At 33.8% G+C, this 144,179-nt stretch overlaps 4 protein-coding genes across 8 annotated transcripts; 2 read left to right on the top strand and 2 right to left on the bottom strand.

Moving 5' to 3' along the window:
• Nucleotides 1-5,225: 5,225 nt before the first annotated feature.
• PRPF8_1 (Pre-mRNA-processing-splicing factor 8) lies at nt 5,226-24,119 on the bottom strand (the record flags this gene model as incomplete). Of its 2 annotated transcripts, XM_035731439.2 has the most annotated exons (24): nt 5,226-5,494; nt 5,823-6,093; nt 8,922-9,125; nt 9,210-9,591; nt 10,271-10,602; nt 11,275-11,553; nt 12,147-12,384; nt 13,071-13,262; nt 14,331-14,638; nt 14,962-15,091; nt 15,343-15,648; nt 16,189-16,430; nt 16,548-16,850; nt 16,952-17,389; nt 17,482-17,817; nt 18,158-18,658; nt 18,889-19,095; nt 19,716-20,177; nt 20,441-20,833; nt 20,871-21,098; nt 21,136-21,367; nt 21,402-21,614; nt 23,423-23,972; nt 24,044-24,062. In XM_035731439.2, 24 exons carry the CDS (start codon nt 24,060-24,062, stop codon nt 5,340-5,342), a joined length of 6,921 nt encoding a protein of 2,306 aa, XP_035586874.1. In that variant the 3' UTR covers nt 5,226-5,339. The 2 variants fall into 2 exon arrangements, with proteins under 2 accessions (XP_035586874.1, XP_051073643.1); XM_051215121.1 differs by having other exon boundaries at nt 5,226-6,093; nt 24,044-24,119.
• Nucleotides 24,120-37,452: 13,333 nt separating this feature from the next.
• On the top strand, nt 37,453-49,883 carry MACROD2 (O-acetyl-ADP-ribose deacetylase macrod2; the record flags this gene model as incomplete). The annotated part of the gene is made up of 5 exons (XM_012938827.3): nt 37,453-37,664; nt 40,156-40,395; nt 42,755-42,889; nt 44,299-44,369; nt 49,794-49,883. Exons 1-5 carry the CDS (start codon nt 37,616-37,618, stop codon nt 49,881-49,883), a joined length of 585 nt encoding a protein of 194 aa, XP_012794281.1. The 5' UTR covers nt 37,453-37,615.
• A 5,490-nt stretch (nt 49,884-55,373) lies between these two features.
• Nucleotides 55,374-142,643, top strand: IQSEC1_4 (IQ motif and S7 domain-containing protein 1; the record flags this gene model as incomplete). 4 transcript variants are annotated; one of them, XM_051215081.1, is made up of 6 exons in its annotated part: nt 55,374-55,844; nt 137,615-138,328; nt 138,733-138,894; nt 139,026-139,107; nt 139,512-140,280; nt 141,528-142,639. In XM_051215081.1, the coding sequence occupies exons 1-6, from the start codon at nt 55,453-55,455 to the stop codon at nt 141,824-141,826; spliced, it is 2,418 nt and encodes an 805-aa protein (XP_051073641.1). In that variant the 5' UTR covers nt 55,374-55,452. The 4 variants fall into 4 exon arrangements, with proteins under 4 accessions (XP_051073641.1, XP_051073640.1, XP_051073639.1 ...); XM_051215079.1 differs by lacking the exon at nt 55,374-55,844 and adding an exon at nt 115,881-116,173 and having other exon boundaries at nt 141,528-142,643; XM_051215080.1 differs by lacking the exon at nt 55,374-55,844 and adding an exon at nt 135,594-136,432 and having other exon boundaries at nt 137,615-138,594; nt 141,528-142,643.
• MS3_00006855 (uncharacterized protein) lies at nt 123,012-125,307 on the bottom strand. Its single transcript, XM_051215097.1, has one exon. It carries the CDS (start codon nt 124,421-124,423, stop codon nt 123,227-123,229), a length of 1,197 nt encoding a protein of 398 aa, XP_051073642.1. The 5' UTR covers nt 124,424-125,307; the 3' UTR covers nt 123,012-123,226.
• Nucleotides 142,644-144,179: the final 1,536 nt, after the last annotated feature.

The following is a 144,179-nucleotide window of genomic DNA, read 5'->3' as shown; positions in this document are numbered from 1 at the left end:
TTGTCTGATGACCATGCTGATCTCTTCAGTTGTTAGTGGGCCAACACTGATTGGGAGGTCCGTGGGTGCTGCTTCGATGTTGGGTGAGTTCAGTGGAGCTGGTCGATTCAAGAGTTCTTTGAAGTGTTCTGCACACCTGTTTCGTTGTTCTTCAATGTTGGTGATTACCTCGCCTTCTTTGCTTTTCACTGGTCGTTCTGGTTTGCGGCGATTTCCAGAGAGTTTCTTTGTTATGTCATACAGTTGTCTCATGTTTCCTTCTCTTGCAGCCTTTTCCGCCGCCGTTGCTAAATCTTCCACATATTTACGTTTGTCAGTTCTGATGCTCCTCTTCACTTGTTTGTTTATTTCCGTGTATTCAGCTTGTGCCTTGGCTTTTTCTGCTCTTGTTCGACTGGTATTGATTGCTGCCTTCTTGTTCCTCCTTTCTTGAATCTTATCCAGTGTATCAACGGTGATCCATTCCTTGTGATGGTGCTTCTTGTGACCCAGGACCTCATGACATGTTGAGGTGGTTGCCTCTTTTATCCCTTTCCAGTTGTTCTCCATAGTAGTTTCTTCTCCATTGAGTAGATCATGAAAGGCCTGGAACTTATTGCTGAGGAATATCTTGAATTTGTTGAGTTTGTCAGTATCCTGAAGAAAGGCCGTATTGAACTTTTGTGATATTGTCCTCCCCATTGTCCAGTGCTTCTTGAGTTTCAATTTCATCTTGGCGACCAGCAAGTGATGATCTGATGCTATATCAGCTCCTCTCTTGGTTCTCACGTCCTCTATAGTCCTCCTGAACGTTTTGTTGATGCAAATATGGTCGATTTGGTTTTGCGTAGTGTGATCCGGTGAAGTCCATGTGGCTATGTGGATGCGCTTATGTGGGAATATGGTGCCGCCTATGACCAGTTTATTGAAGGCACATAGGTTTGCAAATCTCACCATTTTCGTTTCTTTCTCCCAGTCCGTGTCGTCCCATGACGTCTTCATATCCAGTGTTGTCCACTCCAACCTTGGCATTGAGATCTCCCATCAGAATAGTCAGGTCCTTTGTTGGGCACTTCTCGACGATTGACTGCAGCCTATCGTAGAATTGATCTTTAGCTTCTTCATTGTAGTCGTTGGTAGGCGCATAGCATTGGATGATGTTCATTGAAATGCCTTCTTTCTTTGTTTTGAAGGAGGCTTTGATGATCCTTGGTCCATGAGACTCCCATCTTGTAAGTGCCTTTTGTGCTCGTTTGGACAGCATCAATGCAACTCCTTGTGTATGTGGAGCATTTTCTTCTTCATGGCCGGAGTATAACAGAAGCTCTCCTGAAGTTAGTCGCTGTTTTCCAACTTGCGTCCAATGTGTTTCACTGATCCCAAGCACCTCTAGGTTGTAACTCCTCATTTCTGCAGCGATTTGGAAGGCTCTCCCAGTGTCCCACATTGTAAGAACATTCCATGTACCTAAATAAATGGTTGCTCTTGTTGTCAGAAGGGGCATCGGCCTCGTAACTTCCGAAGGAATTCGGCTTTCATCATGAGGCGTCATAGTTCTTCTAAATGAAGACCTTCTGACTCCCAAGGCAGAGTTTAGAAGGTTTGAGTAATTTTTTCTGGTTAGCGTTTTTTTAGCGAGTTAGTTTTCTACGGGATGGGGACGCTAACCCCATGCCCAACCCTCCTCTTTTACCCGGGCTTTGAACCGGCAGTAGCCCCCGGAGGGACTCCAGGCGGAGTTACCTTGTTCACCTACTGTATTTAAATACTGGCTTGTACGACAGAGTGAATTTTAATTCATTTGTAAGGGTTGTTCGAACCTTCTTGTTGATCTTAAAGATTGAAGTTAATCAGTTTCTTTTGGCACGTGGACATTCATTATGGATTGCCTCGATATTGTCACTGAGTCACAAACATTTCAAGCGTCCTTTATTCCACTGCAACACGCCAACCAACTCTGCTTAAAAGGCTTATGACTTAATAGGAATATCGAGGCAATCCGCACAGAACATAAATACGCTAAAGGAGACTGATTAACTTCAGATCATAGCAACTATACGAAGAATAAAACAACCAATGAAGATAAATTAAAGTGAATTTTGTTTACACAATAAATTGGCCATTCATTTATCGACCCACCTATAAAATTAGTTTCAAAACCTTACAGACCAAGAACAACAATCATAGCAGAATATCGTAGTTTACAGGAGAGCTTTTTCAGTTAGAAAATCACTAAAATCAGGGATTACTGGACAACCGTTTCGTCTTAGAATAGGATTTATCAGACATTTCCATGCACAACCCAAGAGATCGAATAATATAATCCCGTTTGTTCTGTTGGTTCTCTTGAGTTGCCTAAATTTTAAAACATCTTCACCAGTTATTTGAAAAAAAGAATACCTTTACCACGTTTTAAAAAAATATTGATTGAAACAATGGTGAGATGATTCCAAGTTATTCAGAGTCAAAGTTTGTGACGATCTTTTACAAGGCTGATTATTTACGTGATGTTTTAAATCAAAACGATGAAAATCAAAGATGTATGTAGACTAAAAGTTTCTGAAAAATAAAAATAAATATCGTGAATTACAATTTTTTTGAATCAGAATGACTCGCTAAGTAATAAAAGGGTTTAAAATAAGAAACGGAAAAAAGATTTTCGTAAAGATCTTAAGAATAAAATACATTAAATATTGGACAAATGGATGGCCGAAATTGAGATCGTCAATGTTATGTGACTTTTGACATTAGCTTCAATGAAACTTTATAAGTATAGGCTCTTTAACTTATTGTTTGCTATGAAACGTCAAATGTCATATCAGTTAAGTATCAAATGACGGACGATAGCATTTTTGAATTCATGTGAACTTTTTTAACTTTATTTGTCAGATATGCTCGAAAATGTTAGCAAGAATCAGCTTTTTATCTTACACCGTTATGTGCTTTAGGGTATATCAGCGAACATGGTGGAAAACAATCGAAGTTAGATAAATTGCTAGTGAAACTACCAGGATTAAGATTAATATCCAAACTATAAAATTCTGGAATCCAGGATTCGCGTGTCATCCGATTCAGTATTATGTAGTAAAATGACTGTAACCAAGCAGGTTACATTTCATTATTGAGAGAATTAGTTACGTGATCCCAATATCAGTGAAAACAACAAAGTTTAGGATATGTCGATCTACTACTGACGAATTTGTATTCAGGTGAAAAGTTTTTGTCTTGGACACTACCATCACGCAGTATTACTGTAGGGTTGTCATTGCCGGTCTTTTGTATAACTTTTACATTATTACCGGCAGGCTAACATTAGAATATTTGTGAGATGAAGAATATCATAAACAGCTTCCTTAATCTTTTAAGTATAAGTTGATTTTCTTGTCTTTCGAACACTTAGTTGAATTTAGGTATGGAAGTGTGTACCTAAAATAAAACCAGGTAGCCTATGGATTGGGTAAAACTATAAAGACGAACCGTTCCTGAACGATCTTCAAGGTGACCAGTCAGAATCAAAATAGGATTTTGCTCGACGATTAACGTGTTTTTGACGATTGAGAGAACTGAAGATTTTCTTCGGAGAAAATACTGTAAATTGTTCAATTATGATGACATTTATCTTTAACAGATGCCTGATGTGATTTTGTCATGAATACCAACGGAGTAAAAAGCTCTTCAAGAATGAATCTTTTAAATTATATAACAAACAACATCCATCTACTCATGTTCTGGTAATAGTATTTCAGTGGATTGTTGGTCGGTAGTCAAATGAAGCAGTTACATTTGAGACAGATGGTAATTACCTTGATACATTTTCTTCGACTTTAATTATTAATTTACTGAATCATTTATCTGGTCAAGGTATATTCTCTAATGACGTTACTTTAACCCTATATCTGGGTAAAATCGTTTGTTTCTTACTTTATCATTTAAAATCATCATATCAAAGGATTTACAACTTCTGACATATAGTTAAAGCTCGCTTTATCACATAATTCACGTGGTCTTTATGTCATCAAATCTTCCTGTTACTGACGACACGTATTTCACGAATAATAAGTTTTGAGATAACCCACACTCCCAAGCCTGATAATGGTGCATTTCAGATACATAAGACAACCCACCTACCAACTTACTCCATGTAGGAAATTTATAGGTACTCAGCCAGAAGTGTTTACAAGTCATTGTGTATATGGTAGAGCTACGAAGAAAGCAATGTTGAGGTATTATTACTAGCTTTCTCCTCCTATACTGTTCTGATAGTTGACTTGTTTCACTGCAGTAAAATGAACTACTTTGTGAGGATTTCAGCAAATGTTATCATATGGAACTTTCGGTAACACAAGAATAATTTCCTATAAATATCGGATAAAAGGTTTTCTACACCAGAAAGGTATCATTTCAACAATCATAAGACGTCCTATCCTATAATTCGCTCGCTTAAGCATTGAAATAGTTTTGTGGGAAACTAGACCGTATTTCCCTATAGCGGGATAAAATCGTGGTTGCGGACCAATGACCGGGATTTGATACTAAGGCACCCTGAGAACCATTGACAGTTTTGAGTACATATTATCACTAAAATGCCTGTACTTGCAGTTACATGATGACACTATACATGAATTGAACTTTTCATGTCATCCCGTAAACAAACCCATTATCGAGAAACGCTTCAACTAATTGGAAAACTATTTGTAGATTGGTACTCACTAACCAGTTCATTAAATATGAAGGAAAATAATATCACTGAGTTAGGAAAACAAAAATATAGCTCCAGAACGTTTGCTAAGACCTTGGTGAGTAGATTAGGGCTCTGACTCGAGATTCGATCGTTAGACAGGTCCCAAGTTTTCTGACGATCCAATTCCTTTGACAGATTTGGTAATAAATTCGCAACTTACAATTGTTAAGAATGTTGTGATTTACGAAAAACTACAAAGTTTGTCTTGCATGTTCAAGAACCAATGGGATTAAAGAATATAAATACACAACTATGAAGTCTATTGACAGCCAGTTCGACTCGTGAAGGGAAACAAACTTTCGATAATATGTTCATCGGCAAGAGAAATTAGTGAGTAACGATTGCAATGAAACAACGTAAAACTGGATGGAACAATATTGAAGCGTCCAATATTTAACTATTTTGTGTATGCTTGGTTTTTATGACCTGATTATTTTCGTTTTAAAAAAGCGTTTCTTTTGATTGCCTAATCCACCCCATTTATCAAATTACAAGAGAATAAAAATTTTCGTTCGAATAAATTTATGTAAAAGTACAGTGAGGAGGAGAAGAGAAATCGCAAGGATTAATGTACAAAATGGAAATAAAGTAGACTCAAAATACGGTGATAAAACTCAACTTATGCCAAGGGGTTATCTCTGTCAGTTAAAGTTAGTTCATTCTCTTCAATAGATGTAAAGTTCAAAAAGTGTGAAGGTCTATGGATACGATGATAAAATTTCTTCGGTTTGAGAGGTTGTAGTTCGTACTTCATATTAGGATCATGACGTACACCTATTAAATGAAAAGAAATGGAAATATTATCGGTAATAAGACTAATTTTAAAAATTTGAGTAAACTCGTTTGCTAGGTACTTAGGTATGAACCACACTCTAGGTATGAGGGTAATGATACTTCTCGGTTGCTCAAACCGAAAGTAGGGGGAGTTTTAACCTGAGACTTAGCGGTCGAAAGTCGAACACATTAACTACTAAGTCATCGCTTCACATGAGATTAGCATACCAATCGAAATCAGTCATAAAATATCAGTTGATCACACATACTGAATGAAGCAGATAAAAATGAAATTTAGTATCATTCCAAAACTTTGCTGATAACCTACCCATAAAGTTGTAGTTCCATGATGTCTGAGGCGGCACCATAAAGAAACCCAAAAATCTATCAGATAGTAACATTTGTACTCTTTCATAATGGCTTGGCATATAACCCTTTGGATTGTTACCTTTGTCAGTATTTTGCCTACCCCATTCATAGCCGCCAGGAGTCAGTTTATGTGCACAAAGTGAGACCGAACCAGGAGTGAAGCTGCATGTTATGACGATGGTCTTTTCTCCATCTTGATCAGAGAAGATCTTTGCATGGGTAGTAATATCCTACATAGGAAAATGTTATTATTATTATTAATTTTATTCAATATTATATTTTGGTACAATATAGAATTCTCAGCACAAGGTATTTCAACAAGTCCCTTTTACCGAAAAAAGATTTGAATCTGTACAACTTTCCAATTAAAAAAATGTTTACGAATACAGGTTATTGACTAGGTCAACTGTAACAACCTGTTCGTCACATAGTATATTTGCTAGATAAGGTATTGAGCATGGATTTTAATGTATTGACGTCTCGTTCTACCAGATTACAAGGAGAAAGATATGAATGAAGTGGATGGTTAGTATCTAATAAGATAATACCTGCCTGGAGTTGGTCAAGGCTTTAGATGTATATTCACAACTATATTAACAATGACCTCAAAAGATTCAACACACACCCTGCTAACTGCTTTCAGTCTTTTCTCAAAAACCCGGGGAAGAATAATGGGTAATTTGCAAGAATTGACAAATTGTGGGAGTAATGCCAAAAGCATGCAGCCTCTTTATGTAGTAAGTCAGGCGGAAAACTTCCTTCGATAAAGGTAAAACATGAGAACACCCAGAGAGAGAGGAATGACTTACATCAAGGTAAATTACTTTTGACACTGTTATTAAAGAATCTCCAATAGTGCAAGATTTATGGGATTCCAACAGAGAGTTTGGGTGCTATTCATGTCTCAGGCTTAAGTTAACAGTTTGACATTTAGATGGATTAAGTATGAGACCATTCACAACAGACCACCATTCAACTCGAGACGAAAACTCATTCATTTCAATGGGATGTAAAAAGGTGAGATCATCTGCATATTTAACAAGTGTTTTCTATGGGAGATAGCAGATCGTGCAGAAAAAAGGGCTTCTTGTGGCACTTTTATGGGACAGTAGAGACGTTGAACACTTTCCTCCAAACATAGTGTACTGTTTTCTTCCAGAGAGGTAGGAGGATAGTCAGTTGGTTACCCAGCTGTCAGTGTTGACGTTGACTAACTTGTTAAGTAGCGGTTGTCTTGGGATGAAATCAAAAGCAGTAGTTTTGGGATTTCATCAGGTCCTAAACATTAGGACGAACTAAGTGACAGGAAATATTTTCGGACATCAGTTTCAGTGAAAATAAGAACACAACTACTCTTCAAACCTGTGGATATAGGGAGCATGACATCAGATGGCTGACGTACAAAAGACTTATTTAAGTCACAAACATTCAGCTAGTTCTCGCTCCTAGTGTGCCCGTCACCTGTAAGTTCTTTAAAGTTTCCACATACTCGAGTTTTTACAAGATAGGAGTTTCCGGGTAAATAACGAGTTCAAACGTATAATTTCTTGGCTTATTAGACCATTTAGCTTACGAACTTCAATAAAGATTTTCTCATTGTACATTCTTTCTTTTACCCTCCGTAATTGTTTTAGTTGTGGAGATATAAGTCGCTCAAAACTTACAAAAATAGTTTCAGTGGGACATCAGCTATCAAAACAGAAGTTAAGATAACAATTGATAATATCAACGGTGTTTCTCAATAAGTCATCTGTAAATAATCCCCAATTAGTCGTGTGAAACATATTTTTCAGATTTTTGATATTTTCTTCTGAGCGATTGCTGTATTTGACTTTCTTTATCTGATGTAAGAATGTACTCTTTCTATGCTTACTATATATACCTCAGGTAGAACACAAATTATACAATGATCAGAAATAGACGACGGAGCATGTTTACGAGTTACATATATTTTTACATCATTGATGAAAACTAAGTTCAAATGGGCATCCAAGCGAATGGGAAAATCTACTGCGTTTTGGTGATCTAGTGATGGAAGAAGGCTACAGTTACGTGAATTAAAATCACTACATACAATTGAAAGTGAACCACTGATAGCAGTAACAGCAAATTCAGTGAATTCATCAGAGGAAACAGATACTGCAGTCTGGAGTCACGTAGATGTTAGTAACATAAACATATTTGTATTTATTCAAGTGTTTTGAATGGCTTTTTAAAGCTAAATAGTCAATAAAGTCATTTGAAAACTTAGAACATATAAAAGTAGATCGACACCAGTTCATGTTTACAAACGTAGCTACACCGTCGCCACACCTTTTTTATTTCTTGATCGATCCTGACGACAGATATTGAAATCACGTAGTGATACTAAGCAATTGTCCTGGAAATCAGTTAATCAAGATTCTGGAATAGTGATAACACCACAATAACGATATATGTTTTGACTTTGTAGGAATTGAAGATAGTCCACCTTGTTAATTGGTGAAAGGCAGTTAGAATTTAGTAGCTCAGGTATCGAGATATGATTAATGTCGATTCTCTTCAATGCATATTGCAAACCACCATGTCACTGATTGTACTTTTTTGTAACTTGTACAGTGAAAGGTCGTAAACTTTTCATAAACGCACCCGAATAAGCTATACAATTAATAGACATAATAAGGTGTTAAGACAAAATAAAGAACAGACAACTTGTTGAAATATTTAGATGGCAGAAACAGGTAGCCCAGATATTAAAACATGCCTCCATGTGGAAGCTGTAAGAATTCAGGATTATAAAAGAGTTTAAATCAGGACGTAAAAACATAGCCAAACAAATCCTTGATTAAGTATCATACATAAAAATAGCGAAATATTAAACGTACTTTTCAAATAAGTCACCTACATACAACCTTGTCACCTATTAATTGCAATGGCGCATACAGAAAACCATACTCTTGCTTACTAAGATTATGAGAATCAATATGGACAGAGTAATAAGAGTAAGGTCGTATGCATCAACACAATTTTGAACATTGTTAGATGGAGAATTATTACCCAAATGCCAAATAAAACTTACTTGAGGTGATAACTGCGGTAATTCATTTGGTTGAGTGTGAATCCAACCAAGTGGCTCCATTTCTTTTAAATACTCATCTTGTGGTAGACCATTGGGTAGATGAACAGTTTGATGAGTACCCCATTGCGGTGGCATTACAATGCATCGGATTTCTTTAATTTGGGAATTATCAGCAGGTGAAATACCATATAAGTAGCCTGCAATCTAAATTAAATAAAAAACCCAATTAGCTTGAATGAATTAAATGTATAATCCTGTTTCATATAACCTACAAAAATGAAAACTTACTTGAGTTCGTAAATCTGATATGGTTATAAATTTCTTCAAAATATTTTTAGGTAAAATATATGTGTAGCCATTCTCTTTAATATCATCCGAACTGACATATATATTGTTTGTCCGAAGGTACAAATTCGTTGCTGAGATAGCACGAACGCGCCATTCCGTCTTACTGCTGAAATGGAGAGTTTCATAGTTTGATGTTGTGGTTGAGATGATTTCATCACCATGTTTGTTGACAGTTCTTGTTGTGGTTGCCGTAAGCTGGGATTGTTCTTTGGCCTGTTTTTCAATTTCGGCTATTTGCTGACGTTGTTGTGACGGAGCAGAAATCTCCATACCCAAAATAATATCTCGTATCTCCGACTGAGTTAAGGAAGCCACATTAACACTAAAAAGTGAAATAAAGTTTCCTCGTTATGAAATTTCAATCTATGTAGGTCTAGATGCAATGCAACTATATGTATCACCTATGATAACTATAGTGATTTTAATCTCGACTGTGGAACCGAATGATCCCACCATGTCTACAAATTTAAGAGGAAATTTCTTATATATATTTTTGGGGAATCCTTAAGTAATTAGTATATTCTGAACACGTACATTAGGAAAATAGAAAAATGATATAAAAAGTCTAGTGAGTTCATCGATAGATGTAAAACGGAGCATTATGCTAGTCCATGGTACAATTTAGCACTACTTAGTCGAAAACTGTGGTCACTATGTCGCCATTTTATGGGCAAATGATTTACAACACCGCCAAATAGGCCCACTGAATGAAGCAATGTGTTTTAGATTACCATGTAACTTTTTCCGACGATTATAAACTGTAGACCAGTGTAACAGATTCAGTCGAACAGCAAACCATATACAGTCATTAGTTATGTATTGTTACTTAGTATGAATATTACAACTTGTAATCGCTGAATCAATACAAATGATAGCAAAATCAATATAGAAAATCTTTAAACGGTTTTTGGACTCTCAATACTGTATCATCATAGAAAAACTTGTACAATAACTTCTTACGTCAGTGATTTGACTTGAAATAATTAATAATAGAAACTTACTTGTTTTTCTTTCCATAGTCAGCTAAAATAAGGTCTTTCAGCTGATATTCTACTTTGATCCAATCATCTGAACTAAGGGATGGCCAAATATGATGGGGTTCAGTAATTGTTGTTTTGTCCGGTTTAAGCACAATTTTAGCTTTATCATTATTGACATGCAAAGCTCGTAAAATTAAAATCAGACGAGAAAATGCTGTGTAAGAGCTAATAGATTTGAGCCAATCATCATACAAATTGAATAAGACCATTTGTGGCTCTGATGCCTTTAATATGAGATCTCCAAACTTCTCGACTTTTAGGCACGCTTGGAAAGGCAGTTGAAGCTCGGAACCCTGGAATATGAAAACAAAGCCTTTTATAAACAATAGGAGTTCATTAAACATCTACTATCATTTAAAATGACCATAGTCATTCTGCACGAAGAAATCTAACTACCAAATTCAACACATCTTTACTTTCCTGAGTAACAATAAACTATGTAATAAATATGCAGTATACTGAAAACGAGACTATTGAAAGCACATTCTGGTAAATAATTACCCGAAATTGTTAGGTGATAGTGGAGTCCCAGAAATAATTTGATAATATATAGAGATGAAAGTACGTACAAAAGACGAACATCAACGTATCAAAAAAGGTAATACATATTTCACTCTGAATATAAACTTAAGACGAAATGGAGAATGTTTCTAAATTACATTAAACAAGTTAAAAATAAAACAAACTGATCGGCAACAAGAGCAAAAAATACCGATCATTATATCTCCAACGACTATCTTCATTAAAGTGATTCGGTGATGTTTCGCATAAAATTATAAGAGAACGTTGAAAACGTTGACCAATCCATTAAACAACATGAATATATGATATTTCGAGTTAATACATATTAGAATATAAATACCAATTTAAGTGACTGTGACGACATGGGAAATACTATACATAATATTGCAGTTAGATCTTATGAGTTTAAAATATTGATAAGTTTTTGTATACTCGAACTATACCTTTATAACAATGTTAGGGAAATCAAGAAGATGTACTTCCAAAGGATCCAACATTCCTTTGCGAGTAACAATGATTTGTTTCGGTTGTTCCTCAACTGGCAAGGAACGGATGAGTGCAGCAACTTCTTCTGCTGTTTTCCATTTGGCCAACTGACCTAAACGTTTTTGTCCTGCCCAAACTGAAGTGTGGATTATCTTTAAGAAAAGCTGCCCTGTGCGAGGATTGAAAATGAATATAGCACCATTGATAGGTTTAGTCGTAAGATTGCCTTCGAAAGTCTGAAAAATACATTATTTAGAAAACGAAAGACAATAATAGCTTAAATTCTACGCTTTTTATTATTGAGTTTATCAGTAATCTTAAAATCTAATAAAGCATGATAAAACTAGTATCTCATGTTGATGAATAGTCACAAAAAATCACATAAGAACTATATTGAGTTAAGAAACAATTTTATAATTGAAAAGTTGGCAAATAAATCTTCGAGTCCTTGGCAATAATATGACATCCATCGTAGCAGTTTGCAAACTAAAACTGATCAATTACATATTCGAAAGATTTGTAGATATGGAATACAAATGGACCTCTATGCATTGACGACGTCAAATATAATGGTGAAGCAAGAACCAAGCGCGTAAACAATTTTTCCATTGTTATTTATTTATTATTATTAATTATCCAGAAGTCATAATGCCTGAAAAAGCTTACACTGAATATAATAACGACTGCACATCAATTATGATTTTTTGACAACATACTTAAATTTTTTTCAAAAAATATCTTATAGAAGAAATAAAACCGGAAGCTTGTTTTAATTAAATAAAAACGGGAATCGCAGTATGTGAAAAACAGAGACTCAACTACAACTCACTTTATGTATAGTGACGCGATATACATTTGTATCATCAACGAACCATATAATTTGGTTGGAAAACAATTCGTTATAGTTTTGTGAACTCAAATAAGGTTCAGTAGGTTCGCTAGAATACAACTGTAATGCTTTACGAATGCGTTCACGTAACACGTATAGAGCAGGATTGGCCTTCATTATTTTTACCATAGCTTGTTGTATGAGTGGTTTACAGCCAGGGAACCAATTTCCATATGCACTAAATGAGAGTAATTAAATGATAAGGAAGACATTTAGAGATATAAAGTTATTAAGATGAACAACTACTATTATTTGATTGAGAAAACAATTCATGTTTACCCAAAAGTGAACTATATTTACAATAAGACTTACAAAATCAAAATTTTCAATCAATTTATAGGATGTTGAATAAATTCTCTATTAATTTATTAGAATCTAATTAGTCAACCGTGTAAAAACTTAGCTTACAACAAGTGACATGTTACAAGCGTAGCACATAAGAAAAGTACCAGTCTGACATAATTAACTGATACATTACTTCCGTTAGTTTACATATTTCAGAAAGATATGATAAGTGAATCAGAGGAAAATGTAACAACTATTTCCACATATACTTATGTCGATACATACATTCCTCCTGCCTAATGTCTTACACTAGTTTTTCTGTAATTAATGCATAAAAGATAAATATAATTGCAACCAATTTTGAGAAATGTAAAGTATAAGTAATAATATCAACTGAAAGCTGAGTTTCTGAGAATGTTTCAAATTTTGAAAACCCGTTTAAACAGGAAGCAATGGTAAATAAGTAGATTACATTTTTTTAACCAATTAAGCGAAACAATAATAGCAGTAACCATGATTTTTGAAGAAACATTAAGCTTATAAAAAACAGCTAAAGTAGTTATGTCAAGCTAAGCTCACCTATGCAGATTGTAAGCGAGATCAATCGCAATCATAACACCAGTTGGAGAAGGGTATATGGACATGTTATCAGTGGTATAATCCAGAAATTTTGCTCTGGCGTAACGCTCAATATCGTGGGAATCATAATCACCCCATCTGAGCTGAATATCGATCCAAAACTTCTGAGTGGTAGTTCCATCCATAAGGTCTCTGTAAAGGTAGGTAAAAGAAAGAACTGAGACGTTTTCGATGTAAGGAATCTTCTGATTTGAAAACTAGGTTACTTTCGAAAATATAAATAACATTGGAATAGAATGTCATATTGTGTCTTAATCTTTATTAACACCTGGTATATTAATTCGAATATCGGTACTGTATTAAACACATTTGAACTGTTTTATTTGTCCTCGTTTGTGACGTAAGGCTGGGATAAGCATATTCTGTATAATATTTTTCTAATCATAATATTTGGGGATGGAATATAAATAATTCACTGATTATCATGTTGCTTGTGATAGTTTTCATATCAAAACATTAATAAATTGGTTATCTATGATAAGTTAATAAAAAACTCAGTGGTTATTTCGACTGTTAGTTTGTTCAAAGTCGGACTACTAATCAGTCCAAAGTCAGTATAAAAACGCCGCGTTAGGATGGCGTTTTTAATTTACTTCTGGTACAAAACAAAATCTCCAACTGTCCGTCTTACTCTTCGTTCTGATGTTAATTCGTACATACTTGTATGTTTTCTGAGCGGACGAAGTTACATTACAAGCATTGGATATATGTCGTTTTGATAATTCGAGCCCCGTTCGACTTCATGTTACTAAACACAATTACAAATTCACAAGTACATTTTTATTAATATCAAACATCAAGTCATATCACAAAGATAACTGAAAGTATACATTTAACACAATCTTCGACATTATATACCTCAGTAATAAATCCTGGCAGTATGAAATAGTACGTTTTTAACAGGTCTTGTTATTCATATCTAGAACAAGATTTTACACACTATATACATTACATATTGACTTTTGAAGTAAAATTAGTGTATCATTTAGCACAGTGTATATAATAAACTCAGCTAATAAACGGAATAATGATCTCAAATGATGCTTCAACAACAGATGGTAAGTATTGTTACTTTTTGGCACCTTTATCTTGAGTACAAATAGTGACCAGATCATGAACCATATATATCTGTCTATGTACGGGTGGGTATATTACATATATCAAACTACAATGGTGTATATTGAAGAACCACTAGCTTACTTTGAGTCAGCCAACAGACTTGGCCTAGATACAGGCCACTTGTAGGAGGCAAATAAAAGAATATCTGCACAACTGGAATTCATTTTATACGACTTTCGAGGATGGATTGTTTCCTTTTGGACAGTTTCAATTTCCAAAGCGTCAAGTTCCTGATCAAACACCTGACAAATGTCCATAACTACAGATTCATGAATTTTTTGCCACAAGTGAGCTCGGAATATCTGGATGAGTGAGATCTTCAGAGTTGGAATTTTGCCGTGCATAAAAATACCAGTTAGATCAAGTTGTACTTGGAAACCAACATAGACCTACAGTAAAGATCATAGCATCAAGGTGAGTGGAAAATTAATAAAACGTTAAAAATAATGAGTAGTTATGTGTCATAGCACAAAGAATTTGATGAAGTCCTAAGTTAGATTCCCTTAGATCGATGCAAATTACAAAAACTGAATATATATATATATATATATATATATATATATATATATATATTATATGGACTAATGAAGATTTATTAATGTATTTAAACTATGATAAGCATTAAAACTTGGATGTACGTATTCACTACTAGACGGGATAAAACGAAATGAGTGATCTTAAAACCAGTATTGGTTATTTACGGCAAACTTACATTAGCGCGATTGATAGTTGGAGACCACCATAATGTAAAGCGTCGATTAGGTATTTGATTCAACCCAGATCGCTGAGCGTTAGTCAACTTCTTGTACTTCATTGATTCTTCAAAACCACTGGCTTTCTCCCTGAAATTATAGAAGTCATATACTGAAGTGCCACAAAAGATGAGTGGATCGATTAATATACGTATTCTCTAGCTATAATTCAATGGGTAGTTTATTGAGTTTATTTCACATAATAATCTTGATTTAGAAATTTGAATAAAACAAAGGTTTAGGTAAAACGTACTCTTTGAGTATGAAGATAGTGATGTGATATTGGGAAAAATAAGTTACATACACCAATCAAACTATATATTAGAGTAGCTGGAACTTACCAGAAAAGACCTTCCCATGTAGGGAAATAAGTTCCTTTAAACAAGGTGTGCTCCAAAATACCTTCAACACCACCTAGAGCCTGGATCATATCCGTACGATAGTTGTTCAAATTCCATAACTTTCCATCGTGTCTTTGATGCGTCCACCAAAATGGATTTTGCTTAAGAACTTGATATTGTTTGAACTCAGTCCGTACACGCCACCCCTTATCGTAAGCCAGTGTATGTCTGTCTTTTTGGAAGAGAGTATTAATCCGGGGAATACCGCGATCCCAACTGTCTTCGAGATCTTCCAACGTTAAACGTCTGAAAATCAGTTATACAAACAAAATTTAAGAAATCTGGAAATCCCTAATTCGACAGAACAAAGAAATCAGCACTTGATTTGAATAGGAACGATTGCTTGAAACCATTTAAACGATATCGATTATTTGTATTGAAAATAGTTTTCCTAATGTTCAGTGAAAGAAGTAACATAAAAAACCCTATGTTTGTTGAGTTTTCAGTCAGAAGACATTTCGAAAACTTTGATATATTTATATTGACAATTCACCATAAATACATTTACAACTAACTTTTACTTCAGTTTTAACCAAGACAAAGGTTAATTGACCAATTTCTTTTTTTAACTTTTTTATGACTCCGAGAAAGAGTACAGACGAGTTTTTTTTCATGTTGTACACAACAAAGTTTGTGAAGTAGAAATTATTGAACTTATGTTTACATTAACGAATTAGATCGCAACTTCTGTCTGATATGCTAGGACAGGCTTGTGAATACAAAGAGATATATTTTCGTGAGATAATTACTAGGCCCTCTTAAACACAACTTAGATTTCAAACTTACCTATTTTGAGCATTTGCTTCTTGTCTTTTTAACGCATATTCAGCCCAAACACTCTGGGAATCGCGAAACTCCGTCTCCCATGATAAGATGTAAGAGAACAAATTTGGAATAACCTGGTCCTCATCATGACTCATGCCTGAACGAAAGTGAGTAATACCAACGTCAGTTTGTTTTGACCAGCGTAAATCAGACTGTGGAATAAGAACGTGACCCATACTGAGCATACCTAAACCACCAAGTTCCTAAAGAAACAGAAATAGTGTATCTTTTTATTAAAGCATATAAAGAAACAAGTATTTCACTCTTTTAAGCATTTATGATTTGTTTTCAAAAGACGCGGAAATTTTTTACAAACTTACTTTCGGTGTGTAAAAGACTACTGGAGGGAAACGAGCAGGCATTTTTGAGTTTAATCCAATTTTGATACGTGTTTGTATTTTGTTCTCGCATTTCACCAACAGATCCAATAATGCGACAGTGCTTACTGCTGCCTCGCGATAATAAGTCATTAAACCAATTAAAGCCGTATTCCATTTGTTCACTATTTTGGTGAAAGTTGTCGATCCGGAGGCCATTAAAATTTGTCTGACTCTGTTATGGAATCGTTGCATTGATTCATCATCCACTCGAAGGAAACATTGTGCAGTACGCTCTTTGGTTACCTAAGGAAGAAGATTTAGATTTTAGTTCATGAAATGAACAAAGAACCAGTAAACGTATCAAGAGTAGGAAAAATCTACTTTCAACTAATAAAAAGGAATACCTCGTTTTGTAGATGCCATACGCCACTTGGAAGATTGGCATCTGCAGCTTGACCAGGTGAACGGCAAGATGGTAGAATGCGACATTCAAACCCACACATTGCGAACAGTAAATTAGGGTTATCTTTGCTGTAAACGGAGACGAAACTGCTATCCCAATCAATCGTTGTAACAGATCTCGGCAAACGGTTTTTGATATCCCAAAAAACAGCACGACCAAGATTGACATCATGTTTCATTAAGCGCATCCTACTATCACGTGGCCAACACTTTTTATTGTTGTAACCCACAATATTTTCGTTATTTGGATCAGGGTGCTCTGTTAGGTAACGCTGAATGAGATCGCGAGCGTCCTCCGCTGAGAAACGGAAGAACATCCAAAAACGGTCAACATACCGACAATACAGTCGGATAGGATGAGAGATTTCTGTGGCAGTATCCTGTAAAAAGTAACAGACGAAAAATATTTCTAAGTTTGTTGGTTTTATACACTTCTACTAAATGTAAGTATAAAGCAATAATGCCATCTTACCTGGAACTGAAGAAAGTCATTTGGCATTTGCGGAGGGCCGCACATCTCAGCTGCTCTCTCGAGACCCAAAACTAGCAAGTCCAGTACAAGGCCATAATACTGCGTAATAAATGATGAAAACTGCAGACCGCGGATGATTCCGTAACTGTTTGTATGATTCATATCTTTGTAATTTATAACAACGTTATTTTTAGCAGTCATATAGTCCGCAATATTGTGATCGACAATTAATCTCAGGAGACGATTGAGCAATGTAAGGTCAATTTTCTCATAAACTTTTTCAAATTTCGTTTCCAACAAAACGTTACATTCACCCTCACCAGTCTCCCAAACATCCTGCGAATCATGGAGAAATGTTACATTAAAATCGAAAAAAAACTTTGAGGGAAATACTAAAACATACAATAACTTAAATAGACTAGCTATATAGAATTCAGAGGGAGCTAAAATCCCCTCGAAATTTCTACATCGTTGAAGCTATGAATTCCGTTGTAAAGCTACCTGTGTTTTAACGTAACTTTGTGAGCTGTGATTGTAGATAACATTTTACTGAAGATGGTTTTACACTGTTCATATTACTTCATAATTATTGACTAGTTTAGAAAAAAAAATAAAAGAGTACTTATAAATAAGCCATTGCTGTAGAACTAACAACTCAGAGTGATGTCAAACTTACTTTTAGGTTGTTAATACCCTGGCACCACTTGTACACAAGTAAAGGTGGAGGCTCCAAGTCAGCTGGTTTGATCCATGGAGGAAACAGGCGACGTTTATCGGCTTCATACCACAAATACTGATCCAAATAAGCATCTGTTATCTTCTCCAAGGGCTCAACATCATAGACAGGCACTAAATGACTGTAAAGATCCATGAATTCAATTCCAACTTCTTTGAAAGCCCTTTGAGTAAGTAAATGTCGCTTTATGCGACTTAGGGCTTCGTGTGGATTATCATAAGCTTGCTCAATCAAACCAAGTTCCTCTCGTTGAGATTGATTTAACCTGTTTTTGACACTGTAAGATTCTCGGAGACGTTCAAGTGCGAGAATCAACAACTTCGTATCATGCTTGTAACTTAGAGGTGGGAAAGGAATTGGTGAAAAACGCCTACTTTCTAACCAATGTACAGTTGTTGTGTAGATGGCGACAGCCTCCTCTGCAGTTACGTAGGGACCATCCTGAAAAAAAGACAAAACGTATGCATGAATAGTATGGTTGGAAAAGTGAGAACTTAACAAATAACTTCGTTTTCAAACGTATACGCATAAGTGATACGTTAAACGCAAATAACTCATATAAAAGTATTCATCTATTTATCTTTATAATTGCTTAATATCAAAATTTTTAACATTTTCTTGTTAATTAGCATTGGAACAACTCATAAGTACTGAGTGAGAACGAAACATACCTTAAGATAATTATGTTGTCGCTCCTGTTCCGCTTTAAGATACAGTCGAGTTAAGCGACCCAGATTCTTTTTACAAACAGTTTTATCAACAGTTGCACCTCGCCGAATGCGTTCCCGATTGTAATGAGCTGTATTGGTCCACCAGTCAGCTTTGGCTTTAACGTAACGTAAAATCATATTTTCAATAGGGATTGGCATATTTGGTACCTGAACGAATGGAGGAAAACAGGCAAAATGTTACTGCCTGATTGTTCAAAATATTATAAAGCAGGGAACTCAATCTTAACGAGGCTAAAATGTACTTCATATGGATTCCGTAAAAATAATCAACTGTTACATTGAAATACTTCGTATCCCGGGACTCGTTCTGCTGCATGGAACAGATGTAGTGGAGTTGAAGTACATTGTCATTAAAATTTGATAACCAATTTTTGGTACAAGCTTAGACGGCAAAGGTATATGTATTACGGAAATTCTGAAAATCGCATATTATGATAGGAATGTAAAAGCTTACAGCTCATAAACCATGCAAGTCTTTAAGCTGGCATTACACTGCATAATATTAAATTGTTAGGATGGCTTGGTAAGAGCCTAAACTGATGACCCGGTTAAAACGATCTTCCAATACTTTACCGATAACGTTAATTCGGATCAGTAATCTTAGAAACTTCTTCATGGACACACATCGATATGAGGAAAAACGTGAAAAGTACAACGATAGCTACAAAGAAATCGGTAAATAGCTATCCTAATGAATCTAATTTATGTTAAAGGAGTGAAAATGGAAACTTAGATTATTAAAAATGAATGAAATATCGACTACTTACTTTCCATGGGATGTTAGCTTTCCAACAACGCCATGCTTCGCCTAAATGTTGTAGAATAGTCCTAGCTTTGTTTTGTTTGATACCTTCGGGCATCATATCCAGTATGTCATGCATAACGGCGGCGCGCAGTTCCAAGTCATAATGAGACTCAACTCGTTGTTTGGTGACAGTTTTGGCAACACCTTTGGAATGTCTTCCCTCAAATTGGCGTGATAAGAGATTCCCCAACCAACGCTCCAGTAATGGGGTTATACCGCGCATGAAAAACAACCATACTCTCCATCCCGGTGCCCAGAACCCGACACCCGGACCTTTACCCACCGGTCCAGTGTTGAAACGGTAGTAAATTACGTGTTTTAAATCCTTGCACATCCGAATTTGACGCATGAGTTTGTATTTATAACGGTACATTCCAGTTAACTGTCCAACGTGTGAGAAAATGTATTGGAGACCATCTGCCAACTGAAAATTAAGGAAAGCTATTACTGACAAAGATTACCAGCCATAACAGTTTTCAAACAGTGAAAGGAACGCATATCAGTTTTGGCAATGTCCTAGCACAAAAAGTCGATGCTGAAAGCTACAGCCAAAGATTTTTGTACTATGTAGTCCACATTATGACCACATTCCGGACCCCTGCGTTTTCATCACAAAAGCAATACTACCCATAAGTACTAAGCTCACAAAAAACCCCAATACTAATCAATGAAACAATATAAAGTTACCTGGAAAGCATCGACATTTCCCAAGCGATACTGAACATGGCTATCTACGATGAGTTTCGTTAAACGAAGTATCTCCCGACAAAGATGAAAAGCATTGCCGAACCGTGATTTCTTTCTTTCTTTGGTAGTTAAGGTTTTTACTGGTTTCAAGTTGAAGTTATAGTCCAAATGCAAATAATTAAGATTTTTTCGATGAATAAGAAGGTTAAGCATGTTGTATCCTTGACGGCACACTTGTAGTCCAACCTCTACCCAATCCAAACTAGTAATTTGGAAGAACTTAGTAGCTTTGAAGGAACGAAACAAGTAACGTTTCTTCTGAGGCTTTGGTCGACGATGATGTAGGGCATTAAGAACAAAATACTTCAGCAGCTTTTGGTAAGAAACACGAACCTGTGTGAAGAATGATTGAGTGGTAAAGCAAACTTACTTTCACAGGCATACCAGAAGGACAATGCTCTCTGTACCAAGCTTTGACTAAAGGAATATCAATAGCCCGTCTTGTAGACCCTGATCTTAAGCAAAATGGCCTTGGAGCCCACAAAAGAGCGATGCCGTTAGCTGTGTTGTCACTGTACAGAGGAGTTTCGGCAAGAAACGGCTGGAACCCTTCAGGAAGTTCATACGTTTCATCGTCATCTGGTTGTAACTCGGGAGCCTGTAAAAGAATGTAACGAAAAAGGGGATAGATTTACCTTTACACCTTGTCTCTGAGATATGGGGTTAATTAGAGGATCAAAGTAAAAAGCTGGGAGATCAGGATCTTCGGTTTTAATGAAAAGTACATTAGGAGTGTGATACCATGATAAATGCACTTGAAATGGATAACTATTATAAAGATAGGGGAACGCTATTCGATATTCAGTACGAATAGGTTGACGAATGATGATCTTGTTGATATCATTAAATTCATTCCAATCTTCATCCCTATAAATCAAAGCATTAGTAAAAAACACATTACTCTAAAGTTTTGTCTTTGACCAAGGGTTCAAACTTCGGACCTCCAGGAAGAGCGACGTTCAGAGCCTTAGCCGTAAAGAATGACTTGAGGTCAAACAAATAAAAGTAATTGTCATCGACAAGGTCAGTCAACAAAGAGTTGGCCAGACGATAAAGGTTGGACATTATGTTCAGAGGTAGATTCCAACGTCGGTAAGTGATGCCGTTGACATACCTACGAAAGAAAACGATACAACAGAAGTAAACTGTAATGTTATCCATATCGGTATTCAAAAAGATGTGTAGATATCAGGAAAGTGATATACCGATCGATGTCAATTTATCAGCCAGTTTTACTCCGGCATACATTAATGAACATGTTTGACTCGTCCTAAGAATCTCATACTGTACTAAACATACAACATTGAATAAACATATTATCACCATTATTTAAGGAATTCTTTTACGCAGCTGAGCGTTTACAGCTTTTACAAAGTTCATTTTAGAGTATTTAGGTGCCACAAGTGTTATAACAAAAAAAAAAATAAAAATATTCTGTTTTTCACCGTGCACAACTATTATACAACAGATGATAGATTTTACTACCACAAGATAATCGATTGGCAGATTAAACAAACCGCATCAATATATCAATTGCACGATTTACAGTCAGAAGTAGGACTGGAGTACATACTAGGCAGTAGTTAATCCAACAATCACAAACAGTCTACACTCAGTAAGTTCAGGGTATAAACTTACAATAGAAGGGAATCACAGTAAATAGTGAGGAAGTGTTCGTCTGTCTAAGTTCAGTGACCAATCACATTGAAGGTCAAAAGTACCAATTGTTTCCTCGTCGCAGAGTTAGCAAATAAGGATGATTCATTTGGTGGGTTGAAAACACTAGTTTTCTTTTACTTTTCAATTAAGCAATTACAAATGTCGATGTTCGTTTTTTAGGTGTTCTATGACTTTTCATCTACTGATCACTTCGTTGGTTTGTTTGGTTTATTTTTAATTGCCGCAATACTCCAAGAATTACACGTACGCCACGGTGGATCTGACCTCTTAAGACACTGAAAAAATGTTTGTAGTGGGAAATTATATAAAACATGATGTATTACTATGACTTATCTACTGGGAAACTATGACGAGAACTAAGAATCTCGTGGTCACTACGGTTTAATTGTTAACTACTAATCTGTATAACCAAACAGTTACGCCAATGACGATCAGATATAGGTGGATATGAACCTACGAACATATAGTTAAAAACAAGTTCAAAACACCACACTGCACAATCATCTGGCTCCGTAAGTCTGAAATGGTTGAAATAGGCGAATTATATTAAGCACATTTAACGGCAACCCACTTTTAGTGATTCGGTTTATAAGTTAGAACGTTATTCAGAGCTAGTGCATGAACGAGACTTCGAGTTCCTTAAAAATGATTAGAACAGGTGATTATGAACTTGGCCTGGAGTGTCTCAGTTACATGTACTGTTTCTACCTTCTTGGGATTTAACTGTATCAGGTGTTCGGTTGATTTCATGAGTTGCAGTAAGTCAATAAGCTGTAAAACTACAGAATCAAAAACCAACATATATAGTAAACCCAGAGTCTAAGCCAAGACGAAACTAGAACTACTCTACTTTCATTTACTTACTACACAAAATTTATGCCGCTGTTATTCTACTAAACACTGAGTGACAGGTCACTGATAAGCACGTCATGAGTTTAATATTTAAGATCTGATCATTAGCAATGCACATGTGTATCCTTGTGTTGCTTTAAGTTCCTAGAGTTTTGTACATGGGCATGAGCAGATGGTATATACCCCTAAATACTTCTTAAAGGTATACTAACTTGTTTAATGGTGAGTAGTAGCAGGACCAACATCTAAACGCCAGTATTAGCAGTCATCGACCATAAGAGACACAAAGTATTGCTGAAGTCAGTCTGAACATACACGTCAGATAATGGAAAAGGTACATGTTTACAAGCCTGGACCTCACGATACAAATTATGAGGAATAAAGACCTACTTTGATTCTACCAGGGGATTTCTTTCGTAAAACCATTCAATAATGGTAGCATCTTCTTCCGGATCTAACTCCAATTGTATTGGCTCTAGAGGTTCTACATCAAGTATGTTATCGGCATAATCAAGTGGAGGCTCTTCGTCATCGAAAGGTGGGAATCTCATGCGTTTGAAATGACGACGATCCCTTTTTTCACGACGCATCATGATCCACATACTACCCCACTGAGCAGCATAGATTGGTTCAACAACCCAAGGTATTTCGTTAACAAATGTAATGGCCCCGGTGATATGGTACAGTACCTTGACATCTCTGATTTGTTCCCAGGGCATAGGCATATTTTCTAGCAACTTCAACACTGCATGTGGCATATACTTCAATGCACCGAGATACACACGCTTGTCATGCCTAAACTTTCTATTGGTCATGTCGCCGTGGTCTCTGATGATCTTACGAACATGCTCTGGTGGCATTTCATCTTTTTGAGTTTCGACGAAGCCGAATTTGCGTTTTTCCGAGAACTTCTTCGACTGAAGTTGTTGCCATTCTCTGGCTGAGGTGAGAGAAAAAAACCACGTTAGTCGTATGAAAATCACCACCCTAAGCAATTGAATATACACCTACCTTTAGCTGATGGTAACATTCTCAAAGATAATGAACAACCTAAGGGCGAAAATACGTACGCGCCTTGATTGGTCACTAATCGACTTAAACAAGTAGGTCAACTCTATGTGCTGCCTCAAATTATCACTCTCATCCACCTATAAGTGCCTTGAAGATTTAGGATAAATGGCATAATTTTTTCGAAATGTTGATTTACTCCAGTCTTGTCTCCGCTTCATCGGAAACCTAAGTTGGAAACCATACTTGAGACCTTTATTAAAGATTCGAACTTGAAATTTTGTTGGACGGGAATAATAGGGTGTTTATTCATATGTGTCCGAATTCGCGAAGGACTTTCTCAATGATAGAGGTATGGAACTTCTATTTTAGCTCCATAAAAGCTTGGATGACTACGTTAGTTAATAATAAGAGCAATCGTAGAAAAGTACTTGGAGTAGTCCTCTCAGTACTCTTAAAGCTGTAAGAAATTTCGAAGAGTATCTCGGAAATATCAGATGTCGTCGCTATTGCTCTCATCGATAAAGTCCAAAATTTATCAATTTCAATCATAAAAACACTAGCAAGTATTTTGTGCATGTTATTTCGAGCTCTATTCTGAGGCGATTCCCTTTTAGGTATACAGTATAGCATCGTGATCACATGTCTTCACAGTCTCCTGTACTTCCAACGTATCAGTTCGTGTCACTAGGCGAGCTATTCATGGTTTATATTGTCGTATAAATATATTCATGGTGGAGTTTTCATAAGTAAACACGACATTATGCTGTGATAAGACTTAACTAGAAAGCTCAGGCCTATATTAATGGAACTATTAACGGGTCACTCGACGATAGGAATGCTAAGTGTCGAAATCACTCAAATCTCTGTGTGAGTTTTGCTCTTGCTGACGATGTCAAATATGTTTTTACTGTCCAGTTTCTTGCATAGACCTGAAGATTTGAAAATGTTCTAGTATATATTATATTTGGAGAGCAGCCTTATCAGAACTGTATCGTAGGAATCCCAGGAAACGCTCTTTAGCATAAGAAACAAGTACTATGAGAGAAATTACGGAACACCTGGATCTTGAGGTCGAATACTATGATATTAAATGATGGGAGTTTGTGAAACAGTCCTTGAAGCTGAATGATATTGTCACATATCGAGTACTTCATTTGATTGTTGAGAGTTAGGTGATCTAGAACTCAGTTTCTGAGTGTGACATCTTCATTCTGGGGTAACGGGTGCCATTCTCGGGGCACTTGGTGACAACAGACGTTAGTTACCATCTCGGGTCCACATGTATCCGGGCCACGTTATGTTTCTTTTTTACACAGGAATGAGTTGGAGTATTTTATTCTGTTCGCGAACTTACAAGAACGAAATATATGGGAAGAGAAGGGACCACCTGTAGTGGAGTATCACTGAATCCCAGGTGAATCCGTCAAACTGAACAATTTCTACGTTAGACTAAAGATAACTGTACGTTGAACAATTTACCAAATGCTTATAAGGTCAGGGATAAGTACTTCGGATTATTCAAATACTCTCCATGTACTAGAGCATGTAGCAATACCTCAAGTAAATACTCGTGTAGTTTTTTCTCACCATACGCGAATTCTAGATTTTGAATTAACAGAGCTCATTTACACAGAGATAACAAGGATATATACCCGTAGTAAACAGAAAGCATCAACTTCTAATGTACAAACGTCGTACATTTGTCAAATTAAATAGACGAGAAACATGGAGTGATTCAACTCAATTTGTTCCGATAGAAACTACCCAAACCTGGGTGTCTTCCCAAGTCAAGGGCCAGGAGCTGGCGAAATTTGGCGTGCTTTTGTTTCATAGTGACAGGAAAACAGAAACGGAAATATGATACTTCCCCATACTGAAATTCTGCCCGCTAGCACACCAAGTGTATACACAAGAGTTTGCTAAAAAATTTTCAAACTTATATGAAGAGATCGCTTTACACAGAAAAGTGTCCAGAAACATTACTGTTGACGCTCCGTAAGGCAATCGAATGCTGACTTAGCTAGTTCCTTTCTTCCATAGCATACATGTTAACCCTAGGAGACTTCAGCTTTCACGAAGTCATCTTCGCCGAACACATACAAAGGAGACGACAACCTTGCCGGAGCTCGGGTTTTCGATTCATCTAAAAAAACAGGATTAATCTCAAACGCAGGGTTGTTGATGTCATATGACACGATCAGGCGTTGTTACGTCATGATCACATCAAAGTGCTCTTGGCCGATAACTTGTCGATTCTGGCTCTTCTAAGAAAAGTGATTATGCCGTCATAGGCCTCCGTGTTTGTGAGATTGAAACAGAACTTACCGAAGGCGACAGAAGTTGGGATTTCAAGCAGCTGGATGCACCAGCCCTAAAGGGTAAATTAAAGAAGATATAGTGAACAGTCTTCCCTCAGTTTGACATGGATTTCGCTAAGATTTCTTACTGCAAGTGATCTTACGTGCTGCAATCTAATGTGTTTGGGGAATGGGCCTTAAGAGTTATAGTCAACCTGAGATCACATTGGATCACATTCTTTGAGTTGTGAAATTAGGATAAATACTCTTGAACCGAGTTCTAACGAGCCAGCAACAACACTACACATAGGGAGTTCCAACATGCTTGGAACCGATACACAAAGGCTCAAAGAGAAGACGAACACTAGTACCAGTAAAGGTCTGGTTAGTACATATCAATCTACTGTTCTCACACTCATTGAGCCGAGGAGCAGTTTTAAGAAACTGGAAGCTGTCATCATAATGAGAGAAATACTCAGAATGTTTTATTGGACAGTATTGTTGATTTAACAGTTGAATTTATGAGTTGATCTAGGCTAGATCACCATTGAGAAACTGGAAGACTTGGACAGCCACATCAGGTGTGAGACAGTTATCTGTGGGAATGGTTATAATAGACTTATTACATAATTAGCTTTTGTTGTTGCTAACATTTCTTCTACTAATTCTCATAATTTGTACAACTACCATTATTGACTGTAAAACTGTTGCCTACAAAACACGACCTTCGGTTCTCTGTTTTCGAGTAAGCCATGGCATGAAACATTGACCATCACTCGCAAATACATTGCTGTCTTCACGTGCTTCTTGTTCTCAATTATCCTTTGTTACGATAACGGGACTCTGATATATTTGCTGTCCATGTCTACAGATCACCATAGTATCCTCATTACATGCTTTATGTGGATATATATCTCGGATTGCAATAATTATAGTTGTAATAACTAGCTACTCGTAAATGTGGATTGCACGACCTAAAGAAATTAAAACACACCTATTCCTGACAATTCAAGTAACGTCCTGTATATTTTTGTTATGTGTGTAGATTATATTTGATATATGAACACAATATTTTTCTTTAGTAACAACTTTGTCATTATTTTTGTAATTGACATTTTTTAATTTACTATATATCTGCCTCAGACAAAGGACTAAGTGTTGCGCAAAACCTTGGATCGATTGAAGTTAGGCATTGACATCGTTGGGTGCCGACTCAGTGTCCTAGATGTCAAGCGTTCATACACGAGAACGAACGTCCTGGATTCAAGTTCTGTGAGCTCACTGCTGAGAAGTCTCATACTAGGACGAGACGGAGTTCTAGTGCTTTCAAAATTTCAATGATGGCCAAGCTTAGATCGACTCATAAATTCAACTGTTCAGATTGCTACAATCTCTACAAATCCCTATTCTGATAGTAGTGTTATTTCTTCGTTCGCTTAACCTGTCTTGTGTTTCAACTTTTACCATGGTCTTCAGTGGCCATATTTTATGTTCTTCAGCCTCCTTTGCTTAGATCTTTATTGCTTGGCTAAGGGTTCACTTTTATTGCCTTGATTTTGCTGTTGCGTATTGCTGTGTCGGTTCATGATTGTTGGCTTTCGATTGCTGTCGAACAAGATTGCCCGAATCCTTGCAGACACATCTGATTCCATCTTGTTGAAAATATTGAGCGAACTTAAAAAGTTTGTTTCAATATAATTAATTACGAGTCACTCAAAAACGCTACGCATGCTATGCGCTAAACCGAATAAACTTTGGTTCATTAGTTCTACGTTCAGACGAAATACTGGAACTTCGGGTCGTTACATTCATAGTTACGTTTAAATGTTGTTTCCGTCCGTTATTGGCGCAAGTTCTATTGAATCACTCGCTTCTTTCATCTCAAATAACGAGAAAACAGAATTTCACTTCAGGTATCTGAGTTAGTTCGTGTATTACAAGTAATTTACCCAAATATACTGTTCTTGTGTTATTTCAACAATTGCACAACATATCTATTAATTTTAGGTTTCCAGAGCAAACCGTCCAATATACAAAACCTAAAGCAGAATGAAGCCGGAAATGTCCGAGGTCAAAACTCTAAGCAAAGAAGTTCAAAACTTCAGTAAAATAAATATATCCAGGACACAATGAAGTTGTCGATATTCAATCTAACACTTATTAATTAGTTAGATGCCTTCAGTTCACCCTGCACAGTCGCAAATTATTCCGGTATTTACCGGAGGGCAACGAAATGACCCTAAATGCTACAGGCCTACAGCACTTTTTTGATACTCTCAAGGTTTATATAATTCCCGATCACTGTTGGCATGTTCATCTGTTCGATACCCATTCTCTTTTCGTCTTCGTAAGAGCATCGGTTCGTGAAGGATCGATCCTGCGTATCGTATCTAGTTGCTGGGTTTGGTAGACGAAACGTTGAAGAATCTGAGTCGACTTTAACGTTTTGCGAGTGGGGGTAGACCTAATTTAAATACTTTCAGAGGAAGATCGCCTTGAATGGATAGTTGCAACATATCTCATGTAAACGACTTTACACTTTCTTGAGAGCAATCCTTGTATTAGGAACACTGAAATAGATTGCTGACAAGTTTGACAAAAGAGCTCCCCACCTAATTTTAGACCGTATCATTCTATCCCACTTGCAGTATGGAAACACGCTGTTTCCTCCTTCATTAAGAAAAAACAAGAATGTTGTAGAATGTACAACATTATAGCTGGTGTCGGTTCATGGTGAAAACCCTAACTTTTGTTCTTAACCCTAACTTCCAAGTGTAAGTTGTAATTTTAATCCTTCATCCTCATTTATAATTTTTACTCGGCCATATCATGAAGGCCGATGTTCTCAAGGTCACTCTAGTGTCGCTCAAAGGTCGTCGTTAACATATGTAGTCATAGCACTACGAGTTCGTTTTTTAACGGATTGCGATACCTCTAACAATCATGAGCATACTATAAATATATATTCAAGTTCCGACCTAAAACAAAGCTTTCTAGGGAAGTCGAAAAATGAGAGGTATAACACAGCACATCCACTATTTACAATTATTGAATCCTTGATATGTTTCTAAGTACTCAGGACTGCAATTCGTGTTAATTAATTGATAATTCTACCCTGAGGCATCCGTAGCGTAGGATAACTAGCAATCATGGTCTAAACGTCCCTGGAGTTGTCATTTCATAAGGGGATCATAAATAAGTACAAAAATCGCTTTTGACCAGTTCATAGGTCAGCAACCTATATTTTCGAGGAGAAACCTTATGACAAAATTTTTCGGCTACAGAAGCCAAGAAATACATTTGGTGTATCAAACTGAGGAACACCCAGTTCGCAGTGGTCGAAGATAATGCATAAACGATTCTGGAGTCTCAAGATTTCTGAACCACTATTGCTTATCATCGACATTCCATCTTTACTAAAGATAAGAGGGAGAAGGATTCTAGTAACTGAATGACTCATTTTATTCAGGCCTTTTTTACAGGGTAAGGATGTTTTAAGGACTCTGAACCCTTTCTAACCTAAAGATAGTTTATAAATCACATTCGGTTAGTTTATCTTTAATAGAAGACAAAAAAAGGATAGCTCAAGAATGAAGAATTGTAGAACTCCTCTTGACACGGTGAACTAATAAGACTGAGCGTAACGACCGAACAGCCAATATTCGGTTAGAACAACGGACTGATGAACCCAAAATTTATTCGATTAGACCAGACCAAGTTCCTCTGTATAGCTCACAACGCGTCTTTGAGATACTCGTATTATATTATATCAAAACACAAACTCTGGGCTCAATATAAACGGTTCTAATTAAGAAAACAGAACAAATTACATCAAAAATATAAAATACCTCAAACGGTACAGCCTGTGCTATACAGTCAGAAGTTTCTCTAACGCAAAGTAGCGCGCTGAGAATCAATACAAATATTCCCAATAAGATGGGATCAAATATCTATCTGCGGGGATTGCAGCGATTCTCCCAAGCAGACAGTCAGAAGATTAACAGTCACAAACTGAACCACGCCGTGACCTTGAGCTTAGTCAAACACAACCTTACTGTCAATGGTCCGGCAACATGCAATAGAAAATTAGGTAACAAAAATAAGTCTTCAATCAAAATCACATAATAAAGGCTCAAAACGGGGAAGACTGAAGAACAAAAGACATGGTTAAACGAGATCGAAACAAAGGTTGGAATACACAAAAGGGAGAAGGAACAAATAAATGACAGTACTGTTCAACAAAGAAGCTGCAGAGGGATTTTCACTGTTCTCTTTCCGTTACACTGAGCATGGGTAAATTACGACAGCTTATTACTTTCAACAGGTCCGTATTACACAATCCACTCGGAAGAAATCCATGTTGTATTTCATGCGAAGCAGGGTGCTTGAATGCGATTTCATGAAGGTTAATTTCTAACTTTTTTCTATGACCACACAAACTGAGAAGAACAAGGAAATCAGTCATATTTCTAAGCCTACTACTTATCACTTCCGTTTGCACTGGTAGAGCCAAACCCTATTTTTTTGTTGGAACATGGTACCTAAGCACTTTAAGAGAGTATCCAGAGGGGAGTGAAGTAGGTCTATGTTCATTTAAAATATTGAGTTTGATCCTGCCGGAGCGATGAGATTTTTTGGCCTCAACATCCTAGGATTTCCATAAGTTTGAGGGGCTAATACAAAAGAACTAGGTTTATCAGTGGCTTTCGCAAGACTATATCGTCTACTTATTGGTCACTTGCTTACTTACGCCTGTTACCTCTCATGGAAGAGCATTCTCCATCCAACTCTGTTCTGGGCGATCCATTCCCGTTGTCTCCAGTCACTACTAGCCTCGTTATGCAGTTTGATGGTTTCCGCAATGCGTGTCCTATCTAGCTCCAACGCCTTTTCCTAATTTCCTCTTTAGCTGGGAGCTGGTTTGTTCTCTCCTACAGCAGACTGTAGCTGGTTGTATCCAGTCAACGGACACCGGACAATTATTTACAAATACCTGTAAATTTCTGATGATCGTTGCAGTAGTTTTCCAAGTTCTAGCTTCGTACACTAGAACTGTCTTGACATTTGTATTGAACATTCTGACTTTGATATTGGTTGATAAACAGGTGTTTTCAGTGCCATATTTTCTTCGACTGTAGGAATGCTGTCCTTGCTTTACCAACCCTCGCCTCTACGTTCTCATTAAACCCTCCTTGTTCATCGATAATGCTGTTCAGGTACGTGAAGGTTCCCACCTCTTTCAGTGCATCACCATCATGTATGATAGGGTTGGTGTTCTCTGTGTTGAATTTGAGTATCTGGCATTTTCCCTTGTGTATGTCGAGACTTATTGATGCAGGCAGAAGATGCTGCTACACTGTTTGTCTTGACCTCTATTTGTTGATGTGTATGGGATAGAAGGGTCACGTTATCTGAGAAGTCCAAATCGCCTAGTTGCATCCAGTCTGTCCATTTTATTCCGTGCTCCCCATCAGATGTTGAGGTCTTCATAATCCGGCCAACCACCGGAAGGGAAAGGATGAGAGTAGACAGTTTTGTCTGACTCCGGTCTTCACTTAGAATGTGTCTGTCAGCGGGCCTCTATACACAAATTTGCACTGTAGTCCGTCGCGTGAATTCTAAATGACAATGACGTTTTTCTCAGGTACTCCATAGTGTCGAAGAAGTTTCCATAATGTCCTCCTATCCACACTGTCGAATGCTTTCCCATTATCAAGAAAGTTGATGCATAGTGACGAGTTCCATGAAATCGAATGTTCGACAATTATCAGTCGATTGCGATTTGGTCTGTGCATTATTGATCGGTCAGTCGATCTCGAATTTGGGCATCTACTGAGTCTTTCATCCGGTTCAGAAGCACTGTATTGAAAACTTTTCCTGGCACCGATAATAGTGTAATGCCTCCGCAGTCCCCACAATTGCTCAGATCTACTTTCTTCGGTATCTTATTTAGGTATCCTATTTCTCCAGTCTGTCGGCACTTGCTTCTCCTCCCAAATCTTATGGAAGGAAGTGTGAAGCATGTTTGCCGCTATTTCTATGTCTGACTTCGGGGCTTCGACTGGTGTACTGTCAAGTCCTGTCGCTTTCCCATTCTTGATTTGTCTGATGATAGTCCTGATTTCTTCGATCGTTGGTGGAGTGACATCTATAGGAATGTCTGTAGGTGCTGCCTCGATGTCCGGTGGATTAAGTGGAGCTGTTTTATTCTGACTTACCATATTTCCCTACCAGTTTCTTCATTGTATCATATAGTTGTCTGATATTTCCTTCCCTTGTAGCTTTGCCTGCTATCAATGCTAGATCTTCCACACATTTCTGCTTGTCAGCTCTAATGCTCCTCTTCACTTGCTTGTTTGCCTCTGTTTATTCGACCTGTGCCTTGACTTTCGATGTTCTTGTCCGACTGTTATTAATTGCTGTCTTCTTGTTCTTCATTTCTTGAATCTTGTCCTGGTACTTTGAAGTCAGTACTTCTTCGATCGTTGTCCATCTGTCCTCCATGGTATTTTCTTCTTTGAGTAGATCCTGCAAGGTCTGGAATCGGTTGCTGAGAGTTATCTTGAATTGGTTGAGTTTGTCAGTATGGTGAAGGAAGGCTGAATTGAATCTTTGTAATGTTCTTTGTCCAGTTTTTAAGTACTGCTTTAGTTTCAGTTTTACCCTAGAAACCACCATGTGATGACATGAAGCTATGTCCGATCCTCTCCTGGTTCTCAAGTATTTCGTTGACCTTCTAAATCTTCTAATGATGCAAATATGATCGATGTGGTTCTGTGAAGTGTGATCCAGTGGGACCCTTGTGGCTTTGTGTATGCGTTTGTGAGGGATTATTGTGCCGCTTATGACCATTTTGATGAACGCACATAAATGTGCGAGTCTGTCACCATTCTCGTTCCTCTCTCTCAGTCAGTCCATATCCTCCCATGATATCTTCATGCCCGGTGTTTTCCATTCCGACCTTAGCGTTTAGTTCTCCTATCGGGATGGTCAGGTCCTTTCCCGATCACTTTTTACGATCGATTGCAACCTCTTGTAGTACCGATCTTTGTTGTCGTTGCTGCTCTCATTAGTGAGTGCATAACATTGTATAATAATAATTGGGATTCCCTTCTTCTTCGTTTTAAAATATGCTTTGAAGATCAAGGTCCTATAACATTTCTATCTTATAAGTGCTCTAGTATGGTCAGACAATTAGTATTTTTGTTTGGAAACTGCTGTAAATGTAAGGTAATCAAAAGTACCCGCCAGTGTTGTAATGTAATGAAACTTGTCTAAAGTCTACCAAAACATCCCACCGTAAGTTTTCACCTAGATAAAATTTCGATCCCACTTTTCGAGAATAAAATACAGATGATGAGAGAACCGAAGGTGGCACATTTGTATGTGTCCTACTTCCTATTAAAGGCATTTCAAAAAACCAACAAACTTAGCTTCAAGTTTTGTATATTGATAATTTGTAGTAAGGGGCATGTACTCACTCTTAACAGAAATTCAGAGAACGTCTCAAACACCGAACTTTTAAAATTATAAATCGTAAAATTTTTGATATGATGTGAAAATAAGAAACTCTGGTCTCTTTCTCGTCATCTACCTACTTCATCCGGAGATCACATAACAGATCTTGCCTTGGAGTTCGGTAAGACATCACTAGTTTCAAGAGTACCCGTTACTCTATATGTCAGTCCAAATAAAATTATGTCATCCTGCTCATATGCAAACACTCGTGTTTGGACTTTCTTAATCAGCTTTGTTAGGTATGCTGAGGAATATACCAGTCATTATCATGTTAAGTTTAATGATGTCCTTGGACTCTAAATGGGCATTCCCTATTGGCCATTATTTATTTCACTCGTTAAATATTGTACAGATGTTGTTTTCTATTTTTATGGTACGATGTGGTCTGTTTGGTTGGTATATAAACAGAGTATATTTGAAATATAACGATTCATAACTCAGAGGCTGTGACTTGCGTTCTAGACTCAACTGGCTGGGCTAGACAGGGAAGCGGGACCAATTGGGACTGTAGGCCGTCCTTACATGTTTACGTGTCACTGTAATCGATCAATAAAACACTGCGCATCTAACGTGCAATCCACTCGTTACAACAACTTTACTATATGAAGCGTTTGTATGAATAGATTCTTATTACTTTTTGTTATAATGCTCAGATTTTACTTCGTCTTATGTTATAGTGGTTGGGCTTCCACGTTTACACGTATGAGACGTTAATTTACCTTAGACGGCTATCTCCAGTAGATTCCCCCCCCCAGTGTCTATTCTACAGGACTTCAACACACCTCGGATCAAGAACACGTGATTAGCCTGACGACAATGTAAATATATTACCACACCAAAAACCCGGCACAATCCAACAACAATTAACAATCAATAATAAGTGAGTAATAATAGTTATAAGGATAGGGGAATATATATCTCACTTGAGACCTGTCAGACTATCTACATGTCTAACTAAGCAGACAACCAATCATTATCACTCTCGCCCACACATCACTTTTGCAAAACAATTTAAAACTTTGGAGGTATGAAAGGCATCCTGTGGCCAAAGAGGATTATTGATAACTGATTCCATGAGATGTGATTAGCCTGTAATGGAATATCTTCTATTTCCTAAATTCTTTCAACAATACACTCAATTCCAAAACCATAAGCTAGTTCTCATCTTTTATAATGGAGAGAAGTCTCGAGCCCTTGTATGGAGCATCTTCCTGACTGGAAAAAGTCGTCGCAGATTTTAAGAACGCTCTGGATTGCCTGTCGTCACAATATAGACCTTAGTTAAAACCACAAAAAATTATATCACGTAGAGAAATTAACCGTAACTGGATATAATAACAGTTAGTTCTAAGATATATTTGGAAAGCGATCGGTATGTCGAGGGATATTTAGTCTATGCTGGCTAACAGTTGAAAGGAATGCGTAGCACGGCGTAACCATTCGTGATGGAGAGTCCTCAGTAAAACAGATGTGTTCAGCATTAAATGTTAAGGACTTACAGAGTTATTGATTTTTGGGATTTATTTACCACCGCAGTTATCTACTGACAATCGTCCCCATATTTCACAGCCACATAGTAACAGAGAAATGCACAATACACTCTCCCTGGCGTAACGATGTAAGAACAAGTCAATGGCCGTATAAAAGAATTTATGTGAAACTAAAAATATCTGTAATATTAAATGTATTGTTATCAAGAAGCATAGTGATGGTCAGTCAAAACAATCGAATCTGACAACGTAGCTTATTCGTTACCAGCAATTGCGCGTATAAGTCTTCAGATGCCTTAAGGCATGTACGGATGGTATTCACAGCCAGAGGTTCACTAAGTGCGTGTATTGAGTGGTATTATTGATGAACTTCTTCAGAAGATCTTTACTCTGTGGAGCTTGACATGTCTATCATGCGGAGATCTAAGTTCATTATACAGTTCTATGTCCAACAAGTGCTATGTGGAAATGATTCTATGATGGTTATAGTGACCGACAAATACTAACTTACATCTTTGGCATATGCATACAAAATATGGCCACACGGCAAACTAAATCAATGAAACTCACACAAGCGTATATGCTATTTCGACGAATGTTGATCACAATTATCACCTACATCCCGAAGACAAGTGTCTGATTCTGACACACTGAGTTTATGTACAAACATGTAAACCACTAACGTAGATGATCTGTGTCGAGTGACTGGGGGCTTTCTCGAGTTAGACGGGAATGATGTAACAAACCACCTAACGTCGAAGTCACACCTCACAGCTAATACATAACGTGGATTACCCTTTAATCATATTCAGGTACTATGGATGCTTTGATGACCGTACAACATAAACGACGTTATTACATAAATTTATTAGTTGGAGTAGGTACGAGAATCAGAATGCAACCACTACCATAGACTGAATATTGTAAATATATACCTTATGTGATGAAAGAACATTGTGACAAAAGTTCAAACGGTTAGAAACAAATAAACCTTGATAGGAATAAAATGAGTAGAGTTCAGTTGATAAAATAAGATAGTTGGAATAAAACTCAATGGTGTAATAAATGCAAGAAAGAGTTTAAAGAAAAATAAAAAAAATTATTAGGATATAACGAAGGAATATTAATCACCAAGGCAAGGAAAGATTAATAACCATCTCCTTTTGAACACATAAATCAGGCTTTTGGCGCCTGATAGCAACTGCTTCAGCAAACTTCAGAAGACTGGAGTTTGGCTGCTTACTAATCACCTTGAATGATTTATATTTACAATATTCAGTCTATTAAATTTATTTACACCCTTGCTATACTATATAAATATGTCTTTAATATAACTTCCAATCAAACTCTTTTATGTAAGTAATTTAAACCCATTAATTATGATTTTAAATATCACAGGTTGTAAGCAGCTGACGAGAACCAACGAAATAAAAATGAATTCATGCTATTCTGCTAGAATGTTTGTTCTTGCTCTTTTCAAAATGATAAAGGGAACTATGTGTATAAAACACAACCATAGAGTTGCATCCGCGAGACTACAATTTATGGACGAACCACTCAGATTTACGATAACAAGTCTTGGATTTCGGCGCGAAATTCATTCACTCATTTGGCTTAATAGAGTCTTGGCATGGTAGCTGATGTCAGTTCGTGATGAAAACTCTAAATCTAATTCCTAACCCCAACCATCAACTGTAAATCGTAATCCTTCAAACTGCTTCAAATTCCTCATTTAGCCGTAGTAAGTAGGCATAAATTATAGTCTCACCATCGAGTTATCTTTGTTCTTACTACATACTGATATGGCATAATAAGTGTGTGTGTACTGTGCAAAGAATTACCAATCACAGAAGTCCCATTACCTTATGTACTTTCAGGCACGTCTTAACTAGTAATTCATCGCGATGATGTCACTGAACATTCGTCCTATATCATATATCGTTATGATGATATCACTTTCGTTACTCGAGGGTTGGAGGTCGTATAAAATGACAAATTCCATGATTAGATGAACGCAGACATGACCGTTATTACACTGGGCGATACATTAGGCTTACATGACAACGTTGAGGGTAAATCCACCCCCGGACATAGTGTGGTTAAACTTAAACCCAATTTACGATTGTTTTGATTTGAGCACGTCTGTGAAACCTTACGAATTGTTGAGGTGACGCACCAATCGTTTTACTACATTGTGACCTTCAAGTGCGCAGTAACCTTTGACGATAGATGACAACACCCCATCGTTTCCACGATAATATGTCAAAATGCTGAAAGGTCTTGCAGATGTCCCAACTTGGTCTTCAGTTGCTAAAGGTTTGTTATAGCTGAGTCTTTAAGAGAATTCGTAGTGAGAGTATTGTTTAATAATACACTATATAGAGGTTGTCTCCAATCTTTTGATACTAATTGGCGCCGCTTTTATATCCAGATTGTGTTGGAAGTTTAAGCACTCAACTTTGGGAGAAACTCGACTAACTTAAAGTAAATTTCCGGGTGAAAGTCCAAGGAAACCCTAAATTTACACTGGTCTGGGAATTTCGCCCGAAATCGATACAAAATTTACACGAAATTTCCACGAATAAGTTTATTTTCACTTACAATTTACACAGTGTCGACTTCAAATTCTGGATTTTTACCCGTAATTTTCTCTTAAATCCCCTAAATGAGCACTTGGTTCCCGATAGAATTATTTTCAGTGCAGTTTTCGCTTTATGGAGCTACAGTTGTTTACCTGTTACTCCAAAAAAGCTGTTAGTTTTGCGCTCCCCGTATGATACCACTGTCCATACTTAATCAGTTCTATGACAGCTGACGAATAAATATGCGGCTGTGAAAATAATTTATAGTAAGGGTTGGTAAGTTTTGGGAAAGTAATTAGTGGCTTTTTTTTATCTAAATACTATGTCTCGTACAAAGTATGTATCACCGTGATCAAAAGACCAAGGTATTATAAATCGGAATATTTATTCGACTGAACGAAAACTTTTTGCAATAAACAAAGCCCGTAATTTGCATTTTCAAATCTTTTAAAAAGGGAAAGCAAGATAGTGGTAATTGGAATTCGTTATGTCCATGGTTTTCCTAAACAAATCAAAACATAAATTCATGATCAATTTAATATACTATAGGGTAATAAGATTATGGTTATTCAGAAAGACACCTCTGTTTTAAAATAGGTTGTACACTGAACTAAAAATGCTATTAGCTATGAAAATTTGTATACAGCAATTTATTTGGAATGAATAACCTTTGGTAACGTCACTCAGTACCTGGGAGTCCAGTTGAAAAGTGGGAACGAGCAGTAGTTGGCGTCCTATGTACCAATCTACGAACAAAATATATTACCATTTGTATCTTGCGTACAGTTTTAATTAGTTTGCACTTGTATTTCATCTCAACTTCGGTGCTCGCCTGTACGCTTTATTCCTCACATCGTTCAGAAAACCTTTGCAGACGATATCAATTTTTTTAATGTCTTTCCCATACAAGAAACATCTGATCAGTGATATTTGCTATAACACTTGCTATCAATGGTTTGGTAAAGTTGGTAATTGCTTTTCGTTTCATGTAGCGTCTAAAGAAAGTCTAGATTTCGTGTCATAACAAGCCAACATTGACTTCGCTAATATACGAGGATCTTTCCGACTCATCTATTATTTGGTCTTCAAGCTACCAATTTCTGTTTAGTTTCGCCTTTCAACTGGCCTTACAAATGCTCAGGGTTGTTACAGTACATTATTCATTCCAAGTAAATTGTTGCATATAAAGTTTTCACAGCTCACGTCGTTTCATTAGGCTCATAACGACTTTTACTGCATATGTTCCATCAAAATCCTTCACTGTTTCTCAATCTTTTGTTATTATGTATATTGCTCTCTAAATTGAAGTCCCATGAGATCATTTGAATAGTGGGGTTTTCATACTACCTTATGTTCCATTTTAAATCAGCATCATTCAAGTAATTCGTAGTGCATTGTATTGGTAATTCCTTGATATAATTGTTTTACGTCTTAACTTGCCTTTGTTTCAGAACACGGTAGACAATAATCTGATTGAGAAATCATCCGATCCCCTGTCCAACTACCACCTGTAAATAAGAAATAGGGGTTTTGTTAATTGTGAATATTTTCAGTGTATTCAGATAGGTATTTTAAATTGTTATATTAATCTTCTGATTGGACCAGTACATTTATTTATTTAATTTATTTGAACACATAAATATTGGCACAAAGGGGCACCGAATACATATGCACCACACAAGTCACTTGGTCTCTGTGTGGGCTGTGATGCTGTCTGGATGCCTAGACCGAAGCAGGTGGCTTTCTCAGGGGGCCACACCTGGAGCCTTCGACCTAAAGGTCTGATCCACAAAGCAATGGAGCATCGTAAGGAGATGCGGTCCCATGGTGGCCAGTGACCAACGATTGGTTCATACGCCATGTGTTCCCTTAGGATACTGGAGCCCATGTGCACCATTGGTTTGGGATCCGGTTAAAGCGCCGGACATTCACTTTTCATCTTCTCATTTTCGTAAACAACACCCTCGCCACGAGAAGGCAGTGAGTAGGACTTCCCTGGCAGAGGCTGTATACGCGTGCCCGTGTGAGAGCATTTCGAGGAGGGTGGGCCCACCCCACTCTCGGCCATACCAGGGCATTTGGGGGTAAACATCTCGTTTTCATTCATTTTTATAGTTGCTTTTGCCAAGTGTAGGACAGTAATCAAACTGAAAATTTAGGCACTAGTTTCTGTAAAAACTAATTTTCTAAAATGCTTAACTGTTTTTAAAAATTTCATTTGATAGAAACGAGCAGTTTGGTGTCAAATTTAGGATCACGTATTAGTTTGTGGCGTGGAGACATAACACATCTCCAAATTGATGCTATTGCAAATGCTGCGAATTCCCAATTGAGGGGTGGTGGAGGAGTAGATGGTGCGATACATAGAGCAGCTGGTTCACAATTGTTAGCAGCTTGTCAAAAGCTTGGTGGCTGTCCAACTGGGGATGCAAAACTTACTCCAGGTTTCAATTTGCCTTCCAAATGTATGTTCACTTTCTATTTAAAAGTTCACTTTTCTCTCTTTTTTTGTTACATACGTTTAAACAATTTATTCGATGCCCAAGTAAACTATTTAAATTCCATGTCCTACGGAAACATTAAATCCTCATAACTATATGCAAGTTACTTATTAGTAAACAGATCAGATTATCCACTTGTTTGGTTTTTGGATTTTGTCTTGCTTTCTCATTTGTTTTTTTTCACTGTAGTCCTGTAGGGTCGCAAAACAATGAACAAACAAGTTGTATTTTAGCATTAATGTACCTTGTCACTTATTGTCTTTCTTTCTAATAAACTTCTTAGTATATTAGTCCTTCAAGTTGCCAATTGATTTGAGATTTTGAATTATTTCTTTTGGACAAACTAGCTACTAAGGATTTTGATTGTAGTATCCAGGTAAGTTGCTTTCTAAAGTTGGTGATTTTACCACCAGATTATCTTTACCAAAATATAACCATTTCTAATATGGATTCTTCTTCCCGTCAAGGGTGTTAAATAAGTCTCAGTCTATCGCGTAATAAACATTTTGTTGATGTTAAAGGTATTTTTGTACACGGCGAGACTATGATTTATGGACGAACCAATCAGATATAAGATGACGATTCACGAATTTGGCGCGAAATTCGTTCATACATTTAGCTAAATAGAGTTTGGGCATTATAGCTGATGTCAGTTCGGGATGAAAAACCTAAATCTAATTTTAAACTTTAACCATCAACTATAAATGAGAATTCTAACTGCTTTATAACCCTCATTTAGTCCTAATTAGAAGTTGTTCACTCAAGGCCACTTCAGCATCGCTAAAAGGTCGTCCATAAATTATAGTCTCACCAGAATTTTTTCTATATATGTGATTTCCCTTACAATCAATCACAAACTTGTTTGATAATTTAGTTATTATTGTGATCAAGTGTTCGTTAATAGTCACATGTAAGAGCTGGTTTTATTAAATATATTGCAACATCTACCTTCATGTGTATAGAAGATTCCTATCTATTATTGTGGGTCTCGTTGCCCAAAATGAGACTAAAGTAGCCAGACAAATTATCCTTATGGTTTCCCTGATTAATTAGTGTTCGAGCTGAAATCGTGACTCACCTATGAGGATTGGTGACATCAAGAAGCAACATAAATAAATATATACGAATATAGTGTTAACAGGTTTTTATTATCTTAATGGGAATAAATTGAATAATTCTGTTCTCCAAGCTAGGTCTATTCAGAGACATTGCTAATAAACTTAACCCGAAGTTAAAAAGTGGCTAGTCATCTTGATTAGTTCTGGTGGTACACTAATAGTTAGAATGATCATGAGCATTGGCCGCTAACGTTGCTAACCTCTACCTCAATATGCTAGTCTGGCTTGTCTAGCGTGGTGATCCTATCGAGCTGTGATGTTTGGATCACTTGTCCTTTGCAGTCTTGTCATGCCAGGCAGTCCGGCTAGAAAAGTGACCAAATGAAAGCAGTTTCCAAATTCTGTGGCTGGCTACCGTATCTGAGACATGGGGATATTAAAGTGCTTCCCAAAAACAATCAGTGACTTTACTGTCCTACCGTTTAAAGGAATTATAGGTCAATTCTAAAAGGAGCACACCATCTTATCTCGTGAGATTTTGTTATCTGCAGTAAAGATTACCAGGTCTAAAGGTAACATTGCGAAAGGAAAAAAATGTTGGCAAGAAGGGTCGTACGATCGGCTCTTAGGTTTTGCGGTTATATTTAAAAGTCGGTAAGACCGTCCATCCTAATCTGATTTCTTCATTTTCCGCAAAATGAAATAGTTATTCACAGTGCATACAATCTGAACCCTTCCAGGGAAACTCGGACAGATGATCTCAATCTATATTGTATTTTTGCCTATTCTTGTTCCAAGCTTGGTCCTCTGTAGGTGGGCTTCAGGGAGGAGTAGCCTTGATAAACTTCACTTCTTCACGTGTAGTTGCACAATACTGGGTGCCGGCTTTCAGAAACTAGGCAGGATTGGTTGCAGCACTTTTACTTAATGAGCCAATACTAGAAGCACATAGGTGAATTGCAGTAAAAATTGCTTCGTAAATCTGAGAAATTAGTAGGGAGTTGTGGACACTGACCACCCAGGATTCGCGAACTAGAACATGATAGATATACCGCTGTATCCGATATGACGTTTATAACTTGATGTTATTTTTTTTAAACATGACATCAAGCTGATGCAATCCTCCCCACTTCTTCATCACTATGTCAGTCTATCAGTCATATAGTTTTACTTTTTATATAACAGGTGTAATGTTTTCCGTATTGCTTGTTTCCAGTCGTTTTTTCAGGTTATAATTTTCAATTTCCTACTGTTCTAACCCTTAGATGTGATTCATTGTGTCGGGCCAGTCGGACGGAATGATGCAGCTTTGGAATCCACATACCGAAAGGCATTGGAGTTGTGCTCTGAGCACAATATCCAGTCTATTGCATTTCCCTGTATATCCACAGGGGTTTATGGTAAGTTCTTATTAGTCTGTGATTCATACTGATTTGTTCGTCCCTTATCATTTCGATGATACTTCTTTTTTGCGTATCACCCTATCGAGTTACCTTCATTATTCGTGTGGGACTGTTGTTGTCTAAGAATAAAATTATTAACTCACAGTTTCGAGTTGTTTGGAAGTATTTTGAGGTAATTGTTTTAAATACTAAGTAAGAGATTCTCGTCTCTTTTATAAGGTCTACTTCAAAATCTTCCTGTGAATGACACTTGTACTGAATTGCATATGGAACATTTAAAAATTAAAAAAAATCCTGTCTGTGTCACTTACCTTAAAGATGTCTTATTCGACCCCGGTATATATGCAGTTAGAGACAATGTTCTTGTCATATTTCGTTTCTAGTCCTCAAGTGGAACATCTTATTCGTCCTTCGACTAATTACACTGTTACATTCATATATAAATAAATAAACAAATTTTCAAACAGAGAAACTTGTCTAGTTTGTTTTATTGTATTCACGTCATAAGTGTTACTAGTCGAACACCGATCATCACGGTATTTGTATAGATATTACAATATCCTTTGGTTGTTATTATATCTCACAGTAAATTGAGTAACTGTTGATAATTTTAATTTCTTTTCAATTAGATAGCTTTTTTGGGTCAATGACTGGATCTTGGCATGAATTGAGAAAGCCTACCTGGCTTTAGTCAACTTGTGTGACTTGTCAGGTAGGCAAGATATCCTTCTTCAAACGGAGGGGCGAACATATTCGAATATTCATATCCAAGTAGTTAATCACCAAATCGCTCTTTTTGATTGGAATAAAAATTTATGTAGATAATGATAGATAAGCATTTTATGTACAACGATCGAAAAACATTATGAATATTCTGTCCGGTTTCCAAAATACATTGTGTCAGGGTGTTCATCTGAATGGCCCGGTTGTCTCTACTATGGGTTTATCTTTATAAAATAATGAAGGAAAAAACCTTTTATCCCCGAAAGGATATCTGCACCAGAATAAAAAATAGAGTAAATATTCAAGTCCCACACAAGCCTGCACAATCGATTGACATCTCAAACAAGAGTTCACCATAGACTCTCGAAATATTACGAATATCCAAGTAATGACACACTTGCTAGATACGCCTTTCAGTGATAATTACACCCACAGGATCTTTTAATTAGTGAGGTGAAGAAGTTATTCTAGAGCTTGAGAGCGGTAGGCTTAATTATGTTTCAGAATCTGTTAAAATATTGAAAGCTGGTCTATATAGTCACTACAAAGCTCAGAAATATTTACTTAAATAGCTTGTAATGTCATCTGGTAGACCGACATGCAATTTTCACGGCCATCATTTAATATTAATATTATATTAAATTATATAGTGTACATTTTAATCCCTTATATTTAAACTCAAGGTTTCCCTAATGAAGCAGCTGCCAAGGTGGCACTTCATACAGTGCTCTCCTATCTCAAATCTCATCAAGAGGTTGGTTTTTTGGTAGTTTATATTTAATAAAATGCATTTTTAACGTATTTTTGTAATACCGTTTTACATACTGGAGGATTGTCTTATCATTATCGACATCTATCGATAATAACCAAAAGAGGTGATTGGAAATTCGAAGACTGGTATAGTATCTCTAATGACTTTATTTAAATAATACATAAAAGATCGGGTATGCTGATGATGAGACCCATGTACGTTTAAAATAATAGCAAATATATTGTGGAAATTATATGGAAATAGTTCTTGTGCAAACGAGGCCAAAAGTGTTGGGTTCATTATGTGTGTAACATTTAAGCTACTGGTTTAAATCAGTAATAGTGAGTGGTAATGTTACAGTTAGCAATGCATCGATATATTAATGTTGTATTTATCATTAATTGAGTCCTTCAAAACATGAGTATCATTTTATTAGCAATCATTTCTTCATAGCTTGATCGTTATTATACGTATGTGACAATTTAAGAGTTACATTGAATTTGTTCCCGATAAATACGATGTGCCAACATTCGTTTGTAGTTTCTTGCCTCTACATTTTTAGTATACAATTAATTACTTCCAGATTATAGGCTTTTATCTTTTTGGGGAGTGGGGAAGTGTTTTATTCCCTATTCGTATCAGAAGGGGTTTTGTGGATATTGTAGTAATTTAAATAGTCGAGATCATGAGTCAATTGAAGCTAGACCACCATGGAAAACCTGAAAGCATTGGACGGCCGTTTCGTCCGGTGTACAATATTTCTTTGGTCGTCATAGGACGAAACGGCCGTCCAATGCTTCCAGGTTTTCCATGGTGATCTAGCTTCAATTGACTCATGATCTCAACTGTTGATATTCCCTATTCCTTTGTCTTTTCATTCATTTCAAAGCTAATTCTATTGTTTGTCAGTTGAACCTCGAAATGGGATTAGGTTATTGCCTTTTTCATATGGAAACAGTACTGCAGAAAACACTTGTTTACTGTTAATTGTATAAGGTACTGCATATAAATTGATCCTAGTAAATTTAACGAAAAGTGAAGTCTTGCAAATACTTATTAACTGCTTGGATTGTTTTGTAGTTGAATCTGATTGGTTAATATGGTGATAGATTGCATCTATTGTTTCTAAGGCTTTTTCGGGAAACATATTAAAGCACTAAGTGAGAGTTAATCAAAATAGAAACTTAAATCATAGTATGCAGAAAATGATTTACTTTAATGGTTTTTCACATATTTGAAGTTGTATTCAATTACATAAATACAGTATGATTTGTTCATCATTCAGCTCTAAAAAGTTTTTCTTGATTGAGAAAGAAATCTTTGTAGTCAAGCAGTTATTTAGTCTACTTTTTGTACCCATCGTTTATAAAGTATTATTTACTTTATAAATACTTTATAAAGTAAATGGTGCACATGGGCTCCAGTATCCTGCGGGAACAAATGGCGTATGAACCAATCGTTGGTCACCGGCTACCATGGGATTGCATCTCCTTACGATGCTCCACTGCCTTGTGGGTTAGACCTTTAGGTCAAAGGCTCGGGGAGTGGCCCCCTAAGATAACCACCTGCTTCGGTTTGGGCACCCGGGCAGTATCACAGCCCACACACAAATGATGAACTCTTTATGTCTATGGAAATTACTTTTCTCGCTTCGAAAAACAATCAATTGATTCAAATTATTATCATTACCATTATTGTCATTATTATTATTATTAATATTATTATTATTATCCACATTTATTATTATTATTATTATCCACATTATTCACCCTCTTTTATACTTATACAGCGGCTCGTCTTTGGTGTAATTCGACTGTATCTAAACGTTCTCGAATCACTGTCCGGTTGAAAATTGTATGTTACCACCGAATACGAGAACTGAAGCAGTTTTTCTGAAACCACGTGCACCATTCAAACTGGCTGCCTTCAATGTTCGCACATTTATGCAGGTCGGACAACAGATAGGGCTGGCTATGTCTTTGGAAGGTCTTAATATTGATGTTTGTTGTCTATCCGAGACCCGTATTCAAGACTCTGGTGAAGTACTACAAATTCGATCTCCATCTGTCGCTTCAAAAAGCTTGTTTTACGTGCGCTTATCCGGGGACCTTGTGGCATCTTCGTCTGGTCTTGCTGGCGTCGGTGTCGCACTAAGCGCTCGAGCTGAGGCAGCACTAGTCGATTGGATCCCCATTAACAGTCGGTTATGTGCTGTTAGATTAGAAAGTTCCATCAAAGTGAGAAGAAATCGGCGTGAGAAACGATATCTTTTCGTCATCTCCGCCTATGCCCCGACAGATTGCAGTCCGGATGCAATCAAGGATGAGTTTTACCACCAGTTATCTGTTCTTCTCCAGAAAGTACGTTCGACAGATATTGTAGTACTAGCCGGAGACTTGAATGCTCAGGTCGGGCGTCTAGGCACAGAAGAGAGTCGTTTAGGTGGCCGATGGGGACTTGTTGGTCGCAGGTCAGATAACGGGGACCGTCTACTGCAACTTTGCACAGACCACAACCTGGTTCTGGATAGCACTAACTACAGGCACAGTCATCGCCGATGTGCCACCTGGCGTCCTCCCTCTGCATCTCAAGCCTGGACTCAGATTGATCACATCGCGACCAGCTACCGCTGGCTTGGTCGTGTACAAGACTGCCGCTCCTTTTGGAGTACCTATCTGGACTCTGACCATGCCTTGGTCTGCGCCAATCTTGCCTTACTTTTCAGTGGACAACGAAGTGACCACCATCAACGGATTGATATTAGCAAGCTGGTTTCAACTTCTGTTGCAAGTAAGTATCGAACCGAGCTAGCCTCTAGGCTAGCTACCACTCCACCGAAAAGTATAGATGAGCATTGGTTGCAATTGCATGACGCCATGAAAATGGCGGGAACAGTCAGTTGTGGGTTTGCGAAACGTCCCGCTTTTAAGCACTGGGTTTCTTCTGGTTCCTTACAACTCATTGAAGCCCGTCGGTCTACTCCAGGTGACCGTGAGTTTGACCATAAACGAAGGATGTTACGTAAGGAAATTGGGCAAAGCTTGCGTAAGGACCGAGAAGCCTGGTGGTCGAAGCGTGCTAATGAGCTGGAAGCAGCAGCTGTATCTGGTAACTACCGGAAGCTCTTCCAGCTCATCCGAGCCACTGGCAGCAAGAAGTCTGGTGTGAGTGAAACAATCTGCGAGGATGATGGGATGCCAATCACTAACATCCATCGACGTCTTGGACGGTGGGCAGAATTTTTCGAAGGGCAGTTCAACTGGCCTGCTGCTCCGGCAACATCGGTCAGACTGTCCTGCCCTCCATGGCCGGTGACGACTGATCCACCAAATGAGGAAGTCCGCAAGGAACTCCAACTCTTGAAGCGTTACAAATCATCTGGCCCAGATGACTTACCTCCGGCTCTTTTTAAAGATGGTGGTGACTTTTTGACTAAGGAATTGACGACGTTGTTCACAAAGGTTTGGGAACTAGAGAGTGTACCAACGTCATGGAATGAGTCGATAGTTGTCCCTATCTTTAAAAAGGGTTCACGTCGTTCCTGTAACAACTATCGGGGATAAGTCTACTTCCGATTGCGTCCAAGCTATTGGCTTCCGTCATTCTTCGTAGGTTGTTCAAAACCCGAGAAAGATTGACTCGCGAGGAGCAGGCTGGGTTTCGTTCTGGTCGAGGATGTATTGATCATATCTTCACCCTCCGTCAAATGTTAGAACACCGCCATACTTATCAAAGGCCAACAATCGTAGTGTTTCTTGACATTAGGGCTGCCTTCGATTCGTTGGACGGGACTGTTCTCTGGGATTGTCTATTGAAGAAGGGTGTGCCTGAGAAGTTTATTAACATCCTAAAAGCCCTATATAAAAACACCTCAGGCAGAGTGAGGGCATACAACCACCTTTCTCCATTGTTCCATTCGAGCAGTGGGGTTAGGCAGGGTTGCCCAATCTCACCATTCCTCTTCAACTTTGCCATCGATGACATTCTGGAAACAGCTCTGATGAATGAAAGTAATGGGGGTGTGGATATGTTGCCTGGAGAAAGACTTCTCGACCTTCAGTATGCGGACGATATTGTCTTACTGTGCGATAATACCCAAGCCATGCAATCCTCACTTAATCAGTTGGCAATCAGTGTCCGTAGGTATGGTATGTGCTTTGCACCTTCGAAGTGCAAAGTACTTCTACAAGACTGGCAGGATTCCAATCCTGTACTCACCCTGGATGGTGAGCAGATAGACGTAGTCGAGAAGTTCGTGTATCTGGGTAGCTGCATAAGTGCTGGTGGGGGTGTGAGTGATGAGATCAATGCACGAATAGTGAAAGCCAGAGCGGCTTATGCCAATCTGGGCCACCTTTGGCGCCTTCGTGATGTTAGTCTGGCTGTAAAAGGTCGGATCTACAACGCGTCGGTGAGAGCAGTTCTGCTCTATGCTTGTGAAACCTGGTCTCTCCGAGTTGAGGACGTTAGACGACTCTCTGTGTTCGATCATCGCTGTCTCCGAAGGATTGCTGACATTCAGTGGCAACACCATGTCAGTAATGCAGAGGTTCGGCATCGTGTGTTCGGGCACAGAGATGATAATTCAATTGGTGTCACCATCTTGAAACACCGACTTCGGTGGCTTGGACATGTTCTCCGAATGTCGTCCCAGAGAATTCCATGTCGTGCATTATTTGCCGACTCTGGGACTGGTTGGAAGAAGCGGAGAGGTGGTCAGTGCATGACATGGTGTCGTGGTATGAAAGAAAGCTGCAAAGGACTGGCTTCTGTCGGTCCTTCACGGCTCCCTGACTGGGTTCCGAGAGATGGTGCTACACAGTGGCTTGAGACGTTATCAGATATGGCTCAGAATAGAAGCCAGTGGCGATCCTGTTGTAACCTTCTTTTACTTTCTTCATAAAAAGTGGTTGTGTCTCCCTTACCTGAAAGATTTCTTCTGATTGTACCTCGTTACTACCACATTACCTTACACCGATCTCTTCGTTATTGTTCTCTTTTTCTTTTGCGCTCCTTAGTTTTTTTTTTCTATTTCTCTTCGCATTCTCATTGTTTTGTGTGGCGCATATATATTGGGGCTCTCTTGTACCAATATTCATGTGTTAAAATAAATAAATAATTATAAAGTAAACAGAATTTCATTCGATCATACTTGTCTAAGATACTCGTAATTGTGGAACAGTATAGAAGCTGTGAATATAAACAGATAAATTCGGTTTAGAGTGAAAATATTTCAAAAATAAAGCAGAAATGTTTTAAAATGACTCAGTTTTGTTTTATAAATTATTCATCAGGATGCTTTCATATTATTATTATTATTATTATTATTATTATTATTATTATTATTATTATTATTATTATAATATAATTATCTGGTTGTATATAGTACTACCATGTTCTATTGGGTACTGTTTTTTCCTCTTTCAGATTCAACGTGTTATCTTTTGTATATTTATGGATGTTGACTATAAAATTTACGAAAATTTAATCCCGGAGATGTTGGATTCTTACAAATAACTGAGTCTGAGTCCGTGTTTTGTATTCCTGAAGCATTTAGTTTTTGACGACTATTCAAATTTCTATTTACAATCATATTTGAAACAAATAAAAAAGTGTTTTCGACATTTCATGTTATATGGGGTTATTTTATTTTATCATTAGTTAACCAAGAGCGTAATTCAAATTAATATTTTTGTTTACATGTGTTTTCTTTTTACTCTGGCCTTCGAATATTTTATTTTCTCAAATCTTAATGTATTCTAGAAACATATAGTTTACTCTCTGACCAAGTGTTATTTCGGTCTTTACATCACCATTTTCTCTGGTTTTCTACTGACTGTTCAAATATCGGATATTTGCAATGATCATATTAGCGTATAGTCTATTTATAGTGGAACACCCACGTATATTAAGTCAAAAACACTAATTATCCAATTAAGGAATGTATCTTATTTTGTTTAATGTTCAGTCAATAAAGGTTGGTTATTTTGTTGAACAAGTTTCCATGTTACAGCCGATAGGTTCGTCTTGGGCAACTAAAATAGAACATGGAAAAAATTAATAGGACACTTATATAATTTTTAGGATGAACAATATTTCGCTGGTCGTCATATTAAATGCTATCTTACAAAATTTGGCAAAAATAGCATTTTGGATGAATCTTGTATAGATACCATTATGTATATTAGTTCAAACTGAAGCGGTGGTATGAAAACCAAAACGTTTAATCAGTAATCTAGTTTATCACGCTCTCACAATGTAAGTGATCAATCTGGTATGTGACGAGGAAATAGAAAACTGTTACAAGTTATATAGGTGCATTGGCTCTTGGTTTTCATAATAATAGGTTTATTCCAAACACAATATTCATCGGGAGTTCTAGTTTGAGCTGCTTACTATATATTTGTGAAGTACCCTGTTTCGATCTTTTTTCACCTGTTCTGACTAGTGGACAGTTTTTCTGAATACTCTCATAAGATTTCTATTCAAGTAACAAAACCTGTCAATGATTGAATTCAAGAATTTTGAGGTCTGTGTTGGTGTGAATTGTACCTTGGGGACTCTATCGCGTCACATTTTGGGATTTTATAGTAGATATACTCTAGTATATCCGCTTATCACCAGTATCAAGTCATATATTTCTTGACCATCTTCGAGTTTGACCAATGAAGTGCAGAGTTGTTTATATGTGATTAAATATATATTAAGCGGTGTTATTACCAATGGGGGAGTATTCGTATATTCAACATAAGCTAATGTGCGTACAACAAGTAAGTCGCTCTCAAAAATGTCACAATTTATACAGTATATGAAGTTTACTAGGTGATGAGTTTAACAGAAGTCTTTCTATCAGGTAAATATTCATTAGCATGTGAATCTATTTTTACAATCACTAGTTTGTTTCTCGCTGTAGTTTTGAACGAATACCATCAACGTATATGGACATAAGAATCCTTTGGATAGGGTATGCTTTACTGATAATTCGATTCTAGTTTACATAATTAGATCACAGAACTATTTTCAGTTATTAATTGAAAGTGGTTATACATTCACCAAATAGAAAAGACGATTCTTTCGAGATTCAAATATTGAAACTCAATGAGTAGATTAACAAAAAGCTACCATAACAAACTTCTCTTCATTGGCAGTCAACTACTAATACCATGTTCTCAATATAAACAAAAATTGGCTAAGTGAAACAATTATCGGTGAATGGTTTAGATCACAAATTCATTTTCCAAGATATTTTCCCTTGTATTGATTACCATGGGTTTTCACGTTTCGATAATATATTAGGTAGTTTCAATGTTCCTCATCAATCCTAGTGTTTAGATGGAAATAGAAACCTTATTAAATAGTTAACAGTTCCCTTCGAAGAAATGCAACAGCTGAGGATGTATTTCCAAAAACAGGTAGTTAAAATTAATAGAGGGAAATGAAGTGAGTAAATTAGGTAAAACTAGATTCTAGAGGGAACCAGGATATACCAACTGGGTTTCTTGTTGATTATCATTCTTAACTTCATTGCGATGTGACCACTGCATAACAATAAGGAAGAAATAAATATAGTTTGAGCAATCAAAGCCATACAAACGGTAAGCACAGCTAAATTGTTTAAATCAGTCAGACATCGATACATAAGTGAATAAGCACCCATTAATAGTAATTGATGTTGGTTTCTCGGTGAGCCCCATTTTATTTCACCGAGTTCATTGTTCGGTACTGAAGAATTGAAGTGATTCTCAAAATTATTTTACAGAAAATCGGAACATTATAGAGAAAATAAATTGTGGAATAGGACCAAACAAAAATCTAACTGATAATTTAGAATGAATCGAAGTGTTTTGTTGATGTAAGATTTTTCATTTGAATATTGTGGTAAGATTACTTATGACATCTAAGTTACTTAAAATCTGTTACTCCGATTAATATACCTCCGAATTATTAAAACACTAGAAGTGCATTTAAGTGAATTACAGTAGTGTTTTTACTTGTATCGGATATGGATTTCTCGAAGTTCTATTGAGAAGTTGTAATTTAAGGAGTCTGGAGTGAGACGGTTACTTGTTGACAATATTGAATAAGGACTACTATGTGACAAGTTGACCATATAAACCAATCATCTACGACTTACTTCCTCGTAGGAGTCATGATGGCCTCGGAATCTGAAGGTCCTCCGTTTGTCATTGCATGATTTGTCGAGTGTGTGCTACTGAGGAGTCCTGGAATTGGACGGAACAGCCGCTCATTTCTTACTAATTTTCCTGCTGGTATGAACTCTCGATGACAGCCGATTGTTAGATTAACTTTTTGAACGATAACAATAGACTATGCATGTTCTCACTTAGTTTCTGTCAGTAAGGTGACAAAACCTCATGTAAGTTACTAAGGTTTAAATTTGATTCAGTTCTTGTTGGTTTCTTATAAGGGGTCTGTCTCATGACAATACTCTGTTTGCCTTCGGATTTCAGCTACCAACATCATTTAAAGGGTTTATGAAAAAAAACCTATTTTAAACTCTAGAATACAGATTGATAATATTTTGAGCAACAAGCCACAGTGGAGTTCAAAATACAGATTTCATCCTTTCTGAGACCTTCCAGGTGAATGTAACCAAACTTCGTTTTTGATATTCACGGTGAGAGTCGTATACTGAGCACTTATCACCTCTGTGAGGACTTAGCAAAAGGATTATGCTGATACTGGTATTGTTGTTTGCTGTGACAGTGGTATAACTGCTACTTACTACTTATTCTAACGGAACAAGACTGTTATACGGATGTAAGGAAGAAAGAAAGCCTGTAAACGAAGACTTACTTATTCATTAACCACTAATTAAAATAACATCAGAAACAACGACGAGATACACATCATTTCAAATGCTCGTTTGACAGATGAAATTGACCGCATTAAACCAGTAGTAGTTGACATTAAATACTCGATACTTTAGTGTGTATATAGTTTGCAAAATCAATAAATCAACTGTCTTAGCTGAGGAATATAATTCATCATTGAATTGTATAGTTATCTACTTTTTAACAACGCATAATAACAGGATTATTGGCTATAATGTTGAGTCAAAGCAGCCTCTGACTTATCCAATGGCTACCATGTTTGTATTCTGTTGTAGTTAATATTTGGGACTTCGTTTAATGGTTCTCTATTAGTAAATGGGATCCTTGAGTGGATATACCCTGTATTTGCAACTTGATTATACTTTAAGCAATCATTAGCTGATGGTAGATTGATTTTTTCACTGACTTTTGTAAGCTGATGGAATAGATCAACAATGGAATAATTTTATCCAAACTTTGGTCATCTTTTTATTTTTTTGAACTACTGAAAAAAGTCTAACATTCATATTATTAAAAGTTATAAGACCTGATTAGATCATCCAATCTAATCTTAACCAGTAGACTAAGTTTTACGTGTAAAGATAATGGTTCGATTCAAAAGAAAACCTAGTTTCTGGCTGAGTATCAACCAACGGCCTCCAGGCAACTGGTTCGACCCGTCATTTTACTTAGTAAATGTATAACTGTATAATCTTACTATGAGGGGAGGTCATATTACATACGTTTTCAAAGTGCTTGAATAATGTTTATTTATTTCTCTTGAAAATCAATAAAGTCAGAAATTAATCTTAGTGAGATGAGAATAATGTCATACCAAAGAGCCTTGATAACTTATCTAGTTTCACAACGGAAATGCTTGGTAATTTATGTTATACATGAAGTAATTAACATATCACATAATAAATTCAACTTTTATTATTATTTGTTAAACAATCGGTTGACTTCTTGCTTAGTTATTTCAGTGTATGTATTAGTAATTAGTGTTAGTAATTAATCGACTTTCATTTCATATGAACTATTCACAATGTATATTGTACCTCCATCTAGCTGCTTTGCTACACGATTAGCTGAATAATTATAAAACATATCAAACTTCATTTTTTGTGAGCACTTTAAAATCAAGTGTTTATTAAGTGTCGAATTCTTATTTTTATATGTGTAAAAACATTTTTATTTATAGTTTATGTCACGGACTAACTGCAGTTAGATGCCCGTTGAAAACTAAACAATCCCATTCCGCCATTCATTTACGACGAAACACAAGCAATCGAACTTATGATCTTTAGGTTACTCAGTAATCACTTTATCTTTAAACCACCCAGAATGAATAGAATAATTTGCATTTTCAACCTCAGCCTATCCATGATACTGCGTTGTTACTAAAATCCAGTTCAGTTTAATATTAAAAAGCAGTCAATCATCACTGAAAAGAACTGTTAGTAAATCATTTTTTATATATCTGTTATTTCTCTAACTTAATGGAAAACAAGGAGTTTCAAGTAAATTATGAACGGATGATTTGCAAATTACTAAAAAGATCCCAGTGTTAATATCACGAGATTTTGCATTCTGTACTGTATAACCAGCTGAGTAGCTTTATCAAGAGCAAGATATATTTCTCAGTTTTTCTCCTATTTGAGAGATTTGCATGGAAAATTGAGCGTATTGTTTTTGATAATACACTCAACTGATTTCTCAAAGTAATCTAAAAGTTATTACAAAACAACATACAACAGATGATCACGTTTGCATAAAGCAGTGAAAAAAAAACATTGGAATAAGTAAAATTAGTGATGGTTGTTTTTTTGTTTGGTGCCTTATTCAAAAACAGTCCATTCTTATAGTCTCATTTGCATATTTACTAACCTTGTGTATAATTATCAGTGATGTGAACTGAGTTAATTTTAGTCACTTTGGACAAACAGTCTGTTGGATATCACTCAATGTTGACTTGAATTTATGTATATTTGAACATAAAAGTTAAGTACACAAAATAGTTAATTGTTTTTGTGACTACGTTTAGATTTTATAATTTCAAATTGTATTTTGACTGTTCATTAACCTACATATTCGTTGAATTTTATTGGCTGGCTCAAGGCCAAACCGAAACCTTGACTACATAATATTTCTTGTCAAATTCACAATGGTTACCAATACAAATCAGTCTATGCTAGTGAGAAAGTTATTAAATCAAAATGTAACTTATTCAGTTTAAATTTTTTCATATCATAATGAACTCTGAAACAAGGGCGACTAAATCCAAAGGTTCCATGTTCACTAAAGTTTTGGATGTGAAATTGAGACGTAAATATTTTTCTAGTTTTAATTCACCAAATAAACTACAATATTCCTCATTTGCAAATGATAATCTTAATGATGATGATGTCCAACGACATTCTTCAAAAAGTTTTGAAATTCCTTTGAAAAATGAAAGACATCCAATTGCTGTAACTGCAGCTGTTAGGAAACTAAATCGAAAATACCCGTCTTCTCATTCACATTCATTTGATTCATCTAAAAAATTTCACACTTTAATTTCTGATTATCGAAGACATACATCAACTCCGTATTCAGAGGACAGAATGAGAATAATTAAAGGAAGAGTTTATACAATATTTGAATTGTAAGTGAACAGTTATGTAAATTTCTTTAGTTTCAATTTTACTATTGGTATAAATAATAAAACTTTTCACATATAATAGAATTCCTACTGATTATTAAAATGATAAGGATCTTGTGAAGTCTTTCAAAAAATCGACATAAAATATATTTGTTTCGGTTGAAGTAATAAGTTATGGTTAATGTAAGATGATTAAAGGCAATTTATTCAAAACTATGGATCCATGTTGTCTTACTGGTTATGTTCATCGTTGATGTATATCTGAAATTCTGGGTGAATTGATACTCCCCTACCAGAGCTTCAAACCGGAGTCCCTAAATGTCTCCTTATGATATGTTACTAGTGAGATATTTATAACTAACGCACAAATTGGACAATAATGTGGAATGAATTAGCCTACTGATCATAATAGAAATGTTATGTCCGCATTGTCTCTATTGTATCAATGACCCTACTGCTTAAACTTAAAAATCGGAAACCACTCTAATTCCCACAACCGAAGTAGGAACACGAAAGATTGATGCGAATGTTGACTTATTGATTCTCCAAATAAACATCCCCTAAACAATTCCTCGAAACAGGTTGTCCAAAAACATTATCAGATAAAGCACACTCATTGGTATATGGATTTTTATATACACTTAATATCGTATATAGAGAAAAGTACGTAGCACTACTACAAAAACACTGAATATAGTTTACCTGAATTAATAAAGGGAATAGAAATGTCACATTGATCGAAAGTTCACACTTATAATATTGAACGAGGTTCATACTGAATTGTTTGAATAAGTTTGAATGAGGTCATGAACCAATCAATCTTAGACCACTGCTAAAAATCTGGAAGTACTGGATGGCTGTTTCATCCTAGTATGGGGATCCACAGTAGTGAGCATCTACCACTGCTCACAGAGAGCTCAAACCTAGAATCTTTAATTCCGAGCACAAACGCTCAACCTCTAGACCACTGAGTCGGCATCCGATGGTGTTAACGCCTAACTCCAAGTAATTCATGATATCACGCGATCATCTTCATTGTCTTCGGTGGGTAATTCCCAACCGACGCAGATACACTCAACTGGTCATGGATTTTCACTAGAACTCCGAGAATTATCTCTCGAAGCTAGTCACTAGTCAACACATGATAATTATCAGCATAGGGTTGTCGGGATTGTCGAGTTTTAATTGAGATCATGAACCGATCAATGTTTTAAGAATATTGACCTGAAATAACGTCACATTAACTGAGAGTTCACACCTGTCAAGCTAGAAGAAATTCATAATGAATTAACTCAAAAAATATTAACCTAAAATAATGTCACATTTTTATCCTGACATATCAGAAAACTTGGTTGATAAGATTTAATCAGTACTAAGAACTAGATATCATAACATTGATTACTCACTAATCAGTAACTGATTCGTGCGAACATGTATGATATACATGGAACATTTTTTTATTTAGCCAAACTATTCGGGTATTATAAGTACGACTGTTTTTTTAAAAAAAATTTGTTAATAATTTGCCAGTGAAAATTTACAGTCCAAATTAGAACTTTATCGATGCGTGCACTTTTGAACATTGAACATGATTGTAAAGTCAATCGCAAATACATTGTAATTGTTTGACTTTGAGTTGTTTACATCTACACCAAAGCTTTTAATTTATGAGTAATATTAATATTACTATGAGTAATAATAAAGACGCTTTAACTTTATTTGTATTTTGTCCAAGCTGACACTGGTTATTTCTTCTTTTTTGTTATGGGCTTAAATCAATTGTAAAATCCATAATAACTAATTATTAGTATGGAGAGTTATTTTGTAATAGTTTTGAAACTCTCTAGTATTTATTTATTTATTTATTTATTTGAACACATATGTATTGGTACAAGGAGGCACCAAATACGTATGCGCCACACAAATCTCATTTGATTTGTGTGAGGGCTGTGATACTGCCCGGGTGCCCAGACCGAAGCAAGTGGTTTTCTTAGGGGGCCACACCCGGTGCCTTTGACCTAACGATCTGATCCACAAGGCAATGGAGCATTTTAAGGAGATGCACTCCTATGGTAGCCGGTGACCAACAGTTAGTTCGTACGCCATTTGTTCTCTTAGGATCCTGGAGCCCATGTGCACCATTGGTTTAGAATCAGGGTTTTCCAACTCCCCTAGGTGTCCACCAACCCGGTGAAAGCGCCAGACGTTCGCGTTTCGTCCTCTCAATTTCGTAAACAACACCCTCGTCACGAGAAGGCAATGAGTAGGACTTCTTTGGCAGTGGTTGTATCCACGTGGCCATGTGAGAGCATTTCGAGAGCGAGAGCGGACTCTCCCCACTCTCGGCCGTACCAGGGTATTTGAGGGCGAAACTCTATAGTAGTATTCAATAAATTACAAACCCGAATACGGTATAATAATAAATCTCTTTTATTAATTTTTAAAAATATCACTTTTTGATATTAATTTATCAAGAAACTATAGATTGTAACTTATAGTTGTTATTTTTTTCTTTTATTTCAATGGTTAACGTAATCTTTTTCTTAAAGTCCCTTGACTTTCTTAAACGAAATGTCACGAGCATTATTTATTGATAGATTATTATAAATATCATGGTCTTACGAAAGGTAAATGGTAACACGTTTATCCTAGGGACAATGTCTTTGACTACGGCAATTTGTAACACAAGGTTGAAACTCTGAGACTCATTAGTGTTTTCAATAGTGCAGATACACCTTGTTAATTGGTACTAAAGAGCTTGAAACGTGAGTCAAGTACTTTGTATCTGGTACCTCTAACCATCTAATAACTTACAAACATGTCTGGTATGAGACAAATATTTGTAATTTGAGTAAGTGATAGTTATGTTATGTTTAAAGGCTCATCATGAGGCCGGAAGTTCGTGAGTTTGATCTCTGGTAGGATCGCAAATGCATTTTGCAGAGGAGTCTCATACGTGAACAAAACGTCTGTCCAGTACTTCCTGGCTTTCGAGTGTTCTCTAACTAAAGTCATTCCATGATGTAGGACGACATAATTTATATACAGATAAAAGTTTAAAATTCAACTTAATGTATAGCAGTGTGAACACAAACTGTCCAGTCTACCATTCTAACGTAAATACAACCTTCAAGCTATTTTTGAAGATAGTTTATGGACCTATTACCTTACAAATAAATAATGATTATACTGTAGTGAACGGGAACACAGATAAAGACAACCAACTGCATTTAATTTCAAAACTACAGAATCCCTTGGTAAAACATGAGAAATATACATTGAATACTTTATTCGCAAAATTCCATCATTTGTCCTTTAAATTCTGTATGATTCTTCCAAGTCAAAATTACTTCCATTTCCGTTTCTGTTTTCTTTAAGTTGACTTCCATAGCCTTCTGCTGCCCAGTTTTCTACTCCTAAATGGTGTTACATACTACTTATGTCAACAGACATAAGTAGCATGCATCACAATAGTACGAAATATTAATATGCTGAGTTTATAAATATAGCATTTCAATACGTAACCGCGTACTTTAAAAGATTAGAATGTTTTTTTCTGTAAAGTCAGTCATAAATAAAAAATATTGTATTAGAAAGTTCTAATGAAAGCAGTTGATAAACATTTAACTGTTGTTGCGATTATTATTATTATTAATATGAAGTGGAGTTTATTTATCATCTCTCAAGTTCAATCGGTACAAATCGAGTGTAACGAATATTATAGTTTGATTAGATTTTGTAGAACAAGTATCTATTATCTGCTGGCTACTTTATGGTTGGGGTGTTTTTACAATTTGTTTTTGTTCAGTTGTTATTGTTTACCCAGTGTACAGTCAGTCGGTTTGCATCTTTTTTTCCTAAAATCATAATTTTTATTTCTTTCTTATTAGCAAGATTAAGTGCTGTTTTATGGTGTATCAATTTAGTTAATTAATTACATTATACTATTTAGAATGTTGTTTTTTCCTTAAGTGGATATAAAGTTTCTTTATAAATGCGAATTTAAAAAAAAAACATTTAAAATGTGAACTATGTAATAAATATATACTATATACTAACATCCAATATCAAAGTCAGAATCTTCAATACGAACTTCAAGACAGTCCTACTATACGGAGCTGAAACGTGAAGACCTACCTACAACCATCATCAAGAAGGTACAAGTATTTATAAATAATTGTCTACGCAAGATACTCTTTCAGTTGGCCGAATACCATCACCAACAGCCTACTGTGGGAGCGAACAAACCAGCTTCCAACTGAATAGGAAATTAGAAAAAGACGTTGGAAGTGGATAGGACATACATTACGCAAATGATCAAACTGCATCACGAGGCAAGCCCTAACTTAGAATCCTGAAGGGAAGCGGGAAAGAGTAAGGCCAAAGAACACATTACGTTGGGAAATAGAAGCAGATATAAAAAGTATGAATAACAACTGGAAAGAACTGGTAAGAATTGCCGAGGAAAGGGTTGGATGGAAATTGTTAGTGGGCGACCTATGCTCCTCCACAGGCGTTAGTAAGTAAAATACTAACATCTATTATACAGAGTATAAAATTTTCATAATGTCTGTTTAACTGAACTAAAGATGAATATTTAAGTAAGCACCAACTTATATTTATATTTCATCACTCATTAAAATTTGACTAGTTTACACTTTGTCCACGTGATCGTCTTTGCAAAATATAATTTTTAATTCTATGGGTTGTTGATAGAGATTATTATATTTCATAGTTTCTATCATGAATTAAATTTAATTAAAGAACTATTGAGAACTAGGAAGTATGTTTTGTTATCAATGATTTAACATTTCACATATGTTACACAGAGTTTGATATTAGTTCATCTTTCAAGAAAGACGTGTTTTCATGATAAATGTAATAAAACTGAATGTAATTTTGTTTACTTTCTCACTTCTTAATAATTGTACTTTGGGATTCTGTAAGATACTCTTGATACTAATATCAATACTAAAACTAAATCTTGTAAAATATGCTAATATCAATTCTGAATCCATTACGTATTTTCAGAAAAGCATTAAAAAATTCTTTTTCGTAGAATCTACATATAAAATTTAAGGTTCTAATTCGTTTTTTGGGGGGACCATATCTGTAATCGTCTCATAAGTGGTTAAATAACTGTTCATCATAATATCAATAAGTGTCTTTATTAAGTCTCTTCTGGGTTATGGAGAAACTTTATGTTTAAAAAAGGTTCCTCAGTATCTTGCTTTGATCAGAACCGTATGAAGGCCATAAGTTGAGTATTAATTTCTCAAAGTCGACCGAAGTATACCTCTTTAAACTAGAAAGTAGATAAAGGTACTGACAATAAGAGACATCATATTATGTATCAGTCTTTGTAGTAAGTGTTAATAATTCTTATATCTCGTTGAAAATTTTGTTAGTATTTTAACAGTATAAAGCTATCTAAATATAGAGTGCTCATAAATAATCTGCTTAATACACATTAAAATGTAAACGTAGGAGTAAATTTTTATTCCCAAATTAGAATGGGATCTTTTTTTGATATTGAAACTAATATTTTTCACTATTTCAGTAGATGTCATAACAAAGTCACATAGTTCACACTTATTCAATCATTCTTTAGAATATCAACTTTTACTACTATGTCTTCCTTCACTAATCATGCACAAACAAAACACTACGTCTCAACAGGGATATTAATTTCAGATTAATTTCATTCAACTAAATCTAATCCGATACTCTAATGATCTCAAACAAATCTCTAATAATAAACATATAATCCTGAATTTGATCACTTCATATTTTGATTTGATTATTAGATAATACATTCTTGAAATAGAATGAGATAATCCATAATCATCAAATGAAATGGGATTATGCAAATAGGTATCATGTGGAAATTCATTAAAGTCGGTCAGTCACAACGGAGAACTTGTACGTATGCATATCGGTCAAGTTACCATACCCCGTTAGCACACCGAGATGAAGTTTTCAAGCCAAATCCCAGAATAGTGGCGGTAGTAACAGTACTATTGGTAATAGGGAAAATTAAGCATCGAAGGTACGACTCGAAAAGAAAGTATAAATTGGATAAATAACAAAAAAAGTCATGGGGAATTTAGAATCTCAGAATTTGGAGGAAGACAAAGAATGGATGCACCTGCGCCATAGCAAACGATTTTGAGCCCTGTCATTCAAAGTCTCTAACCATTGGTTACGGTAATTCCGTGGGCTCCATCTAGGTAATCTACACTTATTAACATGGCTCGATCCGATTATCAATGACTTCATGGACTGAAATCATGTTTTGGTTTGGCCGCCCCTAGCTTTCTTCTAGCCTACATCTACACCGGAAAACATCGCCCGTCGAGGTAGGTGGTGGTTGGTTATATATAATATGTCCAAACCGCCTCGGTTGATGAAAATTTCCTATCCCATCAATCTATTTAATATGTTTGCCTAGTACCCTATTCCTAGCCCAGACATCCCTACTTTGTATTCCTGAAATACACGAGCAATCCTTCTTGCACACCTATGATCGAATACCAACAACCAACGAATATACTGTGCTTTCGATGGCCATGTTTCACTTCCATATAGTAGAACGGAGCGAACTCGTACTTTGATTGGAAGATGGATATTTCGCCTATGCCACAAGTTACGCAAGTTGGCAAAAGTCAGTCGAGCCTTCTGAACCCGTCCCAAGATTTCGTCAGACACCATACCATCAGTACTGATGAGACTCTCAGGATAAGTGGGGTGGTCGATGAGTTCAACTACTTCACTGAAGATTCATTAAAATTAAAGATAATCTGACCATCAACTGATAGAGAGATAGTGAGTGATCTGTGGAGTAAACCAAGTTCAGTAGTCCCTACTGATAACATCCGGATATGGTGTAGTTCAACTGAAAATTGATTGAGATTGTGAGTGTTGACCATTAAGATACGATTGAATGTTAGGAGAGTATCGTGCTTGTTTAAAGGCCTACCCTACGTAAAAGACAACATGATCATGTATCTCTTATAAAATTCTATCTTGAGATTGTGATTTACTTACAAAAATAAGTGAGTTGTATAAAAATATGTATATTAGCTTAAAGCATGTGGTTAGTAGGATAGTATTTTAGTTACTTTAGATAAAACCTCAATAATGGACAGTAGTATAACATGTCATTTTTGTATGTTTATTCAATCCGGTAAAAACTACTTTCATGCTAGTATTGAGAAAAAATTTTAATCTATGTACCGATTTAATGAATTTATATATCTTGTTCAATATCTTGTTGGTGAGAAAAAACAGTGTTGATTTCACACTAGGCTTTGAATAACCGACTAATTTACATTTTCAGATTAAATAACAATCTCATAAGGCTAACGGTTTTGATTATTAGAAATTTTCTTCATTAGTCAGACAATAATAACTATTCACTTATTCTACATGTGAAATTAAGACTGATTGAATATTTAATTGATTTCATTCTACGCACGTCTGATAATGTAGTATAAGATTTACAGTACTAATTAAAGTCAGGTTTTAGAAATTAATTTAGTGATACAAAGTAGAAATCTTCATGTTATTGGAGTTATGCTCTACCATAAATAAATCATTAAACTTAACTACCGATAAGACCTCACTTTCATTTTACTGTTAAGTACAGCTGTATTACTAATGATTATGAAGTGTTAACAACTCATCAATAGCTTTTAACCTATGCTTTTCTCTAATTTGTTTAAAAATTATAGTTATATGTGTAACTACATTGAAATCATTTGAATTTAAATAACATTTTTAATAGTGTCTTAGTTTATTTCGAAATCTGACGGGTATGAATAATTTGTTGGGCATACTAACCTTGGATGAAACGCGTCAATGGCATCCACGAGACTTTTACTTAAGGAAAAGGTATCCCAGTTTGAGTATCTTACCAGAGGATATAGGAGGTCTAAATTAGCATGTTTGTAATTCCTATATTGACTGACTTTTTTGTCGGATGGATATACGGGGGTAAATAGGAAGAGCAATGACTACACTTTTATGGTCACTTGTTTCACATTTATTGTGAACTTGTATAGGTGGTAGGATGATCTCTCTCTCTCTCTCGATATATATATATATATATATATATATATATATATAATTCTCATTAATATTACTGATGACTTTATTCAATATCATATTTTGGTACAATATAGAAATTTCAGCACAAAGTATTTCAACAAGCTTCTTCTACAAAAAAGAAAATGAGTGAAAGAAACTGATAGCTGCATACATATATGCGTAATCAGAAGGGACTTGTGGATATTATAGTAATTTCAATATTTGAGATCATGAGTCATTTGAAACTAGACCACCATAGAAAACCTGCAAGCAATGGAAGGCCGTTTCGTCCGATTGTGAGACTCCTCAACAGTGCGCATCCACAATCCCGCCCCACGGGACTCGAATCCAGACCCATCAGTTTCACGCACGAGCGCATAAAATCTAGACCAATGAGCCGGCATCCAACGGTGTTAATGTCTAACTTCAACCAATCCACGAAATTTAGTGACTTATCCACCATTGTATTTACTGAGTTCTATCTCACAACAGACACGGTTGAACTCCACTGGTAACGGCTTCTCACTAGTACTCCAGGAGTATCACTTGAAGCCAGTCACTAGTGAGTATATGTTGATTAATATCAGAAAGGGTTTTTTGAGTCAATTGAAGCTAGACCGCCATTGAAAACCCAAATGTGCACTAATAATGAGTTCCACAGTAGGAAGAAACGGTTATCCAGTGCTTCCAGGTTTTCCATGATAATCTAGCTTTAACTGACTCATGATCTCAACTACTAAATTAATAGCAAATTAAATCGAAATCACACTCGTATAATGATCAGAATGAACATTTTTAAATGATCAATAGTTTCTAAAAAAAATACTATATTATACAAATTGCTAATAATTTTTTTATAGTGTTATTCCATAGAAACAACATTTGATATTAAATATTCATTGAATCATATAGTTTATACAATTTAGGGACTGAAGTTTTCAACTTTCAGTGAACTTTTATTTTGTATGTGAATATTTAGTTAGTTCCTTTTTTTCAATATTGATAAAAACGTTACGTTTCATATGCAACGAGTAAACAAAATTTAATATTTAATTTGTTTATGAAATTTACTAAACACTTTTTTCTAAACAGTATTATTAATAATAATAATAATTATTATTATTACTATTATAAGTAGTCTTAGTAGTAGTATTGCGTATCGGATAAATATATGTTTTTCTCTATCTGACACCATAAGTAGTAGTAGTAGTAGTAGTAGTAGTAGTAGTAGTAGTAGTAGTAGTAGTAGTAGTAGTAGTAGTAGTAGTAGTAATAGTAATGTGTAACAGACAAAGATAAGTTTTTATTTATCTCACACTTATTGGTTAAAATGGCAATAATTTTAACTGTAATTATTGTCAAGTTTTTCTTATAATCTCTTAGTTTTATTAAATGTATTAAGTAAAATCTAATGGCATGAATTGTAATTAAAATTTAAGAATAGAACATTTCATTTTCAATTTAATTTGTTGAAAATCTGTGTATCTTCTTTTAGCGCTAAAGGTTATTTCAATGTAACTGGAAAAGAAACTTAATACTTGACAGCAAATTGTCGGGGTTTTTTCTGAGGGAGAGGAGGAATGGTGCTTGATTAATTCTCAGTACCACTTTTGCATCATAATTTATGTGATTGTATTGTTTTAAAAGTAATGGTTAAATGAAAATAATTATTATCAGAAGAGGATTTTTGGGAGATTTTAGTAATTTATTAGTTGAATTCATGATTCAATTAGAGCTAGACCATCATAGAAAACCTGGAAGCACTGGACAGCTGTTTCTTTTCAGTATGGGACTCCTCAGCAGTGCTCATCCAAGATCCATCCCCGTGGGATTCGAACCCAAAACCTATTGGTTAAATTAAGTAAAAACTATTTCAAGGTATTGAATTTACTCAAAAAGAATATAATCCAATATAGTAGGATTTCTGTAATTGCTAAATTACTATCAATGACAAGTGAATGTGTTTAGGAATATTTAATTCATGATGTGTTATTTTGAGAATCTGGGATAGATTGAAAGTCTACAACTCCTTATAAATTCATTTTATGTCTTCAAATTCTCTCTCTTCCAATAATAATTTTATTTCAGCCGACGGTTATAAAACTACACAAGTGATAAGGTGACAGAATATATATTCTATCCTATGAATTGCAGATTAATAAACTCATCAACTTCACTCGTTAAGAATGTTAAACTAAATCTTAGCATCATTCATTCATTAAGTTTATTATACATAAATGATACTGATATGGGCCCCAAGATCCCCTGGTACCGTCGAGGGTGGGGAAAGTCAGCTCTCCCTCTCAAAATGCTCTCATATGGCCACACGTATATATCTTCTGCCTTCTCATGACGGGGGTGTTTTTTGCAAAACTGAGGGGACGAAAACCGAAGTCCCGGCTCCCTAAACGAGTTGGCGGATATGGAGGATCCACCTAAAGGGGTTAGAAAACCGTGATTCCAAACCAGTGGTGCATATGGGCTCTATGATCCTGAGGGAACAAATAGTGTGTGAACCAATTGTTGGTCACCGGCTACCATGAGACTGCATGTTTGAAAATTTTCAGATAGATGGGTAAATTAAAAACTTTTCTTAATAGTCTGTATTAATTGTTAACTTCAGATTTTTCCTAATAAATACGCGATATTTTTCATGAAAATCATAACAGTTTAGAGATTGTGGTTAACATTTAATGATCAGCCTTCGTGAAGTTATGAATTTATGTTTCGTCAGATTTATTAATCTTCTCATTTCCGAAATAAATTGCAATCTCTTCTGTCTAAATATAGTTATGTTACTTTCCATTAAAATAATTTATTAAATTACGATACGATTTACGAGTTAAGTAGGCGATTAAAGTTTTTTTAAAGAATCCTAATTAAATCCATGATACACTTTGCTAAAAACCCTTTGTTAGATCTATCGAAGCGTCTTGGTCACCCGATTGAGATTCACGCGAAACCGAAGTTCCAAAACAACGATTTGTCTACAATAGGGGTTCTTTATTGAATAATACACAAAATTTAGTAACAAACCTCAACTTGTGAGGTATCTGGGGCGTTTAAACGCGTCCTCCGAGTATGAAATAAAAAGTCTTCCTGTAACAGTAACATAAAGAATGATTACAACATACGATAGTACAAAGGACAGCTGATAGCTGTGTCTAAATTTGATAACAGTTTATGAACAACCGAAACCCGAACCAAAAGCAAAACAATATGGAAATTGTTGCATTTAAACAAATGCACAAGACTGTGGATAACCGCTACAGTGATTAAGGTACAGTAATTATAATAATAAATACAATGTTAAGTACAATAAACGTTATAAGTATATGTGAACATCTCAGAATATTACACTTCAACATGCGTTACAACATAGGTGTAAAAATTGTTGGGAATACAACTGCTTACTGAATGTAAATAAGTAGTATAAAACAATATACAAAGGAGTGTAAAGGGAGCGAGTAGGAACAATGTAAGAAAAACTTAACACCCTTAAATATCAAATATCACCATTGGAGATTCAAACTGTTCGGCAACCTAGTTAACTAATATTATTAATTTATATTTTTGATAGGAGATGAATTCTAACATTGAAGTTACATTATTTAACTAATGAATTTCTTAGGCTATAATTATAAGTTGATGAAATATACGAATGTTAATCTCAGTGATTATTACTATTTATATGATGCTAAATATAACAAAACACCATGTCAACTAACTAAGTTTAATTCTCAGAATAATAAAATATACTGTAATGATTAACTTGAATGAATAAACATGTTATTTATTGTTGTTGCTTTATTCTTACTATTGTGCATCATATAAATAATAATAATAATAATAATAATAATAATAATAATAATAATAATAATAATAATAATAATAATAATAGTGATACCAAGTGTAATAATCTTTCGCTGAACAATGAGAAAGATCGCACTATTTGGGGATATCTTTCATGATTTTATTTGAGTCTATATAAAAATTAAGACTTTTTAAATTGTGTAATTAGTTAATTAATTAACTTGTCTGTAATATATTTTATTGCTTCATGCTTATCGGTCCATTGTATTTTGTTTAAGTAAATACAGTTACAGGAATTTAATGTGGAGGAAAGGAAGATAACGGAATTAACGAATTCTTTGGTTATTATTCGTATTTAATAAATGTATTTGTGAAAAGTAATGCATATATATGCACAAAAAACCTTGATTAGCATATTCTGTTACTAATTTTTTTAATGAAGTATTACTAAATGTTATTAACGAATACTAATGAATATAAGATATTTTTATGGTTTTTAACGTATACTTATCGATTGATAAAGTTTACTAGGTATTCGTTAAACTGTTTGCCTTGATACTATGGTACCTTGAACAACGTTGAATAGTTGAAAACCATTAGTAGAATTTAATTACTACTACAGATTATGAAGTTAGTTACTATGAGACTTTTTATTTAAGTCTGTAAATCATTGGAAAACTAAGTTATTTGACCTTTCTTGGTTTTTAATCTCATTTTAAAAATACATCAATAATACATGTAGCTATATCACAGGGCTGTTTACTCGCCAGCGTAATTCTGGAGATATGTAAAGGGCTATTTGAGGCTTTTCATGTGGATAGATCTACAAACATGACGCCTTTATCTCTGAAAATCAAATTCCGCAGCTGTTATGTACAATACTAGGACCGTTTTAACTGAGTAGGGTAATATATAACGGGTCTGATTTTCAGTGGGAAAGACATCATATGTACAATAATCCAGCTGAAAAATCTCAAGGAAGATGAAATCGATAACACAGAGTTAAATGTTAGTCATCGTAAAGTACGGTTGAGGTTTTAGTCTTAATATAAAGAGTCACAAATATGTATGTTCCACTTTTGCATGAGGTTTCTTCGTTCGATCACCATTCGATTATTGTAGCAAACCTAGAAAAGGAGTCAACCTGGTAGAATGTCATTACGAATTATCAAAAGTATACATTTAAATGGTTAAAATGTGGTCAGATGTCTTCATCATTATTTCGTAGACCAGATTAACAACCTTTCATTATGGCTCAGTATTCATGTTTTGGCAACCAACAGTGTGTGATCATATCTTACTTATGCCTGTTATCCATCATGGAGGAGCGTAGGGCCACTCACCAGCATTCTCCATTCAACTATGTCCTGGTCAATCCTTCCCAGTTGTTATTTACTCTCTTGATGTCTGCTTCCGATTCCCGACGCAGTGCGTTCTTTCGTCATACTCTTTTCCTTTTAACTTCGGGATTTTAAGTTAGAGCTTGCTTCCTGATGTAGTTTAATCATTTCGGAAATATATGTTCTATTTACCTCCATCGTCTTTTCCAAATTTCTTCTCCATCTGGAAGCTGGTTTGTTCTCTACCATGGTAGGTCGTTGCTGATGGCATCTGGTTAACGAGTATTTAGCATCTTTCGTAGACAGTTGTTTGTAAATACTTATACCATTTTGATAATGGTTGTGGTGGCTCTCCATGTTTCAGATCCGTATTGTAGGACTGTCTTGACGTTCGTATTGAAGATTCTCAATTTGATATTACTTGACAGACAGTTGTTTTCAGTCTCAGATGTAGGAACGCCGTCCTCACTTTACCACTCCTCGCCCTTACGTCCGCATCGATTCAAAAAGGAGGAGAGTAGGCAGTCTTGTCTGACTCAGATCCTCACTTAGAATGAGTCTGTCAGCTGTCCTCCATGTACCAGTTTGCACTGCAGTCTGCTGTGTGAATTCCGGATGATTTTGACGATTTTCTCAGGTACTTCATAGTATCAAAAAAGTTTCCATAATGTTCTCTTATTCACACTCTCAAATAATTCCTCAGAATCAAGGAAGTTGGTGTATAGTGACGAGTTCTGTTCAATTGATAGTTCGACAATTATCAGTAGCATCGTGATTTGATCTGTGCACTACTGATCCTTACGGAGTCCAGTCTGTTGATCTCAAAGTTGGGCGTCTACTGAGCTTTCCATCCGCTCCAGTCGCACTGTATTAAAAACTTCTCCTGGTACCAATAATATTGCTGCAGTGAACAGAACATGAATGGCGGACAATCGAATGTACTTAACACGAAATTACAGAGCATCTCAATAAAATCTGAGAACCATACAGTAATTCCTTAATTTGCAAAGTATCAATCCATCGTCTCAAACTTCACTGTTCCTTTACAAATATCAGTCCATTGTCTCAGCTTTCATTGTTCATGCCTTTTATACCAATTGCGTTTCGTTTTCGTTCGTTCCTTATCGATCTTCTGCTGAAATACATTCTCTGCCTGACCACCGTTATATACTACCTAAATGGATATAATTAACCCACACCACAGCGTAATGCCTCTGCAGTCCCCACAATTGCTCAGATCTACTTTCTTCGGTATCTTATTTAGGTATCCTATTTCTCCAGTCTGTCGGCACTTGCTTCTCCTCCCAAATCTTATGGAAGGAAGTGTGAAGCATGTTTGCCGCTATTTCTATGTCTGACTTCGGGGCTTCGACTGGTGTACTGTCAAGTCCTGTCGCTTTCCCATTCTTGATTTGTCTGATGATAGTCCTGATTTCTTCGATCGTTGGTGGAGTGACATCTATAGGAATGTCTGTAGGTGCTGCCTCGATGTCCGGTGGATTAAGTGGAGCTGTTCTATTCTGACTTACCATATTTCCCTACCAGTTTCTTCATTGTATCATATAGTTGTCTGATATTTCCTTCCCTTGTAGCTTTGCCTGCTATCAATGCTAGATCTTCCACACATTTCTGCTTGTCAGCTCTAATGCTCCTCTTCACTTGCTTGTTTGCCTCTGTTTATTCGACCTGTGCCTTGACTTTCGATGTTCTTGTCCGACTGTTATTAATTGCTGTCTTCTTGTTCTTCATTTCTTGAATCTTGTCCTGGTACTTTGAAGTCAGTACTTCTTCGATCGTTGTCCATCTGTCCTCCATGGTATTTTCTTCTTTGAGTAGATCCTGCAAGGTCTGGAATCGGTTGCTGAGAGTTATCTTGAATTGGTTGAGTTTGTCAGTATGGTGAAGGAAGGCTGAATTGAATCTTTGTAATGTTCTTTGTCCAGTTTTTAAGTACTGCTTTAGTTTCAGTTTTATCCTAGAAACCACCATGTGATGACATGAAGCTATGTCCGATCCTCTCCTAGTTCTCAAGTATTTCGTTGACCTTCTAAATCTTCTAGTGATGCAAATATGATCGATGTGGTTCTGTGAAGTGTGATCCAGTGGGACCCTTGTGGCTTTGTGTATGCGTTTGTGAGGGACTATTGTGCCGCTTATGACCATTTTGATGAACGCACATAAATGTGCGAGTCTGTCACCATTCTCGTTCCTCTCTTTCGGTCATTCCATATCCTCCCATGATATCTTCATACCCGGTGTTTTCCATTCCGACCTTGGCGTTTAGTTCTCCTATCGGGATGGTCAGGTCCTTTCCCGATCACTTTTTACGATCGATTGCAACCTCTTGTAGTACTGATCTTTATTGTCGTTGCTGCTCTCATTAGTGACTGCATAACATTGTATAATAATAATTGTGATTCCCTTCTTCTTCGTTTTAAAAGATGCTTTGATGATCAAAGATCGTTGAGATTCCTATCCTATGAGTGCTTTGTGTGTTTATTTCGGACAGCATCAGAGCAACTCCCTAAGTGTGTGGAGCATTTTCTTCTTCGTAACCAGAGTACAGCAACATCTCTCCCGAAGCTAACCTTTTCTGTCCAGCTTGGGCCCGGTGGGTTTCACTTATCCCGAGCACTACCAAGTCGTATCTCCTCATTTTTACAGATATGCGGTTTGTCCTAATAGTCTCCCACATTGTCCGGACATTCCATGTACTTACATAAATTTTTGCTCTGTTTTTTAGGAAGGACATCGGTTTCGCGACTTCCGAAGAATCGTGGCCTTCACTATGAGGCGTCATTATTCTTCTGAATGAAGGTCTTTCAACTTGGAGTGCAGATTTTAAGTGGCTTAAATTATTCATCTTGGTTGGCGTTTTTTAGCGAGGTTGTTTTCTATGGGGTTGGGTTTCTGACTCCATACCCATTCTCCTCGTTTACCCGTGCTTAGGACCTGCAGTAACCTTAGAAAAGCTAAAGGCGGTGTTGTGTGATCACATCAGTGCTCAACTTTTTAACCTAGAAGTTCCGTCACTAACATTAAAATTTCATTAATCTAAGATCTTTGGATGACTTCTGTTGAAATATATGTATGTATTCATAGGGCGGATTACTTGTCAAGTCACGAAGTGCTTATTCGTTGTTTTTTAAATAACTCCAGACGTAAGTAGAGTTTATTTAAAATGAATGTGTTGCGGCTAGCAGTTAAATCCAGGAATCTCATTTCGTTCTGTTCGAGACTCATCATCAAGAAGCACTTGGATCCCTGTGTTGATATCATATTACCTGTTGCCTCAAAAACATAACGTGGTATTCACTGAGCCACTGAGTCCACATAGTAAGGAATTTTTTCAATAGGTATGGTGCTTATACCATAGTTATTAATACTTTGAAAGATATTTACTTCTATACTACAAATATCACCTTTAAATATTTGTACAGAATATTATAATCCTAAAAACGACTGAGATTTATTTTACATAGAAGATTTCCACATAAAGTTGGGACTAAATATATTGTCCACAACGACAAGAAATCTCCACATTTAAACAGTTTGTCTCTGAACACACAATACCACCAAAAGCATCCACCTTAGTTATATGAATCTCTTGATTTCAGTTCAGTTGTTAATTCCTTTATCTTAAAAAACTAGAATTTTTTTGTAAAGCTATTATATATCAGCGGTAGTTCGATTTGTAAATGATATTGTGATAGAATGAAGTGGTAACTGACTAACTGGCATGATCAAACATTAAAATAATTCTACTGTTAAAATCAATATTTAATGATGTGAGGGGCTATTAGATTTGCTCGGAGAAAAGATCTCATAAATTTGGATGAAGAATAAAAAGTACACTTACTGAGGATAGTTGAACTAAATAACTGTATCAGTTTTTGATGCTAAAGAGATAGTAACGAATTACTTACGCTTCGGATTTATGAATCGACTAATTACTTAGTTTCAGTTAGAAGCATTCTTTGTTCGAAATTATGTAATAATTTTCACATTTGTTTGCTTCTAAAAATTGAACTACTAACAAGTAGTTAAGTTGTATATCAAAATTTTCAAGTTCACGGTATGCATTCCATTGAAAAATTTAATGTTTTATCAGAGAAGGAATATCCATTCATCTTCATTCCTATCTAGCCATATGTTATAAATCATGTTGAATTCATGCAGCAATCTGTCCAAAAAATATCCGATAAATTGTTGAAGCAAGAGAATTTACACTGATCCATATTATGGGATTACGTGTATTTTTGACAGTTTAACACTTAGGGAGGGGAAATCATATACGTAGAAATATTCTCAATTTTAGGTGTGATCAATGATTTATCAAGGGAATGAACTAAACATGATGCAAAAACATGTTTTTCGATAGATTTGCCACAGGATAATAATTAGCATTGCGTCTAATAAGAAATATTTGTTGAAGTTATCAACATAATGCCTTATTTTATTTTCTTATCAACAAACGTTTCAATAAGTATGTTTCCTAAGAGATGTCTGTCCATATAATGTTTATGTGCAAATAGACATAATTTTAATCTATTAATGTTCTTATTTATAAAACTATTCGCTCTTTCAGAAACTTAATATTTTGTCTTCCTAACCCATTATGTTCAGGAAAAAACGTTTTCACTTTAAGTGATATGGCAATGTGTATTTCAAGTTTATTAACTGTTTATATCAATTTAAAATATCACCTAAATTCGGAAAAGTGATGGTAGTGGTATTACTATAGTCAATGAGATACATTATACCACTTCATTAAGTAGTTTACTGTTAAGTAATGGCCCATCATAAATCCCAAACTATTTGTACAACTAATCTTCCTCAACAGATGGAGGTCCATGATACTATACCTTGTATAAAGTTAACCCATATATATATATATATATATATATCAGGTTTATATGTGGTTTTATTTTTCATTGTTTAAGAATTATTATTTTACTGAGATTTCTACCCGATCTTTATTCGTCGTATTTTTCTCACATTATTTTTCTTCTGCGTATTGGGTTCTCAAACTATCAAATTCATAATATACCTCTAAAAGCGCTTATTCTACCCAAATAGTCGTGTTCTTAGGCTTTCGTGAATATTACATGCATCAATAATGTAGACTTTTCAAAACTGTTCATTTGAATTGTTTTGCGACCAAGAGTTTTGAACAGGATTGCTTCGAATTTCATGCTAATCATCAATGAACTTTGTTTTCTTTTTTTTCTGTTTTATGTGGCGGTTGTGGTTGTTCGTCTTCTAATTTGATAATGATCATAAATTTGTTGTCGAGTTGTCAGTCTTTAGAGAAATTATATTGTAAGTCAATCAGAAGCTTAAAATCTCGTTAAAAATCGAAGGTATTTTTGGAATGATGTGTTAAGCTGTTAGATTTTTTGACTTCACCCTATAGCAACTGTTTTCACGATTATTTTTCGTCAATACATGTTAAAAAGATATCATCCAAAATCCGTGTTAGAACTGATTGTCATTTCGAATAATGTAAATCATTTACTCATGCTACTGGTAAACGTTTTAAGTAACTTATATCTAATTCAAACATTTCAAAATTCTGTTTACATTCCTCAACACCTACATTCGAATTCAGAGATACATTACTGTTTCATAAAATTATAAATAGACCAATGTGTGTGATTCGTTCCAGTAAAATGCTTAATGGAGCAGAGAACTTTGGATTAACATAAGGATTTTCTGACAAAGCTGTAAAAAACTTTAGACCATTTCTATTTATTGGGTTTGGTGATGCTGTGTGTACGTTGATTAGTATGAGCATTTTCGTGGTCCATTTTAAAACGTTCATTGTTGGTTTAAAGTTATTAGAAACTGCTGATAGGAAGTCCCGGAGTTGTATTCAATGCCGACTGGGGTTTTTTCACTAGATATATCTAGAATCCTGTGGGATTTTACAGCACTCCGAAACTTTAGCTAATTAAACCCTACTACTAATTCAGGGTAGCGTCTCTGACTGAGTTAATATGTAATACGGGTTATATTATCTGCAATCTCAGATTGCTATTTGGCGATCAATATTTACTTTTTGATTGTTTTTGACTACCTAACATTCGAAAAGTTGTATGGTGATATTGCTTGGTTCGGTTAACAGGCCTAATAACTTGGTCAATAGAATCCAGCGGTAACTAGACATTATAATTAAGTTACTTATCAGTGCCCGATTACTCCAGACCTAGATCCATTTAACTGAGAACTTCCAAGGCAATCGCGAAGGGATTCTCATTATAAATTCCCATTTCATTCCTCTTATTGGCCTACAGACAGTTGGTGTACTCGAACCTGTTACAGATTATACGAAGAACTGATAAAAAGAATCACACATCATAGGTATTATATAGGTCACATACAATTGGATTAACATGTATTGTCTATTCATATTTATTTTATGATTTCATAAGAAATTGACCATGACAATAACTAGTATACTCACTATGTTCTTTCAAAATAACTTAACAACAAGGTAAGGGAATTTCAAACATGATATTTCACAGGGTTCATTATTCTTCATTCCCACAATTTGTATTAAATGCTGACAAATATCATACATGTATTTCAGTAATAACTTAATATTATAAGTTGTCGCTATATATATATATATATATATATATATATATATATATATATATATATATATATATATATATCAGAGTCAATTGACTTATGATTTCAACCAGTGAAATTTCTAAAATCTCCACAAAACCCCTTCTGATAATAATAATCTGCTCACTAGTAACTGACTTCAAGAGATACTCCTGGAGTCCTAGTGAGAAGCCGTTACCAGTGGAGTTCAACTAGATCTGTTGTGAGATATCAACTCACTGATGACAATGGTGTACGGTGGCGCAACTTCGTGGATTGGTTGAAGTTGGACATTAACACCGTTGGATCCCGGCTCAGTGGTCTAGAGGTTAAGCGTCTGGCGCGAGACTGACAGGTCCTGGGTTCGAATCTCGCGATGCGGGATCGTGGGCGCACTGCTGAGGGGTCTCACAATAGGGAGAAACGGCCTTCCATTGCTTGCAGGTTTTCTATAGTTGTCTAGCTTCAATTGGCTCATGATTTCAACCAGTGAAATATATATATATATATATATATGCCGCTGTATTTTTACTTAGTACCTTGGTAATTTCCACCCTTAATGAAAAAAATGACTGTTTTCTTTTTGTTTCATTCATTTACAATTAATTAATTATTATTATTAATACTTCTATTAGAAAAATAATGATTTATCACATGTTTGCATTTATACTGGTTTATTTGTTTACCACCCCACCATACAAACACATATGTACTTTACCTACCCATTTTTTACAAATACAGTATACAGTCATAGCAACATAAATGTTAGTTTACTTAATTACTTAGTAAAAGGGATCTAGAATAAATAGGAAACAATAATGTCAATTATAAGTTAATTAACAAATATGTTTCTATGGCATAGATATATACTAACATGTGATTGTTTGAATTTTATTGTATTATTGTAATATCATAAAGTTTTATCTTGTTGTATCCGTGGTTTGTATAAATTGACGATGTTATGGATAGATATCACACAATGGATAATGTTCTATGTGGGATTTTGAGATGTATGCACAAACAGTAGTGAGCTGCCTCATTTTTAGGAAATTGGATATGGTAACAGTTCAATGGACTGGTTTATAATACAGTAGTAGTCATCTCACTTGTTAGTGTAGTGCTTTGTGTTAATCGAATCCTATCGATGTGACTCGAACTTACATGCATTTTATTTTAATGTTTTATGTTTGAGGGCAATCAGTAGTACATATAAAGTGTTCATTTTAGCTAAATAATGATTCGAAACTAGTATGCATTGGTTTGTATATTCAAGTTACTCCTCAAGAGCTACCATTTGCAATCATAGAATTATTGATCTCACGGTTCTAAGGAATACAACTAGCTATATGAATACATTACTGAAATGACTATACCTCACAAGAAAAGAAATTGAACATAATTCTCTGATGTATTTCTGTATAAGTCAGAAAATGAGATGACACGGTCAATCACTGATTTATTCTCGATAATTTAAATACCTACAACCAATTCATACTCAAAGTTTTTGCCTCGATATTTTACATTTCTTATCATAAAAGGATTTTTTTCAACATTATTGTTGTGTCTGCCAATTTTTAGCGGTACTTTTGATGGTAATGATGATTATATAAGGCTGTAGAGCTTAAAAATTATTACAGGTTAATTTATAATTCTAATATTATTTCTAAAAGAACCATATTTTGAGTGAGTAATCCCATGTTACTCAACATACAGGTTCTTTTGTTAAACCACATATAATATCATGATGATTAATAATAAACAAACTAAAATAAAGATGGACATAATTCTCAATTAAAACAGACATCATGTTGTGTACCCCGCATATTAAATTATTAAATATGAGCTTTGTAGAAGAAGAGACAGCAGCAGACATTGGATTATGCTGGTAATTTATATAATATAATTTAGTTTAAAATAAGGGTTCCATAGTGAAATATCATCTCTGTGTATATTAGACGACCTTGAAGATTCTGACACTTTAAACAGATAATATATCGTCTTTATCTCATTTTACCAACTCAATTCTAATTAAAAATGTAAACATTATAAAACATCTGATACCTTAAACATTCTATAATGAAATGATGAAATATTCTGACTAGACAAGAAAAGAAGTCGGTTCATGTTTTAATATCTCAGTTTAAATGTATGTGTATGTATTCGTATCTTCATTTATATTCTCTTTTATGGTTGAAAATAATAATAAAAAAAAGAAACATTATTTTAGTTACTTTATTTGCGTGTTGGTAATAAAGAATGTGGGTAATAGGTTGACTGTGACATGAATGAATTAAATAAATGATTAAAAATAAGAAGTACCACGTGTAAAAGTTATGTAATATGCTTCAATAAACAACAATTGAAATCTATTGATTTCTGTTATATGATAAACAATAATTAAGGATTATACAGTTGAATGAGTTTATACAATGTTATCATTAAGAGAGGATTTTAAAAGTAGAAATGAATGAAATAAACTTATAAACAGAAAACTATTTATGTATATAAATTGATAATTCTTTTACACATTTTATTATTTATGGTTAATTACTACCAGTGTTTGTAAATTATAGTTGTAATGATGAAAGTTACATAAGAAATTATGAATTAAATATATAGTTGTGAGATGATTTGAAAATTTGAATGAGATAAACTGGGTTTTTTTTTTATTTAACTCAAAGAGACAATTATTGTTTACATTTGAAAATATTAAATTTGACGTAAAGACTATTGTCAGTTTTGTGGATATTATAGTAATTTCAATGGTTGAAATCATGACTCAATTGAAACTAGACCACTATAGAAAACCTGCAAGCACTGGAAGGCCGTTTCGTCCTATTGTGAGACTCCTCAACAATGCTCATCCACAATCCTGCCCCGCGAGATTCCGACCTATTGGCCATGTGCGCGAACGCCTAACCTCTAGACCACTGAGCCGGCATCCAATGGTGTTAATGTCTAACTTCAACCAATCCACGAAATTGAGTGACACATCACCATTTTCTCCAGTGAGTTGATATCTCACAACAGATGTGGTTGAACTCCACTGGTCACTGCTTCTCACTAGAACTCTAGGAAATACCTCTTGAAGCCAGTCACTATTGAGTACATGCTGATTAATAACAGGAGGAGTTTTGTGAATATTATAGTTGAGATCATGAGATTATTGTAAGATAAATCGAATTTAAATTATAATGAGTCCTGTAGATGAATAGGTAGAATTTTGTTTTATAGTTTCCAATTCACTGTTACTTTTATCATACATATACTTTTAACATTATCATCATCGGCTTTACTGTTATTATTATTAGTATCATAATCAGTATAAGGTTGTGGAGAGTGTTGAGTTTTGACTGATAGGTTAAGCGTCTACGCGCGAAACCGAAGGTTCTGGGTTTGAATTCCGCGTGAAGGACCGGGGATGCGCACTGCTGAGGAGTTCTATACTGGGAAGAAATGGCCGTTCAGTGCTTCCGGGTTTTCAATGGTGCTCTGACATTAATCGCTTCATTATCTCACTTATTATTATCATTAATATTGCTATATTTTGGTGAATAATACAAGACATATTTTTTTTACATTGATACAATTAGTAACACCTACCATAAATCTTTGTTGGTACTAATCATAACCTGTATCTAGATTTTTATATATTCAATTTTTTTAGCTTACATATATCATTAACTTACTAATTAGTCCTTTTAAGAAACTGATACTATGGCCACATTCAAGTCTATTTAATTTCGTTATTAAGACATGTAGGTAAGCAGGGATTGAGAGAGTGTATGAGTAGATCAGGCATAATGCAATTTAACTTTGAATATTTATTTTAAAGCAAATATGAACAACTATATCAAACTGACATTTAATATTTAAGTTCTAGATAAATGTTTTCAAAAAGATTAAAAATTGTGAACAGATAAGCCACTATTATAATAAGTTCTTTGACAATTACACAGTTTTAAAGTGAGATATAGACGGCATCATGTTCAAAATAACATGTAATAAATAACCATTATTTGATCAACATGTATTTATAAATTGGTTATTTTACAGAATAATCATAAACTGATTTAATGATAGTGTGTTGAATCTAGGCAATATTAGACTAAACTCTCATGTTGACCCACATTGACCAACTCAACTTTTTGGCAAGACTATAATTTATGGACAAACCAATCAGATTTAGAGTAACAGATCTTGGATTTTGGAGCGAAATTCATCCACTCATTTGTCTAAATAGGGTTTTGGCATTATGTCACTTCGTGATGAAAAACAATAAATCTAATTCCTAACCCTAACCATGAATTGTAAATCATGATCTTTATTCTTCAAACTGCCTTATACCCCCCCCCCATTTAGCCCTGATAAGTACGTGCACTTTGTCAAAGTCACTAAGGCGTCGCTCAAATGTCGTCCATAAATTACAGTCTTGCCAACTCTTTTTCTGCATTTAATCCTCACATAAATAAAGAGCTTTTGAGTGATATAAACAAACCAAAAGCGATAGAAAAACCTGAGATTATAATTCACTTGCAAAGGTTAGAATCTTCTCGTTGTTCCTTTTGAAGAGTATGATTGATCAGAAGTGGTTATCCAATGTTCAAAGTATTTTTTATATAAGTCGATATCTGTACTGACAACTTGCTTGAAATCAATAAATCATTAAAACGACAGAAATGAAAGTAAACAGATTGATTAAGATAGGAACAGAGATCATTTTGGGATCGAGTCTTAATCATAGAATGTTGAGTGGTTGTTTTTATTTAACTAAAGGTTATTCAGTAACTATTTTACTCTTCTGGAAAAGATAGACCCAATAGTTTTTTCACTACAAATATCCTCAGCTGTTTTGCTTTGCTGGTCTTTGATAATGAGAAGAGTGAATACAACTCGATTTCATTAAAGCACAAACTTCATCATACAATTCTTTTTTCTCTCGCCATTATGGATACATAAGTTCACCCTATTCCCACACTCTAACATCTGTCAACCCCAAATGATGTCATTTTATCTTGTCATATATAAAATAAATGTATCACCAGACTACTATTATAAAAATGACTACAGTTTCTTTTGATTAAATTAGTTTTTCTAATGTAACAATATCTTTCTAAATTTTTAACCAAAAAAACATGAACGAATTAGCAACAGGATAACCAGCAAAACTGAAAGCAGTAGTAATAGTAGTAATATGAGTAGTTACTGTGACAGATTCCGACGCCAGATCAGCATGACATTCACTTTGATGTTAACTATTGAATAGTAATGATATTTACATATATAAATCTTGTGTCACGTGCCTTGGATCAACTTAAATATGGTAATATTTGCGATCATAATTACGATCAAATTTCAGTACATATGGAAATTATTACAACACTATTATTATCATTATTAACTAACAAGCAAACTAGAACATAAACGCAGTCATTAAAAGAGGCTTGTGACTAACTTGGCAACGAAAACCATATTGTTATGTTATTGTCTATGACAATAGCCAATATTCAATTTAATTAACCACTAAATCCTTGAGTGAAATGATTAGACTGTTTTGAATTAAATGTCTATGATTTATTACAATTTAATTTCTGCATTTGTTCAATTCTACACGATTAATAGATAAGTTTTCCAGTGGTTATAGAGTAATTTGGTTATGGCCATTTTTAATAAAACTGCTTAAAACTAGCTTTTTTGACTACCGATACGCATTGTAAGTATTAGGTGGTTGGATTTAGCTAAAACATACTGGTTTTCGGTTTCGTGCTAGTTAGAACTTGTTAGCAAGGCGTATCTAAAATCTTGGGTGACCTGATTCTCTATGTAGTATTTAAAAAATCATCATTCAGCTCCATAGCTTGAGACATGGCACTATGACCGGTCTCCTGGTTGACAGGGAAGTTTACAAATAATTATTTACTATTAATTGAAAATGTTTTGTGTTGCTTTTAGGAAAGCCATGGATCGATGTGCTAACATTATTTCGGTTACAGGGAGTACTGTACAACACTGGAGTCAGGAACACTAGTTTGTAATTTTATATTCATTCTAAATATCCCTAGCAACCTAATAATTATATATATATATATATGAAGTAATGGTCATATCCATCCACTGTGATCATACAACTTTTTCTTGATATTAAATGGGAACAGCAATTGATGATGATAACCTGACTATGTATATGCACGTCGCAATAAATCTATTGACTAATATGGTGTCATAATACTATGAAGTAAATTAATTTTTATAAATTACATTCAAGACTGACTTCGGTAGAATAACCAGTGAAATTCAAATAACAGCTCTTATTTCTGGTTCGAAACTTTTTGATAGTAAAAATAAAATTAGTCCACAAGCGATAGATCTTTATCTTGAACAATAAAGACAAACCTATCAACCAACCTAAAAAAGTTATGATTATTTTATGAACGATATAGAACTAGAGTTGAGCCTTTTATTAAAGGTTGTAACACCTAAAACTACACGACATATTAAGTAGAATTCGATACAGTTTGGAGGTAATATTCATCATAGTCATGACTTCAGCTGAAGAGCCATGGAAAACTAAAGAGAAGCGAATATTTTGTTTTGTTCACCTTTGAAATCTTTCAGTTATGTTCATCCACGTAAAATAATTGACCAATAACTCTAATAGATGACTGTGTTGTGCCATAAAAGTGACTAAATGTTCATTAATTTATTTAAAGGGATCAACTGCACCATTAGACGTTAACATATGTTCTATCATTTTTTGTATGATATGCGAGTGGTGTTAAATAATGTCAACATAACAGGAAACACAAGTTCAATTATTCCTATTTTTCAGTGGCTTTTCTCAGTTGACAGTTAATAAAGGAAAATTATCTGCATTATTAATAAATGGTCAAACAGAATACCTTTGATTTAAGAAATTATCCAAGGTATAAAAACATTTTTGATTATGTAGTTCATAGGTATACTAATTCACTTTTTATGTATGATTCAAATACCACATCAATAAATCTGATAATTTACATATAGTTATTAATTCATGCTGTAAGTCTTTGTTTCAGAAATCGGTTATTAGACAGTGATTAATGACAAGTTTCTAATGTAAAAATTTATCTAACGAATTAACTTCTAGTAACTATTAATTCAAATAATTTATTCCTTAAATTTGTGAGCATTATTTATTATACGTGTTGAAACATGTCAACAACTTGTATCCAAGACTAGTTTGATCTCGGTGATTATACCGAACATTAGTCTAGCCAAAATCCAGTTGACTCATGAATAAATTAAGTGTTTTCGTTAATAAACAATAAGTGCTTTTAATTGCATACAATTCCTAATTCTCGTTTATATTTGAACTACTGTATACGGATCATTTCAAATACATCCAAAATTTGAATGTGACGGTTTCCTATGTTATTGTTTTTTGCAATCAGACAAAACATTAGTTAATAACTTATTAATTTCATGATTGAATAATTTTCAAATGTACCTGAAATACTGAACTTCATACTTAATATTTACACATTTTAATATTAACCACAGTCGATTTTATGAAGCTTAATTTTCTTTTTAGTACGATTTGTACTTGTTTAGTATTTACCAAGAGAAATAACTCCTATTGAACATGACACTAAGATTAACAGTTAGATGTTTTCAGGTGACCATTTATATAAATTTACTAAGCTTAAACAACTACTGGAGATAAAGTCTCATGAAATGTTTTTGAAACACTAATCAACTTCGTTATCTAGTTTTGTAACATGAAGTATAATGGTCAGTATAGATAATAGGGGTTAGTGATTTCGACATTCAGGCAATTTTTGATGTAAAAAAAAGCTTGCAAAGTTTCTAAATCATCAGTTAAATGAGCCTCTTATGGTTTTGAATGAATTTACTAAAATTTCGGGGAAAACTTGTAGTTTGTATGACTACAAAATATATTTTTTTCTATATTTTTCAATAAACTCAAAGACAATAAATCTGTCCAGAAGACTTTCACCAGTTTGTTATAAATTCATATATTAAGTTCAAGTAATTGTCTACTACTGGTCAATTTCTTGAGATTTAAGGAAATCTTCTTTTCATTAGAAATTGATTTACTTTTACCAGTGAAATACAAATCTATAAACTGTCTGTACAATACAAATTATAACATGTCAGTCTTATTCATGCTAATCACTAACCATACAATGTGCTCTTGATAAGTAACATCGAAAGGAAATGGAATAGTGAACATTGTAAATCATGCAATGTTTTTTACTGGTGTTTCAAACAAGTAATTAAGTATCTACTATGTTATTCCTTTTATTTTTAGTTAGGATTTTATACAGTAAACCTTTTGGCTGCTTCATTTACTGTCATTATTTGTTTTTGCTTTTTTTCGAATAGGTAAATTTTGATTTTTTTTTATGACCTAAGGCAAAATCAGTGAAATGAAATCATGTGTAAAAAGAAACTTAAAAGGAATGTATGTCAATATATATGCATACCAATAATTAAGACAATACTTTAGTTACTATGGTGAAGCGAAGGTGAAATGATATATGTTTCTCTCTTCCTTTTTTCTAAAATCATTATCTTTTTGTGGAAATTAACGCATGAAGTGATTCAGGTAGTCTAGAAATGTGCATGACTGGATATATGCTTGGTTGGGTATTTTTACATTTCTATGGCAATATGCACACTACTTTCTTGGTGATTCAGTATAATTTTTAATGTTTTACGTTTTTCCCCCACTTTTTCTAAAAAATTATCAATGTCCTTTCATATTCTTCCTAGTATGTCATTACTTATTAGGAATATATATTATTGGCTGACTTATGTGTTCATTTCACACCTGAATAATATATTATATCGTTTTTAAAAACCTTAAAATTATGAATCACTTGGCTAACAGTAGGATCCAGGAAGTGTGCTCCCTTCTGCTTAGGAATCATTAACTAGCTATACCTGGATTTCCCTATTAATTTTCACATTGAGACTCGAATCTGGTGCCTTTCACATCAAACACCCAATACGTTATCCACTGAACTACTGAGTCCTGATAACCACTAACTGGTTGAACATGAGTAAAGGTACTAGTAAGTGTCGATAATTTCTTGCTGTTAATGTTTGGAACTACAGCTGACCAGTCTTTGTAGCCATATAGCGTTGCATTTAACACTGATATTATTTATTTAATTAGTAAGTGGTTTTCTTTGGGGGCCGCACCCAGAGCCTTCGACCAAGCGGCCTGATCCACAAGGGAGTGGAGCAACGTCAGGTGATACAGTCCCATGGTAACCGATGACCAAAAATAGGTCCACACGCCATTTGTTCTGTTCAGGATACTGGAGCCCATGTGCACCATTGGTTCGGAATGAGGGTTTTTCAACTGCCTTAGGTAGAGTCTTCGTGTCCACCAACCCGGTTAAATCACCGGACATTCGCTTTTTGTTCTCTCAACTTTGTAAACAACACTTCCATCACGAGAAGGTAGTGAGTAGGACATCTCTGGCAGTGGTTGTATGCACGTGGCCATGTGAGAGAATTTCAAGGGAGAGAGCTGACTATCCTCATTCTCGGCAGTACCAGGGCATTTGGAGACATACCTATCATATAATAGTCCTACGCAGAACTTAATAATAGATTCATCTATAATAATCTGTTGTTAAGAGTTAAGTAACAGCTTTAGATGAGTATCATTTTTATGATTTACCAAGAAATATAATGTATTCATAAATAAATAAATGTACATGGTATATTTGTAACTTTTGTTTCAATATTATCTGTACAGGAGTATCAACTAAATAATAACTTACATATATGATATAACTCAAAAAAACGATTTAAACATAATTGAAATAAGATTATCCAGTATCTACATCATTATCTTTTTAATTGTTTAAATGGTACTTTAGTGTCAGAATGTTTAAATAAACAACAACTGATTCAATCAAAAATTTGAATTTTTAACACGTAAATATTTATTATCTTTCTTGAATGTTCATACTATCTATGTTAACAAAACAAATAATTACACGTACATAAACTATTAGTCATTGAAATTAACTTCATTCAACTTTGTTGTTTTCTTCAAATTAATTGTTCAATTCAAATTGTTTCTTCGGTAGTTCTGTTTGAAATTAACTATTCAACAAAAGGATTGATAAAATTAACTAAAGTAAACATATATTTTACGATAGATAATTATCTCATTATCAGATCAATCAATTAGTTTCTTGTTTCATTTTGAAATATTACAGTAGATCAACATACATGTCGTCTATATAACGTGCTTTTTTTCTACCTAGCAACAATTATATTTACTCTTTTTCCCAATGATAACCATTTTCTTTTATCTTTTCATTATAAGAAATCGTGCTAATGTTGTTTTTATTTGTCTAACTAGTAAATCAGTTTGACAACCGTTTTTTTTCTTCTAATGTATAAATGTATAAAATGTTGATAGGTAAATGCGTAATTAATAAATGAACAAACAAGTATCATTTATATGTTATTTGTCATTGTCAACGCCACTTTTCTCATTGACAGCAACATTTAATGTAAATTAAGGAATACAAATGAATAGGAAAAAAATAGGGTAAAAATATCAGTTGTATTAGACTTAGTGACTAGATTTTATATTATACATCAAACAATATTGATATATATTATCATACTAAATAGGAATAAAAAGAAAAGTATTCATCTATGGGAAAATAGGAAATGAATAATGCATTGTGTATCAAGGCAACAAATAAACTTAGATGACAGGTTGTAGATTAAAATGGGATATGAGGAAAACAAATGAATAGATAAACAAATATATAAAGAGAATTGAATGAATACAGATGAATCAAGCAGGTTTGATTGTTTAATTCTATGTTTATTTATATTTATTTATTGACAATAGGATAGATTGTCTTCCATTTGGTGTCCTAATAACATGTTGAATCATGCAAATATAATAAAATGGCAGAAAAGAAACTTTATTATACATAAAATAGTGTGGAAACAAAAAGAAATTGAATTTTAATAAAAATATGTTTCATGCTTATTTAAGCGATATTTTCCTTCCTACCGGTTATTTGTATATTTTGTTATTATTTAATAAATAAATTACCCTTAAGGGTTTGCAACACAACATATTGATGAATTATTTCCAGTTATAAACATTGCAGAGTAAAAAAATAACTAAGGGGGAATATTAGTTCACAAAAGCAAACTATATTTTTTTATTTAAAAACTAATATTTTCTGTTTGACTTGGAAAGTTAGGGATTAGTCTTCGGACAGATGCATTGATCCTTTGATCGATGTAACATACAGTAGAATAAAACCAAGAGATATAAAGCAAGGTGATCAGATAGTCTCTGATTTCATCGACCGCTTGCTAAACTAATCCTACAGCGTAAGATTAATTATATTTGAAATGGTGAATGACAAGACAAGTGAGTATGTAAAATAATCTATCTCCAAACAAGTTATAAGCCGCCATATTTCGCGGTGTTCGACTATATCAAACATGTCTGTGATATTCTGTATTCATCACTTCATATCGCTAATTTATTAAGGTCGGGAACGTAAACTACTACGTAACATTTTCGCTGTATAAATGGGTGCGTATTACTGAACTAATTAAACCTAGTTAAAAAAAGGCAATGGGCAGAAGGAATGTTTATTAGGAGAAATTACAAAGCCTTTATATAATATATATTTATGACGTTCGATCATCCACTTTCGCCTTGTGGTGTGTTTTATAGTCAAAACTGTCTTCTTGTCTGCTCATCAAGTGTTCCGTCTACCCTGTGCTCTTGATGTACTAAAACTCTTCTCTCCTTCTGATGAATGTGACAACTTTACCTACACGTTTCGCTACACACTAGAGTCCACCACACTAGGACTCAACAGTTGTCCACTGATGACTGGTTCAGAGTAATTTTAAAATTGAACTAAGCTCTACAAATCACTTTGTGACAAATGTAACCTATACATTAAACCAGTCTAAATAAAGCCCCAAATAAAACTATAATATTCAGTTTATCAATGATTTACTTCAACAAGTTTCCGAAATTGAAGTGAGAAGTTGTAACTGATAGGATTCGTATATGTTGCAAAGAAAACATGTCTCAATAACGACCTTGGTTAGTCCTTGTGCTGGATCGTCAATTGAATGAAGTTGGAATTGTACCGCTAGACGCTGATCAAATGGTTCTAATGTCTAGGCTTTTGCTAAGAGACCTAGGTTGAATTTCTTGCTGAATCGCGAGTGAGCACTGTTAAAGAGTCTTATACTAAGGTGGGAAAGTTGTTCAGTGTATCCCTAGTTCTTAATGGTATCTCTACTGAAACCAGTCTAGGAGAGATACGACGTGTTGTAATTTTAACTATAAGTAAGACAAATTATTTCATTTTCTATTCATTTATTTAAAATATATTCTGATTTACCTACAAGATTTTGAAATCCAAAGTAATTTGAGTATATCCTCTTGACCTAAATAAAAGGACAATAATTCCATTTAAATTTCCCAATAAATAACCCATTTTTATTACACATCTAATATATTCAGATACATGTAGAATTTATTAGCTTACCATTTAACATTTATGTCTGGGTGAAATGATTCAGGAATGGTTAAAATACTTATTCTCTTTTATCTAGTTTGTTTGTCGATATTGTTTTCAATGTCATTAAAATTGCTACATTGGCTTCACATAAAAATAACAATAATAAACACCTATTTGTAAAAGACCGGGAAAAAACATCCCATATATATATATATATATATATATATATACGCTGATTATTTGGTTGTTATTACTGGTGAAAACATTTGTTCGAAATCAATTTGATTTATAGCTGAAATGAATTAGAAGACCATTAATTGGAAAAAAAGTGGTGAATAGCTTTCTTTCATCGTGTACGTTCTTTTTTCTACCTTGAAAGACTCAATTGAATAAAACATGTAGGTACATTTTAGTAGGGAATAAGCTTTAATATGTTCTTATTGGAATTGTTTTCTATATCAAAAGAGTTTATGTCAAAATAAGACAATTACTATTTGACATTGTACACATGTTTCTTTTTAAAGATATATCGAAGTGCATATACATATAAAACTAAGGCTTATTAAGATAAATAGTGATTCATAATCATTTTAATGAAAAGTATCTTTTGAGAAAACAATCAGTTGACAGAAATTTAAAAAATGTAGAGACGTGTGTATTGAAATATTTCTTTGTACAACATTTTCAACCACTAGATCAAAATCTCATCTTGCTAAATGATACCTGTCAATAGTTATTTTCATTACATTTATAAATCAATCTATCTATCTGTTTATAGATTCCCGAAACGAATTATTATTATTGTTGCTATTATTATTAGCGAAGATGGATAGTGGCCAACAGTAGAATCCAGAACGTACGTTTCATTATATTTGGAACTCGTCAGCTGAATGTACCTGCATATCGGAGTTGATGTTCAGTCTTGGACTCGAACCCAGTACCGTTCGCCTCAAACGCCATCGCGTCATCTACTTAGCTACTAAGTCCCGATAGCTACTTGTTTGTGTAATGGTTTGAAGTTTAAATTCACACCAACTCTGAGATGCAGGTATATCCAGCTGATGAGTCCCAAATAGGACCAAACGCGCGTCCTGGATTCCACTGCTAGCCACTATCTATCTTTGCTTATAATGCTTGTGAATTAAGACAATATCGAGTCAATTAGCATAGTATGCACATATGCCAATAAGAGACTGATCGATTGCAGTCCTAATCATCAATGGGGAAATTCAAGTAAATAATATCAAGTGCAATATTATTATCATTATTAACCTTAATTTGTTTAAAACCATTTATATCATATTCGTCAAAACTCCCACCCCTATATTATTTTTCATCTTTCTTATAATAAATTATATTAAGTTCATTGTTTCATATAATACCATGAAATATAAACTGTTTTATATTGGTATAAATAAATTATTCGACTTGATCTAAAATTTCATAAGTCAATTTAATAACAAGTTATTCAAAGTGTCATATTTCATGCATATGAATAAAATCTAAGGCTTATGTAATTAACATTACTTGTACATCAAGTCTAGTTATCCAGCCTTTAATCACAGCCGTTCTGCCGAGCTCCAAAAACACATTCTTTCTTATCTATTGATTCGTACGTTTTTAACTTATCCTACTTTTTTTTCAAACAAATTGACTAATCAACTTTTCAAATATATATATATATATATATATATATAACATTTATTTTAATATAAGTAAGGGGTTTGTTGTGATTCCGTAATATTTTGAGGATAAAAATCGTTTAGTGTGACAAACTGACTAAAGATACACACATATACGACTAGATTTCAAGTTATTGGGTTGTTTGAATATTACTTACGAAATCTGAAGGTTCCGAGAATGTTTCCTGATGGAGTGGCACTTCATGTGTTTTTTATTTTTAGGTTTCCTTAGTTTACTAGCTGATACCGTTTATTGATGGAACCAACCTGTAAAATAGATTTTGTCAATAAAATATGAATAAATGCAAAAGCTTTATAGTTAACTGTATCTCATATTGTATAATTTCTTTTTACCTCAATGAATATAATGCCAAAGGTTTTCATTGTGTTTATCTTATCTACCCCTTTTTGTGTATAATTTTGTCGATTATTCCAAGTTGTTTTTAAAATATTAATCAAATATACGAATATTCTCATTTTGTATATCATGTCATAAAATATCGATTTTTCTAACCTTTAATACAAATATTACTTTATCTTGACAATAAATCATTTATTCATTTATGGGTAACTGCGTTTATTTATGTGCATTTCTTCCCTTTTTCTCCCCACCCTTTCTTTGATTTTGCTTCTCTTTTAGAAGGTTATAAGATGCACGCGAAAGTTAAGTCAACATGTTGTTTTAAGTGAACTAGTAACAAAACTTCATCGACTCATCATATATGTATATACATTTATAGAGTTTCTGACTGCATGATCATGACAACCATTTATTACTTGTCCATAGTTGACTAAAGAAAAGAAATGTATCCTTGTTGATTTACCAATTATCCTTTCTTTAAATTAATCAATATGTATGTTTCATGTCATCACACTTGATCAGTCTAGTCTGTTCACAGGTGATCATCATCACTATTATCATGTTAACTTTAAAAAAATTATTACGATGACACGCGAGTTGACCACGAGTTTAGATATGATTGCATGCGATCCTATTACTGCCATCATAAATATTACTATTTGTAACTGAATTCACTAACACATCTTTAGATTTAATAAAGTTTTGACTGAATTAACACACTTGTTGTTCATATTCATCTTAATATGTTAATCATAAAACCATAGGGAGTTTAGTAAATGAAAAAAATCAAGCATTGGGATTACATATCATGAAATAATAGCAGTAAGCCTAATGTTAGTTCTACTGTACATGTTATATGGATGGGAAATTTATCAACTACTTCACATTTTGGATAAAACGCAGTTATCTTTACAATATCGCATTTAGTATCTAACCCAAAGTTATTTTCAACAAATGATGAGTGAAAATATACATATTGCTTCAAGGCTGTCCATAGATTCATACGAAAAACTGTTGATCTAATGTGTGAAGCGGTTTGTGTTGCAAAGTGAAATCAGCTGGTTGGTCATTAATAAACAGAAAGTAGGAGATAGCGCTTTCATCCCACGTTGGGACTCTTCAGCAGCGCACATCCAGAACTCTACATGAGGTCCAACACATGACCTGATTTTGCACACAATTCACCATTCACTGACCCGTCATTTCTTAGTTGACCTACACGTAGTATTCCCCAACATACTTTGAAATCACTTATAGATATGGAAATTCTTCTGATATAGACTATATATGACTTAGAAAAACATAGCTCTAAACATAATTTTTAATTGTAGAAATTTTATGACAGTTGCATCCACTTTTTGATAAAATTTTTAGACTACTGATTAGTTTCAGTAGTTTTTAGGCATTAAAAGCCATTTGTTTATTTTCAATTACTATAATATCCACAAAACTCCTTCTGATACTAATCAACATATACTCACTAGTGACTGACTTCAAGAGGTATTTCCTAGAGTTCTAGTGAGAAATAGTGACCAATGGAGTTCAACCGTGTCTGTTGTGAGATAGTAACTCACTGAATACAATGGTGGATGTGTCACTCAATTTCATGAATTAGTTGGAGTTAGACATTAACACCATTGGATTCCGGCTCAGTGGTCTAGTAGTTAAGTGCTCACTCGTGAAACCAGTAGGTCCTGGATTCGAATCCCGCAGGGGGCCAGGTCATGGATGCGCACTGCTGGGGAGCCTCATAATAGGACGGCTGTCCGGTGCTTGCAGGTTTTCCATGGTGGTCTAGTTTCAATCGACTCATTATCTCAACCATTGAAATTACTATAATATCCACGAAACCCATCTGATATTTTCAATCAGCTTATTAGTTTTATTTTAGTAACTTAATGAGATCGTCACCATAACAGTATGAAGTCGCTTTAAATTAAATAAATTAGTTAGGGGGATATTTCTATGTTCATATTTATAAGTTGTTTATCAGAAGACACACGCAAAATCCCATCAATTCTCAATTCGATGAATTAATAGGATTACTTATGAGAGTGTATTAGTCAGTTGTTTTATCTTACTTTTTGACTCCTCAGTAGTATATATCTATCACCTCTAATTTTTTCTATTAATTTTCAAGTTATATCAACCAATGCTAATAATCATACGCGACATTACGAAATTCTTGCAGATCAACTAGCTGAACATTATCAAGCTCCAACTTTTTTTAATACAAAGAAAACTCACATAATTAATTCATACATTTCAAGGGATAAATCCTTTTTTGCCAAGTAACTGAACTATAGAGAGTGTTATTGAACTTTGTTGCCAGTTTAATGACATCATTGACTTAACGATTAACTCTGGTTGTTTAAACCCATAAATAACTGTCATGTTATTCAGTGAAATAAAATAAATCTTTGTGAATTGAAATACAAACAAATATTATGTGTGTTGACCCTTTAATGACCTGAATTTATGACAATAATTTACTCATCAAGTATTATGTCAAGTTATATTATAATGAGAATTTATGACCACAATTTTTGAACCCTTTTTTTATGTCAGTTTATCATCGAAATTTTGTAGCCTTAGAAAATAATTTGTCAAGAATAGTAATAAATATTTGCCATAATAAAACTAGAAGCTGAAAACATAGTTCAGGTCATGAGAATATTGTGAACATCAATTTCTGTTTATAGTTTAATAATGATTAAGTATAAAACATTTTATGATAAATGGGAATTTAATTAATGATTTTCTAGCTGAAAAAAACTATTCCTATTCTATTAATGGTACCTGTTTACTGTGACGATCTGATTCACTTGGTATTGTTTGCTTGTATCTTCCCATTGTTGTATAGGACTGCAAGTGATCAGTCTGTTGTTGGTATATGTACATACTGTGAGGACTGCCTAGATATTACTTTAAGTCACAAGCTTTATAAGCAAATATGGATAGTGGTTAGCAGTGGAATCCAGTACGTGCGCGGTCATCCAGCTGACGAGTCCCGAATAGGGTGGAACGCGCGTCCGAGATTCAACTGTTAGCCACTATCCATCTTCGCTCATAAAGCTTGTGAAAATCTGGTTTTTAAAGTGTTCTAGTGTGAAATAAAACAAATGACCACTATTCATTAATCGTGATCAATTCATTCTCGGAAAACTAATGCGATATTTGGAAGTATTTTTTCAAAGTGTATTGGGGTTTTTTAAAGTGAATTAATGAATGAAACTAGTAAGTGTAGAAAATGATGGTAATTACTAAAAGTTCACTTTTTGTAGAAAGAAAAATTATGTGCAAACCTATCAGATCGTACTAGTCAATTTTGTTGATTATCATTTTAAAGTTTTATGGGATTGTTAGGATGTGTATACAAATTTATCCGAAGTTTCATAGAGAACTTATTTTGCACTTTGTGAATAAGTTACCTAGAAGGATATTTAATAAAAACGATTTACTATATGTAACTCTTAATGGTGAAAATTATAATTCAAACTAAAGCTTACTAATTATTGTTATAAGTGAATGATTTAAGTTATCAGTTTTAATTCTATTTATATCTCCATATTATCGGTTGTCAATTTTATATTTATTTCTCACTCGTGATTATTAACTGTTAATTAATGAACAAGAGATGATCATCACCAATCACTAACCTGACAGTTAACAATCCCATTAAAATGTAGATACATTTAATTGATAAATTTTAAACAAATCAACTGTTCCTGGTAGATTCCAATACAATAAAGTGACCTCTTTATTTGATATATTCATGATAAAAAGTTATATAAACCTATACATACTGCAAGATAGTGAAAATTACAGAATATCATCCAACAGAACAAAGCTTTTAGATTTCAGCCATATCATTTAATCAAACCATGATTTTTGATGTAATTTAATAGTTGGATTCATGAATCAATTGAAGCTAGACCACCATAGAAAACCTGCAAGCACTAGAAGGCCGTTTCGTCTTACCGTGAGGCTCCTCAGCAGTGCGTGTCCATTATCCCGCCTCGTGAGATTCGAATTCAGGATCTATCGGTCTCGCGTGGGAACGCTTAACCTCGAGACCACTGAGCCGACATCCAACGGTGTTAATGTCGAACATCAACTAATCCACGAAATTGAGCCACCGTCCATCATTGTATTCAGTGAGTTACTATCTTACACCTGACCCAGTTGAACTCCACTGGTCATTGCTTCTCACCAAAACTCCAGGAAGTACCTCTTGGAGAACGTCATTAGTGAATATATGATGATTATAATCAGAGAGGTGAATTCAACTATTAAATTACTATCATATCCACAAAATCCCCTCTCTGATTTTTGATGTGTTAATGCAGAATTTAAGGATTAAATGAAATGAGTACTGACTTCTATTACTATAACAGTTAAACAATTCAATTAAAAAGGTATGAACATGTTCAAACTCATAAAAGAAAAAGGAAATTTCTTTTGAGTAATTTACATATTTTTTTTAAAATAAACTTTCTTTTTAAATATACATTCACTTTATATGATTGAAATTGTTTCAATGTAGTTCAATTAAATTAACGCGTCACAAGTCATGTGTACATAAGGTCTTAATCTAAGACAATATATACATGTTTATATATGATTCTTCACTGATTCTGTTAATCCCTACTGGATTACGATGAGAAAAGTATTATTATTATTAATAATGGTTAAAATAATTAACAAGAGTAAATTATTCTATATACTAAAACTAACTTATGTCGCACATCTGCTCAATGTATATAATAAAATAAAATAGAGTTTTAGTAGTAATTATAACACAGTTGACTTAATACAATAAGAGAAAATAAAGTGAAATGTTTGTTTCAGTTTTAAAAGAAAAGCGGACCATATGTTCAAAGTATAAAGTAAATTAATATATCTGAGATTGACGAAAAAAAGAAATTGACGGAAATAGTTTTAGTACGTGAAAGAAATTAATTCATTTTTATTGTTTATTTATTCATCTATTTCTTTTTCTTCTTTCATCTTCATTTCACATTTTCTTTGTTATTCACTTCGTATTTTTTTCCTTTTTTTGATTTCCTTATCAGTTATCTTTTACTGGGATAGTGGAATTCTCCCTGTCATTAAATCATTCTTCTACATGACCTTTTCTATGTTGAAAAATTTATTTTTGTAATTGTTGTATTTACTTTCTTCTTTTTTTGTTCTATGAATATAAATAAATCAATTACCGGTAAAAATAACTCAAAAGAAAAACACATTTAAAACAATAAAATTATGCAGAATGCCGACACAGTGGTCTAGAGGTTAAGTGTTCGCGCACGAGACCAATAGGTCCTGAATTCAAATCTCACGAGGCGGTATCGTGGATGCGCACTGCTGAGCAGTCTCACAATAGGACGGAACAGCCTTTCAGTGCTTGCAGGTTTTCTATGGTGGTCTAGCTTCAATCGATTCATGAATTCAACTATTAAATAAAATAAGTGGTTAAAATAAAATTCAATTACATTCATTTATTTCTGTATGGCAGTTTAATTCACATTCAACTGTAGTAAAAGTATGTTTGTATTAGAACCCAAGTGGAAATAGTTTTTCACTTATGCAAATGTTTGATTTGATTATATTGGAAAGTAAACGCATTATACCATGAGTAAATCACTTCAGATTTTGTGTAATTTCAATTTAAAAATGATTGAACTTTGTTAATTATCAGCTTCAAGTTGCTTTTAAAACAATATACGTGATTAAGTTAACGTTTAATAGCTATTGTTTTCCAGTTGTAAGTAATAAGTTACATAGTGTATTTATAATTGATTGTCAACAGTCCATATCTGTTATTCTACTCACATAGAATGAATACGTTACTTATGAATATCTATTGAATTTAAAAATTCTTATCATTTGTTCATTAGATCCGATAACTCAGAAATATGTAATAACCCATTTGAAAATCCCTAGTTAAAAGTTGAATTCACAAGTCGATTTAATTCAGGCCAACATTGAAAATGTGGAAGCACTGAACGGCTGTTTCGTTCCAGTATGGGACTCCTAAGCAGTGCGCATTCACGACCCCACACAAGGGACTTCGGTTCGAGTCTCGTGTGAGGGAATGTGGATGAGCACTGCTTAGGAGTCCCATACTAAAATAAAACAGTCTTTCATTGCTTGCAGGTTCTCAGTGATGATCTAGCTTAGATTGACTCGTGAACTAAACTGTTGAAATACTACAATCTCCACAAATCTCCATACTGATAGCAGTTAAATGTTGTTTGTTAAACCAATAACATCTCGTATTATCTGGAACTAACTGCATTGGTTTTATAATTAAGTTAAAAAGCCATTGATAACAAGCAGCATAGTAAAATAAAACAGTTCTTCTCAGCAATGTGGTTTTCAACTAATATCAACTACCTAGTTATTTCCTTAATTTAATAAGTTTTAACAAATTAACTATATTAATAATGGAATATCAATTTAAGGTATGTTGTCAAATTTGTTTTCAATTGGACAAATGATACTGTGCTGAGTCAACTGAAATCCAAAAACTTTACGCTACAAATCTTTCTTCACGGCTGACTTATCTAATTATTGAGATAATAAATAAAACTAAAATCATTACTTTTATTTATATGGTTAAACATTCAATCTTATTCCCATGGGCAATAAATTCTTATTTCAAATATATTACCATTTTTTTAAAATATCATACATTATACAACGTCCATTCATTAATGAATATAACAACTTTTCACGCTGAAAAATAGAAGCATTCATATATATTCAGTGTTATTTGTAACACATGAATGCTTTCTTGGGTTTTTTTATCATTCACATATAAAAGTGAAATCGGTAGTTTAAAATGATGCTCAAATGATATTCTCATCATTTTTTCCAAAATCATTTGAGGGAATGTCTTTCAAAGTTATTGTCAAACCATATTAATAATCCCAACACATCAAATATATATTCATGTACTTGGCTTGAGTCAAAATATTCGTGTGAGGGCTAGTAATAACACATGGCTCCCAGAAATGAAATAGGTGAACTATGGCTGGGATTTGGGATTTAAATGGTTGAAAGTTAATATCTTTGACCATTATTCTACTCCATATATATATATATATATATATATATATATATATATATACGACCAGCCTTGAGTCATGAAAACTAGTGTGTGGTCTAATAATGTTACTCAGCTATTCAAAGTAGGCGAATTGGAGTTCAAACCCATCACCAAATGTATTTGAAAGTCAAATTATTTATTCACTCAACCTTTTCTTTACAAAAATTTCAAAATTTAAACTTTATTATATTTCACTAGAAGACCCATATCTTTAAAATGATGTTGCAATCATCTTCAGTACTGAACTTTTAAAGAAAAAGCTAAACCCTAGTAGAAATAGTGAATAAAACAATCATTTATCATTCTCCCGCCTATATCATCTTGTTTGAATGAATCTTCTCAAACATTCATACACTCTTCTCTACTTTATGGTAACTAGTTTAGTTTCATTTTAAGTGATGGGACAGAAATGAAACTCATATATCTTGTAACAAATCATTCATTTATTTATTCAGTAATGATTTCCAAATTTAAAATATCTCTCATGTTTGACACGAGGTCGACCTCGTGTCAATTTTTTTAAAAAAACAACAACTAGATAAACGATTTTGGTTTTGCCCCCATCAGGTTATTTATTTATCCCCTTAATGTATGTGTTACCCTATGACCTCTTTTCAATCCATCTTTTAATGATACACTTTTTGAATCTTGTTTTGTTTATTTCACCTGAATTTCAATCGCTACTCTTTAGCTGAAATGTCTAAATGATATACATGTATATATGACGAACTGAGGTTCTTTTCTCTTTATTTTTAAGATTTGTAAAAAAATATTTGCGCTACTGTTTAACTTTACTCGTTAAAATAACAACTTTGTTTTCCGTTTTAAAAAAAAAATAGAAGAGAGCAAAGCGAAAATATTGAAAGTATATATGACTTACACCACCCCCCATCACTACCGACACCATTTTTGTCTAATTTCAGTGGTTGATCTTAAGATTGAGATAACGATTAGGGTCAAGTAAAGAATGAAAGGAGAGGATAATAAAAGAGACAGATATACGAATACTACCAATTCATTACAGTCGATTAATTTTGTAATACAACTTCATCTTTGTTACAATCTAATGGGGAATGTGTTCAGATAACTTTTTTTAGCGGTGTATGCATATATACGTGTCCAGAATTCATGTTATCTCATGTGAACTTAATGATGACACATATTTTCTAAATTTTTTTAGTTATACAGATAAATGGTGCAGGAAGAGGGAATTAGGGAAAAACGTTCATTAATTTCTAAAGCATTCAGTATGGTATTTGTTAGATTGAATGATTTACAATTGAAATAATCACTTGTATTTTCGGCAATAAAAGTAAATCAGATAATACGATTATAGAGAACTGTTGGAACTGTCTGTAATCACAGGTGTATTCAGTTTCTATCAGAGGACTATTATATTGTGTGACACCTCACTTTTGATTAGTGTATGGAGGTAAAAGAGATACTCAGTGTTAACATTTGATCACAGATATTTTTAAAATGTTGGTTGGATATGATGTAACTAGCAAGTGAGTAATCCTACGGTTCCGAGTAGGGTATGAGATAAATGTACCAATACGACTGATCAGATTATAAGTCTTCACCGACTGATGTAAATGTGGTCAGTTACACATAGATAGCCACAACGTAACCAGATGTACAGTGGTGGCTGGCATACCAGGAGGTTAGAGACTATCAAATCGAGATGTAACATCAGTTCATGAAGTTACTGATTATTGATCTGGACTGTGCAGAAAGTTTTATCCTATTTTTATTACAGTTTATGCTAAACTATCATGATTAATGGTTTAAGAAGTTATGAGACGCGGTTCTGAATATGTACAACTGACAGAGTTGACTTCGTTCTCCATTTGTTCTACACATTTAGTTGTATTGTGTTAATGCTTCATTCTGCTTAAGAGTCATCATGTGGTGTATTCGGCTTGTAGTAATAATTTGTGATTATTGTAAAATCACGGACTGGAGATTGGTGGATTAAAAAATTCTTATTAATTTGAAGTTGATTCACATTAGCAGTAGATGTTAGTAGAGACATCACTGAACACTGTGTAGTGTTCATGGGCGATTTCATATTGTTACAAAATCACTCGGTGCCACTCTTTTGTGAACACATTAGTGATAGAATTATACACCTTCAAATTTATAATTCAGCTATAAAGTTACTACGGTCAATCATAATAAATAACTTTGTAAGCTTTGATTTACATACTTGAATAGATAACATGATGCACTTTGACTTTCCCAATCAGCAAACTAATTTGGTGCCTCCAAGTACATAAGAATAACTTAGTGAGAATGAAATCAAGATTTTCGAATAAGAACCATTAATGTACAAGCTTTGAGTGTTTAGGGTTTGGTATTTTTTACTAGTACTGTACACACTGATGATCAATGTTTAAAGAGTACGATCCAAATATTTTGAAAATATTGATTTCCTCTAGTTGTTTCATTGGTATTTACCCACATATTAATTTAATAAAACCAGCTGAATCAAATATGTTGTAACCGAAAGTTATTTAAAGATAGTTTAAATAGACAGTGACGACAGGGACTTTCGATTTCATGTGACTTCGGAACTTTCCATATACAAAATTTTATCTTTTAGAAAATGAATTAAAACAGATTTAGCAAGAGTAAAGTTTGTGGTCTTCAATCAAATCGAAGGTGATTTATATCATGAATCAATTTCAACCAATTACTGGTTAAAACCAGGGAGCGCTTAGACAGTTATTTCACTCTAGTGTGAGACTCCTTAGCAGTCCTAAGTTATTATACATGAAGTGATTTCCTGAGTTATTTACCTGGCACAATCACTGAATAAACACTTGAGAATTTCTGTACTATGATTAAACATATGTATTAATTCATAAAATTTTCAAATGAACTTACCTGACAAACAGTTAACTGCCTCACTCATACATTAATCATATCAGTGATAATTCAGTATTTAATTAATTATTCTGTATTCATCCTTCTTCATTTATAAATTATCCTACTTTAATGTATTCTAAATTTGATTTCGTTTAGTAAAATTCAATAACAAACAAGTATTGTTACATATTAGCTTATGTTTTCTTAGTAATAGTCATTAAGTTCCAATCAAACACCTGGTTCTGATATTCCATACCATTTTCATATTTTACTAAACTGTCAACACTATGTCTATTGTATCATTAATTAACTAACAAACAGTATACACTAACCAAAGCTGATTAACATGAAATGGATTAAGAGGGAAATATTAAAGTATCTGTGCATGCGTACCTGTAACATGCATGTCAAAATCTTTCAACTAACTCCTTTTTTTCATGAATCAGTTAAGACAGGTGTATAAATCTATAAACGAAAATGTCTTTCATTATGATTTCTTATTTTTCGTCAGTTCAAACACATTATCATATTGTAATAATAAGTTCTCGACTTACTACAAGTTTCCATTTCTCTATTAAACGTAATAATGTGTTGTTTATCTCTCGTTTTAGTTACAGTTAACATCTGTTTTTTTTACAGTAAAAAACAACCCTTGTTAATTAACTGTTCAGTTGTAAGAAAAAAAGGAATTCAGCTAATTTCATATCATAATTACCGAGTGAGTTATCTGTAAATGGAGACAGTGTCAAAAAAACCTATAATAAATGGAATCATAGAAGATAAGCAGTGATAAAGAATATTACAAGGATGACCTTGAATGCGTGTGATGAAATGAAATCAAATGAAGATTGTAAACTTCTGAGCGATTGTTAGATCATGAGTATCTCTACTCAGCTAGTTAAGTAGAAATATTTAAAAAAAACAGTTGGTGTTATAGTTTATTATTTAACTTGGATACTAAGAAGAATGTATAGTGAATCACACCTGGTGAATTTTAAAAAATGTATCTAAAATTTTACACACCGAAACATGTGTCTTAATAATGTGAATAGTTACAACGCTCTTAAGTATATTTTGAAATTCTCAACAATAACAGTTATTAACTTTGTAGTATCTGATAGAAACTGATAAAGTAAAGTATGCAGAATGAAGACATATTACTGAATAAAAAACGATATAGTGAACGAAACACCAGTGGAGACAATCGAATGTGTTTGAGCACAAAATTACAGAGCATCTCAATAAAATCTGAGAACCATATAGCAAGTCGTTAATTTGCAAAAAATCAATCCATCACCTCAAACTTGACTGTTCCTGTTGTAAACATCAATCTATTGTCTCAGATTTCATTGTTCATGCGTTTTCATACTGATTGTGTTCAGTTCCCGTTCGTTCCTTATCGATCTGCTGAAATACATTCTGTGCCTGACCAGCGTTATATACTGCTTGTGTGGATATAAGTAACTCAAACCACAACGATATTAGTTATTTTTATAATTTTATTAGTTGAGATCATGAGTCAGTTGAAGCTAGATCACCATAGAAAACCTGGAAGCACTGGACGGCTGTTTTGAGTGACACATCACCATTGTCTCCAGCGAGTTACCATCCCACAACAGACACGGTTGAACTCCATTGGTCACTATTTCTCACTAGAACTCTAGGAAATACCTCTTGAAGTCAGTCACTAGTGAGTATATGTTGATTAGTATCAGGAGTTTTGTGGATGTTATAGTAATTTTAATAGTTGAGATCATGAGTCAACTGAAGCTAGAAATTTGTGAGTTTAACTCAAAAATATTAAGTAACTGATATGAACTTCTGTTTCCTGTCTACTTTACGGCAGAACAACTGAATATTATGGTGAATTGCGTATAAAGGCAAAATATTTTGTCGATTATCTTCAACTATCCAACAACAATAACGTATGCAAAATAAAGCTTCACATGATCAGAAAAATGAGTTTATTGAAAATAAAAAATATGAGTTAGGTGGAAATTTATTTCATGACATTTAACAATTTTTACTGAAACATCATGAATAACATTAAAGTAATTATGGTTCAAATGTGTTATTTAAACCCATCTACTCATAGATGAATAAGCTTTCAAAATCAACTACTTGAAGTTTGTGCTGATGATATCATTCAGAAGAACAATGAAAGCTCCATGATCAAACCATCCAGCTCAGATAACGAAATTCCATCAAAATCAACTATTAATAGATATTCAAAGGATATTTAGCTCATGATTAAATTCTAAATCTTGAATTAAATGCTTAAAATGTTTAAAGCATTCAAATATCAAGCCTATAGTTGGATGCCGGCTCAGTGGTCTATTGGTTAAGTGCTAGCGCGCGAAGCCAGTAGGTCCTGGGTTCGAATCCCGCGGGGGCAGGTTCGTGGATGCGCACTGCTGAGGAATCCCATACTAGGACGAAACGGCCATCCAGTGCTTCCAGGTTTTCCATGGTGGTCTAGCTTCAATTGGCTCATGATTTCAACTTGTGAAATTTCTATAGTTCTTTGTTAGAGCCAATGTCCGCTTAAAGTCAGTTTGATGAATTGAATAATGCTACTAATCAACAAAAATGAGTACTAGAACATGTATCTACTTGTTGAGAAGCATTAATACAAATAAAATTAAAATATTTTCTGATAAGTCACTGGTCATTTAATAAGTTTACAATCAATGTGTTACAAGTCCATTAAGTTGGTCTCTAAAATTAATTTCAATTTTATTTTAACAAAGTTCTTACTAATTTAGTCTTAATGTTAATTAGTAGCAATCACCTGCATTATTAGTTTGATAGAAAATTAAAGCTTTTGATTTACAGTTTAGAGAAATTATTCACAATACGGGTTCATCATATTATAGAGAATTAGAACAACAAATAAATTCTGTTACCATGTTGAAAAAAGAGAGAAATTTTGTAACTGCAAGAGTAGTATATCTTAAAGTTTTTCTTTTTAATTTGTTCAAATGATAGATTTAATTTCATGTGGGCAGTGATTAGCATAAGCTAAGTGGTTTATAATCGTTATCTCATATCCGCCCTAGCTGAATTACATATACAAAATATTCTATATATTGATAACTTTTATTGTTAATATTTTTCTATCTTGTAACCTGCTGCCCAGGTTACACTGAATAAACACGTGTCGGACGTGCCTTCGTTTTACATCTTGTAATTATGATTCGACTTAGACATTCAATATTCAGCTTAGTTATTATATATAAAGTATCGTAAGCATGTGAACAAAATTGGAATGTTAAAGACTGACAATTGAGGGGTGGAGTGGGAGAGGAATGAACTGACTTTGGTGTTAATTTATTTCATTTAAATGTAACACATCATGAATTCATTTTGGAATTAGAATAAACCAACTTGAACATGAAGGAAGTGTATTTTAAATGAAGTGTTGTTAGTTGAAAGCTTAAATAGTGGTGTAATAATGTTTATAATTGACCCTCACTTTAAAATCTCTTAAAGTTGTAGGATAGAAACTTAATATACTAGAATATCATTTATGATAGATAGCAAGTTGCTCGTTGTATCGTTAATTGAAGTACACTGATGTCACTGTTCATAATTCTACTAGTCATCATCAAACTTTTAAAGGATATTTATAATGACATTGGTTATGCTTTTTTAATGACTGACAACTTATGAAACAAAGTGTTTTCAGAGTTTATGTGATTTTAAGGAGCTATTAAGAAGATGGATCACTTGGATCCCGGAAACTAATGATTGCTTTGATATTTCGGTTGATATTAGACAGTGGTGACAATGAAAATATTAGTCATAAAACTAGCAGTAGAACTGCCCTGGAAAGCAAAAAAGGAAACTTAGATACATATCTATTTTAGTGTTTATTAAAGCTTGGGAATCATATGGGAAATAGTAAAAGGTGTTATTCACATATTTTTAACATTTCAAATGTGTGAAGATATTGGATATTTTTAAGTACATTGGTATGATGACTTAAAAGGTTACTTTAATTAAATAATTACTTAACTAGGTCAGTTAATCACTAAATATTTGACTGGATAGTAAAATGTTTTCCCAAAGGTCTTGTTATCGCTTCAAGGAATGAAATAATATTCATTTAGACAGAAAGGATTATTATTTATGATAAGTATATTTCCAAAAAGTAACTATTTACATCGTGTTAATCTATATCTGTGAAAATAAGCTGCATTCAATAACCAATGAGATTATCAATATTATGATCAGATATAATGAGTAATATTTATGCAATGTATGTTAGGTTTAAGAGAGGTATGTTACAAGAGGTCTATAACAGTCACATACTAAAACTCTCAACTTTAGTATAGACAGACACACACACGCTTGTGTATATTTACGTTAAATGACACGGCACGGTTACTGATTGTCATTAAAGATATTCATTGTAGATAATCCTTTGATTTGTAAAATTTAAGTGAGCTGATAATTGATACTTCACAAGTAGTAGGAGTGGAGCAGATGGATCACATAACTATTAACTCAAATTTGTTATCATACTGAAGTGGAAAAATTTAAGAATAAAAATAAAATGTTTTTCTATTAACCAAAAGTAAGAATTAGGATTTTTCTTATTCTCATTAAAATATAAGCTTGTCGTAATAAGTTCTCTTCGGTGAGCTTTCCAGAAATTTCTGGTTTCCAGATTTTATACTTAATAACAGTTATGATTAGTGAGAATTACTTCACGCAATCAATGCTATCAGTCAAATAAACTTTACTAAACAAGTGTATCCGAAAATATGCTTCATTCTACCCTGGAACCTTTCATCAGTAGTCATCTGATCGTTAGTTTAACCAAACTTATGACCTTCAAATTAATATAGAGTGAAATAAGTAGAGAAATTTGTGGTATGTATATGCATATAGGAGAAAGAGCCAAACGTTAGTGAACTAACATATTACTGAAGATAATCAATTGTTTTGTGAACGTTAATAAATTCACCTAATGAATGATATCGAAATCGATAACTTTATGGTATTAATCAGTTCAGTAAACAAATCAAGAAATATGTGGTAGCTCTTTTATTTTAATTTAAAGTTTTTCATTGGAATATGTAACCGACCGCATGAATTACGCTAACCAAAGTAGATGTGATTTTTATTCGAATCGGATATGAAGGGTAGATGGAAGTTTCTTCATGGTTTCATATACATTTTTCTAATTGATACTATAAGTTTTTGTCCTTTCTATTCATGTTACCTCCCTCAATTAGCTTCAGGACCCGTGAATGTGATAAAAATTAGGAGAATAACCAATCGTCTCTCTCAGAAGCTACCAGATTTATCTTAAAGTGTGAAACATACAAATTGCACCAGCCTCTAGGTGACCGATAAATACTTCTATTTATGATGCTCCTGTAAAAATAGAAAAAACAAATAAATAACATATCTCACAGTTTACGTAATATTTGACTTTCTTTTTAAAACTTGAATCGTTTTTAACATGATATCTGAATTATTGGATAGATTCAATAAAATTATTCAATCATTTAAATTAGTCCAGTACATTGACACTTAAAATGGCTTATTAATTACGTCATCGATAATACATCTAACTTAATGTAATCTGGTCGTTTTATTTGTCGAAAAATTGTTGGCGGAATCAACGGTCCTAAATCTCGTAAATTGTAATGTATTCACCTTAAACTTAATTATTTCCTATAAAACACTAATTTGGATGTAGAATTTTATAATCTGATAGGAACTTATTAGAAAAAATATACCCTGTTTACATGTACCTTTTTTATTCGTAGTTATTATAATGACAGCTACTTATAAGTTTTTTTAATTTCGATCAGTTGTTATGATCCAGTAATGTTTCTATAAGGAATCTCAGTTGAGTATATTTGTAACCTGTGGTTATCAGTGGAATCAAAGATTTCTGTTTCTTACTATTCGAAATTCGTCAGCTGAATAAACATACATCTCCCTGCTGATATTTACAGCGAAATTTAAACCTTGTGCATTCCCTATTTTTAGATATCTTTTAACATTAATAATATATATATATATATATATATATATATATATATATATGGATAAAATGAAAGCACTGCAATCAATTGTTCTCATATTACTAATGAAAAGTATACTGATATATGAGCAGGTAAATATTAGTGCTGAAACTATCTATCGCCAGAACCCCACAACTAGTTTGAACTTGCTACGTACGACTCCACGTTGCAATAACCCCTTGATGTGAAAATTCAAAACTTCCAAATGCAGTAATTATATACTCTGTGTTAACTTGAGTTGGGTTGGATTCTTGAAGTTCTAGTAGGACGTTGTGAATGACACAGTTTACTCATGTTATGAGTAAGAGAAATAACAGTGATAACAATGTATGTTGACCACATTATTTTGCTAATTGACTAAATTTGAAAATACTGACCACTAGGTCCCAATTTAGCAATTACAATTCATCCTGGTCACTTATGCTCTTCAGTTTGATAAACTGGAATTGTAGATTCCTTCTATTTGAGATTTTCAAACTTCTATCAAAAAGCTGTTCAATGCTTTTTGGTTTTATATAATGATATATAACTTTTTTTAACATTCATTTTTCTCCTAACTAAAATGAACAACAACCTAATCGTCTACAATTTTCTTCGAATAACAAATCACAGTATGAATCCTTACAATGAAACTATGTAATTTATTCTACTCCAAAAAATAAGAAAAACAAGAAAATTATGTTGCTAATGCATATTTTTTATGCATGATTAATTAAAAAAAACAAGTCATCGCTTGGTGACGAATATGAATGAAACAAATAAACAAACAAACAGTGTTGTTTGTTTCACAGTCAATTAATAATTAAGATTTTGTTTAGCCATCTATTTTATGTGTTGTTTTTTCTTGTCTCAGGAAAGCTCGTAAATTATTGTTACATATTCATAGATCTGAATGAATAAGCAGACCAAATACGAATTATGTGTTATTTTATTCATACAACCAAAGGATATGTCAGCATAAATAAGCACTCGGTCGAATGGTATAATATGCTTGACTAAATTTCTCTTGTGATATATACAATGTATCCATATATTAGCTTGCTTTTAGATGATGAAAATAACTTCACTACTACTGATACTACTATTCCTATTACTACCACAGTTGTGCTGATGTAATAACCATATAAAGTGTGTTGTCTTTTTATCGTTGTCATGACTGGTAAGATGACTCTGCTAGTGGATTTCTTTTATTATTCTTACTTGGGTTGTTTCCCTTATTTTTTGTTCGCTCTGATACACCATATTTTCTTATTGTTATGTACAGGGGTAAATTATAAAGTAACTCGTAACCAATATATATATATATATGACACGCTTAGTGAATGAATAAAAACATTCAAAACCATAGTAGGAGATATTCAGTGGTTCACGGCAGATTTCTAGTTTATTTAGTTATTTAAGTTTTAGAAACTACTTTCTTCACGTTTTCATTAATGAGAACCTGAATGGATATGTATTAATACAGTCCAACAGAATTAGGTATTTGAAAAAAGTGGGAACAAATTCTGGATTCATAAGAGTTGATCAGATATACTACTGATCAACTTAAGTAGTTTTAATAAAGGGGAACCTGTTGGTCATATCACCGTATTTCTTTATAAAGTAAACCACAGAATGGAATTTTTTTCTAAAAAAAACTTTACACGAAATAATATTGTTCATTTTGATAGTCTGGAATAATATACATCAGTGAAATAAAATAAGTGTACTGATAGATTTACACCAGTTATTATGATAAAATAAAAATCTAGAAGTCCAGAATAAAGTCTTTCTAGTTTGGGATTTATTAAGTATATACGTAATAACTTCAACCGAATCAAACTCAGGAACTATGAATCCCGTTTTTCTCACGACGGTCCTTGTGGGAAACTTCAAAATAGGAAATTGATGGTGTTAGGATTGAAGTAATATCTAAATAGTGATATAAGACAAGAGTCTTTTTGTATCAAAAGTTGTTTGAATTTTGAAGAATGGATTTCTGGATTTAGACTTCATAGGTGAATGATATTACATCTGGATTTCTTGAGTTGGATTCTGTGAGATTATATAGTTTGCACTGCTGAGGAATAAGATAGTGGACCTGATTTTCAATATTTTACTAGCTAATGTTCCTTTAGATTGAAACGCACTTTAAAATCCATTTACTATTAATCTGAAGCAACTGAAATGGTGACCACGGTATGTTTAAAATACTGACATATAGCGTCTTTGAATTATGGATACATATGTCACCTACAATTATTTACAAATTTTTCCGGTTAAATTATATTTGAAAATATGTTTGAAAGTAAAGTCTCATTGTATCATCATTAATCCTGTTATTTTCTTACTCATCTGATAAATATTTACATAATATCTTCAATAAGAGTGCAAATAATGACTCACGAACATATTTTTCGTGAGTTTTGTGAAATCTCTCTGTAAATCCGCAAAACTTTGCCGGATATTCTATGAGATAATATATAACAGAAAACAATTCTTTTTATAATCAGAGAGGAGTTTTGTGGATATTATAGAAATTTGATAGTTGAATTCATGAGTCATTCGAAGCTGATCAGGGGAGTTTCAGTGTAGGCCACGAAGACTATGAGATTGTTTCACAAAAACAATACACCTGAAGTTTTAGAAGTGATTATTCCCGAATCCCTATTCTATTAGATCTATCCCCTTTATAATTGGACTTAGTTCTCTGAGATTTCTTTTTGTTGTTTGGTTGAAAAATAATCATTCCAAGACAATGCATTACAGAATCAATCAAAAAATGAAACAAGGTGACTATGTTTTGAAAAACAAGAAAAAACATTGATGAGACAAGTGTATTACGATTAATAATCAGTATGATAAGAAGAATGGGATCAATATACCCGAGATTTTGTAAAGTTCTTTTTTTATGAAGTTAATTGTTATATTTATTAAACAAGCTACATATTCTAAGGGATTTAGTTAGTTAATTGTATAAATTGGATAATATACCATTCAATCTCTTAATATTCTCGTAAATTTACCAAATAGTCTATCCAAAGTAAATTTCTCTTAAAATATTCAGAATCTAATTATCTTAGCTCAACGGTATGTTTATATTAAATGAAACGTATTGTTGACATCAAATCAGCATTTGTAGTGTTATACAAAAGCTTTCAAGGACGTATACTAAGGTTTATTGAAGCCTTGGCTATACGAAAATTGAAACCCCCTTTATGTGTTCCGAAACGTATTGTGTTAGTCGATCAAGTAAAAAAAAAGGAGAAAACAACAACAACAGAAAGTGCACACGAGTTATTTACCGGTCAGATAGCTATTTTCATTTAAATAATCACAGTTAAATTATTGTTATCATTTGACAGTTATGAATGAATTTTATATTACTGACATATGTCAAAGTCAATAGAATATATTTACCTATGGTAGTCTTGGTGTATTTATGAAATATTAATTATATATATTAGTATGCTTTAATTTTGCTCATTTAATTCAGCACATCTGTTATTTAAATACTTAATAACCTTTTACTTGTTCTATTCACTTCATGTAATAATTCTATACCCTAGGACTAACAATATTTTACGGATTCTTCATTTATTGCTTCTTTTTTTTAATAAAAAAACCCAACATTATATCCCTTACATGAACTGTATAAGTTTACTTAATTTCGTGTCTAAAATGAAAATATTTATGTTACATTGTATTGTATTTTACCGACTATTGTGGTGGATAACCTATCACTTCCTTAAAAAAAGGGATTAATTTTAAGATAGTCTTCTTTTCAGGGTGGATCACAAAACGGTTGAAGAATGTTTTTAAGCATTAAATAAAAAGGAGTAAAACAGGGAAGACCAGTTTTATTTCGGTCAGGGGGGGGGGAAGATTGAAAAAGCAAAAACATCATATTGACTTCAAAGTAATTTGAGAGTACAGTAAACACAATCTATAACCTCGTGTCACGGTATTTTTTCAGTAGCATTATTTTCTTTCTTCATCTAGTATTTATATGAAATTAATCCATCTGTTTAAAAATTGTACATTAAGGTTAATTTGTTGTGCTAAACTAATTTGTTTTAATTTATGTCATGACCTTCAAATATTTATGTTAAATAAATAATAAGAGTTGTATTATTGATGCTTATCATATAATTTGTTTGTATTTTTTGAAAATAGATAAATAGCTTGTCATTTTCAGTTAAAATAATGATTACTTCATTCGGAATTCATTGCGACATATGGCACTAGACTACTTATTAATTGAGGTAGTAGTTGTACATCATTCACTTTTTATCAGTTAACTGATTACTTATATAAAACAATAAAATACTGCAAATTCAAATCGTAAATGGATGTTTTAAATTTGTGTTTCCCATTATCTTTTCCACTTCCATTTTGAAGATTTGAAATGTATTTAAATTCAATCTACTGATGTAGTTTTTTGATTAAAATATCGAGACAACTGTGATAAATATTCTCCATAATTAATCAGAACTTTTTCAAAATTAATCCTAATATTATTAAGAAAGTTATAGTATTCTCTAGAGTTAGTTTAATTTGAAGAGACGAACTAACATTAACCAGGGTATACCATAAAACCGTTGAGAACCAACATAGATCTTCTGTTGTAATTTCATACTTTTCAATAGTGGACACCGACTACCTCCACGACACCAAGCCGTGGAACTTTATATGTGACAGCGAACATTAGGATCTGGTGTTCCACGATTTTAACTTGAATAAATTCAGAATAAAACATAGCCATTATCGAATGATACTATCGATATGGTTATACTCCATTAACAAGAACTTCTCCTTAGAACTTTTGGAATCCAACTCAAAATTGATGATCAATGATCAAATAGTTATTGCTCAGATAGCTTATTTCTCAAAATTAGCTCAAGTGAAAAGTATTTTTTTTTGAAAAAAAAAACTAGTATTTATTTTGCTAAAGAGTATTCAGTTCGATTATTAATATATCTAAAACAGTTAGTATTATTGAAAACACATTCGTAGGTCAAGGTTTTTATTCTTAAATGAAACAGGAATATATCAATGTTAAAAATGGTTTAAACTAACCCGCCACAGATGATTCAGGTCAAATTTTCAACCAGTCTTTGCTGACATGTATTTGTCTTGTGTACATTACTTTAGTATGGGTATTTTTACGCATGTTTTTTGAAATAGATAGGTTAAGATTATTGGTGAAATCCAGGGACATTGAACTGATGAATCTGAAATAAGACAACGTTTATATTATGGATTTCACTTCAAGTTTTAATCCATCTATTCTTAAAAAAGAATAGCTTTATTCACTACTGTTGATGTAGTTTTAAAGAAACTCTCATATACTTCAGTTTCCATATACTTAAAATAGGTATATAATTTCTCCTCAGATGTTCTTTATTTTAAGTGAGTACTTCATTTAAAAAAAATGTAAATGCATATGTATACTTTGCAATCAATCCTCACCAACACTTATTATAATATCCCTAGAATGAAAGAAAAATACCTTCAGTTATCAATACATTTTATTGAAGTATGTATTGAAGATTTACTTATGGGTAAAGAAGAAATACCCTTGGATAAAACTATTTTATTTAGAGATCTGGTGAAAAGTACAATTTGTTTTTCTTATTTACATTTGTTGTTAAGGCTCTTAAAAAAAGTAAAGCGACAATACATCAAATTTTTCCTGAAATTAATAGTGAGTCAATAAGAAAAATTTTCATCCTCTATTTTACTGCTGACATGAAAGACTCATGTCATATATATTTTTCGAAACGACTCATGGAAATGAAAGAAGGCAAACATACTCCGTAATGAAACGTGTCATACAGTGAATAAATTATAAGGGTTACAAAATTAATGTAAATCGATCTCAATTAGTATATACTCAAGTTTCTAGTGTTTAATGAAAATATTTGAAGAGGGAACAAGTATTTGTCTGTTGAAAATACTACTACCTACTTTCGTCTAAGCTGAGCTACATCACTACAAAACATATTATTCAATGATAGACTAAACCATTGAGAGAAATCGACAGAAGTAAAACTATTTTATTTGGCTGCCAGCATCGTGAGAAACCAAATTATTTGTGAAGTATACTTATTCAGAGTCTCAACATTGATTGTAAAGTGTCGTGAGTGAAATGACTTAAATTTAAGTCGTTTCTTCTAATTTGGTAATGTCTGACCATTTAAAATTTTCCAAAAATATAGGCTTCCAAAAGATTGGTAGTTAATGGAGTTAATAATCTATTCTATCAGTAAATAACTTAATGAAATTATAACACTGATAGGCAGTTTTGTTTAGTCATATTTCACTTTTAATTGGTCAACCTTTTGGGTGCGATTTCAATCTTGGTAACAACTGAAGTGTAATCATAAAGATAAGAGCTGAGACAAATAAAGTAAATTTGAGGCGGAATAATCAACAGGCGCTAATAGACCGACTAAAAAAGGATCATTCCAAAGTCAATAATCAAGTTTACTTTAATTTGATGTTAGGTGGTTGGAGGTAGCCAGGAGCAGATGACGGACTTCAGTTTTGTACTGCTTATTAATTGTTAGCAAGGCGTACTTACAATCTTGAGGGAAGTTATGCTCCCTGTTGTACCCAAACGCTTGTCACGCATAGTTATAGTCTAAGAAGTTACTACTGAGCTTTTGTGAAACTGAAATCAAAGTATGGATGTGAGGTTTAGTTTTACAGAAATTATTTTACTACTTATTATTTTATTTGATAAAATTTGAAGAATAATCCTTACATGATCACTTGGAAATAGGCTTAACCAGTGTTATTTCTAATATCATCTGAATGAAGACAATTCAATGAGCAATAGAAGTATGATCTTTAAAAGATGGCTGGCTATATGCACATTTACCAGTAATTCATACTAACAATATTATTTGATCTAAGTATAACTTCAGTGTTGAATGAATTGGTTTATCATTAACACCGTTTACTACTTAAATGAGTTGTATTAGTATCTGTGATTTTCATGATGAGTAATGATATATATCTGTTTCCATTTGTATTGTAATTGCGATTCTCAAGGAATATTTGTGACTGATTTCTCATAAGTTAATAAATTAATAAATTCTTCTGTCAATCTAGAATGTACGGATGACTGATTGTTGATAATTTCCACCAAATAAAAAAACTTTACCTACCTAAAGATGAGGAATCAATTACTAGAAATGCTTTCTTTATACACTTTATTTGATCATGATAAGTCAACTGATTGCACTGATCATGAACGATAAATCGAAATGTCTTTAACAATAATGATTCTAGGTAGACTGACTCGTATACACAAAAGTATCATTATTGAAATTAATTTTAGGCTTTTATACACTACATTCAATATTATTTAACGTAAATCTAACTAGTTTTATGTGAGAGGTCTAAAAAGGTTGATTATTTACGGATTACTATCAATTGAGGTGTCATTGAAAATTAAAGAACAGTAAACAGCGATTTCGTTAAAGTATCGAACTTGGATGCTCACTGTTGAATAGTCTCATACTTAAGCAAGACAGATATCCAATGAACCCTCGTTTTCAGTGATGTCCTGAGGTAAATTTGTGAACAATAAAATCTTCAAAATAAATCTAATTAGCTAACCAAGTTATTTTTTTTAAAAGTGATACAATTATAAGAAACTTTTATTATTTGTTGTATTTTTAACTCCACTGATTATTTTGTTTTAAGATAAAAAGGTGTTCATTAAATGATTAAAAGAAAGTATATGTTTCATATAAAGGGTAAACTTATCACAAATATATACACACAAAAAAATAGTAAGTTATAATTACTACTTGTGATGAATATATTTAGTCTTCAAAAAATAAACATTCTTATCTTTCAACTGCTTTCTGTATGTATATATATATTCTAATCAATGGGAAGATGTGTACCATTACATTTACTTCCCCCTTTTCTTAAAAAAGGGGGTGAAACCTACGATTAGTAAAAACAATAAACACGTAGATAAACAAACAATTAATCGAAATCTGAGCATTATATTATGTCATTATCATTTATCATTATTATTATCAGTTAACTCGTGTTATTATGCCCTTCATATTAGTCATCATGACCATAATGAAGATATTAAGAGACACGATACATTCCCGTTCACATACATATATAATGAAATTAACAGTATCAAATTCCTTAATTATGATAAGTATACACTAATATCCCGTCAAAAGAAAGTAAACTGAAGAATATGAAGATAAATGCATTTGCATACTGTGACAAAAAAAAGAAATATATGTATATGTTTACTGTATAATTTCTAATCATTCCATCATTTGTATACATAAAATAAACATCGAAAATATTAATTGTATAACATTATTACCATCATTTATTTCTTGTCTGTATTATTATAATCAAAGGAAAACCACTTCATCCTATAACAAACAATCTCTAATCTATTTGAATAGGTAGAGTTGATTAAATAAATTATACAAACTAAAATATTTCTACCTAATAACGATAACAGTGAAAATATCATCATAACTTATTAATTAATTAAAATGAATAAGAAGTAATTATTGTTTAATAATAATAATAATTATTATTACTATTAATACTAGTAATGATTATTATGATTATTTAGTGTGATGAATTGTTGGATGTGATGCTTCATAGGAGGAGACTTTCAGATGATCAGTAGATGAGTAATTTAATACAACAGTCTATTTTTTAATCTACACTCATGTGTTTTACAGCTCATCAGACATTTTCTCTTTAACAAATTATTTACTCCCTTTTTGTCGTAAGAAATTGAAAACCTCATTAACATACTAAGTAACAAGGAATTCAAGCGAATATTCACTTAAGATCAAGGAGATTTTTATCCTTGTTCATAATCAGACAAATACTATTTAAGTACACTACATCATATACATACAAAAGATCAGAAGGGGTTTTGTGGAGATTCTAGTAGTTTCAATCGTCGAAATCATGAGTCAGTTGAAGTGAGACCACCATGGAAATCCTGGAAGCACTGGACGGCTGTTTCATTCCATTGTAGGACTCCTCAGCAGTGCTCATCCACGATCCTGCCCCCAGCGAGATCCGAACCCAGGACCTATCAGTGGATTGGTTGAAGTTAGACACTAACACCGTTGGCTGCTGGCTCAGTGGTCTAGTGGTTAAGCGCTTGCGCGCGAGACTGATAAGCCCTGGGTTCGAACTTCGCAGGGGGGTCCTGGATTTGCGTTGCTGAGGAACCCCACAATACGACGAAACGGCCGACCAGTGCTTACAGGTTTTCCATGGTGATATAGCTTCAATTGACTCATTATCTCAACAATTGAAATTACCACAATCTCCACAATACCCCCTCTGATACAAACACTAACTAGTATATTAAAAATAATTTCATGAATTGTCACTTTTGTCAGTGAACACAATAATGTTATCATGTTAACGTTCAATACTATCACTCTTGTTTTTAATTGTTTTCAAGTGTGATCATTTCAGTATTGATCGATTGAGAAATAGTTCTATTGGCAGTTAGTAATTTTATTCTTAATAGAAAAAAAAATTAATAAACCACATTATTTCATAATTCTATATCAGTTTCTTGTTAACAAATTAATTTACTTTTAATTAAATCAAATTATTAATATTATACATAACCAATGTTCAGTCACTGAGTAGAGATACACTTTATTGATTTTCATATGCATATTTGTATGTTGCAATCAATTGTGTGTCAGATAGTTACACAAATAAATTAGATACCTATCAACTCATTTTGGTTGTACACAATACACATTAATTTATCTGTTGGAAATAATGAATACACTTAATTTTAGTTTCATATGATTAAAGAAATGAGGAAACGAACATGTAAAAGGTAATTATAAATATAAATTTCGGGTCATTATTCACTAAGTTTGGTTAATTTTATTCACGAAAATTTACATTTTGTTTCTAACTTACGATTCTCGCTCAGAATACAGACAAATTAAAATCTTCATATATGTTAAGAAATTCTATTCCTAATTTATGCTGAAATCACTAACTTACTGCCTATGCTTATTAATATTGTAATATTATATAGTTACATGCATGAATCATGTAATCTCTTCTTTATAATCCTACTAAGATAACAAATTAGAAACCTTTGATATCATCAGATTGAAATTAAAATAAGATCTACTAAAAACGGATAGACACAAAGCCGTTATTTCGTTCTTCCTAAATATTGTCGTTGGCATGGAATTTGAAGGGCTAGGCAGCATAATTCTGTATTGGATTGTATCATTGGATTGTTTTCATTCTTAAACAGAAGTTAATACAATCTACAGAGTTTCAAAGATATAGTAGTGACACATTATCTTAGCTTATGTTATTAATTCATATCTAAAATCTTGAAAAAAATTGTGATTCGTATGATTCACAAAGTAGTAAACATGAGGAGAAAGTAAATGAGATTATGACATTTTCTATTTGAGATCAAATCTCGATACCTCTTATTGACTTATTAGTTAGATAAATTATTTTCTCAACGTTTGTACTAATAAGTCACTTGATAGTAATTCGAAGTGATCCACTCTTTAAAATGCTATTAATTGTAAATGTACTGAACAATCTAAAGTGTAATATAGTTGTCAGAATAAAATATGGGTTCTAGCTCTCACTGAGATGATTCATATAGATGTCTACTTCTATGCTGCCCTGAATCTTAGAAGGAATAATTATATAGTTAGGTTCATATGACATTACTGATGATATTTCCTGTGATTTACTCTACACTCTAATGGTATTGTAGACAAGAGCAATGTATCTAGGTTAATTTATATCAGTCATGAAATTTCTGACCACTTATTTTCATTCTGATTAAGATATTAATCATTGTCTCTTTGGAATTTGCTTTCGACTATATACTGTCAGTATTGAATGACGAAATACTAGATAAAGTGTGACTCATTATTGGAGTTAGTATATTCCTTTTGCATTGTAATTGGAACTGTTTTTATTGTAAATGAAGACTTCTAACTAGTGAGTGTCCACAAGAATTAATTTTCAGTGATTTCCCAGCAAGTGTCAGGCTTCAACGAAAAATTGTCTTTCTGTAAGCCGACAAACTAAATGCTAATTATATGGACATTAGTTACTAGCTGTGAGAGAAATTTCCAGAAATTGTATTTGAAGGACATAATCAGTGGAGCAAAGCCTGTCAAAACTTTGATAGTAGATTAGGGCTCAGTTACTACATAATACCATGCAAATATTAAATCTAAGTCACCTTGATTCATCACATGTTAATGATAGATGGATACTGGTATGAACTCTCATTGTGAAACCAGATGAGTCTCAGTTTTCAATGCTTTCTCAGATAAAGTCGGTTTGTTATGAAAATAATTTGCAAAATCTACAGACTTCCTCACAAGGTCATCGATCGTAATAATATTAATTAATTGATTAGTACTAGGTACATTAGACGCTAATTAAACATTGAAAATTACATTCAGTTTCACCGATGTAAATAGCATAGAAAATGCCGGTGCCTAGTAGTCTTGGAGGAATCTTGACAATTAAATATATATGTTAAGAGTTAAGGCCAATAATGGATACCTGACTGTTCTAAGAATTCCATATTGTGCCAGAAATGTGATATTGAATGAAGCAATCAATAACAACAATAATAATACAACTGTTTGGTTACTCGAGTGAGTTTTTTTTAATGCAACGATAGGGTCAACTTGTTACGTTACGATTAATGAATAACAGTTCTAGTTCTTGCGTGATCAATCTGTTTTAAAAATGCTTTTAGGATTTTTAAATATTCTTACCTTAAATATGTGTACAGTCTTTCGTTAAACCATACATAATTATCGTCATAAACTTTTTTTCAATCACTAACAACACAGCAAGCTGTGTATTGGATTTTAAAGCAATTAGTCCCTTTAATAAATTTCGATAATGTAATAAGAAGACGAAGATTATCAGAACCACATAGTTCTGTTAATCTTCATCTTGTTATTGGATTTTAATCAACTTTCAATTTATCTGCTTTGTGAGTCACAATATTAGAATAAACGATTGAGTTTCATCTTGGATTCTTTCCATTTGTTTATTAAATCGATGGTGATTACTTGAGTTGGTATCCCAATGGGTTTTACTGTTTCTTCTGAGGCCCTTATTCAGTATTTCAATAGTCAGTTGCTTATGTAATAATTATCAGTTAGATTCATGTTTTGCTTTAGTTTAGAGTTTCTTCAATACCACGCTCTCTCACTCTCTTTCTCGACTTCTTGCAATTAAAAACTCCGATCCCTCAGATTTTCATTAGTATGTCAAAACTAATTTAGAGCATAGCGTTTGCCAATTTCATTTAATTTGATCTATTTTCCTCTTTAGAATTTGCGTACACGTTATTATTTTATCATTGTTGTCAGTTAACAGTGTTATTATTAGCATAATCATAGTACATTTAGGGCATCACATGGAAATACTGATAACAAAATAAAAAGTCTGGCAACCAATGTAGAAACAATTCTTATGTGTATATACTAGTTCACAACTGACTGATAACCGTTATCCTATTATATAGTCATTAGCGCTGATCAAACTCTATCCTTCAAGCTAGTAGTATGACCACCGGGCTAGGTGACATTATAGCCCATTTTCACCTAGTTTTGCCGACTCGAATCCCTTATAAAGCATTGGTTTTTTGGGGATTCCGGATACACTCCACCGATAGGTTCTATCCACAAAGATACCCATGTTCATGGTTCGTGACTAAAGTACTAGACTTTCAACTACTAGATCATTGGTTCGGACCCCAAATCCTCTATTTCGGTTACGGTGACCAACTAGTATCACGTATTTTTACGTGACGTGTGTAACTCAGGGTTAAAGACATAAACCTATTTTTAGTAAGTAAATTACACTACCATTATTTTATCTCTAGATTGTTCTTACGATTGTCTCCAACCACTTAATTTATTATTTATAAACATGGATTAATTTTATCATTACAATGGACATTACTCATAAATTAGATTTAACAAGGGATATTTTTACGAAATCCTATTCAGATAAAGGCACTGATAAGCCTAATTATTTAATAGTTACATTTTTAAATGTACTTTTCTTATGTATGGTTAATGCTGGAGGTTACTTATTTTATAAATGAATTCAATATGAATAGGATGAAAATTGATAAATCTGCCTATCAGTTGTTGACAGATTTTATTAATAATTCTGTACTATTGTATAGATTGATTTAATGAATCAATTTGACAAGTATACACCACTATGATCAAATCTCTAATACATAGTATTCATATAATAGTTATTTCAATTCTCCCTTATATTTTTATACATTAACAATAGTAGTAAAATTTCTGTATTTTACCAACTAAATAAGTTATCTATGAAAAAAGAAACAGACTACTGGTTGTACTTTTCATCATACATAGATGATGAGTGAAATAAAGCTTTACCAACAGTAAACAAATTCAATTTTCTTTTCTTTTCCGTTCTTTATGTTTTTTTTGTGAAATTTATTTCGACTTGTTCTGATCAACAGCAAAACACGTGGTTCCCGTATATATATATATATTCACCAAACAGTTCAATTTATGGATAAGGGTCTAGAGTGTATGTGGTTTTATATATTTTACTAGTAATCTAAGAGATAAGGGATATTTTTATACGTACTATATGTGTACACGTATGAATGAAAATATGAATGGGAGTAATTTCCTTTTAACCATCTGGGTTATATGAAGTTTTGCATTATATGATGATTTCTTATTATATTGCTCAAGATTGTTAGATACATTGTTAGACTTCATTTATTCATTCATCAATTTAATATTTCTTAACCTGTCCCTCACTGTAAAAGTTCAAAAAACACAATAATTTTAATAAAATATATTTCTATTTTATTTCTTTAGATAAAACCAGATTTTTCTTAACTTATTTATCACTATGTACATTATTATTGTTATTATTATTATTATTATTATTAACAGTCATTTAAATTAAAGTTGACATTTACGTACTTTAGTCGATTCAAGCTAATCTATTTGAATGGTGTGCTGTTTTTCTGTATATAGATGTGTGTATACATATATGTTGACAGTTTTAACAGCTTGCTTGAGAAAGGGAGGGAAAATATGAGAGAGTTAACTAAACTGAATATAAAAGAATAAAATGTGGGTGTTCAAGGGAGAAGTACACTAGTAATGAAAGTATCTGTGGGAGCTGTTAAGCAGGTGCATAAATCTTAATGAAATTTCGTCAACATTAGTTTGTTTTATCCTCGGTTATACTTTTTTTTTATTAATCCTAATAAAAACATATGATGTATAAAATGACTAAATGTATTGATAAATATACATTATTTTTAATATTCTGAGTAGAATAGATCAAACTATTGATAATATTTTATGCCTCATGTTCATATTATAGTAACTATGATGAGAATATCTCATGAGATAATAATAGGCTAACTAAAGTCCAATCTAATGGATAATTGTAGAATAAATTCTGGTTAGTCCAATGGTTCAATATATGAAATACTCGCGAAAAATTGTAATGATCTCAAATTAGATTATGAAGCAGTGAAGAAATAAGTAATGTTTAGTGACGAAATTATTTTTCAGAAAAGTTACATTCCAGTACTTTTTTTACTTTCAAGATAGATTACTACAATGTTTCCCTTCATTATACAAATTCACAATATCATAAATTAGTATCCAACTTAATCTTCCTAATCCTTCAGTTTTTTAAGTTAATCAGTTTTACTATAGATTTCTAGGAAGGTTAACGCTTTATTTTAAAAAGTGATAAATCTATGGGTGAATATTGATTAGGAACTGTAAGTTAATTATCAGCAAAGCATTCTATAGATGTATTTAATGTGTTGAAAAACTTGAGTGGTCTTATATTAAACGAACTACCATAATTTCTTGTTTATTTCTCTTTCTGAGTTAATATTTCTTTCGCGTGAATTATTTTTCACTGAAAATTTCAATAGTAAAGTTCCTACAGCATTGGATTTTCTGTCGATATCAAGGAAACATTTTCAATTAAGGACACCAATAGTGTCCTAAATCATGATTGAGTCATCAGAGCCAATAAAAAGTCGGCTAATCCAATTAGTGGACGCGCATTGTTGAGCAGTCGCATACTAGAACAAAACAGCTGTTCAGTGCTTCCAGGTTTTTAATGGTGGTCTAACATTGATCGGTTTACGATCTCAATTATAAATTAAGCGTTGGTTAGGTTGTTCATCAATAGACACAATCACAACATTGGTAATTCATACCAATAGGTTTAAAAAACATATTCATTAGTAGAATCAATTTAAAAGTTAATACATATTTCGGCGAAAAAGTTCTAAGCTCAAAGTTTCTCTATAATAGTAAGAAGCTTTAATCAAACCAGTTTTGTTATATGATAATAGGTCAAAAAATGAAGGCCTCTATTTTCATATTTATAGGATAACTTAAAAAGAAAACATTACCTTTATTCTAATTATTTGAACTGTTTTTGAAAGTCATTATTCATTTTATTTACAGTCAGTTATTTTTTACTTTTCAAATGAACAAATGTAATATCCATCATGTTTAATGTCTTATATCTTCTTCGAAATATGTCAGTTTTATCAATACTCAGCGAGGAATATTATACAGTTAGTTGATTTAAATTCATTGTTAATTGATTGACTATCAACTATATAGTGAATAATATTACCTTTGATATAAATTAGAATTTTTTACTTCTAATCTGATAGATACTTAGCTAGTCAATTTTATTTTCAAGAACTCTATGAATATGACATTAATCGTTCATTTCAGTTCTGAACATTTCTGTTTCTATGTTCTCGTCAGTTTTTTTCTTTTAAAGTGTTCATATATTCAACTTGGAAATATTCATATTATTTAACATGTCATTATTTAACTATTTGATAATCTCTTTTAACTCTTCCATACTCATTATTCATCATAAATGATAACTTTTTGGATATTATGATATTGAGTAGGGGCACCGTATTTTTAATGATTAGTATTAATACGTTAAGGTTATAGGCAACTAAAGAAAATTCAGGTAATAAGTGAATTCATCTTATTCTGCTACGTTCATCACTGTTACTCTATTCAAATTTATTATTGGCAAAAGTTATGTGAAATTACTTTTCTGTATTTTCATTTAAATGAAAACTAATCGTATTGTGACACACATTCTAAAATTTGTTGACAATAGTCAATGAACAAACTAATAAGCCAAAAATATCTTCAATTATTCCCTCCTTTTTAGAAACGACTGGTTTATATGTATTATCTGTTTATGATGAAAAAAGATTTGTGAAAGTTTTTAAATGTTTGACGTAAGGATACTTCAGTAATTCACAAATGTTCCTATCATGATCAGAAATATTTTTTTAAGAACAAGCAGTCATTGTTATTACTAAATTCTAAAAAATGGTTTAAAAAAGGTTATGAGTAGATCAAACTATACTTCAAATAACGAATTCATCTCAATAGTCGTCCTATTAAAACAAATATATCAGGGATAACTTTAATTATGAAAAGATATGAATGTGCGATAAACTACATAGCTATTTCCTTCTGGATTTCAAGTCTCTATCATTGCAAACTCATAACTGTATACGGAATATTAGAACCTAAGAACTTTAAGTATCACAGTAGACATGTTCATTTAGATTTATTTATTTATTATTTATTTGAACACATAAATATTGGTACAAGAGAGCGCCAATATATATGCGCCACACAAAACAATGAGAATGCGAAGAGAAATAAAAAAAGAAAACTAAGGAGCGCAAAAGAAAAAGAGAACAATAACGAAGAGATTGGTGTAAGGTAATGTGGTAGTAACGAGGTACAATCAGAAGAAATCTTTCAGGTAAGGGAGACACAACCACTTTTTATGAAGAAAGTAAAAGAAGGTTATAGCAGGATCGCCACTGGCTTCTATTCTGAGCCATATCTGATAACGTCTCAAGCCACTGTGTAGCACCATCTCTCGGACCCCAACCAGGGAGTCGTGAAGGACCAACAGAAGCCAGTCCTTTGCAGCTTTCTTTCATACCACGACACCATGTCATGCACTGACCACCTCTCCGCTTCTTCCAACCAGTCCCAGAGTCGGCAAATAATGCACGACGTGGAATTCTCTGGGACGACATTCGTAGAACATGTCCAAGCCACCGAAGTCGGTGTTTCAAGATGGTGACACCAATTGAATTATCATCTCTGTGCCCGAACACACGATGCCGAACCTCTGCATTACTGACATGGTGTTGCCACTGAATGTCAGCAATCCTTCGGAGACAGCGATGATCGAACACAGAGAGTCGTCTAACGTCCTCAACTCGGAGAGACCAGGTTTCACAAGCATAGAGCAGAACTGCTCTCACCGACGCGTTGTAGATCCGACCTTTTACAGCCAGACTAACATCACGAAGGCGCCAAAGGTGGCCCAGATTGGCATAAGCCGCTCTGGCTTTCACTATTCGTGCATTGATCTCATCACTCACACCCCCACCAGCACTTATGCAGCTACCCAGATACACGAACTTCTCGACTACGTCTATCTGCTCACCATCCAGGGTGAGTACAGGATTGGAATCCTGCCAGTCTTGTAGAAGTACTTTGCACTTCGAAGGTGCAAAGTACATACCATACCTACGGACACTGATTGCCAACTGATTAAGTGCGGATTGCATGCCTTGAGCATTATCGCACAGTAAGACAGTATCGTCCGCATACTCAAGGTCAAGAAGTCTTTCTCCAGGCAACAGATCCACACCACCATTACTTACATTCATCAGAGCTGTTTCCAGAATGTCATCGATGGCAAAGTTGAAGAGGAATGGTGAGATTGGGCAACCCTGCCTAACCCCACTGCTCGAATGGAACAATGGAGAGAGGTGGTTGTATGCCCTCACTCTGCCTGAGGTGTTTGTATATAGGGCTTTTAGGATGTTAATAAACTTCTCAGGCACACCCTTCTTCAATAGACAATCCCAGAGAACAGTCCCGTCCAACGAATCGAAGGCAGCCCTAATGTCAAGAAACACTACGATTGTTGGCCTTTGATAAGTATGGCGGTGTTCTAACATTTGACGGAGGGTGAAGATATGATCAATACATCCTCGACCAGAACGAAACCCAGCCTGCTCCTCGCGAGTCAATCTTTCTCGGGTTTTGAACAACCTACGAAGAATGACGGAAGCCAATAGCTTGGACGCAATCGGAAGTAGACTTATCCCCGATAGTTGTTACAGGAACGACGTGAACCCTTTTAAAGATAGGGACAACTATCGACTCATTCCATGACGTTGGTACACTCTCTAGTTCCCAAACCTTTGTGAACAACGTCGTCAATTCCTTAGTCAAAAAGTCACCACCATCTTTAAAAAGAGCCGGAGGTAAGTCATCTGGGCCAGATGATTTGTAACGCTTCAAGAGTTGGAGTTCCTTGCGGACTTCCGCCTCATTTGGTGGATCAGTCGTCACCGGCCATGGAGGGCAGGACAGTCTGACCGATGTTGCCGGAGCAGCAGGCCAGTTGAACTGCCCTTCGAAAAATTCTGCCCATCGTCCAAGACGTCGATGGATGTTAGTGATTGGCATCCCATCATCCTCGTAGATTGTTTCACTCACACCAGACTTCTTGCTGCCAGTGGCTCGGATGAGCTGGAAGAGCTTCCGGTAGTTACCAGATACAGCTGCTGCTTCCAGCTCATTAGCACGCTTCGACCACCAGGCTTCTCGGTCCTTACGCAAGCTTTGCCCAATTTCCTTACGTAACATCCTTCGTTTGTGGTCAAACTCACGGTCACCTGGAGTAGACCGACGGGCTTCAATGAGTTGTAAGGAACCAGAAGAAACCCAGTGCTTAAAAGCGGGACGTTTCGCAAACCCACAACTGACTGTTCCCGCCATTTTCATGGCGTCATGAAATTGCAACCAATGCTCATCTATACTTTTCGGTGGAGTGGTAGCTAGCCTAGAGGCTAGCTCGGTTCGATACTTACTTGCAACAGAAGTTGAAACCAGCTTGCTAATATCAATCCGTTGATGGTGGTCACTTCGTTGTCCACTGAAAAGTAAGGCAAGATTGGCGCAGACCAAGGCATGGTCAGAGTCCAGATAGGTACTCCAAAAGGAGCGGCAGTCTTGTACACGACCAAGCCAGCGGTAGCTGGTCGCGATGTGATCAATCTGAGTCCAGGCTTGAGATGCAGAGGGAGGACGCCAGGTGGCACATCGGCGATGACTGTGCCTGTAGTTAGTGCTATCCAGAAACAGGTTGTGGTCTGTGCAAAGTTGCAGTAGACGGTCCCCGTTATCTGACCTGCGACCAACAAGTCCCCATCGGCCACCTAAACGACTCTCTTCTGTGCCTAGACGCCCGACCTGAGCATTCAAGTCTCCGGCTAGTACTACAATATCTGTCGAACGTACTTTCTGGAGAAGAACAGATAACTGGTGGTAAAACTCATCCTTGATTGCATCCGGACTGCAATCTGTCGGGGCATAGGCGGAGATGACGAAAAGATATCGTTTCTCACGCCGATTTCTTCTCACTTTGATGGAACTTTCTAATCTAACAGCACATAACCGACTGTTAATGGGGATCCAATCGACTAGTGCTGCCTCAGCTCGAGCGCTTAGTGCGACACCGACGCCAGCAAGACCAGACGAAGATGCCACAAGGTCCCCGGATAAGCGCACGTAAAACAAGCTTTTTGAAGCGACAGATGGAGATCGAATTTGTAGTACTTCACCAGAGTCTTGAATACGGGTCTCGGATAGACGACAAACATCAATATTAAGACTTTCTAAAGACATAGCCAGCCCTATCTGTTGTCCGACCTGCATAAATGTGCGAACATTGAAGGCAGCCAGTTTGAATGGTGCACGTGGTTTCAGAAAAACTGCTTCAGTTCTCGTATTCGGTGGTAACATACAATTTTCAACCGGACAGTGATTCGAGAACGTTTAGATACAGTCGAATTACACCAAAGACGAGCCGCTGTATAAGTATAAAAGAGGGTGAATAATGTGGATAATAATAATAATATTAATAATAATAATAATAATAATAATAATAATAATGACAATAATGGTAATGATAATAATTTGAATCAATTGATTGTTTTTCGAAGCGAGAAAAGTAATTTCCATAGACATAAAGAGTTCATCATTTGTGTGTGGGCTGTGATACTGCCCGGGTGCCCAAACCGAAGCAGGTGGTTATCTTAGGGGGCCACTCCCCGAGCCTTTGACCTAAAGGTCTAACCCACAAGGCAGTGGAGCATCGTAAGGAGATGCAATCTCATGGTAGCCGGTGACCAACGATTGGTTCATACGCCATTTGTTCCCGCAGGATACTGGAGCCAGCCCATGTGCACCATTGGGTTGGAGTCCGGTTAAAGCGCCGGACATTAGCTTTTCGTCCTCTCATTTTCGTAAACAACACCCCCGCCACGAGAAGGCAATGAGTAGGACTTCCCTGGCAGAGGCTGTATACGCGCGGCCGTGTGAGAGTATTTCGAGAGGGAGAGCGGACTCTCCCCACTCTCGGCCGTGCCAGGGCAGAAACCAACAATCAATAACCTTAACTTCAGTCAATAAATCTGACATTGTCCCATCCTCCTTCAATTTTATCTATAACTTACAGTTTCATTTCCGACATGGATCACAGCATAAACTATGGTCATGGGCTATTAGAGCTTTTGTAAACCCACTATGAACCTAGTTACTAGTATGCACAGTTGATAATTTTGCTAACAAAAGATTTTGTCTAGTATAAAGGTCATTCTCATCAATTACTACTATAAACTACAGTAGCTTCGAAAATTTGATTTCTGTTTGGAATTCTTTAACAGTACACACTTATAAGTTCTACAAAATATTTACAAGACCACCTAACCTGATAAAAATCAATATTTCGTAAGATATTTTAAAAATTAAAGTTTTTATCCTACAGATCCTCAAAAAATTATAAATACATAACTCTAAAAGCACAATTACCTGATTCAAACTGTAAGTATTTCTAGATATGGCATAATTATTAGTTGGTAACTAGTGTATTCTTAAAATATTTTTTCTAAATCTATTTTTAGTATTTACTGTTACTTTGAAATAATTATTATTGGAATACTGAATAAACTTAACTAGATTACCCAATACTTTAATATTTTTTTCTTTCATTGATCCAAAGTGGTGTACTATATAATTATATATTATGTTAATAAGGTGACTAGTGTCATATGTCCTTATTGACAAATGTTATAGAATAGAGTCATTGCCATATCAACTCATCCAATAAATACACACTAATTATAGCAGTAATTATAATAAAATTAACCAACATTAAAAGTGTATGTGGGTATATGCATGCCTGATTGTGCTTTCACATATACATATTCATTTTTGTATTGATTAGTTGGCTAACATGTATTTTGTAATATGTGCATTTAATATCTTACTAATTTACATGAAAAATCTAATCGTTGGATATAGGAATTTATTTTGCTTTATATGTACGTATGTGGATACCAACGAGGGATAGATTAGAAAGATTTATTGTTTAGTTTATCCATAACTTCATATTCTGTGGAAATAACTCTGAAAATATACGGATCAGATGATGTTTCTTCCTGAATTTTGTCTCTTAATTGAGGTTATTTCTATGGTACTCATATTAGCATTGTTGAAACTATTAATAGCTGAAGCATTTTTAGTTATTAGTCACCAATAACTTAGTTTTGTGTCATCAATTTACCTGAGCCTCTGATTAAAAGAATAAAGTTATCTCATTAGAAACAGTTAATGTCAGTAAGTAAGCTCTATAAGAGGGAAGAATAAACGAAAACATAAGATAGAATCTCAAATGGAGTAAAAAATATACAGTTGCTTGATAAAAAATCAATCAATAATAATCAATAATGTGCCAACCTGAATGTAACTCAGTTAGTGAGTAGTGAAAGTAGGATGATGATTGACACTCAGTTAGTATGTAAATCTCATGTACCAGCATAAATACTACTACTACTTCTACGAGTAGTATGTTCTATATTTATAATATAAAAGCAATTTATAAAGCTCATTTTCCGAATGTCAAAAATGTATTTAATAATTAGTTTTAAATGGATAACATTTTACATATTTGAACTGTAAGGAAATCTGATATCGGCGTTACTGAACTTATTTCAATATATAGTCTTGACGATGGTCAACTGTAACTTACTGCCTACATCGAAACTGAGGACAAAATGAAATATTCAGTGAATTATGATCTAATATAAACCAAACGAAAGTATAGTACATTATTTTATTTTACGATTGAACGGTATGTTGTTTGGCTCAATATGGTAACCAATCAGTCACAATCGTTCAGTTAAACAATATAGTTTATTTAGGCCGTTTGTGGAGAATTATTGATTTTAAGAGCATTTTTTGTCACAAATTGATGATATCAGCAAGGGAAGAAAACTAAAAATGAGATAGTGAGGTGCTTGCCACAAAATCTTAATAACATAAGTTCAGTCTCATATTATATCTTAAAAAATATTCAGTGTTAAAGAATCTCATGGTTTATGCATAGCTTTACCGTAAGAGTCACCTTAATACAATTTGCAATTATGAATTTTCTTGATGCAGTGGAAATAACATTTAGTGTTCACTGGGGAATCAATGTTTCAGTTTCTTCGTTAACTAACTTTAAAACACTTGTGGTGGTCGGTATTCAATATAATCCTTAAACTTCGTATACAGTTCGTCTTGATAACCGTCACTAGATAACGCCCCAATGGTATATTAATCAGAAGGCGAATACGAAGTGTTAATTATGTTTATTATGGGAACACACACAGATATCCAAAATTACAGGTGCGTTAAACAAGCATGAAAGAGTTGCGCCGAAAGGCAAGCGAGTGAGTCAGCGAATATGAGTACGAGTAAGTGAGTACAATTAAGCGAGAGAGAGCAATGAACGTGAATAACATGGACATATATATACATAGTGAAATGAATGAATCATCGAATCAATTAAGCGGTTAGTAGTGAGGCTAGCAGCATGAATAAATACGTGGGCAGTAAGCAATGCTCAAGCATACATGTTCATACATTCGCAACAATAATAAAGATACAATGATATAGATAAGTTGTTGTACGGTTGACTCAGTCCGTTAATATGTTAACAAAATGACAACCGAATTAAATGTAAACCAACTCAATTGCGGGTGATTTGCTATGCACTATTAACTAGATACGAACACCTTCAAGCTCAAATGTCAAAGAAAGCCTTATACTGGAACATAAAGGGTGTAATCTAGTAAACATGTGAAGAAACGCCTCAACGACTGATTAAGAAATTTGCGCAATAAATTTCAAAGTTTTAAATTACAAATTGATCTTACCTAGACTACCATTGAAAACCCGAAAACACTAGACGGATATCTCGTCCCAGCGTGAGTATTCACGACCCTGAATCAGAGAGTCAAACCCTTGACCTCTGATGTTGCACGTGGTCCCTAGACCACTAAGCCGACATCCAGTGGTGTACATGTCTAGTTTCAATCAATTTACGAAATTGCACAAACCCAGTCCACTGTTTCACACCCGACATAACTGAACTCCACTGGTTACGGTTTCTTAGTAGAACTTCAAAACTTGCAACTTGAATCCAGTTTCTAGTGAGCACATTGTTATTAGTAGTATAGAGGGATTTGTAGAGATTGTAGGAAGTGATTTGAATATAGACGGATCATTTATGTACTTTCAGGACTCAGAACCAGATCAACGCGAAGCCTAATAAAAACAAATTTCACCATTTTTGCTTGTAAGGCATCCATACAGTTTCTCCTACTTAAAAACATCTATTCATTAAGGTTTTACTTATGGGATCGCTTAACTTCATCATCACGTTAATAATCTACTTCGAGAGTACAAGAGAAAACGATAAGAAAGTGTATTGTAAATTTCAATATACTTTACTTCAATACTCCCAGTTTATTGAATGGTTGTTGTTGACCTTATTGAGTAAATTGAATTGTTATTTAACGGTCAATAATTACATCTGGATAAAAACCTGGTGTTACAGTTTTGTTGTAGACCGAAATATCAATTAAACGATTGTATTATTTAATAAAGCCACAGACTTACTTTGTTCATTGAGTACGGATTTGAAAATTTGATTGTTTGTATTTAGTTGTAATAACTTTACAACCAAATTTTCATGTCTCAAAACTGAATAAACTTAAAATTGGTTCATTGGCAACGAAATATACAATTACAAACTGCCTAATTATCTCATCTATTTTCAGCCGATTATTATTATTATTTAAATATTCAATACAAGAAACTAGCAGGATAAAATTCATTTCAGTTACATTTTCTTCTGTTCTCTATCATAGAGTTACTTGACATTCAGTAATGGAAATAGATTAGAAAAATGGTTTAAAGTTAAATTTTTCATTGAAATCATGAGTCATTTGAAGCTAGACCACCATGGAAAACCTGCAAGCACTGGACGACCGTTTCGTCCTAGTATGGGACTCCTCAGGAGTGCGCATCCACGATCCCGCACCCCGCGAAATTCAAACCCAGAACCTATCAGTCTCATGCCAGGCGCTTAATCATTAGACCGCTGAGCCGGCATCCAACGGTGCTAATGTCTAACCTCAACCAATCCACGAAATTGCGCGACCATCTTCCATTCTACTGAGGTAGACACCTGTTTCTACCCGACAAGGATTAGCTCCACTGGTCACGGCTTCTCACCAGAACTCCGAGAATTTTCTCACGAAGCTAGTCACTAGTGAGTACATGGTAACCATCAGTTTAGGTGTTGTGGAGATTGTTAAGTTTTTGATTGAAATCATGAGTCACTTGAAGCTAGACCATCATGGAAAACCTGGAATCACTGGACGGCCGTTTCGTCTTTATAACTTAACAATCTCCACAACGCCTAAACTGTTAAATTTTTCAATTTATCTAACAGAGAATACAGATAACCATGGAAAAAAAATGTTTTTCATGAAATTTGACCATCATCTAAATTGAACTTTATTCATCATTATGAAACGGTATTAAAAACAATAAACTATACAGAAATTATAGTGATGACTATTCAAATACTCATAATAACTCATATTTATGTTTCCTTTTTTTTATTTTTTATGTGTGAGATATGATCTAAACAAATGTCATATTTAAAAAAATCTCATTTAACTATTACGTCATATAGAATGTCTATACTAATAGGTCTGTTCATTCCGTAATACAAATCAATATATACACAAGTGACATACATTGAATACTCGTGTTCATTTATATGGAACAAATTACCCGCATTGTGGTTTATTTACTTTGTATATTTATTTTATTAATTAAATTAACCGGAACTGTAAAAACATAATGTAAACATTTTATTGATATAGATTTCTATGTGTAATCATTCATATTATACTTGAGTATGTTCATTTGTCTATATACTTATCATTATAAACAAGTCATTAGTATAGTTTGTTTCTTTAACTATAATGTTAATATGTTCCCCCCCCCAAGGAATGGATTCATACTAGATATGAACATTAATCAGGTCTGATTTGAAGATCTTTTAATGTTTATTCTTACGACAATATTATTAACAGTATTTATAATATGTCAAGATCAATACGCAATTGATTAAAAGCATAAACATATTTATTGTTATGTAATGATATTTGTTTTTCCTGATGGGTAATTTTTACTGATATAATTCAATTGAAAATAACTTTATCACTCATTAAAATGATTATTGATAGACACTGATTAATAGATTTATTTTGAAATATATAATAGTTATAGTACAATAATTAGCTTAATAGTGACTTGCTTCAAGATGTTTCTGAAGTCCTAGTTAAAAATCATAACTGGTAGAGTTGTCACTTATGGGATTGGATGGTCATTATACTACATCATAGATTGATTTAAGTTAGAATTGTACCTTTAGATATCGACCGATATTTTTAATGGTGAAGTATTTCTCAGAATACTTGAATGTACGTCTCTGAGGAGTCCCATACTAGGACGAAACAGCTATTTAGTGCTCTGTGGTTCTCGATGATATCCCATGTGAGATTAATCTGTGACTAATACAACCTACATATCAATAATAGATAAAGTGTAGACTTATAGTTCCTAGCTAGAACCATTTTTTATTGGAAATCTATTTATGTAACTTGAAGAAGTAACAATAACCTACATGGAGCTATAACCAACTGATTCATGTGGTCAAATTGTAATGCACCAGTGATGACTTTAATTTCTCTCCTAGCACTTCAGTTCAACAAGATGATTATTTATGAAAGCTTAGAAGTTTAGGCTGTATTATTATTACGAAATTTCCCCGAGACACAGAATTTCTACAAAATGATTACGTCATATAACATATTTTTTGCTCTTGAAGAATTAACAAATCATTTTTCGATAAATAACTTAATTACAAATAAATCATATACAACATTTATTTTAGTTAGTATTCGGCCGTCACACAAATGTGGGCATTTATAAAATTACCTTTTACGTATAACTTTGGAATTATTCTATTTAACTTTAGTGATTCTTTTATAACACGGATCAGTTCAATCAAATATTGTATGTATCTTTTTTAATGATTATAAAAGTGTAATTTAGTATATTTCAAGTTTATGACCGTAGAGACAGAAGGAGGAATTGAATCAATACAGTTCTTTGTTAGAACATTTAATAGGAATTTTCAAATAAATTGATTATTCGTTAATTAACTAATTAATTGATTAATAGTATAGATTTTTGTTATTGAATAAAAATGTCTACATAACCATTCTATAGATTTCAACCATTTTTCTAGAAAAGTTCACTTAAACTTTCTGGGTCTTCACAAAGAAAAAATTCAAAGTGACTTTGAAATAATAGATATTTCGTACTTGTCAGACTTAAAACATAATGGAATTTTAGGCCAGTTGATGGTTGATTAATTTTAAATTACTAAACAAAGTTTCATATTTGAAGGTGCAGGACGATAACGCAGTTAATTTATATCACACTATTAAAGCATTGAGCAGCTATTTTATCTTAATATACAACTCCTTATCAGTACTTATCCAGTCCATACCTCATTTCAAGCATTTGCACATCAATGGTAGTGGTGGTGGATTGATTGAAGTTAAACGTTTAAACCAGTGGGTATTGACTCAGTGATCTATAGATTAACTACACACCTCAGAATCTGAAGTTCCTTTGTTTGATTCCTAGTGTGGTTGTGGATGGGCACTGGTGAACAGTCACATGATTTATTTAGCATAATACGAGTTTAACATTCTGGAAGCTATTTAATTCAGATTCATTTTCTACTTAATATTACTCTCAACAATATTAACATCTAATTTTTTTAAATTCTCCTCTTCATTTTTAATTTTTTTTTCAACCGAGTTCTCTCATGATTTAAATATCGTAATAAACAAAAAATATTGGGTTCACTAGAACAATCTTTCAAATTAAAACCTCATTAAGAAAAACACTTACTAAATAGTTCAATGTATTACAATCTTTCTTTCCCAAATAAAACCGTCAAACTTGTATAAATATCATTATTAGCATTAATTACTAAGATTGTTTTCAGCTTTTTATCACGTACAAATCCACATTAATAAAAAAAAGAAGCACATTTTTTCTATTCAATTTATGAAGTAAGCTTTATGTTACTTAATTAGTTAATTTACTGTAAATTTAACTAAATAGATGCTTAATCAAGAGAGATATTCTATTATGTCTTTCATTTCGGATGTCCATTTCGTCTATGATCTTTTTAATGTTATTAAATCAATTTTTTTTAAAAACATAAAATTACTTGTCAAAAGTAATGGTGTTGGTGCAGTTCATTCATTGAAATTCATCTCATTCATCTCTGTCTGCATTAAGTCAAATCATTGAATGACCTCATTTTCACATTCCATGCGTTTAAATGTGTATGAATCTCGCCTATACTTCTGTCTTACATACACACACACTTATTAGTTGACCTCGTGAAAAAGCTCATAAATGTGTCCGGAAACTAGAAGTTGGACATTTTTATTACATTTATAAGACAAGTTAATTATTATTATTAATACCATTAAAACAGATACCTTTTTGAGTGAATATAGAAATAATTACATAAATAAATTTCTCATTCCTCTATTTTCTATGTACATGTGTATGTTCACTAATTCATTCACTTCACTGATTCATATTCTTAATACATACATAGAAAAAAATAATTAATGGTATTTCATTTCAATGTCTTGTACACATCCAACTGTTTGGATGATGGTTTGGGGTTTTTATTTAGGCGTAAATTTCATGCAGATTGGTGAGTATACCACAATGACTTCTCTGACCGTGAAGTTTAGTAACGCGGATGTGAATCCCGTTTGATTCATCAATTCCATCTTGATTACAGACGAGCCTTACTAAGGAGTGTCAACCAGGAAGCAGCTTATGCATATGACATACTGCTGAATAGGTCTTACCAACTAATATCAAACACAGCTGTAGACATTTGATAAGCATGCAGTCTATTCATAAGAGTGTCATAGTCGCTATCTTTAAAATAACGTGGAAAGCAGGGTGGGAACGAAAGATTTCATTCTAAGTCTTGGAGGTTTGTGTACGTTGATAGAAAATCGATATATCCTCTTTCTGTCTTCTACTAAATAATCCCAGATAATTTCAGAAATCCTTACTTTATTTAATGCATAGTTTAATATGAATAATTTAACGAAAAATGTAAACTTATTTATCCTAAAAATGGGGATTTTCAATAATTCCGCTTTTACATATATATAAAAAAACTCATAGGGACCTTACAAATTTTATTTATATTATATTGAGAAAATTTTTATTTATTTATTCATCTCATTGCTGCTAGAAGCTTTTATGAAGATCAATTGAGTCTTTGCTTTGACAATAAAGTTAATCATTGGAAAAATAATTACATATAGAATAATAAACCGTAAACCTAATTGCTAAAGTATGAAGCTGACAAATCAAATTTCATGTTATGCTCATTAGATCAGTATATTTAATAATCTATTTTTTGACCTATTGTTGTTGTTTATTATTGATCTTATAACCACGAGTAAAATTATCGCGTGGACATGTTTTTGCTTTACTGAATCCTGATTGGTTAATAGCAATAAAAAATCCCTAGGTATTTGATTGGTTGGTTTATTTTAGTTTAGAAAGCGTATTAAAAGGGTAATCGGTCTAGTTGAATAAATTTCATATCCAATTAACTTGTATGCAGTTTAAAGCACAATTACTTTTATATTAAACATTTTAAAAATAATGGATTCTTCACCGCCGGTATTATTGAATGCTTTACGGCCACTTAAAACAAATAGACCAAGACCACGAATGAGATTAACATCTATACGCCAAACACCACAACGTGTTCTAGCTGCTAAACTTGACGTAAATATCAATCAGAACTTAAATCCTGTCATATTCCCTGAAACTCTAAATCAACCGACACCACGAGTAGACTATAAATCAGATGTTCCTTCTTCAAAATTAACAAGATTTGTAAAACGATTTAGTACAACTTTTCTTCCCTCTGAACATCCAGTATCCGATATTACGAATAAATCAGAGAAGAATATTAATCCTCAATTTGATTTTAACCAGTGGAAAAGACGGAGGTCTATACTAAATTATCGAGACCGATCACCATTACATATCGACCAACATGTACAACCAGCTGATGGAATGGTTGATACGAATACTGATCAAGTTGATAAAAGAATTACAGTTTCCTCAGATTTATCTAACGTAATTGAATCAAATCAAACAACCACTTGTACTAAACGTAAAAGCAGTCTTACAAGATGGTTTGAAAAGAATGTTAAACATCCACGAAGATCATTACCTCATAGATCCCTAACAACTGATTGTACAGCACCAGTTATCACTAACAGGTCATCAATACCTGAAAAAACGCAACCAGAATGTTTGTATAATCAAATTACCCAGCAGACAATTACACCTTATGCTAAAGTTTTTAAATCCCGTCGCAGTCTATTAAGACATAGATGTATTTCAAATCATCCTATTATGTGAGTTATCTCTTTATATTTCTGATATTCAGTTAGTGCTAACTAGTTAATTAAACTTGGGTTTTTTTATTACGTTTGTGTGTTAGGCCAAAACAGAATGATAAATTTCTATGATAATTTACTTTTAAATAATTTGATGTGGTATAACTAAGTCAATCTAGATTCACGCGTTAATAACCTCTCTGTTGGTCTGTTATTTTGTACAGAATTTCTTTTGAGGAATTTTTCTACTTTAGCCTGAAACTTTAACCAAGTTTAATGTAATAGATGTATAGTGTGCATTATGTGTCAGCCATTTTATCAAGTGACTATTTTTGTATTTAAACTTTCGTTCTCCTGATAATGCGTTAGTAGAAATTTTCAATACAAAGGATATCAACTATTCAGCTCCCTTTAAAGTTAAATTTTACATTTAAGTACATTTAAGTATTTAGATGATAGGATAATTCTATTCTTTTCGCAATTTCTTTTTTGAAACTACCTCTCTTATTTTTCATATCCGCTGAGTTTTATTGGTACAAAAACTTCAAGGTCGTGAGTGTGACACAAATTTCATGACTCATTTATAGCTGTGTCTAAGCTGAGGCATAAGTGGATCAGATATAAAAAGCTCAGATCCGAAATAAACTACCTACGTTATATGGGAATTTTGATGATAAAAAACTAAAAATCGTTTCTGTGTACACGTGTATACAAGATCTTTGTGAAAGGTGGTATGCCTCACAAGATTAAGTATTCATAACGATGAATATATCTTTCACCCCACCACCCTGTTTCCCGATCAGAGGGTCAGACAGTTTGGATGAAAATAGAGACATTTAGGGTGGAGGGAAAGATGAACATATGTGTTTTATATGGGCATGATATATAAATAGATTTCCACGTGCATAATTTTATCCTCTCACACACGCACATACGCATGGTAGATTTAACGGACAAAGCCTTCATGAATGACTCAGACAACTCAAGTATTTGAGCAGCTGGTGTAAAATTTCTCCCATAAACTAGAATCCATATTAAAAACATATGGAGTCTTTGTTAATACTTTTTGTCTTCCATGCCCTATGATCCAGAAAATATTGCTCATAACCTAACAAAATTCCAATACAACTGTTTTTTGGTCGATCGATTAATTTACGTGTTCAAAATCATTCATGCTTACTCTATTTTCACTGATTTTAGAACATCGAAATCTCAGGAAAGTAAGACACCCGGGAACTTTCTATCACATGGCGTTGATCATACAAGTAACTGTAATCATCGTGATTCTGGAGATGAAACTAATGAGAAAGTTATTGTTTTGAAGAGTAACAATGTAGAAGATTTTAAAATCAATGAAACTAAATCTGTTCATAAAAACGCCTTTGGTTCTGAAAAATGTGTGAGTGAAGCAGATGAACCTTGGTTTATCATCCCACCTACTGGTATCGATGGTCCGTGTTCTCAAAATCAAAACAGTACTTATTCAAGTATCAGTTCGATTGTTTCGGATTCCACGAGCATGAGTCAATCTGTTGGCAAGAGTACTGGATCTCACAAGTCCCTGATAAGTACATTCTATACTCCGACAATGAAACGTCGGCATAGACTACCTATTCCTTCAGAATTTCTTAATTCTACTTCCTCAGGACCTGTGATCTACAAATCAACCACACGATCCTCGATGACGAATATGTATTCAGAATTGAATAAATCAAGTGATCAAGATTCAGGTCTTTCATCACAGCTAAGTACTACATTTCAAGGTGCAGATGTGGAAACTCAAAGTGGAGATTTAAGGGAACATAGAAATCTAGTAGGATCATCATCGGCAAGTTGGGCAACTACTTTACGTCAGTCTATGAAACGAGCGAATAATAAACGTACTTTATTGGCGGGTTGCACTTTATTCAATAGGTGAGTAACTTTATTAAATAGTATATTTTGTCAGTAATGTAGCCCGATTTTTATGCGACCGAGTTGCCAACCCGGTTTTTACCCTCCTGTTTCTTACGGACTCTAGGTTATTAGCAGTCCATGAGGAGCTCGAAACAGGGTCACAGTGTCAATGGTTGTGTGAACAAATCTTAGACGCCTTTATCAGGTGATACACATGCATCATTTTATGAGTTCTAAAGCACAGCAGAGATCCCTACCTTCGTATCTCTATCGTTGCGTTACAGGTAAAACAACTATATTACAGTTAAAACGGAAACGTTCACAGATCTTCGTTATATATATATATATATATATATATATATATATATATATATACTTGTTTCAAATGTGATTTCTTAAAATAATTTTTTTATTAAACACAGGAACCCAGTCGAAGGACTCAATTACCTTATTAGAAATTATATTTTATTATCTGATCCCATTAAAATTGCTCAATTCTTATTCCATGAACCAAATCTCAATCGCCAAGCTATTGGAGAGTACTTTGGTCTACTTGATAACACATTGGCAACGAAAGTTTTAAAGTGAGTTTTAGCAATAATAGTCAGTATGAATGCTTTCGCTTGTATTGTGTGCGTAGAACTTTTGCAATTTTAACTTTCATTTTAGAATTCCACCTGGTTTAATAACATTTTTAATTAATTAATTTTCACAGGGAATTCTTATTGCTGATCAATATGAAGAATATGGAGGTGGATGTTGCCTTGCGTTCAGTTATCGGACATTTTCATCCTTCAGTAAGTCTTCATGAATTTAAATAAATATTGAGTAATCAGTGATTAGTTTTAATTTAACATTATTCTGAAGTTTATCAGTTATCGTTTTTATACTAATCATCCAATTTATTAAACGGATTGTGTGTGGTTGTGGAGATTGTTTGATTTCACTAAATCGGTTGGTTTGATGGAAGTTGGTCTTCAGTCCGAAGTTCTTGTGTCCGACTTCTGGATGCGGTATCTTTAATCGATGTCAATGAGGAGTCCGACGCTGGGACGAAACATTCGTCTAGTGTTTCCAGTCTTCCAATAGTGGTCTAACTTAGATAGGTTCATGATATCGATGAAATTCAGTAAACATAGTTGATCTTTTATAAATTTCGGTGATTGTACTGTTCTTAACAATTCTATATTTTTTGTTTCAGGGTGAATCTCAAAAAATTGCTTATCTAATGCGAATATTTCATGAAGTATATATTATTCAAAATTCAGATCGTGTCCGAAAAAATTTTCATAGTCCCGAAACAGTGGAAGTCTTAGCTTATTCAGTGCTTTTGTTACACACAGATCTTCATAATCCTAATGTTGGAAAATTGGGCAAACGGATGACTAAACAAGGCTTTATTAACAATAATCGTGGAATTGATTCTGATCATGATGTGCCTGCAGATTTGCTGGAAGGTATTTATGATCGTATAGCTGCTTCCGAGTTTAAGACACTACCAGATCCATCAGATAAACTTCGTGCTTTGGATGGAGTTTTGGTTGGTCCTTTGAAAACAGACAACTTTGTACAACGACATCGTCGTTTCATTGGCAGGATTCTGACCCAAGAAATTGAAAAAATTGCTCCCCGAAAATTACCAGGTAGAAATAATGCTCGATGGCGCCACGTGTTAATATTTAACGATATATTGGTGGTTGTTAAATCGTTGAATACAACCCGTTTACGATCTGGTTCCCTTATAAATTCTGTCGCAGCAGTTGCTTTTGGGGACCAAAATGCTACTCGTCATTATACACCAAGGAATTCCGTATCTAGAGATGACGGTAGTTGTAGTCCTTTCGGCCCGGTTCAAGATGTAACACAAAAGGTGTTCTGTTCAACTGAACCATTTCCTGGTGATACAACTTTTCAAGTTCGAAATGTTTATCCATTCCTTGATCTTCGAGTGTTGGTCTTTGAATCGAATTGTAAGTATGCTTTATTATTTACCTAATTGTTCCGATAATTCCAACATAATGTGATGATACTAGTTTAGAATGACTCTAGAATATATACTGTGCTGCATAATATATCAAAGTAATAGGATTTGTGAGCTTAATATTTTACAGAAGTTTTATAGAACACATCATGACTACAGAAGAACAATCGAATAATGATTGCATATTAAATGATGGTCACAAAGGATCACACATTCATTTTTCAGAGTGCTTTTAGATGTATGAAAAGTTATGTAACGCGTCTCCGGTAATACCTATGGTTATCTTGATCGAGCGAACAATATCTTGTATAGATTAAAGAAATTATGATCATAGATGCTTTGGTGCTTGAACTAAGGTGATTCGTACCAAACGATACTATTTAGCTATATACGTAAGAGTTTACGGCGAATTGTTATCTGTTAATAATTCACCCTGACAAACTTATTATAGGCCTGGTAAAGCGAATTGCGTGCGAGTTTGTAAAGGCACATTTGGTTTGATAGCATGTTTCCTTAAATATATTTGTTTCGATTTCGTCATATTCCCTGCTTGTCACAAGCCTCAGTCCCCCCTCTCGACCTAATTATTGGTTATGCACGCAAATTAAGTTGCAAAATACTGCAAACAATGTTGCTCTGCCTTAAAAGACTCCCTGCTAAGATCTTACAATAGAGTGTTTATAAAAATATTTGTTACAATGATAATATTGGAAATATATTTATAATAATTGGGGTAAAAAATGCCGGAAAAAACGTCCCACTTTCTGTGGTAGGTGGGGGTAGAAGAAAATCATGTTTATTTATAAGGAAATGAAATAAATTAACAGGGAAAGGTCATATTTGTGAAAATTAACTCTCAATCTAAACCCCATGCATTTCCCCCCGTTGCGAAACTGTGTTTAAGATAAAAGAATGGATGACGTGATATTCGGATGTTGAATTTCATATTTTCTGATACCAATAAAATTCCGGTGATATTAATTTTCACCGGTTTATGTATCATTTTAAAGTGTCAAAATTCTTACTACCGTTATTCTTATTTAAAGATGCAGTTGGTCTAAGCAACAACTATGTATCTCAACTATAATTCACTAGCTATTAATTTGAACTTCCATTGATAAACGGAATTATTAGTATAATGCTCGAAAATATGCACATTATTTGATATAAATTTGCATTAAATTTCATCGAATGCTTGTCCATCTCATTTTTTATTATTATTGTTGATACAATCAGATTATCGATACGGAGTTCAACTGTGTAATTCTAATGGCCCTGTAATTAGTTTAAGTATGCCATCTGAAGCTTGTCGTCGTCAATTCATCGATTGGGTGTACGGATCCATTGCTGAAATGGAGGAATTACAGCAACATCAACAAATTAAGAAAAGTGAATGTGAACGAACTATCATTGTTAATTGTAAACGGAACTCAACGAATACTACCGCTAATGGTACTACTTCTATTAATAATGGCGATAGATGTGTCATGCCTTCCTCAAGAGTAACTGAAAAAGTTATATTATTTAATGCCTAATTATTATTCTCATTATTACTAACCAGCATTATTGGTGAAACTGCAGATAAACAGAATATCATTGATTTACATTTTTCTTTTGTATTTGAGTTCACAGAATATTTCAGTTGAATTCCTTTTTTCACTTTGTAATTTCTATTTCATTGTATAAGAGCAAACAGCAGTTTATACATAAAGATGATTCTTTTCATTGTTTCAATGTGTATTTTTGGCGTTGATTGCTCATTCAACCCCTCAGATCATTCAAAGTGAATGTATACTTGGAATCTCTCCCCCTTTCTGTGATACTTTAATTAATTGAACGTATAAACATAAACGTATACCACAAAACATAAATTTATAGATATCTACATAAAAATAGATTATTCCTTTTAATTTTTAATGCTTAAATTTTGTTGATTCAATCATTGTCCCATATCAGAGATTATAAAGTTAGATAAAATTTTCAAAGTTTATGAGTATTATTATTACTGTTGTTATTACATAACAGTTTTGTTCACTTGTTTATTCACCTTTTATTTACTAGAATCTCCAGACAAATTAGACTAGTTTATTATTCACTTGAATATGATAATTCATATATGTATCATATGACCCAGTTTATAATCGCATTTGTTTATAGAATACTTCTACTTATTTGTATTGGTTTTTCTTGCTTTTTCATCCTTTTCAGTTTAACCTCATTTATGTGAATATTGAATATTTGTACATTTTTATAAATATTTCTTTTTCCATTACTGTATAGATTACCTTTCCCCTATTCATTGTTTGTACAAAAAATATGAGACTATTTTCTGCTTTAAAATATGTTCGCTTAAATACATCTAATCTCATTAATGTTGCCTCAGCGTGATGCTGCTGCTGATGATGATAATATAACTATCAGACGTAGATATTTCAGTTGACTAGATTTCGTTCCATATTTCGTCAAAAACTGACGGACAGTGTATTTTCGAATTAAACTATTGCAGCACTGCGCAGAGATATTGGGTTGAGAAATAATAGGTTGTGAATTTTTATGTGAGAAATAATAAGTGAAATAGCTGGATCAACCATCAGCAACTCTAACAGTTGTGTTGTGAATTATGGGTGGTTAAAATGCTGTCGATTTGAGTGTCAACTTAAATTATTACAATGAAGATTTTGTAATGTATAAAGATTTGAATATAACTCCTCTATAAAGCATATGTTCAACTATCCAAATTTAAGTTGTCCATTGAAAGTCCTAAGTTGCTCCCAAATATTCACTCATAAAGAATTTATATATCTAGGACTAACAGAGCCATGTAATTCGGAGATTTCCACTAATATATAATGTAAAAAGTGTATTTCATTAGTTCAAACAAAGTAATTATACTGGATAAATGGTAAACTGCTTGTTGGAAAAGTTGAATGTCCTAATTATAATTTTCTACGTTGTCAGGAGCTAGTATTATTGTACAACAATTTAATAAACTAGAATTTGATTTGGCACAAAAAAATGATAAAATCTAGAACCTTTTAGCTTCATGACGATTACGTCATTACTAGATTACTGTTAACATTCTTTAACTGAATTCGTATTATAATATAAGGTATCTACTGTCCATTGTAGGGAGTTGTAGTTAGGATTAAACTCAGAGGTTCTTACTAGAACCTTAGGATATCAAATTCAAACTTAATCACTGATTTGAATTCACCTTGGGATTTGGTGGAAATGCGGATGGCTATTTTTTTATGTGATAAGTAATCTTTATTCAATTTTGTGATTCGACATTTCTTAATTTTGATGTGATCAATTTGATAAGTCATGGTCTGTATTTGTATGATGAAAATAATTACTTCTGAAAACTGTAAAATGGATGCAAAGGTATTCGATCGATTTTATTTTATGACAAGAAATATCCTGGAATACTAATCCATCTGGAACATGAATTAAGGAAACTAATAATGGTATGTCGACGGAGAATATTGTTTACAAATTGTCAGCTTTAATGAACAGACATTTCTATTGCTTCAAATCAATGTTCACATGCGATAAGATTTTGGATAGTGGCTAGCAATCAGCTAGATACAGTAATTATCGTTTCTAATGTAGGAATATTATTCACTAGGCTACTAGGTAAATCTAGCTACATGTTTGTTTAACAAGTATTATGCTTATTATTATTCTCAAGCGATTGTACTTCTCAGCTCTTGGTAATCATGACTAAGATTATCAAACCTTCACGATATTTAAACTTTTTGGGTGGATAGCTCATCGATAAATGGATGATATTTTGGACAGTCGATCACACTGCCAGCTATTTCAGGTTTTTTCATTTTCGTACTTGGAGACAGGGAATTTTTAAACACACTGTCAAGTTTTTCTGCT

This window comes from Schistosoma haematobium, chromosome 1 (genome assembly GCF_000699445.3).
Source record: "Schistosoma haematobium chromosome 1, whole genome shotgun sequence".
Classification (NCBI taxonomy): Eukaryota; Metazoa; Platyhelminthes; class Trematoda; order Strigeidida; family Schistosomatidae; genus Schistosoma; species Schistosoma haematobium.
Note: the sequence above shows the minus strand (reverse complement) of the source record. Positions and strands in the feature narration are given on the sequence as shown.

Bases quoted from the DNA above. Each gene is read 5' to 3' on its own strand.
- MS3_00006855 (XM_051215097.1), bottom strand. From the start codon at position 124,423: ATGTTAGAACACCGCCATACTTATCAAAGGCCAACAATCGTAGTGTTT.